Source organism: Ovis aries, chromosome 3 (assembly GCF_016772045.2).
Source record: "Ovis aries strain OAR_USU_Benz2616 breed Rambouillet chromosome 3, ARS-UI_Ramb_v3.0, whole genome shotgun sequence".
Classification (NCBI taxonomy): Eukaryota; Metazoa; Chordata; class Mammalia; order Artiodactyla; family Bovidae; genus Ovis; species Ovis aries.
Window position 1 is genome coordinate 217901152 of NC_056056.1, and position 107594 is coordinate 218008745.

The window sequence follows — 107594 nt, forward strand, 5'->3', positions numbered from 1 at the left end:
TACCAAGGGAACATTTCATGCAAAGATGGGCACAATAAAGGACAGAAATGGTATGGACCTAACAGAAGCAGAAGATATTAAGAAGTGGCAAGAATACATGGAACTATACAAAAAAGATCTTCATGACCCAGATAACCATGATGGTGTGATCACTCACCTAGAGGCAAACATCCTGGAATGCAAAGTCAAGTGGGCCTTAGGAAGCATCACTACGAACAAAGCCAGTGGAGGTGATGGAATTCCAATTGAGCTATTTCAAATCCTGAAAGATGATGCTGTGAAAGTGCTGCACTCAGCAAATTTGGAAAACTCAGCAGTGGCCACAGGACTGGAAAAGGTCAGTTTTCATTCCAATCCCAAAGAAAGGCAATGCCAAAGAATGTTCAAACTACCACACAACTGCACTCATCTCATACACTAGCAAAGTAATGCTCAAAATTCTCCAAGCCAGGCTTCAACATTACATGAACCGTGAGCTTACAGATGTTCAAGCTGAATTTAGAAAAGGCAGAGGAACCAGAGACCAAATTGCCAACATCTGCTGGATCATTGAAAAACCAAGAGTTCCAGAAAAATATCTACTTCTGCTTTATTGACTATGCCAAAGCCTTTGACTATGTGGATCACAGCAAACTGTGGAAAATCCTTAAACAGATGGAAATAGCAGACAACCTTTTCTGCCTCCTGAGAAATCTGTATGCAGGTCAAGAAGCAACAGTTAGAACTGGACATGAACAACAGACTGGTTCCAAATTGGGAAAGGAGTATGTCCAGGCTATACATTGTCACCCTGCTTATTTAACTTATATGCAGAGTACATCATGAGAAACACTGGACTGGATGAAGCACAGGCTGGAATCAAGATTGCTGGGAGAAATATCAATAACCTCAAATATGCAGATGACACCACCCTTATGGCAGAAAGTGAAGAACTAAAGAGCCTCTTGATGAAAGTGAAAGATGAGAGTGAAAAAGTTGGCTTAAAGCTCAACATTCAGAAAATGAAGATCATGCCATCCAGTCCCATCACTTCATGGCAAGTAGATGGGAAAACAATGGAAACAGAGATTTTGTTTGGGCTCCAAAATCACTCGAGATGGTGGTGACTGCAGCCATGAAATTAAAAGATGCTAGCTCCTTGGAAGAAAAGCTAAAACCAACCTAGACAGCATACTAAAAAGCAGAGATATTACTTTACCAACAAAGGTCTGTGTAGTCAAAGCTATGTATGGTTTTTCCAGTAGTCATGTATGGATGTGAGTTGGACTATAAAAAAAGCTGAGTGCCTTAGAATTGGTGCTTTTGAACTGTGGTGTTGAAGAAGACTCTTGAGTCCCTAGGACTGCAAGGAGACCCAACCAGTCAATCCTAAAGGAAATCAACCCTGAATATTCATTGCATGGACTGATGTTGAAGCTGAAACTCCAATACTTCGGCCACCTCATGCGCAGAACAGACTCATTGCAAAAGACCCTGATGCTGGGAAAGATTGAAGGCGGGAGAAGGGGACAGCAGAGGATGAGATGGTTGGATGGCATCACCGACACGATGGACATGAGTTTGAGTGAGCTCTGGGAGCTGGTGATGGACAGAGAAGCCTGGCATGCTGCAGTCCATGGGGTCGCAGAGAGACACACAGAGTGACTGAACTGAACTGACTGCTTATTACAGCCAGAGGCCAAATGTTTTATGCCTTTTATCACATTTACTCCCAGGAGAGGGCGCTAACAGTGTTTACCTGGTCCTGTTTTCACAAAATTTGAAAATATTTCAATTGCGACTGGTTAAGATCCGTTTATAACTCTGGGGCTTCACTGGTGGTGCAGACGGTAAAGAATCTTTCTGCAATGCGAGACGTGGGTTCCATCCCTGGGTTGGAAAGATACCCTGGAGAAGGGCATGGCAACCCATTCCTGTTCTCTTGCCTGGAGAATACCCACGGACAGAGACAGGCAGGCTACAGTCCACAGGGTTGCAGAGTCGGACATGACTGAGCGACTAAGCACATACATTTAGTGTTGCTACAGTGACCACAGGTAAGTTACAAAGCAAGTTGGGGAGATAGTTGGACTTAGGGATACCTATTCATATGTATTAACATGTTACTACTAGACCTTCTGTTTTAGGAATCTCTCCCAGGAATACTCCCACCACTCCCTAGTCATGACATGAAAGTGCAGGTCCAAGTTAAATGAAGGCAGGATTCGGCACTGGAATACAGAACCCTGTCTGCTGGTAATCTTAATCGGAGGACTCAGCCCTTGTGGACTCCTACTTAATTTGGACACTCTCAAGAAAACACTGCGTTATGTAGCATACAGACTTATAAACACACTTTATGAATCCTTTTACAGTGGTAATTGAACACAATTTTTCTTATTTCCCGTTTGTACGGTATGATATGCAGACAGCATGTCCATCTCTGAAATCTTCTGCATACCAGCTATCAAAAAATAATTTCACATCTCAGTATTCCGAATTATGTACTACTTTTCTTAAAAGAGAGCTCCCTGAACTATACAAGCATTAAGTCCCACACTATAGAAACAGTATATTAAATCTTTAGCCTCCTTCTGTTCACACCTGTATTATCAGTACAAAATAAAAAAGGAACTTAGAATTGGTCACCTTCCTGTTCATTTCTGCACTTGCATATGTCAGGTTACACCACCTGAAAACGTCCCAGTGATATGTACTAAAGAACATCCTTATTATATAACAGGATACCTAGATTTTCATAGTATTTACACACATTTATGCTAGGCGTCTAGGCCCTCCTGTGCCTGTGCAGCCTCGGGTTGGTCCTCCCGGCCACGGGCCCTGGCCTCGGGCGTGGGTGGCTCCTCAGGGTCACCGCCCCTAGTCTTGGGCGTGAGGTGGCTTCTCCCGGCCGCCCCTGACCTCAGAGGTGGGGTGTCTCCTCCCGGCCGCCCCTGACCTCGGATGCGGGGTAGCAGGCACAGGAGGGCCTAGAGGAGCTATCCCACGTTGAAGGTCAGGAAAGGTGGCAGTAAGGAGATACCCCTCGTCCAAGGTAAGGAGCAGCGGCTGTGCTTTGCTGGAGCAACCGTGAAGAGATACCCCACGGCCAAGGTAAGAGAAACCCAAGTAAGATGGTACGTGTTGCAAGAGGGCATCAGAGGGCAGACACACTGAAACCATACTCACAGAAAACTAGTCAATCTAATCACACTAGGACCACAGCCTTGTCTAACTCAATGAAACCAAGCCATGCCTGCGGGGCAACCCAAGACGGGCGGGTCATGGTGGAGAGGTCTGACAGAATGTGGTCCACTGGAGAAGGGAATGGCAAGCCACTTCAGTATTCTTGCCTTGAGAACCCCATGAACAGTATGAAAAGGTAAAATGATAGAATACCAAAAGAGGAACTCCCCAGGTCATTAGGTGCCCAATATGCTACTGGAGATCAGTGGAGAAATAACTCCAGAAAAAATGAAGGGATGGAGCCAAAGCAAAAACAATACCCAGCTGTGGATGTGGCTAGTGATAGAAGCAAGATCTGATGCTGTAAAGAGCAATATTGCATAGGAACCTGGAATGTCAGGTCCATGAATCAAGGCAAATTGGAAGTGGTCAAACAAGAGATGGCAAGGGTGAACATTGACATTCTAGGAATCAGCGAACTAAAATGGACTGGAATGGGTGAATTTAACTCAGATGAACATTATATCTACTACTGCGGGCAGGAATCCCTCAGAAGAAATGGAGTAGCCATCATGGTCAACAAGAGAGTCCGAAATGCAGTACTTGGATGCAATCTCAAAACGACAGAATGATCTCTGTTCGTCTCCAAGGCAAACCATTCAATATCAGTTGTCCAAGTCTATGCCCCAACCAGTAATGCTGAAGAAGCTGAAGTTGAACGGTTTTATGAAGACCTACAAGACCTTTTAGAACTAACAGCCAAAAAAGATGTCCTTTTCATTATAGGGGACTGGAATGCAAAAGTAGGAAATCAAGAAACACCTGGAGTAACAGGCAAATTTGGCCTTGGAATGCGGAATGAAGCAGGGCAAAGACTAGTAGAGTTTTGCCAAGAAAATGCACTGGTCATAGCAAACACCCTCTTCCAACAACACAAGAGAAGATTCTACACATGGACATCACCAGATGGTCAACACCGAAATCAGATTGATTATATACTTTGCAGCCAAAGATGGAGAATCTCTATACAGTCAACAAAAACAAGACCAGGAGCTGACTGTGGCTCAGATCATGAACTCCTTATTACCAAACTCAGATTCAAATTGAAGACAGTAGGGAAAACCGCTAGACCATTCAGGTATGACCTGAATCAAATCCCTTATGATTATACAGTGGAAGTGAGAAATAGATTTAAGGGCCTAGATCTGATAGAGTGCCTGATGAACTATGGAATGAGGTTTGTGACATTGTACAGGAGACAGGGATCAAGACCATCCCCATGGAAAAGAAATGCAAAAAAGCAAACTGGCTGTCTGGGGAGGCCTTACAAATAGCTGTGAAGAGAGAAGCGAAAAGCCAAGGAGAAAAGGAGATATAAGCATCTGAATGCAGAGTTCCAGAGAATAGCAAGAAGAGATAAGAAAGCCTTCTTCAGAGATCAATGCAAAGAAATACAGGAAAACAACAGAATGGGAAAGACTAGAGAACCAAGGGAACATTTCATGCAAAGATGGGCTCGATAAAGCACGGAAATGGTATGGACCTAACAGAAGCAGAAGATATTAAGAGGTGGCAAGAATACACAGAACTGTACAAAGATCTTCACGACCTGGATAATCACGATGGTGTGATCACTCATCTAGAGCCAGATATCTTGGAATGTGAAGTCAAGTGGGCCTTAGAAAGCATCAGTATGAACAAAGCTAGTGGAGGTGATGGAATTCCAGTGGAGCTGTTTCAAATCCTGAAAGATGATGCTGTGAAAGTGCTGCACTCAATATGCCAGCAAATTTGGAAAACTCAGCAGTGGCCACACGACTGGAAAAGGTCAGTTTTCATTCCAATCCCAAAGAAAGGCAATGCCAAAGAATGCTCAAACTATCGCACAATTGCACTCATCTCACATGCTAGTAAAGTAATGCTCAAAATTCTCCAAGCCAGGCTTCAGCAATACATGAACCGTGAACTCCGATATTCAAGCTGGTTTTAGAAAAGGCCAAGGAACCAGAGATCAAATTGCCAACATCAGCTGGATCATGGAAAAAGCAAGAGAGTTCCAGAAAAACATCTGTTTCTGCTTTTTATTGACTATGCCAAAGGCTTTGACTGTGTGGATCACAAGAAACTGTGGAAAATTCTGAGAGATGGGAATACCAGTCAGAACTGGACATGGAACAACAGACTGGTTCCAAATAGGAAAAGGAGTGTGTCAAGGCTGTATATTGTCACCCTGCTTATTTAACTTATATGCAGAGTACATCATGAGAAATGCTGGGCTGGGAGAAACACAAGCTGGAATCAAGACTGCTGGGAGAAATATGAATAACCTCAGATATGCAGATGACACCACCCTTATGGCAGAAAGTGAAGAGGAGCTAAAAAGCCTCTTGATGAAAGAGAGTGAAAAAGTTGACTTAAAGCTCAACATTCAGAAAACGAAGATCATGGCATCTGGTCCCATCACTTCACGGGAAATAGATGGGGAAACAGTAGAAACAGTCAGACTCTTTTTGTGCTCCAAAATCACTGCAGATGGTGACTGCAGCCATGAAATTAACAGACGCTTACTCCTTGGAAAAAAAGTTATGACCAACCTAGATAGTATATTCAAAAGCAGAGACATTACTTTGCCGACTAAGGTCCGTTTGGTCAAAGCTATGGTTTTCCCTGTGGTCATGTATGGATGTGAGCTGGACCGTGAAGGGTGAGTGCCGAAGAATTGATGCTTTTGAACTGTGGTGTTGGAGAAGACTCTTGAGAGTCCCTTGGACTGCAAGGAGATCCAACCAGTCCATTTTGAAGGAGATCAACCCTGGGATTTCTTTGGAAGGAATGATGCTAAAGCTGAAACTCCAGTACTTTGGCCACCTCATGCAGAGTTGACTCACTGGAAAAGACTCTGATGCTGGGAAGGATTGCGGGCAGAAGGGGATGACCGAGATGGTTGGATGGCATCACGGACTCGATGGATGTCTGCGTGAACTCCGGGAGATGGTGATGGACAGGGAGGCCTGGCATGCTGCGATTCATGGGGTCGCAAAGTCGGACACGACTGAGCAACTGAACTGAACTGATGCTATTTACCTCTTTGCTACTCTGGTTCCACCTATTTACTTACAAGCCATAGTTTTAAAGTTTTTGCCAAATCAACACGGCTTCTTCAGTTTTGATTTAACTTTTAGAAGTTTATCAGCTATCATTAACTATGTTTGCCTACTTAACACATGCACTTCTTTTAAAGTGTGCTTTATTGGTTATAAATATTGCTACATATTTAATTTTAAAATCACTGCACCAGTTTTTAATAAAAACTAATTTTTTTAGTCCCTTATTGGTTGGATGGCATCGTTGACTTGATGGACACGAGTTTGAGCAAGCTCCAGGAGTTAGTGATGGACAGGGAAGCCTGGCGTGCTGCAGTCCATGGGGTCACAGAGTCAGATACGACTGAGCAACTAAACTATTGGGCCCATTACAAGAGGACTAACAAGCACTTCATCACAACCAGTGATGTGACATTCCTTACTTAACCAATGCCCTTCAAATGAACGTTTCCCATTTTTTAAAGTATCTCAGTATAGGCTTCCTTGATGCCCTCTCCTGTTTCTGAATATGGCAGAATTGCTTACCTCTGAACTGCTACCTGAGGATATGTAAAGCTCCGTTTTACTTAACAGAATATATTTTTAGGGGTCCTTCTTAACAACACTGTAGAATCTAAAGTATACTGTGCATGAGTGATAGACATAGAAAATATAGGACGTGCTGGAAAAAAAGGGGAGTGACGGTGGTGGGAACAGTCAATATTCAGTTTGAAGCCATACTTTATTTTTAATGTAGCTAGAAATATCCAGTAACTATGTATTTTTAAGCAGAAAAAAATTCCTTTACTCTTCCTTTTTATATAGCATCATTGGCACAAGAAAAGGACATTTCTGGTTTAGAAATGATGATGTTGAGTTCCTACTGAAACAAAGCACGTGCTTTATATTAACGTAGAAATCTAAAAGCACAGGATTACATTTTCAGAAAAACAATTTTACTTTTACGCACTTATGTTAGAACACACTTAGGTAATGTATAAATCAAATAAAAAATCCAGCAGTAGCTGGTCCTGAGGTACTCACAGCACACACTGGAAATTTTGAGAATGGAGAACACACATTAACAAAAGGAGCATCAGCAAGCTCAAATTCAGGTTTATATGCTGAGTATTTCTAAAGGGTTTAAAATGCATGCTCAATCAGCATAGTTTTTTCTCACTTCACTGATGCATTTCTATTTGCTTGTATACAGCAAAGGGTGAGAACCTGAATTATCTTATGATTTCAGAAATGTGTTCCATGGAATTTACATCACTGCTCCTACCACTGATTCCTCAAAGAAGCAAAGTATAGGGGGTCTCATCCCTTGAAATTTCTGTTCAACACTGGCACTTTAAATTGAAAGATAGCTAAGTAGAAACCTAGCAATTCTTGTTAACAGTGCTTGGACTTAAGTTTCATGTAATGTAAGAATTGGATGTACAACAGAAAATCATTTTCTTTATCCTTGGAAGAGAGGAAAGGGGAGTAAAGAGAGTTGCAGTATTTAAGAACTGAATAGAACAATGAATCTTTCACAATGCTGACAACTCCACAATGAAGAATCATCGTGAATCTCAATAGTGATTAGGAAGTCAAGTTTCCCTTTCTGCGTATCAATTAATTCAAAACTCTCCAAAGATTAATACTACAGGATAAACTCAAACTGCAATAGGTATTTCCTAAGTAGGAGACCAAACATCAAAGGGAATCCCTTCTTCCAAGGTCCTTTGATATGTTACGATTTCACCAAAGAGAAAATCTAACACTTAAATATGAAATCTCTTCGCCAAGTAAGAAACTGAAGCTATTATCGGTATTACCCTACATAGTCACTGTTTGTATTAAACATTAAACCCAGCATTAAATATGCCTGCACAATTATGCTATGAATAATGATAGCAATGATGTTAGTCAAAGAGGACCATCTTTAGCCCAAGAAGAGTAGGAAGAAAAAACTGAAAACGAGCAGAAAAAGCAGACAAATTGGGCATTTTCTGATGTGTAAAGGACATTTTTAAACACAGAAATACAGAAAGGAAAACATTCCCCTATTTCCCCTATGTGGAAATACGAAACATTTATTTCAGGTATCAGACAAGAACAGAGCTAAGTAATGCAATTTTACTGCAGCATTATAAAAACCATCCCTCCACCACAGCGTAAGATTTAACTGCATGTGCGCAAGGGGACATGTGATATAAAATGTAGTACGATGACTGCTGCCCTGCCAAGTACTTCCAGTCCCTCCCCAGGCCCTACTGCAATACTGGTGGTCCCAAGAGTTCCAGAAGCAAATCATTTAAGATAGTAACAACAAAGCAATTAAAAAGACAAATCAAAATGCCTCAGTAACCATATGTCCAATTCAAACTTTATCTATTTAAATGTTGTATTTGTCTCCCACTAACAAATCTTTATTTCACTCAAACTTGGAACAATAAATCTTCCACACTGATGTATCTTACTTGCCTAATTAATTCAAAGGAAAAAATCAAAATCATTAGTAAAGAAAAATGTAGGGGTTAATACACCTTTTTAAATATTTTTAAGGTTTAAAAATTGCTTAAAGTTTTAAATTTCTAGTAAGAAAACATTATCTGAATGAATACCCTAATGGCAAACCGCTGTAAAATGTTTTCAGCTGCATCTGGGGCAAAGGGGTAGGGATTATCTTCAAAGCACCCCAGCTTTCTTCATGAGAAGGTCAGAGGTACACTGGTTTGTATTATTGCAACATCCATTAGGTGATCTAAGTTGCTTTTCCTCCAGCAGGGCTTTATGTCAGAAGAGCATTATGCTTGACCTCCAAATTTGGCTGACAATTTACTGATGAGATTCATAACCTTTGGGTTGCTCTGATATTTTGACATATTTGCCGGGTTCTGGGCCACATCCTGGAAGGCCACCATAACTTCTGGATCCTGCAAAGAAAGGTATATGTATATATATTTTTAGTATTAAAAAAATATTCTATGGGTCATCAATTTTATTATCCTAAACCCTATCTCTTAGACCTATAGTTCTGATATACGGCAGAAACTGACACAACACTGACAGCAATCATCCTCCAACCTTCCTCATGGCTAAATCAACTCAGATTTGGACAAACCCCTGAAGCATAAATATCATTAATGCGCACTTCAAAGTCAAACTCGACTATGTCACCCAAGACAATTGAAAAAAGAGGTATACAATTTTGATATAAAGATAAGGACAACTGGATATAATTACCAACTATTGCAGAGTATTCCCTATAGACTGCTTTTTAAAAACTTGAACTACTCATTCTGAAAAACAGAAAATGAACGTCACGACTACATAATAAGCTACTGGGTAAATTCAGCTCAGTAAAATATGGCTATCAGAGTAACCTTAGTATGTTCCCACATGGAATTATGAAAAAAAGATGTTTAATGATATAAAGTTCAACTTTGTTCTTCCAAGTCTTACCTGCATGGCTGCAAGGACCTCGGGATCACTAAGAATTTCATTGAGGCCAGGCATTCCCGGCATTCCCCCTCCCATTCCAGGCATTCCTCCAGGAAAATTACCAGGCATTCCCCCAGGAAAGCCGCCTGCAAGAATAAATGAGAGATCTGTATAGACACCAACCATATTCCCAAGTAGTCTGGGAGCGTATTATTTCCTCTGATAAAAACATGTGCATGCACAAAGAACAAGGCTGCTGCTGAACACTAAACAGTCTGAACATTCAAACTGGAGGCTACAAGATGTAATTTTTATCATCAAATTTTCTTTTTAAAAATAAGGCTGTAAATACTTATTCCCTAGTAACAAAACTAGAGAGAAAGCTAATAGTCCTTTGGAATTATAAAATTGAAAAGTCTAATGTTGATATTGGAGAAGGAAATGGCAACCCACTCCAGTATTCGCACGGGAAATCTGATGGACAGAGGAGCCTGGTGGGCTATAGCCCATGAAGTCGCAAAGAGTCAGACACGACTGAGCGGCAGAATACACACCAATGTTGATATATGGCAGAAACTGATACAATATTGTAAAGCAATCATCCTCCAATTAAAAATAAATATTTTTTTAAAAAGAAGAAATACAATTAAAAAGTATAATAAGTCATCTTGTATCTTCTCAGTCTTTAATATTATTCATCTGTTTCAATTTAAAGTCGTGTTTTTCTTCTTAAAAACAATATTCTTCTAAGCAGTTATTCCTTCAAGAACTACCCTAAATACATGTTATAAAAAGTTGTGGATTTTTGGAAGTTCCCTGGTGATCTAGTGGTTAGGATTTGATGTTTTCATTGCCGTGGCCTGGGTTCAATCCCTGGTCAGGGAACTGAGATCCTTTAAGCCACACAATGTGGCCAAAATTAAAGAGGGAAAAAGAAAAAGCTTATGGATTTTTTAATCTTCACCCAAATTACATCAAAATTTCTGAAAGTGAAAAAAAAAGCTGTAACAAAAAACAATCTAATTCTAGTATATTTTTAGATTATAAACTCAAATTTTTCTACTCAATTTTTCATTACCATTAATCTTTACATTCACTGGAGATATTCTAAAGTCACAATTAACACACTATAATAATATAAAGACATCCTAAAGAGAAATACAGGTAACATTAACATATTCCATGGATCAAGTCATTACAAGTAAAGCTACTCTAAAGAAGAAATATACACAACAAAGTGATTTCCATCTGTCTCAACAATTCAAACATGCCCATAAATAACTAACAATCACAGATAAGACCTAATCAGATAAGGAGACCTGAAAACAACTTCTAGTTTCTTACGCTGCTGTGACTTTTTAAAACTAGTCTCCACAAAAATTACTGACCCAAAGCAACAACAGTGAGACAGCCTGCTTGTCAAATCTATGTCATAAAGCCCATCATACAAAAAATTATCTCAAGTGCTAGCCCACAGTAGTGGTCATTTTCTAAAACAAGCAACCTGATATGAGGTATTAACTTATAAACAAAAAGTAAGCCATGAGCTAAAATCTATTTTCTTGCTTTTGCTCCAAGTCATCCCCACCCACTTTTTTAGTTGCCGGCACATGACCTTTCACAACAGCAGCTACCTTTTCTAGCCTCTGATCACGTAAATTCTAAGTAGAGAGGTGGTGTGTACCTGCCTCTATAACTCTTCACAAGAAAGCTAGTTACTTTGAAGCTGCTGATTCCCCATTACAATGACAAACTCAAAAAAAAAAAAAACAAAAAAAAACCTCTTCATCTTTACATAAATGTCACACTGCCTCAATTCAGAAAGTATCCAAAAATATACTGAGTACCTTTTTAACAGCTCTTCTACCTATACTGCAGAGGCCTCTGCCGGTGGCTCAGACAGTAAAGAAGGTAAAGAACCTGCCTGCAATGCAGGAGAACCAGGTTTAATCCCTGGGTGGGGAAGATCCCCTTGAGAAGGAAATGGCTACCCACTCCAGTACTCTAGCCTGGAAAATTCTATGAACAGAAGGAGCCTGGCGGGCTTTAGTCCATGGAATCGCAAGGAGTTGGACACCACTGAGTGACTAACACTTTCACTGCCAGTATTCAATGCTTATAGGAAAATAATATACTGTATTTCCAATAACAAAATTTTACCAAGAATGAAACTTTCCCAGGGACTAATGGTACTAAATACAATATACACACCTGAGCCCGAAAATGAGAATAATCCCCAATTATCTACAATATTAGGAATTTTAATTTTTCTTTCAAAATACCTGGAAAAGAGCCATACTGAGATCCTGATTGTCTTCTGGCTTCTTCCTCCTTTAATACAAAAAGGAAATAAATTACATAGTAAGAAGTCTGCTGTTCATGCCTACCTTATCCATACAAACCATGAAAAAACCGTAAAATAAACTAGCTAGAGGAGGTACAAGAATGACAAGTTTCAAAAGGCAATACTGGGCTAAAGACAACATCCCATCCCTCAAAAAACCAACTTTCAATTGGATTCTCAATGAGGAAGTATTACTTTTGGTGGGCTTCCCAGGTGGAAGCTAGTGGTAAAGAACCCGCCTGCCAATGCAGTAGACATAAGAGCAGGTTCAAACTCTGAGTCGGGAAGATGCCCTGGAGGAGGGCATGGCAACCCACTCCAGTATTCTTGCCTGGAGAATCCCATGGACAGAGGAGCCTGGCAGGCTACAGTAGTCCACAGCGTCTCAGAGAGTTGGACATAACTGAAGCAACTCAGCATAACTTTTGCTAATGATTTTAAGTAGTATTTTGGACTTGGAACTAAAACTAAAAAATAACGAGTCAATTTTAAATAGCTATGAATTCACTACTAAAACAGAAGGAATCATAAAACTTAAAATCAGGGCATGCATTCTAAACAAAGCAAATAATACTGGCAAGTTTTAAATTAATTACCTGGCCAGGAAGAAGTCTTGATTTTAGGAGAACACAAGCAAGGATAAATTGGTGCTATAAAAACTCACTTAAGAACTTGAAGACTAAGCAATGAAGGGAAGGAAAACCTCCTTTTAAGTAGTATCACTATCCCATAGAACTGCAGCCAGCTCTTTTTATTTTAAAAAAGCCAAGAATTAGAATGATATCCAAAAAAGTCTAATCTACTATATTTCTCTTTAATGGTTTAGGTACAGAAATCTTACCCTCTGGGCTCTCTCATGTTCTTCCCGAGCCTTCTTAACCCTTTCTAGTCTTTCTTTGATCTCACGCTCTTCACGTTTTCGCTCATACTTTCTCCGATGTTCAGCAATTTTCTGGGCCTAGGAAAGAAACAGTCACAGAAAAATGTCTTCTCTGAAAATGGAATAAGGTCAACACAAATCAATAGTTTTGTTAAAGAATTATTTTTCTTTGGGGAAAGATTAAACTTAACACAGTTCTGAAAAATTAATTAAGTTTATCTTACAGAAAAAGACCTAACTCAGCCACAAGCGGATGGTGGATAAATTCTGGGTTAATGAGGCCATCATTAAAGGATGTGAAGAGGGAACCATGTCTGGGCAGCTACAGTTCACGTGCCGGCAGCAGATCTTAGAGCTACCACGGCCAAGCAGTGAGACTCAGAACCTTAATGACAATGTGAGTGGGCTTCCCTGGCAGCTCAGCTGGTAAAGAATCTGCCTGCAACGTAGGAGACTCCAGCTCGATTCCTGGATCGGGAAGATCCCCTGGAGAAGGGACAGGCTACCAACTCCAGTATTCTTGGGCTTCTCTGGTGGCTCAGACGGTAAAGAATCCGTCTGCAATGCGGGAGACCTGGGTTCGAATCCTGGGCTGGAAAGATTCCCTGGAGGAGGACATGGCATCCCACAGCATTCCTGCCTGGAGAATTCCCATGGAGGGAGGAGCCTGGCGGGCTACAGTCCACAGGGTCTTAAAATTTTGAGTCAGACACGACTGAGTGACTAAGCACAGCAGAGGCTTATCAATTGTGACACAGAGACAAGAGGCTGGGATTTGAAGTTAGAGGAGTGTTAAAAATTTCAAACAATTAACTAGTGCAAAGATGATAAACAGATGTCAAATTGCATGGCAATTCTTGCCCAATACCTGCCATGGGAAGGCAGAGACTGGGAACACATATAGCAGTTATTTCCCACAGTTTAATTATACTTAAGTTTTCCTCATCAGTCAAATGAGGGGGCAAAGAAGAGAAGTATGTTAGTTTTAACTATAAGAATCAACCAGGCACTAGTACAGAGTAGATGTCAAATACTTGGAATCTAGCATTTATTCATAGAATAGAAATCTAAGATTCATATTCGACTGTTACTTTAGCTTCTTCATGATTATTTAAGAATTTGCGTTCTAGAATATTTCACTCAATAACCTTGTTGATTTAGCCGTTATAAAAGAAAGAAAATCAAATCATCTGACAGATTAAATTTAATAAAACTTCCACTATCTTAAAGTCTTTGAGAGTAAATTCTTCAGAGTGGAATTTCACACAAAAGGAACGATTTGCCATATAGATGCACTAAGTTATTTTAACTAACAATTTTAGACAGAAATACAGACAAGCCAGACTCAATCTTGTGTCACATTTTCTAGATTTTCTGTTTTCTCCTCTGTAAAAAGTTGATGTCCCCTTTACCATTCCTAATTTTCTGGTTATAACTTTGCAGGCCTGCAAACAGAGCCTGCTGTAAATAACTGAATGAGAAATTAAAGCATGAAAATTCAATGAGGATCCTGAATTCAACACAAATTTAAGTGATTACAGACTGTAACTTCTAATGGTTGTTTCTTTGCATCTGCAGTAAATTTACTGCCAAGGGTTAAGTAACAGAGCCAAGGAGTATCACCGTAATGACTTTCCCTTCCTTTACTTTAACATACCCTTGGTTGAACTTCCTTCAGCATTGCACTAGCATCTTCATCATAATCCAGCTTACAGGCAAGGGCAAGATCATGGGCAGCTTCTTCCCAATGGCCCAGAAGTCTGAAACAGATTTAAAGTAATTTTCAGAGGCCTTTATCCATATTCATTTATGTAGCACAGTGTCTTTCTTATAAAAAAGGACTGTAACAGAACAGGTTTAAGTTAGATAAGGAACTACAAATTTTCATGAACTAATTATTACATTTCTACTCTATAAAAATTTAGTATGAGTTTATTTCCTCTATGGTAACTGGGAAGCTGTTTTACTAAAAAACATTTAATAACTTTAAAAAATTCTTTTTAATTCAGAATATATTTTTTAAAATTATGTAGAGCCACAATTTCCAACTCATCAAAAACAGAGTTAAGGGGTGTGGGGTGGCTCTGGGGCTAGGGATGGTGGCGGTCGCTGTTGCGGCGGCTTCAGAACCAGCAGGAGGAGCCCAGGGAGCGCCGTAAGATGGGCCGGCTCCCAAGACAGTGGAGAGGACACTGCTTCTTATTACAGCTGCTCAGAAGCCCTGGAAGCTCAGATATGGGCGCTCCAGCCAAAAGCACAGAAGGGTGCAGGGCAGTCACAAAGAAGCCCCTTCTGACGCCCCAAGGAGTAAACCGACCCTTTCCAGGATCCAGACCACCACAAAGCAGTATGAAATCTGTTCATGAGAGGAGTCAGGAATGCCTTCCGCCAAAAAGAGACGTCCCCATGACCAACGAGGATATGGGGAGAACCACCAGCTGCTCAACTAACCACACACCCTCCAGTGATGCCTCTGAATGGTCCCCAGGGGTTGTGGTGGCCGGGCAGAGCCAGAGTCAGCCTGGGGGGCAATGGAGCTGAGGCCACCACTGGTTTGACCGTGGACCAGCATGGCATGCTGTATAAGGTGGCTGTGCCACCTGCCACCTTCTCCCCAGCTGGCCTCCCATCTATGGTGAACATGAGCCCTTGCCCCTCAAAAACAAACAAAAAACAGTTAACATGATGTGTATTTAACATCTAACTTCTATATGAGATAGGGAACAATACATGTGTACACATTTTATTTAAAATAGAAGATGAATAAGAAACTAAAGTTTGGTGAGTGAGTGAGTGAAGTCGCTCAGTCGTGTCCGATTCTTTGCGACCCCGTGGACTGTAGCCCACCAGGCTCCTCCGTCCATGGGATTCTCCAAATGGAGTAGAGGATAGCAATGGAAATGAGACTTCTCCGGGTATACCTATTAACTCAGTTTTGAGTCTTTAAACATGCAAATGTTTCACATACTCAAATAAGAACAGACAGAAATAAAACAAGCCCTAACCCTGAACACAAGCAGAAATAAAAAGAGGCTACTTGTTTATCACATTGACAACATTAACCATGCAGGAAAAATTTATGCAAGTAATTTTTAAAATAGCATTTTGACTATATCATAAGTGAGATGTATCCTAAGGATAAGAAAAAACTACCAAAAAAAACCAAAAAACCCACTTAGAGCATGTATCACTTCTTAAGGCATGATTCTAGAATACTGTCAAAAAATACAAAAGGCAAAACACTTAATGCTGAATTTTAATTGAAAATGTCAGTATAAACTCAAAATTTTAAAACTTTTTACCCCAAGAACATTATATTTTTAAGTTAACTGAAATGACAGTGGTGATATCCTGGAAACAATAAACATACCTAAGTGGCCAAACTTCAGTTTTCCACAAAATAGTCCCATTAAGACAAACCATGATTTCTTGGAGAAATGGTCTGTTCCAAGTCAAAGTACAGAATGACTTCTTGTACCAGTAGACAAAAGAAATGCTCAAAGACAAATGGGGTCTTTAAGACAATCCACAGCAATGCATGATCTTTCGTATACCCAGAGAGCATTAATAACAATTTTCCAATCTTTTACCTGTATCTTTAACATTGTCTTCATAATCATTAGAGCTACTTTACTGAGTCACCTAATACAACTGCCAACATCCGCTGGATCATCTAAAAAGCAAGAGAGTTCCAGAAAAACATCTATTTCTGCTTTATTGACTATGCCAAAGCCTTTGACTGTATGGATCACAATAAACTGTAGAAAATTCTGAAAGAGATGGGAATACAGACCATCTGACCTGCCTCTTGAGAAATCTGTATGCAGGTCAGGAAGCAACAGTTAGAACTGGACATGGAACAACAGACTGGTTCCAAATAGGAAAAGGAGTACATCAAGGCTGTATATATGCAGAGTACATCATGAGAAACGCTGGGCTGGACGAAGCACAAGCTGGAATCAAGATTGCCGAGAGAATTATCAATAACCTCAGATATGCAGATGATACCACCTTTATGGCAGAAAGTGAAGAGGAACTAAAAAGCCTCTTGATGAAAGTGAAAGTGGAGAGGGAAAAGTTGGCTTAAAGCTCAACTCAGAAAATGAAGATCATCATTTCCCATCACTTCATGGGAAATAGAAGGGGAAACAGTGGAAACAGTGTCAGACTTTATTTTTCTGGGCTCCAAAATGACTGCAGATGGTGACTGCAGCCATGAAATTAAAAGACACTTACTCCTTGGAAGAAAAGTTATGACCAACCTAGATAGCATATTGAAAAGCAGAGACATTACTTTGCCAACAAAGGTCCGTCTAGTCAAGGCTATGGTTTTTCCAGTGGTCATGTATGGATGTGAGAGTTGGACTGTGAAGAAAGCTGAGCACCGAAGAATTGATGCTTTTGAACTGTGGTATTGGAGAAGATTTTTGAGAGTCCCTTGGACTGCAAGGAGATCCAACCAGTCCATTCTAAAGGAGATCAGCCCTGGGATTTCTTTGGAGGGAATGATGCTGAAGCTGAAACTCCAGTACTTTGGCCACCTCATGCGAAGAGTTGACTTATTGGAAAAGACTCTGATGCTGGGAGGGATTGAGGGCAGGAGGAGAAGGGGACGACCGAAGATGAGATGGTTGGATGGCATCACTGACTCGATGGATGTTGAGTCTGAGTGAACTCCGGGAGTTGGTGATGGATGCGTGCTGCTATTCATGGCGTCGCAAAGAGTCGGACACGACAGTAACTGAACTGAACTGAACACAATAGGTCCCAAGCATGTTCACCTCCATCTGCACCCGCCCTTGAAGCACAGAACTTTTCCAATCCAGTAAGACGTAAACAGCACAGGACACTTCACCCCAAACCACAAAGACTTATCCATATATTAAACTTTGCTTTCAGATCTGATTACTAATCTGGGTGAAATTCATTTATTTCCCCCTTATCTGATAGTTCATATTACCAAGCAGTGATTGAAGTAGTTTCAAGTTATCGTATTCCTTCTTCCATAATATACTGGTTGTTTAATGTTAAGTTACAATGACAAAGTCTTAAAATAAGAGAAAGTTTGTAAGACACTGATATAAAGTTACTCTCTTTTCTTAGAGACAACTTTGAGAAAAATCCTTGGCTACATGTGGCTGAAGATGTTAACACTGATATTCATTGAATGGAGGAAGTAAAAAGAATTCTTATTTTCTTACTTGTTCCATATGACATAGAGTCTCTCAGTTTTACATATTGAGCATATACCATATCAGGTTTCTTTTTCCTTTTTTTTAATAAAAAGAAGGTATACTAAAATACCAGATTTAAATTTAAAGAGCTCTGAAAATAACTAGGTTCCGTTATTTACCTGTGCGCTTTCCCTCGCCACTTGTATGGCTGAGCTGAATCAGGATTTATTTCAATAGCTCTGTCACAGTCTCGGATGGCAGCATTTGGCTTCTGTAATTTGATGAAGACACTAAAAAATAAGTTTGGTGTTAAAAAAATATTCATTTCAAACAACAACATCTTTAGGATTGCCACAGAAGCAATTCTATCTAAACAAATAAGCGGAAATTAGCTCCTTTATTTAGATTTCTCACCTGGCTCTCTTGGCATACAGAATAGCCAAACGAGGATTTAGCTTGATGGCATCTGTGAACAAGTCAATGGCTTTCTGTAGTTCACCTAAAGTGAAACAAGTTTATTGAGAAATAGTGGATAAAAAATATTAACTGTTTATCTCTTTTATTAGCCTTTCACATTCCCCTTTTAGTCCAGTAGAAGACTAGTTTCTAAATTAATACACAAAAGTAGCTCTTCAAAGCAAATCTTTACCTATACTGTAAGTCACCCAAGACAAAGAGAATTTTGGGGAACACAACTCCCCTTAAAAATATCAGAATACCACACTCTTGGTAGGACTTATTGACTTTTTAAATTAAGATAAAATCAAAGGCTAAGACAATTTTATTCCATTAATTTTCTTTTATCCATTAAAAGGATAAAATTAAACTTATAAAGGAAAAAGTACCCATACTACGTTCATGAGGCTGATATAGAAATTCAAAAAAAAACTAAACATATCAGAGACCAATAAATTATACATATCAGAGACGGTTCAAAAGCCAAAAAAAAGGGGGGTGGTGGTGGACTAGAACTGATGAAAGACCATACCCGTATTTTAAATTCATTTTCAGTATCCTCGTAGTTGGCTTTTGTTTATTAGTACCTTCAGTAAAGTCAGTTAATAAATAAACATAATACACAGGAAACTAGTGAGACAAAACAAAGAGGTTTAAAGTAAAGGCCACAATTCACTATGAAAAATATTTACCCAGTTAACTAAAGTGTTAAGGACCTTAACAGAACTCACGAAACAATGCAGAAAAATGTTCTGTCTTATCAGTTACTCCTACAGATGCCTATTAGAAGTTAGATTTGGATGTCTAACAAGCAATTCACATCTACCACGTTCAAAATGAAACTCTTAATTCCTACCCCATCTCCAAATTTATTCCCCTACCCTACATTCTCAACTAAACACTTTTTATGTATATAATAGGATAACACAAGTAAATATATTAGAGACAAAGATTTTGACTTTACAAACTAAATGGCTCCTTCGTTCAGTCTAGTTTAGAGGTCAGCAACATTTTCTAGAAAGGGCAATTTAATAATTATTTCAGGCTTTGCAGACTAACAATAGTAACTATTCAGCTCTGCAGTTTTAGTGGGAAAGCAGCCTCCAACAAAACGTAAATGGGTGTGGCCCATGTTCCACCAACTCTATAAAAACATGAGGCTGCAGTTTGGAAACTCCTGATCTACCCTCAAGCCCCAAATCTTGCAGTTATTCTCGACTGCACAATCTGAAACCAAAACCCCTGTCTCTACTTTTAAAATATATCTAGAATCTAACCACTCCTCATTCTGTTAGGTAAACAGAAATCCTAGGGGGTGGGGCTTTTAAGAAAAGATTAGTGTGGAAAAGGAACGGTCAGGAAGAGAAGTGGCTGGGATGAACTGCTGGGTACAAATTGAAAGTTGAAACAGGTGAAGACGACCTTTATACAGAAGCAGTAAAGCATAAGTAAAGGAACACTGAAGGAAAGTGAGAATGGAAGATTAATATTCAAAAAGAGAACAAGGCTGGGACGGCAAATATGGGATCTGACTCTAGCAGGTCTTATGCTATAATTATCTTCAAAACGTATGCAAAAGTTAATTGCAGGTTACAAGCAAAGAAGTGTGTAACAATAAAAACAAGTTCTAAGTAAGAATAACCTAGGAACAGTGATCAGAAAGCAAGAGAGACATTTCAGGTAGACAACCGATTAAGGTACGGCAATCATATATAGGAACCTGAGTACCAGTCAACACTGAACTCATTCTAGGGCCTTCCCTGATGGTGTGGAAACCATTGTAAAATAAAACTTTAGTCATCTTCTAAGTCGATGGATGAAGTCCAAATGCACAACAGCATCTATTCAACAATGGCATTGTGACACTAAGCCACAGGTATGAAGAGGTCTGCTTAGTACCCAGTTACTAAATAATTTGTTGTTATACATTTTAAGTAATTAAACAATATACTTATACTATCAGCACTCTCCCATTCTGATAGGATTTTCTGAAGAGGTTCTAACATGCAGAGACTAGAACAAGACTGTTATGTCAATGGACAGTATTTGTCAAGGGTTTTACTATGTAAAAAGTTGAGGATCACTGATCTAATACCCTTTGGGGTGAAGTCGTCCACCTTTTAAAAGCCTCTTGTCAGGTGAAAAACACTATAGTTAAGAAAGCACAGTCTTGGAGTGACAATCAGGATCTGTCCACACTCTGAGGCAAGATAATGATACTTGAGTGCTCATTCCAGCCTCTCTATCAATGGGCAAGAGCTGAGTGGAGAACAGGACACTTTCTTCTCCAGCACAAAATACCCAAAAAATTTAAATTCCCTTTCACTTGCCCATTATTAACAGTTACTGTAGCAGAAAACTAGAGAAGAGAATATTCAGACTACTACAGAAATACAGCAAAGAGAAAAAAAAAAGAACACTCACCATCATTTAGGGCATCAATGGCAGCCACTTTTTTATCATTTGCCTGATCCATCATCTCCTCAGTTATCTAGGGGGAAATTGAAGATCAACTCAGAATTAGTAGAAAAGCAAAGAGAAAGAGGAAACAATTTGGATTTTCTTAGGGGTGTAGTAATCACAACTCCCATTTTCATTCATTCGTCTCTGGTCTTCAGGGAATAAAGAGGATAATTAGTAAGAAATCGTACAGGATACATTTTAATCTTTCATACTAAACAATAAATTTCACTCCCTGTATACTCTGCCCTAGACATGATTTTTGCTCCCCTCCATCCTGATCAGAGCAGGTTTTTGCCAACCTAGTTTTTTCAAATCTTTTCTAGTTATTCACAAGTATAGGCATAGCTTTTTAAAAATTGTACTTTGCAAAGAAACACTGCACCTTTTACAAACTGAGGGGTTTTGGCAACCCCAGGAGTCTACAGGAGGTATTTTTCCAACAGCACTTGCTCACTTTGTGTTGTATTTGCTATGGTGATCTGTGATGTTACTACTATGACTTGCTGAAGCCTCAGATGGCCAATTTTTTTTAGCAGTAAAGTACTTTTAAATTAAGATATGCACATTTTTAAAGATATAATGTTATGGCACACTTAACAGACTACAGTATAGTATCAAGATAGCTTCTTATATGCACAAAAAAATTTGTGACTCACTTTATCCTAAAGGTCTGAAACCTAACTCACAATATCTTGGAGGCATGCCTGTACTATAAAACCCGGTCTCCTCACAAGTGAAAAAGTTAGTTCCTAAGAGGCTTGAATCTACACAAGAAAAGTGTCCCATTCTTTTGGTCCGATAACCATCCATGAGCACCTATACTAGACAGAACAAGACACTGTACAAGATGTTGACACTACAAAGATTATTAATGACAAAAACATAGCAAATGTCCTACAAGAAGCAATTTAACAAAAAAAAATCCACTCTATCACCATCACTATAAAATATGCTGGCTAATTCATTAAGAAAATGATTTGTCCCGGCAAGAAAATGATTTGACAGATTTAAAAACTGGAAGGAAAATACCAAGCTGTCTTTGTACCTAGAAAACCCAATAGAACTGACAAGTTATTAGATTTGCTATGACAATTGAATGAAGTTCTCAGATACAAAAGCTACATAAAAAATAAACCCAGAGTTCTTCCACATCTGTAGAAGTCAATTCTAAAATACAATAGAAGAGGATCCCATTCTAAGAGCACACAAGACTTTCAAGGGAGGGGAAAGGGCAAGAGATAAAATTCTGTTAAAGGACACAGATAAACACTATGCTCATGAAAAATCTACTGACTACATCAATCTTTCCAGTGGTCATGTATGGATGTGAGAGTTGGACTGTGAAGAAAGCTGAGCACCGAAGAATTGATGCTTTTGAACTGTAGTGTTGGAGAAGACTCTTGAGAGTCCCTTGGACTGCAAGGAGATCCAACCAGTCCATTCTAAAGGAGATCAGTCCTGGGATTTCTTTGGAGGGAATGATGCTGAAGCTGAAACTCCAGTACTTTGGCCACCTCATGAGAAGAGTTGACTCGTTGGAAAAGACTCTGATGATGGGAGGGATTGGGGGCAGGAAGAAAAGGGGACGACCGAGGATGAGATGGCTGGATGGCATCACCAACTCGATGGACATGAGTTTGAGTGAACTCCGGGAGTTGGTGATGGACAGGGAGGCTTGGCGTGCTGCGATTCACGGCGTCGCAAAGAGTTGGACACGACTGAGTGACTGAACTGAACCTTAAGTTACTCAGTAAATTCAAAGCAATTCCAACAAAAATTCATACACATTTTGGACAAACTAAAAAACCCTTCTAAAAAGAACAAAGGAAAACACACTTGTCAGATAGTAAGACATCCTGCAGGGCCAGGATAATTTGTAAAAAGACGACTTCAGTTTATGGCAATACGGTACACATGATACTCTGAACAAGTCTAAAACACACCTTTCAAAAGCCATCTATGACCTAAGAATGTAGAAATCCTCAAAGAACAAGATTAAATGAAGACATGAAATTCAGCCAGGTGCCAGGCACTCCATCTGCTTTTAACATTGTGGAAGGTATCAAACCTGGTGACCTTGCAATTCTGTTTTTGAACATAGTGCAGGACACATGAAACAAAGTCTAGATTCAGGTGACACAAACGTATGCTGCCTACTCAGACAGCCTCCAAAACCAGTCGGGAACCCCAAATGCCTATTCCAAAAATAAACCTGTGCAAAGAGGGAGGGCTGTGTAGTGAGAAGAAAAAGAAATCTCCACTGAAAATTCATAACCACAGTCACATTACTTGTGTAGTTAAACATTCAAGGAAAAAACCATGAAAATTTAAAGTGGCCCTTGAGTCAGTAGCACCAAATCAGAGTGTTGATGGAAGCAAACATCTCTCTCTCTCCGGAGAAACACCTATTTAGGCCTCAAAAACTTTCCATAAAACATCCACACACACACAGTCTCTCTCTCGCGTGCGAACTACAATAAACAAAGTACCTCAATGAGCAAGAGTCAGAAAATATAACACGAGAATAAGACCAGCAAAACAATCTGATAAAAGAATTTAATGTTTTAAGACTATTAAGATAGATCTGAAAATGAGTAAGGAGCAAGACACTTATAAATAACCAAGTCATCTTTAAAATAAAAATCAAAGTGAAAATATCAAAATGAAAAACAAGCATTCAAATTCCAACTTTGATAGAACAGCTGATTAGACAAAGAAAGCATATGTAATTCATCAGTGTTAAAGAGATGGAACTTAATGATGAAAAGGTCTAATGTGTATCTAACTACGGCTCCTGAATGATAGTAGAGAGAATGGGAAAGAAGCCGTTTTTGAAAGAGATACTAGCTGTAAATACTCCAGAGCTTAAAAAAAAAGTTAATCACCCTAGGATTTAAGATGCCTAGTAAATCCCAAGTAGGATAAATACAAAGTATTATAAACCTAGACACACTGAGATGAACACCACCATTTTACGCAGTATGGCAATGATGAAATAGGACAATATTAAGTAGTGATAAGGGCCTGGACCAATCTTTTAAGCTATGATTAATACATTATACTGTTTCTCAAGCTCCATTTCATTATCAATCCCCAAAAAAGCTTACTAGGCATTTTGCCCTTACTTCTCACCTCCTCCATTTTAATTGTGCAGATATACTCCATACATGTTAATGTGTTATGATCTCTGGAATACCAATAACCACAGTAACACCTAAAGGTTTTTGTCAAGACCTGCCTCCCAAGAATCAATTTTCACCACCTTGAGATTAATATAGTGTGTTGTGACAAAATCATTTTAGAAAACAACTGGTACTAGATATCCCATTAAGAGGCAATTCCACTTGTAGAAATAAATGTGAGGTGAACTCTATAGTTTTAAGAGCAGGTCAACCAGAGGCAAAACTGAAATAGATTAACAGAAAACCAGCATTTTTTTAGAGTATGATTAAAAATACAGGGAGTTTTCCCAAATATTTTAAGTAATAAATGCTTTCCTAGATGCCTTAAGTCAGAGTAAGATTTAACATGCCCTTTTCCTAGGAGAAACACGTCATAAGATAACTGCAACAGGTAAGCTTTCACAGTCCTGACAGCAAATAGAAAATAAGCCATTGACTTTACCTCTACATTTTCATCTCCCATTTCTTGAGGTGCATCAGTGTCTGGTTCAATCACACCTTCATTGTCAATTTCTGTCAAAGTTAAGAAAATGACAGTAAGATCTGTGCTATCCAACATAGTAGCCACTGGCCACAGGAAGCTATTAAAAACGAACTAACCTTGGCTTGTGTAACTGATGAACTGAACATTTCACTCCAGATTAACTTAAATATTTTACTTTGTTAGTTTTATTTAAACCGATATACTAAAATATTTCCTTGTAAAACACAATTCTATTGTTTTGGTGAGATTACATTTCATTTTAATAGGCACATAAAGTATGTTATCACACTATAGTAGGTACCCTGCCAAGAGCAGAGTCTACACACTATTCCTAGTACGTATTATACACAGACACACCACTGATTTAGTCAATGTCGACAAACCGATTCAATGCAAATACTCCGTTCTACATACCAATACACTATACTTTTTTTTTTTTTTAATTTTACGCAGATAGCACAAGTTACTGTGAAACTGTTGTAAATCGTGGTAAAATATTTAACTTAACCAATTTCTGTCTTTGTAAACAGCACGGATAAATTTTAAACTCAAGGTATACTACTGACAGGGCTTCCCAGGTGGCACTTGTGGTAAAGAGCCCACCTGCCAATGCAGGAGACAAGAGAGATTTGGGTTCAATCTCTGGGTCAGAAAGACCCCCTAGAGAAGGGCATGGCAGCCCACTCCAGTATTCTTGCCTGGAGAATCCCATGGACAGAGGAGCCTGGAGGGCTACAGTCGCAGAGTCAGATACAACTGAAGTGACTTAGCACAGCAAGTACTACTGATACAGTATTAGGAAACATATTTAGCAAAGTGAATTTGATAAAAGCAGCTTCCTCTAAACAGTCAAAAAAGAATGAAATCAGAATTAGCTACCTGAAATCAGAATTCACATCCAAAAAAGAAAATTTTAATTCATTTTTAACAGGAACTGAGCTTGTGTGTGCACTCAAGCTTGTGTGTGTCTGACTCTTTGCAACCCCATGGACTATAGCCCACCAGGCTCCTCTGTCCATGGAATTCTCTAGTCGAGAATACTGGAGTGGGTTGCCATTTCCTCCTCCAGGGAATCTTTCCGATCCAGGGCTGAACTCTCGTCTTCTTCACTGCAGGCAGATTCTTTACCTGCTGAGCCAACAGCTTAATTCAAGCACAAAATGCTTAATTTTTTAGAAATGATTATAGTCACGGTAATTTTCATAAAACTGTAAGACTAAAAACTATTTTACAGTAAGTAAAAGATCTGATTAAGCCCCCAAACAACAAGCCCTTTCCAACATACCAAAGATTAAGAACCAATTCAAAATTTTAAAAATTTTAACTATTTTTTGTTTAGCTTTTAGATAGGTTCTATGAATTAAGAGACTATCCAATTAATAACTAGGGTATATATTTATAGTCTCAAAGGACCTCCAAATTTATGAAGAAATTTATCAGTTTGTAGTCTGAAAAAACAAAACCAAATAAAACCCCAGGCCCATGACACATCAATTCTTCTAAACTGAAGCAATATTACTAACATAGATGCAGATACTAAAGGAAAACAATTTTTTGGTACTTGATTCAGTTATTTGTACATTTTTACACACATCTAGAAACAGCTGGGTATGTGACCCAAGTTTCTCTACAAATTTTTTTTTAAACAAAAAAAATTGTTTTGTTTTTTTTTAAACAAATTTCATGTCTGAATACTGATCAAGTATTTCCAACAAAATGTAACATCCGCATTGAGATATACTATAAATATTTAAATACTCTGAATTTGAAGACCTACTATGAAAAATGGAAAAACAGCTCATTAACAATTTTTCCATACTGATCACATGTTGAAATGCTAATAACATTTTACATATTAGTCTAAATCCATTATTTGAATTAATTTCAACTGATTTTAATTTTTAAAATGCGGCTACTAGAAAATTTCAAGTTTCATATGTAGTTCATGTTATACTACTATTAGCACTGATTAGTCAATCTAGTAAAAAAATCAACACAGGATCATATTATAGTGATCATATTATATTATCAAATACACACTAACTACCATCTCCTCACCTAGATCACTTTCCTCACTTGATGGTTCGTCTGTCTTTATGTTTTCCTCCGCCTTCTTACTATCTGTTTTTTCTTCCTAGCAAAGGGAAGGCAAACAACGCTATCAGCATTTAATAACACACCCAATATATATTCTATTAATTTATACAGATTTATATATATATACTATTCACATACACTATATTTCAGTTGTTAATGTTCTATCTTGTTGCGTTTTAGTAAACTACTTTAGTTTTCTATTTTTATTGCTCTTTTTAAGTATAGGTCCACTCCCTTATCCAAACCATTTAGACAATGAGTTTTAGAATTTTAAAAACGTTAAGATTTTAGGAAGCTAATAAAGTGGATATACCACATATTATGCCTTACCAGGCACTGTAGTCCACAACTCCCCATAATCAAACACATAACTACTTTTGCAAAACAAAAAGTTTTAGCAGAGATACACGTTAAACACAATTTCATCTTCATACGTATTTATCATATGGCAAAATAGTCTATCTAGGGCTCAGAATCTAGCAAACTGACAAATGACTCATCTAAAAAAAGAATTAACTATTCCTGGAGCTTTTACTTCTCTCATTTCACCCCTCAAAGATAATGTTAAATAATAAAACGGCAAATTTTCTCATCAATTTAAGACAGCTAAAGAGAAAATTCTGAGGAGGGGAAAACCTTCTAGACATAGAGGCACAAAATAACAGAAAAAAGAATCCTGAAGAGAGCACTCTTCCCCCACCCTCATTTCTAAACTTTAGCTACCAGTAACCTCCCCCACGACTGAGTGACTTCACTTTCACTTTTCACTTTCATGCATTGGAGAAGGAAATGGCAGCCCACTCCAGTGTTCTTGCCTGGAGAATCCCAGGGATGGGGAGCCTGGTAGGCTGCCGTCTATGGGGTTGCACAGAGTCAGACACAACTGAAGCGACAGCAGCAGCAGTAACCTCCCCCAGCAACCTCCCTACTGTACACACCTTTTTGGCAAATATGCTAAAGCAACACCCTGAATCACACTCAGAAATACCCCTCAGGGAGTAGGCAGAAAAAATAGAGCACAACAAATTTGGGCTGTTTTTTCATTTACTTTCCAAATATTAATAAAGTACCAACAAAAATACTATACTACATGGTAAAAAATGATGATAATTATGAATGGGAATTCCCCAGAGGCCCAAAGGTTAGGATTCACTGCAGTTCCAGGTTTGATCCTGATCCTCAGTGGGGAAGTAAGATCCAGCAAGACATGCGGCATTGCCCTCCCCCACCCCAAATGATGAAGACTACAAACGCACACAATGACAGAGCTTACCACTTACAGCTCATGCATATAACATGCATCCAGCGTTTAGTATCACTTATTTTACAACACAGTGAACATTCAACCCCACATTCTAAGTGTCAAATCAGATTACAGAGATTTGACAGCAAAATAGAAATCTTATCGAGATCTTATTTCCAAATGATTTCTTGGAGAAATCAGGGGTGGTAATTTGAGGGCAGCAGGTGAAAAACATTCCTAAGAAACCTTATAGTACTTTATCACTAAACACACAAATGAAATTCGTAACTTACCTTGGTATTTTCTTCCACTTTAGTTTTATGAGCAGCAGGTGGTATTTTACCCCCCATGCTTGAGGAAGATGAGAAAAAAATATATTTAGAAAACTAAAATTAAATGTGCACCTTTCCCATTCTATTTAATGTGATAGTTATCAAAAAGAATCTTCAACTACTCAGTATCTTTGATACTGATAATGAAAAATGGCTCCTGTGTACCAATCACTAAATCATTACATAATCCAAAACACCTAAGCATGCAATTCAGCAGAGTGAAGGGATTTAATGATAAGGAACAAGCATACAAACAGGACAAAATTCTTTAAAATTAACTTTTCAAAAGAACACAGTAATCAAATATGAGTTCTTTTCAGTTAAATTTTAATGAAGACACTAGAATTCTTAAACTAAGTAAGTTTCAAAATGCAGCATTCCAGAATGTATTTAGGGTGACATCCAAACACAGTCCTAACAGTTTAATTCATGTTAAAACCTTGGGAGAGTATGGCAAAAACCACTGCAATATTGTAAAGTAACCAGCCTCCAATTAAAATAATTAAAAACAAAAAGCAAAAAACCCTGGGAGGTAACAGTCCTGCCAAGTAATGTATTAAACAAAATCTAACCCTAAGGAAAGATCAGACAAACCCAAATTGAGCTAAGTTCTATAAAACAACTGGCTCGTAATATTAAAAATTGCCAAGGTCATGAAAATCAGTGAGACTGAAGTACTATTTCAGAACAGAGACATGACAACAAAGTGCAACATGTAATTCTGCAGACTAGATAATATTAATGCATCAGTTTCCTGAGCTGATGACTGCACTGCAAAGGACAGTCCTTGTTTGTAGAACACACACCTAAATGGCACTGGGGACACAGTGTTGAAAACAGTTCAGGAAAAAAGTTCTTCATACTACATTTGCATTGTTTGCAAGCTAGAAAACAGTTTCCAAAAAATTTAAAACTTGGGAGGAAAACCCAAGAGGGTTTTATTCATAAACTAGATTTAGAATTTCTCACACTCCAAATTCTAGTTAACTACTGGAAGGTAACACCAATTTATAGGTACAGAAGTTTTATTTTATGCATCCAAGATTGAAAACAAGCTAGTTCCCTGTCAAAATTTCGAACTGGACTTTGTCAATACAGGCGTTTACATAGGACTAGTGCAGAGACCTTCTCCTGTGGGATCACAGAAGACTTCAGTCCTAATTCTCTTACTTTGGCAACATTCAGTCTACTCTGGTATAGTTACTGACACACATGTACAAAAAACTGGGTGCTATATTCTAAATTCACTGACAGTGCAAATGCATTCGGTTCACTTCATTTAAAATATCTGCTGAAACAAAGCTTTACTATATAGCACAGAGAACTATTGAAAAAGGAAATGGCAACCCACTCCAGTATTCTTGCTTGGAGAATCTCATGGACAGAGGAGCCTGAAGGGCTACAGTCCATGAGGTCATGAAGAGTCAGACACAACTGAGCAACTAACACATAATGGAAAATAATTTTGAAATATACGTATAACTGAATCACCTTGCTCTTCACCTGCAACTGTATTTCAATAAAATAAATACATATATTTTTTTTAAAGACAAAAAAAGAGTATTTGCTGAAGTCCATGTACTATGCTGGAGACCAGAATACAAAGATACTCCCTTTTATCTTAAATTACCATAAAATGAAAGGATAAAAAGCACCTACAAGATAGAATGTAGACAGAGTTGTCAAATAGGAGAAAACAGCTTCAGAAAACACTTCTGCCTCTAGAAAAACAAAAATACTCCAAAACATATTTCTGGGAAAGATTGTAGCCTCCCCAATTCCCACTAGCTACAGAGCCAAAATTTTTTTCTTCATATTTCTCTTTGTCCAGTATATTAAACTTATAAATTCTTAACACTAAATGAAGTTTGAAGGTATACATAATGGTAGAAATTATGGCAAATAAGCAAACAGATTGTCTAAGCCGCAGTATCCATGACTAATTTAGTACCGGAGTGGAGGAAAACCTGAAATGGAAACTGAAGTAGCCTTTAGGAATATTCTTAGACCTTGCAAGTCTCCACATTCAGCCCAATCTACTATAACCTTAGACTGCTTTAAGAAGGGTGATATGAAGGCAGAAAAGAGAGGAACTGAAACACTTCAGAGACCGCAACCATTTAAGTTTTAATTTAGATGGCAACAAGTAACAAAAGCTTGTAGGTTAGTACCTCAGCTTAAACGTTCAGAATTAGGTGTGTACACATGCCAAGACCCCTCATTCCATACTTAAGCCAACCAAAAGAGAAATATAAAAAGAACCAGAAAGAAAAACTGGAATTACCTACTGGAAACATTAAAATAAGACACAAGGTTATCTTTTTTTTTTTTAACGACACCTCAGAGTATTTTTCAGACCTTAAATCAGAATTCTCTTACATAGCGACCAGCTCTCCGTGATAAGTTAACAACAATGTTCTCAGATATGTTTTAACTTTTCTTCAGAGTCCTCTCTACCCATCTAGGGGTGGAACAAACCATGTATCCACTGGGTATAACGTTCACTTTTGATGCCAGTTATTTCTTTCTGCAGTATAGGTCCCTTTTTCCTGCAATTTTAAGAACCTGAACTGACTGTAGGCTCTTTCCTCTAAAGAATGGATAATAAGAGGAAAGCACACAAATACCTTAAGTGACACTTTTGGATCAAGTTACGCAATTAACAACTAAAATCTAGATCTCAGTTTCTAGTCCTGAAAATCTAACTGCAGCTCTTACGGGCTTTTTTCTGTCAAAAAGGAGAATCTGCAGAACAGTATTCTTAACTGTTAACAACTGTTACTAAGCTACTACAGTAACTAACTGTAAGTGTGCTCAAATTTTTACATAAGTATCAGGAGCAGAAATCTTACAGTAGCGAGAAAACTGGTATGGGTAAACAAGGACTGAGAAACTTAGAAAAAAAAAGACTATCCCACCACAAATAATGTTGATGGATTTGAACTTAAATCTCTTCATTAGAACAAGCTCATTGGAAGAACTAGTCTTTCAAATGTTGGCTAATCGTTGGTGCAGCTTTCCCTATAAAAATATTACTGAAGTAAACACATCAATGTTTAGGGTAGTACCTTTTAAGGGCCTCGTTTCTTTGTACTGTCGCTACGCATCACCGTGAGATGCAATTTTGAATGTCATCTCTTTCAAATTCCTCACCAGAGGTATTGATTTAAAAAAAATCATCTCGGGGAAGGGTTCCCTTTAAGTTCCCCTCCAAAACGCACAATACTAACCTCTAAATATCAAAACGAGTTTCTGTGTTTATTCATTTGTATTACTCAACAGATTGTTCTCATACTGTTTCATAGCTAGCATCTGGCACAATGCCTGTTCAATTAATTTCACGCTCGTAGCGACGTACTCTGGAGTTACAGATAACAAGAACAGACGGTGTTAACAAGCGGGTTCTTAAAAAATCATTTTTCTTACAGTGTTTGAAGGGATGGAACTGCCACTACCAAAGGACAAGAAGTGATTCCCAAAATAATTCTACGCACTTAGAATCGTAATCACATACAGCTATCACTTGTACCGTAACTTATTAACCACACCAATTTTTAAGAGCATAGTGCGTGTAAGAGTTGCTTTGTGTTACTGCGACTTCAACAGGACACCAGAGACGGCAAGAAAAACAACTCCACGCTAAAGAGCAGTCTTGCCGCCCTCCCCCTTCCCGTCTACAGTGTCCAGGTCCCCGCAACACCCTGCATCTCCGTATTTCGACGAAGACACACCCCTGGGCCACCTCAGGGTGCAGGCAACCCAGCTCTGCCATTTCTTTCCGTGCCCCTGAACCATCTAAGCGTCCCGATCCTCCATTAGCCCCTCGAGGTGGCCTCCAGGGAGTGAGCCCCGCCGCCGAGCTCCCCGCTCCTCTGCCCCGCGCCAGCTCGGGGCCCAGCACCCGCTCCGGCCGTCCCTCTTCCCTCCCCCCAACGGTCCTCAGGCCCGGGTCTCACCTCTCCACCCACTCCCTCAGGAAGCGCATCTCCTCGGTGTGCAGAACGCTGGGGTCCTGCTTACACATTTTCACGAAGGCTCGAAGCTCGCTCACTTTGCGGGGGTCCATAGTCTAGCGGTGGCGGGAGGCGGCGGCGCGGCGAAGGCGGCGGCCCGATTCCAGGCCCGGGCGCTACTTCAGCGTGACCGCGTAAAGGGGGCGGCTGCCGCGAGGCAGAACAGACTAGAACCTCCCTGGCCGCTGGCTCCGCCCACCCAACGGTCTCGTGACCCCGGGTCCTTCGCCTGTTCATTCCTACTCCCTCTGCCACTGTCCTGCGCACTGCTCAGAACCTTCTAGAAGCGTGGCTGTTCGTGCTGTTGCCTGCCTCTCCATACACTCATTCTTATATTAACGCTAGAACTGGTGCTTTAGAGGGATCATCCTCCTATCCTGTGCTTTCAAGGAGGCGGAAGCTGTTAGACTCTGCAGGTAGTCATTTAGAACAGAATAGTCTCTTGAGTGTGACCATTAAATAGAACAGGATGCCATGACGCCACCAAGATGGCCCTCCGGCCGGAGCGTCCCTCACAGCTCTGGGCGTGACGTAAGCATACTGCGCCGCTGTGGGTGGAAAGCCCGGCGAGAGGCGCCGGCCGGAAGGGGAGGGGCGCCTGGCCAGGTTTCCTGGCGACGCAGCCCTGCTGGCGACCGCTACTCCGGCAGGTTTCCTCGTTTTCTTCCTGACGCCTGAGCGTGGCAGTTATGCCTTGGCTACTCTCTGCAACTAGGCTTGTTCCCGCGGTAGCAAGCTTCCGCAGCCTCTCAGGTTAGACTTAACCTCCCACAGTGTCCCCTCCGGAGCTTGCTCTACGAAGCCTGAGGCGCGCCAAGCGGGATCCAAGTTGGTCTCAGGCGACCCCTGCTTCGGCGGACCGTTCTGCCGGGACTTCCACGCCCAAACCCTCTGTGCACTCCTCGAATTTCTTCTCTTCCTCCTCCTGCCCCTGATAAAGGGTGGGCCCAGTGTTCTCTCTGCCGTTGAGGTATTCTGGGAGTTGAAATGACTGCAGAGAGAAAAGTGTGTGCTGTCTTCCCCGAGGGGCTAAGTCATGCGGACTCAAGAAAGTTGTGTCAGTTATCACACTTGTTCTGGTGACAAGGTGTCTCTCATCAGGTAGCTCTTGTTAGGATAACCTAATAAGTTTAGGATAACTTAAAATCGTATTTTCGTGTTTTCAAAGAGCTGACAGGAGAGCTGGCTCTCACGAAATGGAAGTGAAACGTTACATTTAATAATACAAATCCTTTGAGTAGTTCCTCTTGGAAGAGGTGATGTTTGGAAATACTCCTGAGGCTTTATATGTCTGAAAGTTTTGCTTGTAAAGGCAAGGTAGAGTATTCTGGGAATATGGGGGTGGGTATTTTTAGGGTATATTGTATCGTAAGGAATTAATGCAATGAATATGAAACTTGATCAGTGAAGGCTGAATTGTCTGCCTTTCAGGCAGGTCTGCCATTGGGTCATATTTTAGTTTTCTGGGGCGATAGATGAACAGTGTGTGCATCAGAGCATGTGGTCTGTGACACCAAAACTGTGTCTTGGCATTTATTTGTTGTGTTGCTATACTTGAATTTATTGACACTGGGATGGTAATTATATCAAGACTTACTCCTAACTCTAAAATATAAAAATAAAAAGTAATAATTGTCCAGTGCACAGAACTTGCTCTTTGCTTCTAATAGCTAGGCTGCAGAAATCTGTCCCTCTCCATGGAGAGTAGGTGGATAGATATGCTGTTAGTCTTGAACACAAAGGCCATAGCTTATGATTTAGAGCTGGAACCATTGATTTACTTGTGACTTTTCTTCTTTTTTTGTGTTTGTTGAGGCTTTGTGTGAAACCCGATTAATCAAGGTTTAGGACAAGGTACTGGATTACACCAGGGCTTCCATGGTGGCTCAGCTGATAAAGAACCCACCTGCAATGCAGGAGACCTGGGTTCGATCCCTAGGTTGGGAAGATACCCTGGAAAAGGGAACAGCTACCCACTCCAGTATTCTGGCCTGGAAAATCCGATGGCCAGAGGAGCCTGGCAGGCTGCAGTCCATGGGGTCTCAAGACCATGGGATCTCAGTTGACTTAGCAACTAAACCACCACCATACATATACAGGCTTTCTGAATGAATGATCTCATTGGATCTTCACAAGTCCAGTAAGTTAGAGCAAATAATTTTACTGATAGCGAACTGAAACTAACACAGTATCACAAGTAGCAAATCAGGAATGTTTTATGATTGCCATATAGTCCTTTTCCTGTTACACTTGTGCTAGGTCTTTCTCTAGCTTAGTAGAGTTCTTTTGGAACTTTTTATTGAGCCAGAATAACTTCAGTCAATAACTTTTGAGTTAGGGAGTCATCCTGGATGAATCTCCACTTGCCTAGAGTTACAGTCTAGTCAGATGATAGAGAAGCAGCAGACAAATGAGAATATAGCAAAGAATGGTGATTAGAGTCTTGACTCAAGTGACATGGGAGCTCAAGAAAGGCAGTATTGTCAAGTGGCCAAGTTGTATCTGACTCTTGGCAACCAGATCTTAGTTCCCCAACTGCTCCCTGCAGTGGAAGTGTGAAGTCTTAACCACTGGACCGCCAGGCAAGTCCTACTTACAGCTGCCATAGTAGGCCTATTTAAGTGTATCAGATTATGTCACTCTTCTGCTCAGAGCCTCCAGTGGCTTCCTGTCCCAAATGTTATACCATAGTTTATAGTGTGATCTGCAAGTCATTGCATACTGTGGACTTGTGTTACCGTTCATACTTCATCTACTTGCTCTCAGAAAGGGCCATGCAGATCTCCTCCATGTTCCTCACGCACCTGACACAACATGCTTTAGGGACATTGGACTTGCTAGTCCTGCTACCTGGAATCCTCTTTGATCAGATATCCACATGGCTGACTCCTTCATTTCATTGAGATCTTTTCTCACATGTAACCATCATTTCTCCCTGGCTACCTTGGCTGAAATGTCAACGCTCTTGCTCCAAAACTTGTATGTCCTTCCCCTGATTTTTTTACTTACACCTGTGACTAACATATTTTACTTCGTATTTGTTTATTGTCTCTCTCCAGTCTAAGCTCTGTGGCAGCTAAGAGTTTTTTGTTTGCTCATTATTGCATCCCAGGTACCTAGGACAGACCTAGGTAGACCTAGGACTACCTCACAAATAGTGGGTACTCAAAAAATACCATTGAATGAGTGAAAGAATAAATAGGATGAAAGCAGTGTATTTTGAAAATGAAATAATTACAGGAAGCTAAGAAGTAATTGTGTTGAAATTAAATTCATTTAAAGGAAGCAAATATATAAAAACATTGAGCTCAAACCAGTTGCTCAATATCTGATATATCTCTAACTCTGAAACTCATCTGTTTTTCTTCCATCATAAGCCTAGGTTGTGATGGCTAAAGGTGGTATTTTAAAGTAATGTATTTTTATATCCTGTGTACATACTCAAAAAATTAGAAAGTTTCCTATCTGGTAAACGTCACTGATGGCCACCCATGCATGATACAGTCATATTGCTCTGAAGAATCCAGGGTAAGTCTGGCTTTAAAAGGGAAAAAAAAAAATGTAAAATACGTGCATGCATGCTGTCACTTTAGTCGTGTCTGACTCTTTGCAACCCCACGGACTGTAGCCCACCAGGCCCCTCTGTCCATAGGATTCTCCAGGCAAGAATACCGGAGTGGGTTGCTGCTCCTGTTTCCAGGGGATCTTCCCCACCCGGGGATCAAACCTGCATCTCTTAGGTCTCCTGCGTTGGCAGCTGAGTTCTTTACCACTAGCACTACCGGGGAAGCCCGGTAGCCAGTTAAAAGTCTGTCTGCTGCTGCTGCTGCTAAGTCACTTCAGTTGTGTCCAACTCTTCATGACCCCATGGACAGCAGCCTACCAGGCTCCTCCGTCCATGGGTTTTTCCAGGCAGGAGTACTGGAGTGGGTTGCCATTGCCTTCTCCATGTAAAATACATGTAACATCAAATTTACCATGTTAATAATTTTAAACAGTTGTGAAAAGATCTCCAGAACTTTTTCATCTTGCAAATCTAAATCTGTGTCCACTAACAGTGCTTTCTCCTTCTCCCTGCAGCCCCTGGTAACCGTATTTCCACTTTCTATTGCTATGAATTTGACTTTAGATACCTCATATATGTAGAATCATAATGTCTCAAAGTTCATCCATGTTGTCACATGTGACAGGGTTTCCTTACTCTTTGAGGCTGAATTCAGAATCTGTGTATGCCTATATATATAAATATTTTACTTATCCATCCAACTGTCAATTAACATTTGGACTGGCTCCACCTCTTGGCTTTTGTGAATAAGTGTACTATGAACATAGACGTCCAGATATAAGTGTAGCTATTTTTAACTTAAAATGCTTTTTACTTTCATTTTTAATTTATAGTGTCTTAAGTTGTGTATGAAGTGCTCTGTGATCATTGAAAAAAGTCATCTCATTAATAACTATGTAGACTGAACCCATGTGTTTTAATACATTTTTAGCTGCTAATGCTTTATGTACGTCAGAAGTCTATAATGTAGCTTTAATTAGATCAAAGGAATGATTATAGATTATAGACTTGACTAAAGAAAAACTTCATAATATATAAGCATGTATATGATAAATATAATATATAAGCATTGCAGGCAGATTCTTTACCATGTGAGCCGTAAGGGAAACCCAAGAATACTGGAGTGGGTAGCCTATCCCTTGGGCTTCCCTGGTGGCTCAGAGGTTAAACGATCTGCCTGCAATGCGGGAGACCTGGGTTCAATCCCTGGGTTGGGAAGATCCCCTGGAGAAGGAAATGGCAGCCCACTCCAGTATTCTCGCCTGGAGAATCCCATGGACGAAGGAGCCTTGTGGGCTACAGTCCACGGGGTCATAAAGAGTTGGACACAACTGAGCGACTTCACTCACTCACTCATGCAGCCTGTCCCTTCTGCAGCATATCTTCCCGACTCAGGAATTGAACCAGGGTCTCCTGCATTGCAGGTGGATTCTTTACCAACTCAGCTATGAGGGAAGCCCATATAAGCATTTATCTCGAAAACAAAAAGTAAAATAATTGTTGCTGTTTTCTAAACTCTTAATATCACTGTTACCACAATTCATCTTTTTCTAACAAATCTAATCCAAACGACCACTCATCAGATGTCTACAATCCTGCTAAGCATGTTAAAAACATAATTTTAGTGTAGTATTAAACAAATATTATCTACAAAACTGATTAACAGAAATACACACGGAGTTGTGTTCAAATGTTATATGAACATAATGTTTCTGAAGAATCAATTTAACGATTCCTTTTAGTTGACTTCTTCTTCTGTACTTCTTTATGCTTCTTTTTTTTCCTCTTACCACCTTCTTTGAATCCTGCTGAGAAAACAGAGGGATTCCAGTTACTGGTGACCCAAGTGATAACCCTGCTCATCATTGTTTGCGTGTTTGGGGCTGCAAGATTTTGGTGAATAATTGTTAAATGACTGTCTTCTCCAACTGCATTCTTCAGCAAAGCCCTCTTCAACTGCCACACCATTTGAAAGAAAGAACTTCAACTCACCATCGTCTTCATCTCTTTCTAGGTCATCCTTGATAATTATTTTTGTATTGGTATTTCTGCCATTAACAATCTTACCTGAAGTTGTAACAGTAACGTAGTTATCCATCCCACTATCATCAAATGCCAGGGAAGAAAATAAATAAAGTCCCTCATGGCCCAGTGAACCAAATGGTGTATAGCTTGTATCATATGAAGAAAATCTCTCAAAAACTAGGTATTCACTGGATGTAGGGAAAAAGGATCTTGCACCTCTGTTTCTGCTTCCATCGGCGCGCCTTGAATTACTTAAAAGGTCTTCAAGTGAGTCTTCAAAGAAATGAAATGAAAATGGGTCCCTTTCACGAAAAATTTCTTTGAAGACATCATCTGGCTTACGGAATGTGAAGCCATATTCAGAAGAATCATCGAAATCACTTCCACCTCCACCATTTAATCCTTCTTTGCCATATTTATCGTAAATGTCCCGTTTTTCATCATGTGATAATACCTCATATGCCTCAGCTACTTCTTTGAATTTTCTCTCGGCTTCTTCTTTGTTTTCTGGATTTTTATCCGGGTGCCATTTAAGTGCCACTTTTCGATACGCCTTTTTGATATCCTCAGGTGAAGCATGTCTCTCCAATCCTAGAACTTGATAGTAATCCACCATGTTTTTAACAGATGGTTGGAAAGGGCTGCTCTAGGGGGTGAGAACTGTAGTTTCCTCTCAGCTCAGGCTCTGCTGGTGCTGGTGGTAGAGGCAGTGACTGTAAATAGGCATTTTTACATTGAGGACAATGTTATTACCTTGGACCACTGCTAGGAGACGTTAGGATACTGATTATGTGGCAAGCAAGCTTACAAGCTTATGTCAGAGGGCTGCATTGTGGTGTCACTCTGGGCTTGGTGTAGGGACCAGACCTTCTAAATGGAGCTAGTCCAGAGTCAAACCAGACCATCCTTAACCCTCTGGACTATTTCTCCCATGTTTTCCTAGAAGCCTCAAATAGTGCCCCATAAACCAGCGGAACCTGTTGTAGTATGGCCGCAGCTTGCCCCTTGCATAATATGACCTCTGGGGTACTGAGCTTTAATAACCTACTTCTCAGTTCTTACATGTTTTGTTTTGGAAAAATGAAGAATTTGTGAACTCTGAAAAAGTACTCAAGCAGTTGACATACTTATTTCAACCTTAGAAAGTCATCGTATTGGTTTCCTGAGACTACCATAACAAATTAACACGAACATGTCTGCTTAAAAGAGTAGAGGACTTCCCTGGTGGTCCAGTGGATAAGAATCCCCCTGCCAGTGCAGGGAACATAGGTTCGATCCCTGGTCCAGGAAGATTCCACGTGCAACGGAGCAGCTAAGCCCATGTGCCACAAATGCTGAAGCCTGTGCGCCTCGAGCCTGTGCTCCACAGCAAGAGAAGCCGCCCAGTGAGAAGCTCACGCACCACAGCAGAGTAGCCCCCGCTCTCCACAACTGGAGAAAACCCACACACAGCAACGAAGACCCAGCACAACCAAAATTTTTTAAAAATAAATACATTAAAAAAAAAACAACAACAACAAACGTCGAAATGCATTGTCTCCCAGTTCTGGAGACCAGAAGCTTGACATCGTGTGTCAGCAGGGCTCCATTCCTTCCAGAGGCTCTAGGAGGGACTCCATCCTTTGCGTCTCAGCTTCTGGTGGCTCTGGGTATTCCTTGCCTTGTGGCCACATCACTCCTATTTCTGCCTCCGTGGTTACATTGCTTCCTTCTCTTCTGTCTCTCTTCTCCTTCTGCATTTCTCTTGTAAAGAAGGACACAGGTCATTGGATTTAGGACTGACCCAGATAATGCCGGATGATCTTTTTATCTCAAGTTCCTTAATCTAGTTCTACATCTGCAGAAACATTTCTTCCAAATTAACAGTCACAGGGTCTGGGGATTACAGCATAGGCATATCTTTTGGGGGCTACCATGCAAAATATTGCAGTGATAAAACCATTTTAGTGCACTGAGACAAACTTTTTAATGGAGTAGGGACTAAAAACAACAATCATAGGAAGAATAGTGTTCAGTGAAATTTAAATACATACACCGTCATTCCTACTTTATAATCCCTACTAGAACCTTTAACTTGATGTAGACTTTGGCATTTTGCTGTTGAGTGATTGTATGTTCACAGGGAGAATGTATGGCACTAGTAGTGTCACTGGGAATTAGGCAGAGAGGACTTACCTGAGTGGCAGAGTGGAGGGGAAGGAGCAAAGATTTTGAAGTTAAAACTGAGTTTAAATTCTAGGTTTCTAAGTACTGCATGAGAAAGTGGAAGTGTTAGTTGCTCAGTCATGTCTGACTCTTTGTGACTCTATGGACGATAGCCTGCAAGGCCCCTCTGTCCATGGAATTCTCCAGGCAAGAATACTGGAATGGGTTCCCATTCCCTTCTCCAGGGGATCTTCCCAACCTGGGGATCGAACCCAGGTCTCCTGCATTGCAGGCAGACTATTTACCATATGAGCCAACATTGCACAGATTACTTCAGAATCTAATTCCTTATTTTTTTTTTTAAGCAATAACGCCAATCTTGTGACAGTTAAAAATCTAATTCCTTAGTTTGGTGTACAAAGCCTTTAGTTGTCTGATCCTTATCTTGCTGATATTTTACTTTCCCTCGAGCAGCAGCGCTGACCTGAAACTCTCCTTCCGTCCCTCTTCCCTTAGTAAGCACACACGCGCACATGTAAGCACAGTGTCTTCTCTGCCTTCCCTTTCGTGCCCCATTCATGATACCTTCCACTCCCCTTGTCGCTTTCACTTGACCAGTTCCTGCTCAGAGTAGGCGTCAGCTACTTCTGCCAGCCCCACAGGAGCCCGTTCGTGTGCTTCTCTGTTGCCCAGAGCTCTGTGCCTGTCTTTGTCACCGAGCCTTCCCACAGCATTGTTTTAGACTTTGTGCGCTCAGAAACCTTGTGTGTGAATCCACCACTGTGCTCACCATGTGGCATTGCTCTGTCTCACATCCACTAGACTCTATATTCTTATAAGACCAGGGCAGATGGTCTTGTTATTCTTGTGTTTTTTCCAGCGTGTGCCAGTCACACACTTAATAGATCTCACTGAGTACTCAAGTATTGAACTCTAGTATTCAGTACTAGTATTCAAGCTTACTAGCTTCCTGTGTACTAATGGTGATTAAGCATTTTTCATACATTATTTCATCTAGCTCTAACATTCCAAGATTAAATGAGATAGTATGTACATATTTTCCCAGACTTCACATATTCTCAGTAAAAACATTCACTTTTTTTGAATTTTAGGGCACAGCGTAACACTACTTCAATGAAATGCTTCCTACCCCTTCCCCTGCTTTTGTTTGTTTCCTTTCTTCTGTTCCCTTAGTTCCTTATTCATATGCTAATCATACTGTGTGTATATATGCCTCTATTATGTAATAGCAGACTAAAGTCACTCAAGGTAAAAATAATCTTATTTCTATATCCCTGAGGCCCAACACAGGCTCTGGCTGTCTCAGAGGAAGGGCCATGCAAATATTGAAGGAGATACTGACTTACAATTTTCTAAAGCAAGCCACCGCTGAAGACAGATAAATGTGGATATACTGTGAGGGCTAGCTAAATGCACTGTTCCATTTCATCGTCCTTATTTCTCCTTCAGGATGCTTGTCATGTTCACGGCGAAGATACTCCCTGCAGCCCATCCCAGAGAGGAGGATACCAAACCGATACTTAGGCCAGCCCAGCCCCTTTACACACCCACACCTCCTCAGACCAGGTAAGGCCTTTGAACTGTGATGACCATCTCTCTCTTCAGATGCTTTGTCTAGAACCATGCCATCCAGTAGAATTTTTTAATTAATGTAAATTTAAATAGCTGTAGGGCTAATAGTACTGTTTAGACAGCACCATCTAGGGGAGTAAATATGATTAGGCTAAAATTCAAAAGTATCAGTGAAAAAAATATGTATTTCAAGATGTTTTTAAAGAAACGTTTCCTAAAACATAATTTCTAGAACTGTGTTCTGACTATCGATTCATTGTGAACTGTGTTAAAGATACACTGCTGCTGCTGCTGCTAAAGTCGCTTCAGTCATGTCTGATTCTGTGTGGCCCCATCGACAGCAGCCCACTAGGCTTCCCTGTCCCTGGGATTCTCCATCAAAAACACTGGAGTGGGTTGCCATTTCCTTCTCCAGTGCATTAAAGTGTAAAGGGAAAGTGAAATCGCTCAGTCGTGTCCAACTCTTAGCGACCCCATGGACTGCAGCCTATCAGGCTCCTCTGTCCATGGATTTTCCAGGCAAGAGTACTGGAGTGGGGTGCCATTGCCTTCTCTGAAAGACATGTTAGGAAACATTTTTCTTGAAAACATGAAATGCTCATTTCAGTATTAACAAAAATATTTCTATAGAGATTACACAAGATCTCCAGATGTGATTGTCCCAGCTTTGAGAGGTGCTAACAATGATAAAGGTGATGCAAAAAGTTGATAAAAGTTTACTCCACTGATTCTTATAATAAATTGGTAAAGGTTTACTGCACTGATTGTTTTTCTACTTTATGATTCCAATATTGCTGCTAGAAGATATGTCATTTAGTTAAGTTCAGTCGCTCAGTCGTGTCCGACTCTTTGTGACCCCCATGAATCGCAGCACGCCAGGCCTCCCTGTCCATCACCAACTCCTGGAGTTCACTCAGACTCAGGTGCATTGAGTCAGTGATGCCATCCAGCCATCCCATCCTCTGTCGTCCCCTTCTCCTCCTGCCCCCAATCCCTCCCAGCATCAGGGTCTTTTCCAGTGAGTCAACTCTTCGCATGAAGATATGTCATTACTACCATTCAAATTCATACCTAAGGTTTCTTTGTTTTGTTTTTTCAAAGAGACAGTTAAGTGATGAGCTATGATGAATGAATATCATCCCAAAGAGGTAGATAGGATGAAACCAAATGCTTTATAGAAAATGCAGTCAGGTTTTCCCAGGCTTCCGCCATGGGAAGTTAAATCTGTATTTACTGTGTAAGCCTAGATTATTAATACAATCTGAATTGCCTTTGGAAATATGTTGCTCTTTCACTATCTCCACTCAGTGAATGATACCAGTGTGTCTCTCAGTGAGGGCTTCCTGTTGCTGATTCTTCATCAGACTAGAGTTCCTGCTGGGAAGTCGGCTGAGACTCAGGAAATGCAGCTCACCACTGAAACACACAAGAAATCAGAGTTTTTCAAAGCTGTAAGGTAAGCTTTGTAGCAGTACAGTTGGTGCTAATTTAACTATTTCTCTATCCAGTCAACCTGCCTGTAGCTTCAGTTTGATATTAAGTTTTACCAGCTTTGAAAATTACTGATTTCTCGTGGTGAGATGCTTTTACATGGTGAGCTGCATTTTCCAGGCCTTGAAACTAGTAATCATATCCTCAGGGTGATGGCCTCTGTGTCTAGACTTATTTCTGTCACGTACATGGTAACTATATAAAAAGTGAGTATGAATAAATATACACATACAAGTTCATGTGTTCATATAAACTATGGGGAGAAAGGAATACACATCGTGATCTTTATTCTCCTGGACAATAAGGATTGGTGTAAGTGAGAAGGGATAGAAGTAGATGCAATTTGAAAAAGAATTGTGAAAGAAGCCATCACATACAGTTTCCAAAGCATTAATCACTTATCTTCCATCATGTAGAGATGCAGAACTTACCAAAGTGTTAAAATAATTGTGGGGTGTAGGAAAAGTCAATTATTAAGAAAAATGAAAAGAAATGTAATCCTTTTTTTAAAATCTCTTTTATAGACCTAAAGTCAGTTTGTTTGAAATATAAAATTATGTTTCTGTGGTATGTTTTGCTCCCAAAGGTTTCGTGTTTGGCATGTTTTCCCAGTACTTGCCAGTACTTTAAACTTTTGGAAAACATCTCAAGTCATTTTCCTAATTATTATACAAGTTCTACATATATTATAGGCAAATTAAAGAATACAGATAAGCATAATTTTTTTAAAAAATTACTCATAATTCCACCATTTAGAGAAAGCAACTATTGAGATGTTAGTGCTTTATTTTTCTAGACTTATTTCTTGCATAGAATTGTGTGTGCATGTATACACACTCTATATACTGATCAATTATTTCCTTAAAATAAATTCTTGGTGGGACTTCCCAGGCAGTCCTGTGATTAGGACTCAATACTTTCACTGTGGTGGCCCAGGTTCAGTCCCTGGTCGGGGAATTAAGATCCCACAGGCCATGTGGCAAAAAAAAGAAAAACCCCAAATTCTTAGAAGTGAAATGACTGGATCAACCCCTGAATTTTGAATTTTCCTGGATTTCTTTTGGCCATACCTATGCGTTTCCTGAAGCAACAGTAACTTGGAAGATACTAGCAGAAAAACATGGGAGATAAAGGAGTTCTGTGTTGGCTGTGCTTACTACTTCTTCAGATGGAACTAAAGAGTCAGACTCACTCCCCCAAGTCCTCTCAGTGATTTTTAAAACTTGTGCTTTGCTTAAAGAAGTCTGAGCATTATAGGCTATTTCTTCTTTTTACGACATTGCCATCTCTGTGTTAAGAACCATGACAGAAATATCAGTTCATCTTCCTTGATCATTAACATGCCTTCTACTTATTATCTATCACCAGGAAGAAAAGGGATTCCATGAAGGAAGGCAAGTGGCATTCTGAGCTAAATACCATTACGAACCATGAGTCTGCTTTTACAGTATCTGTACAGGAAAGACACTTAGATAGTTCCTTGACATTGCAAGGTGTGCAGCTTCATCAACAGTTCCCTTCCAGAGGATAGGAAAAATTAGTGCCTAATTAAGTATTATTTACAAAAACCTATATTTCTAACATTTTTATGTTCCTAAGCAAAATTAATTTTGGAATATGTGATATAGTTTGGAGCTTAAAAGGGGGTTATTCAAAGAGTTGGGCTTATCAGAATGACTTGTCTGACCTATGCAGAACCTCTTCTTGGTTTTCTTTCAACTACAGCAATGACTAGATTCCCTGGGACATAATCAGAACACAACTGTGTGGCCCAGAATTTGAGGGAATGCCTTTACCATGAACTTTTTTGTCCGTTATCATCAAATAATGGCTAAGACTGTATGGTTATTGTTAAGTGTAATATTTAAAATGATGAAAAGAAAGGTTCTAGAGTGGATTATACATAATCATTCCCAAATCTTCTTCACTTAAAAGTTTCAAAACCAGTTAGTTATCATCTTTAGTTTAGTGATAGTTTAGTTATAGTTCTGCCTTAAGCAAGGGGTGTATTTTTTTTTTAAGTTTTGTTAAACATGGTTGACTTTAATAGTATCTAAAAGATCAAGATTTATTTCAGTTGGGTGAGATTTTTATACTATTATAGATACTACAGAAACACCTTTGTGCATATTTCTTGTCCATACCAAGAAATTCTCCTGAATCACTCGAAACTCATCATTGTGCAAGAAAGCCAGATAATTTGGTGCTTTCATGTAAAAACAGTTACTTTTATAAGGATAATGATTGTCCCTATACCTACATACAACAATATAACTCATACCTCATTCAAGATATAGAACATTGCCATCACCCTAGAAGGTCCTCGCATACCCTTCTAGTCAGTCCCACCTCCATCCTTAACCACTGGTCTCGTTTCTATCAGAGTGATTGTTTTGCCTGTTCTTGAGTTTTGTGTAAGTGAAATCATACAGTATGAACCCTTTTTCTCTGGCTTGTTTTGCTCAGTATATGCAAATAAAACCCATTTAGAGATTTTTTCAATTATTTGATCATTTCATTTTTCAGAGACATCTGTGTTTTACATTGTAAAGGAAATGTTTGTTAACTTTTTCTTTATCCCCATTTTCCAACTATATAGTAATAGATCATTTTATGCACTTCTTTTTTATTATACAATAAAAGCTACCTAATATTAAACAGAATTCAGGGACACGTCTTCAAATCAGACCATGTTAAAATCTTAACCTAGGGACTTCCCTGCAGTTCAGTGATTAAGACTCCTCTCTTCCACTGCAGGGGGCACAGGTAGAGAAACTAAAAACTCACATGCCACAAGGCACAGCCAGAAAAGAAAAAAATTCCTAACCTAGTTAGTTTCAGGAAGTAATTAAAATACATACCTAGACTGTAGCAAAGACTTGCATCTTTCCATCCATATTCAGTCTTAATAAAACTTACCTCTCTGGGTTTTCTGCCTGGCTGATAAAATATGAAGAACATTTTTCTTGTCTTCAGAGGCCCAGTTCTCAAAATCCTGGAAGAGCTTTTCTTCTTGGCAGCTGACTCTCAAGACTGATTATGAGACTTTGCTATTTAGAGTCCAGATTGTGACATCTAGGCATTTGATTGGCTAAATAAGCTTGTTTGATTAGTCCCTCTATCCTTAATTGACTTCACGTGATAAAATACTGACTGTGCCTTTTAATACTCTACAGTTTGATGACATTACCCGTAAAGTCTATTCAGATACAATTTTATCTGAAGAAATTCAGGCTACATTGACCATAATGGTTAGTTCTGAGATCAAAGGCCGTAATAACTGTCAGGTTTACCTCTAGAGGTAAAGTTCATTGCGTTATCACACTTTTACCCCCTCCTTCAATTGATAAGAAAAGGTATGTTTATCCTTGGATAATTTTTCTGTTGTGACCAAGAGTTCCTTGAAATTTCATAAGTTTAGAAGCATTTAGTTGATAGTCACTCTATAGTGTTTATAATTAGTAAGCTTGGGGAAATGTAGCCAGTGTTTTAAATATTTCTCATATAGTCATTTGTATGAAATTATGTTCAAATGATGAATGCCTGAAGGATGTGAAAGATGGTTTTGCAATCCTGCTTTGATTTTTAAATAATTTTTATCTTTTTTCAGAAGTTACTTTCTAATACACTATATGTATACTCTGTTATTGATGAAAATGAGATACGTTCATTAATTACTATTACTGTGAGTTTTCTTTAAAAAATTTTTTTAAAAACACAAAATGAATTGATTTTTTAAGTTTAGTTTTATTACATGGACTAAGGCTGTGAAATAACCAAAAGTGAAGCACAGTAAAGGGACAAAGGTAAAACAAAAAAAGGAAAAGTTGGATAATTCACTTGTTATAAGCAGCCTCTGCTTTTAGAAAAGAGTATGTGCTGTTTGTGGTAAACTGGGACATTTCCAATATTGAGTAACAGCAGCAGAATTAACATGAATAATTATCAGGGAGATAAATAGTTAAGCTATTCTTAGGCTCTAGTACAAAGTTCAGTATTCTGCAGTGGAGCCCTAGGGTACTCTTAGCCAACTTAATCCTGAGAGAGAGAAATGTGATATGTATGAGCTCTTCTAGGACCAGCTCTGTTACTTGGCCAATTCAGATTGTCACAAGACCCCTCATTTTATCTTTCTCGTTTCTCCCCAATTTCGTTAATAATAATGTCAATGTTTATTGTAGGTAAATAAAAGTTAAAAATTATTAATGGGATACAGCTACAGGTAAATCAACTAGACATTTCCCAAGTAATCGGAAACAACTGAGTTGCATGTACTGGGCATGAGTACCAGGAAAACTCGAAGAACGCTGATCCACCAGTTTCTCCCCTGGGACTATCCCACAGAAATAAAAGCACCAGTGTACATAGGGCAGGAAGGCACCCTGTGGATATAAGTATAAAGATATTTATCATGATAGCAAAGTTACATGAATGCCCACCAATAGGGAAATTAATCAGGAAATTATGATACAGTGCCCCAAGAAATAATACGGAGACATCAAGCAGATTGAGTTGAAGTTATGCCAGATGAGTTGGGGGGAGGGATTTCTATGAGGTATTGTTGTGTTAGAAAATCAATGTGAAGAAAAGACTGTGTGGTGTCCCATTTTTTGTAAAACACTAGGGACTCATAAAACCCTAAATGTAGGCAATATGTATGCGTTTATATGAATATTGAGAAAAACAGGATTGTTCAGTCCTTAAGTCCTGTGGTGGTTATTGTTACTAGGTCATGTCCAACTCTTTATGATCCCCTGGACTGTAGCAGGCCAGGCTCCTCTGTCCTCCACTATTTCCTGAAGTTTGCTCAGATTCATGTCTGTAATTGCCTCTGCTCTTTCTCCAGTAGCATCTTTGACACCTTCCAACCTGGGGGTCTCATCTTCCAGTGTCGTATCTTTTTAAAAAGCCTTTTCATACTGTTCATGGGGTTCTCACAGCAAGAATACTGGAGTGACTTGCCATTCCCTTCTCCAATAAACCACGTTTTGTCAGAGCTCTTCATTATGACCGTCTATCTTGGGTAGCCCTGCACAGCATGGCTCATAGCTTCATTGAGTTATGCAAACTCCTTCCCCCGTGACAATGCTATGATCCATCAAGGGGAAGTTTACTTGCTAGTATACAAACCATGGGGGTGGCTCTAATGTGGGTAGGAGGGAAGGGGAATGAGGGCTCAAATAATGAAGAAATGGTGGGAGAGGAGAATATGATGTGATTACATTTATACACAACTATAAGATGCATATATGGAAAAGAAATAGTTAATTTTAAAAAGTAGATCAAAGGAACAAATGAGCATGAACAGGGTTAATTAAGAAAGTGTTTTGAATGAGAAGGGTCTAAAAGCAAACATCTTGAGCTTCAAATCTTGGAGTGGAATTCCTTTGGAAGGAGAAGAAATTTTAGAAAAGGGGCACGTTGTAAGCAAGGTATTAGGGAAAGAACAAGTTGGACTTGAGACTTAGAAGTAATTAATTTCACAATAATTGGAGGAATACTAAGAAAAAAGTTTAAGTCTCCAAAGACCACATATTGTGTAATTTCATTTATATGAAATCTCTATAATAGACAAATCCATAGAGATGGAAAATAGCGGTTGTCAAAGGCTGGGGTAGATTCAGAGGAAACAGAATGACCTAGGCTAATTGGTGTGGGGCTTCTTTTTGGAGTGATGAAATTTTCTCAAATTGTTTTGGGTAATAGTTGCACAAATCTGTGAATATACCAAAAAGCACTGAATTCTGTACTTGTAAGTGGGTGAATTGTATGGTATGAAAATATCTCAGTAAAGCTGTTACCAAAAGTGTTGGCCAGATAAGTTGAAGTTACCTGGTAGAGAACATTGGTATGTTAATATTAAATGTAAGTGTCAAAATAGCTTAATTGTTTGAATTTGATCTAATGGACAGTAGAAAACCATTATAGGTTATGAGTATGGAGTGGACTGTCCATGGTTTCCCTTTTTTACCCTCTTTATCTCTTTATTTGAGATTTTAGTTGCAAGAGTATATACTCACTGAAACAAAATTCAAATAATATAAAAATCATGTTAGAGAATTTCAGTTTATCTCATTCGCCATAGGTTATCACTATAAAAATTGTGATTCTTTCCCAAATTTTTATAAATTCTTTTTTTCTCCTTTAAATTTTTTTTTTAAATAATGGGAACATATTGTCCATCTTGATATTTAACTTCTATACAGCAGTGTTTCATGGCCATTTTCTCATACTTGCATATGGAGACTGGCTACCACAGGGAATAATAGTTTCCCACATCGCAGAGTCATTGTGAAGATTAAATAGGTTGATTGTTGTTGTTCAGTTACTAAGTAGTGTCCAACTCTTTGTGACCCCATTGAACTGTAGCCCACCAGGTTCCTCTGTCCATGGGATTTTCCAGGCAAGAATACTGAAGTGGCTTGCCATTTCCTTTTCCAAGGGATCTTCCCACCCCAGGGATTGAAGCCGAATCTCCTGCATTATCAGACGGATTCTTTACCACTGAACCACGAGGGAAGCCCAAGTTGATACATGTAAATAATTAGAATAGTACAGACGCATAGTAAGCATTCGGTAAGCATTAGCTGTTGTTTTACTCTTAATATTGTTAAGTGTAGGCTTAGGAAACAACTGTTTTAGTAGCTCTTTTGTTTGAGAACCTGAAGTGAAAGCAGGCATAATTTCCACTCAGAAGGGAAACATTCACGCAGGCATCACTGGGCTAGCAGCCAGGCAGTCTTCTGTACTAGTATTAAGAACTAAGACATAACCCTTCAAAGGTTCTTAAAATGGCTTGTTTGGGTGAGCTTAAAGGAATCTGAGACTCTTGAAATTATATTTCAAAAGTTTGTATGTGCCTACATGGAGTTTAGTAAACAGAATAAATCCATAGCTTTCACTCTCTAGGGCATCTTCAAGTCTTTAAGAACCACTTACTTTATCAGATTTGATTCTCGTGACAGCCCCAAGAGGTAGATAATATTACTAGAGTTCAAAGGCCTGCTATATTCCAGTTGTTATTCTGGGCCCTGAGAATATAGCATTGGGCAAACAGACAAAATTAGATGTCTTCAAAGAACTTACATTCTTTTGGGGAAGTCTTACACAGAAAATGTGATCCTTCTCCTCACCTTGTATATTGAAACTTAAGGGCAGCTTGGATTGTGTCCCTGAGAGTGCCTTCTGCATAATAATGTTTAATAAATATTGGCGCGAATGAGTAAAAGAATGAACCAGAGAGCTGGAGAAGATCTTAAGGGGTCGTGATCCCAGTTTTAGGCAGGACCACATTTAACTATCATTTCTTCCAAATTTTTGCAGTGGAATAGAAATTTGAAACCTGGGTTATACTTAATTTTGCCATGTGCTGTGAGGAGATTGGGCATAAATTGAAGAAATGAACTTGAGTGTCTCCATGTAATATTAAACTATATTAAGTATCAATACTCTGCCACTATAGAAATGAGAAGCTTCACTGTTATCTGTTGTTTCTAGGGGAGGTGACACCAGGACTATCCCAGGTGGAATATGCCCTTCGCAGACACAAACTAATGTCTCTGATCCACAAGGAAGCACAAGAGCAGAGCGGCACAGACCACACAGTGGTAATGCTCTCCAACCCTACATACTACATGAGCAACGACATCCCCTATACTTTCCACCAAGACAACAATTTCCTGTACCTGTGTGGATTCCAAGAGCCTGATAGCATTCTGGTCCTTCAGAGCCTCCCTGGTGAACAGTTACCAGCGCACAAGGCCATGCTTTTTGTGCCTCGGAGAGACCCCAGTCGAGAACTTTGGGATGGCCCTCGATCTGGCACCGATGGAGCAGTAGCTCTAACTGGAGTGGATGAGGCCTATACACTGGAGGAATTTCAACATCTTGTACCCAAGCTGAAAGGTAACAGATGGGAGCAGAAGTCAGATCAGAGGCCAGGTTGGGACTGACACCTTCTTGCCCATTTGTTCTTCATTTGCTAAAACTATTAGCATGGCAGCATTTCCCTTGGCACTGTGAAAGAATATAAACCTTTTCCGTAAGACTTTAAGGATTTCATTTATTCATTTGCTAAATCTTCATAGATTATTCATTCAGAGACTGTCTGTTCTAGTGTGAAATCCCAGAAAGAGGATTTTAATGTGGAGGATGGCCATGGGCCACTCTTCAAGATTACTGACCAGTCTGTTGACCCTTGCCTACTACTTACCATACCACTTTTGCCAACTCTTCAGAAACGGGCAGTATCCTCAAAGAATGATTTACCGTTCACCAGCAGCAGAAACACCTGGTGCCGCATCATAGAATTACAAATGCAGAATAGGCACTGGAAGTGAGAAACCTGGCCCCCATCATGCCTTCTAGCAGAGTCTGCATTTTAACAAGAGTCTCCGGTGGTCCATGTACACAGTTGAGTCCATGCCCCTTGAAAAACCTCTCTATGTTTATTCTGGTAGAATTGTGATCACTCAATGTTTTGAGATTCCTTTTCTAGAACTTTTCAGAATGTATACTACATTATAAACTATCCTTAGTGATTCTTATACATCTACAGCTCCAGGAAGTATTCTATTTTTTAAAGTGTCCAAAAGTCACATAGAGCCAAATTTGGTAAATAAGATAGATGGTCAAGTTATAAACTATTGAATTTAGACAAAATAAGGTATTTGATTGTAAAATTTCAGCCCGATATTCTTGTAAGATTTATAAACATTTCTGAAGTCATTCTCTAATTAAAAGAGGATTTCAGAATTGCTTCCAACAATCCTGGATTGAAAGTTTAAAATCTAAAAAGGTTTTAAAAGCCTAAAAAGGTTGGCCTATGATTTTATAAAATGATGGCAAATAGTCATAGTTGTTTTACTTTTTAAAAATTACAACAACTAAATTTCTGTTGAAAGTAAGATTAAAGTTTTACATGTAGTCTATATTTAAAATCGTTTTTATTTTAAAAAGTGAAAATATTTTGGAAATTGTATCACTAATGCATACCCAATCAACATTTTTAGGGCTTTTCCCCCTCTTCTGTCCCAAGTCCATTGTATGAAACATAGAAATCTTCAGATTTAAATTGTTGGGAATACTACTCATAGGTTTCTGTCAGAAAATAAAAAGGGGGGAGAACAAATACAGACATGGTCTAAGCGGAAAAAATTTTCATGGTGTGCCTTATCTTATGTCTCGAGCAAAAGTCAACCATTTCCTTGGGTCTGCAAAGTGAAAAGGTGAACTGTGGTTATCTGTAGTGAGAACACATGGCAGATGAAGGAAGACAGGTATTCTGGATGAATGTGGATTATCGGCTGTGAGACCCCCTCTCACCACTACTGAGACTGTTTGAAACTAAGGGACAGAGCACTATTAACCATGAGGTTGTGAGCTGAGTACTTTTTCTGTCCTTCTGTGTTCAGTTATTTAACAGTACCTCTAGCTGACTTGTGGTGTGGAGAACAATTGTCAGAATTGTTCTTAAACAGTTAATAAATAATCAAAGCTTGAGTAAAGCTCTAGTTTCATCTTTTGTCTTTACAAAAAAACACTGAGGTTTGAGGGTGGAAAAAGTCGTATATCCAGTCTCAGAATATCTTGCCATTTTCAGGAAGGGCCTTCCCAATGACTTAGGTCCTGAGAGAGTGTGTTCAACCCTTTAGAGTTTATACTACACATTTTAAAATAGTTTTGACTCTTCGAGTCTATGACAGGTGGTATTTCTTGCTGCTGTCTTATTTTAAATCTGTTTTAAGCTGAGACCCATACACTGTGGTATGACTGGATGAGGCCTGCTCACAAACAACTCCACTGTGACTACATGCAGCAGCTGGCAGAGGTCAAAGCCAGGAGCAAGAACAAGGTTCGGGCTGTGCAGCAGCTGGTACAGCGCCTCAGGCTGATCAAATCTCCTGCAGAAATTGAACGGATGCAGGTTGCTGGGAAGCTGACATCACAGGTATGGCTTCCTACCAAAAAAGTTCTTCCCCAATTAAAAAAGTCCAGCTTTTAGGGTTCAGTGAGCACCCTGAGGTTGTGTACCCAGGGCAGTGGTCTCACGGCACATGGACATACAGCTTCTGCTTTGATGTTTACTGAGTGTGTCTAGAGACTTGTGCAGTACTTAGGAAGGCAAATTAGATATCCTTCTTGTGTCTTTTTATCCAGTGTCTTAGTTGTTTCTCTTTGGAACAACATAAGTTAATTCATTTTATTTCCTTTCCTTATCATAATTACAGTAATAGTGGCAGGGCTTATCAAAGTAGATTCATGGGACCTAAAATGACCATGCTTACAAATTAATCAGTTTATTACAGGAGAAGGGCACAGTTTACCAACAGCATTAACGTGAGAATAGCTATCACAGCCAATGTCTGTCTCACAGCCGTGTCCAGAGAAGCTGAGTGCAGGCTCCTGTTGTCCTTCCCCAGTAAAGACCGGGCAGGGTGCATTTTCTCTGGGGCTCAGGAACCACAAATGCATGCATAGAACACCTCGGAACCAGGAAGCCCCAAGAATCTCAGCTAGGGAGTTTTGGATTTTGGTCTCATTGGCATATTCCTGCTCTGTAACAGCTCTCACAGAGACCAAGTATAAACCTTTGATCTCATCAACACAGAGTAGATGACATTCTGCCATCATGTTGTGGTACCTCTTTTAAACCATCATCACAATTGATGACTACATAATGTTCATTTAGACTATTATTAATCAGTGTTTTTCAGGTTCAACCTGTTAAATATTCCCGCAGTTTGCTTCCCAACATAGCTCCTCTATAATAGATCCATCCTATGACGTGAGAATCAGAAACAAAAAAAACCCCAAAACTAGCTACATTTGTATTGTTTCATATAGTCAAACACAGAGCTCTCTCATCTCTTGTCCATTTTGAGAATGTATGTTCGCTCTGGGAATCTGGGAAGTGTGTTTGTTACGTTGGCTATTGTGTAGCTCTGTTTTAGGCTCTTCAAAAGAGAAAGAGATTTCATCAGAGCCCTCCACCCCAAGGCGCTTCCGAGTCAAGGCTAGGAGAAATAGTATTGTCTTGCTTTAAGCATCTCTTGAGGCACAAAATTACATTAAGTTTTCCCTTTTATGTCACCCGTTGATTGCTCCCTTGAAACTGTTTTCCATAGTGGCTTCACCATTTGACATTTCTGCTAGCAATATACAAGGGTTCCAATTTCTCTGCATCCTCACCAACACTTGTTTTTTGGTTTGGGGGTTTTGTTTGGTTCGTTTGCTTTGATGATAACCATCCTAATGGATGTGAAATGGTGTCTTGGGCTTCCTTGTTGGTCCAGTGGTTAAGAATCGTCCTTACGGAAAAAAAAGAATCTGCCTTGCAATGCAGGGGACATCGGTTCAATCAGTCCCTGGTCCAGGAAGATCCCACATGCCCCGGGGCAACTAAGCCAATGAACCATAACTACTGAGCCCACGCACCGCAACTGCAGAAACCTGGGCACCCTAGAGCCAGCGCTCTGCAACAAGAGAAGCCGCTGTGATGAGTAGCCCTCGCACCACAACTAGACAGCGGCCCCCACTCGCTGTAACTAGAGGAAGTCCACACGTGGCAAAGACTAGAGCAGCCAAAAATAAATAAATGATTTTCACACACACAAAAGAAATGGTATCTCATTTTGGTTTTGATTAGCATTTTCCTAGTCACTCATTGAGCATCTTTCTGTGTGCTTATTGGACCTTTATATATCATCTTTGGAGACATGTCCATTCAGCTCTTTTGCCTGTTTTCTAATAGAACTAGTTATCTTTTTGGTTTTTAGTTGCAGAGTTCTTTACATAGTATTCTGCATACTAAACCTTAAGAGATAAGGGTCTCTGATTTTTTTTTTGTCCTCCATCGGACAGTTTACCATACCTGAATTATCTTAGTTGTAGCGTGTCTCAGAAGCCTCACTGGTTCATTAACAAGTGGTGCAAGTTTCTTTGGTTAGAGCTCCACCTGCTGCCCAAAGTGAGTGAGACTCGTCTGAAGAAGAGTGAGCTTTGTCAGACCGAAGCCGTCCATACCTGCCCTCAATTTGCGATTCCTTTCCAATCCATTATGCTAGCTGCTAAGGTTCAGATTTATCTTTTTCAGATTCCACTGATTTAAAAGCCAGTACTACTTCAAACCAGCAGTGGTTTGGCAGTCACCCAAGCTCAAGAGTTTTATTTTCATCCCTCTTACCAGAATCATCCTTTTTCTTTCAAAATAATTCCTTAACCATGTATTTTAAGAATAATTCAAGTATGCTGGAACAATTGGGTGTCCACATGTGCAATAACGATGTTGGACCCATACCTCACACACATATACAAAGATTAACTCAAAATAGATCAAAGACCTAACCTTAAGAGCTACAAGTATATAAAGCTCCTAGAAGAAAATACAGGGCTGAATCTTTATGAATTTGAATTTATTAAATATGACACCAAAATAATCAACAAAAGAAAAATAAATAAATTGGATTTGATCAAAGTTAAAAATAGTTGTGTTTCAGAGGGCATTTTTCAGGAGCGTAAAAAGGCGACCTCCAGAATGGGAGAAAATGTTTGCTGATAAAGGTCAAGTATTCAGAATATGTAAAGAATTCTTGCAACTCAAAAAAGGAAAGCCCATGATAGTCCAGAGGTTAGGACTCCACACTGTCAATGCTGAGGGTGATGGTTCAATCCCTGATCAGGGAACTAAGATCCTGCAAGCCTCTTGGCACAGCCAACAGAAAAAAAAGGACAGCCCAATTATAAAGTGAGTGAAACTTGAATAGACATCTCTCCAAAGATAATACAAATGACCTAAGCACATGAAAAACTGTTTTAAATATCATTAGCCACTTGGGAAATGCAAATCAAAATCAGATACCACTTCATACCTAATAATACGCCTTATTAAAAAATAAATAACAAATGTTGAGCTTCCCTGGTGGCTCGGTGGTAAAGAATCTGCCAGCCAGTGCAGGGGACATGGATTCAGTCCCTGGTCAGGGAAGATCCTACGTTCCTCAGGGCACCTAAGCCTGAGCACCGCACTGCTGAGCCTGTGCTCTGGAGCTTGGGCATTAAGAGAAACCAGCCCCATGAGAAGCCCATGCACCGCGGCTAGAGAGTAGCCCCCACTGGCCGCAACCAGAGGAAGCCCGCGTGCATAATGAAGACCCAGCACAGCCATAACTAAATAAAAATCTTCCTTAAAAATTAACAAGTGTTGGCAAGGATGTGGAAAAATCGGGACCTTTGTACATTACCCTGGTGGCTCAGACAGTAAAGTGTCTGCCTACAGTGCGGGAGACCTGGGTTCAATCCATGGCTTGGGAAAATCTCCTGGAGAAGGAAATGGTACCCACTCCGGTATTCTCGCCTGGAAAATCCCATGGTCGGAGGAACCTGGTAGGCTACAGTCCATGGGGTCGCAAAGAGTTGGGCACGACTGAGTGACATTTACTTACTTACTTGTACATTACCAGTAGAAGTGTTCAGTCACTGTGGAAAATACTTGGGGGTTCCTAAAAAAAAAAAAGTAATCATTATATGACCTGACAGTTCTTCTCTTAGGTATATACCCAAAAGGATTAAAAGCCAGGTGCTCAAACAACGGTGGTGGTGGCTTAGTCACTAAGTAGTGTCCAATTCTTGCGACCCCATGGACTGTCGCCTGCCAGACTCCTCTGTCCGTGGGATTCTCCAGGCAAGAATACTGGAATGGGTTGTCATCTCCTTCTCCAGAGGGTCTTCCTGACCCAGGGATTGAACCCAGATCTCTTGCATTTCAGGCAGAATCTTTACCGACTGAGCTATGAACGAAGTTGAGTCACCATTGACAATAGCCAAAAGGTGCAAACAACTCTTATGACCATCCATTGATGAACGGATAAGCAAAATGTAGTGTCTATATCTGTACATACAGCGGAATGAATACTGGTCAGCCGTAGAAAGGAATGACATGCTGATACACTCCACAACATTGATGAACCCTGAAGCCATTATCCTAAGTGAAGCAGACCAGACACAAAAGGCGACACGTTACGTAGTTCCGTTTATGTGAAACAGCCAGAATATGTAAATCCATAGAAACCAAAAGCAGGCTGATGCTTGCCAGGGCCTGGGGTGACAGGGATATGGGGAAAGTAACTGCTTATTTGGGTAGGGCGTTTCTTTTGGGGTGGTGAAAATGTTTTTAAACTAGACAGAGGTGGAAGCTGCCTAGCATTGTCAGTAGACTAAATACCACTGAAGTGTTCACTTTTTTTTTTTTTTTTTTTTTTTGGCCACGAGGCACAGCATGTGGGCTATTAGTCCCCCAACCAGGAGCCAAACCTATGCCCCCTGTGGTGGAAGCACAGAGAATTCCCCAAATTGTTCACTGTTAAATTGGTTAATTTTATGTAATGTGGATTTCATGTCGGGTTTAAAAAAAAATGAATGAATGAATTTAGATGCCAGATGTACTAACAAATGGCAGTTAAACGGGTCAGTTGTTAAAGACAGTGGTGGTGCTCACCAGTCTTGAGTTACCAAAGGAGAAGGGTACAGTGGGTCGAGAAGCAACAGAACTAGACTTGCAGCAATGGACTGTTCAAAGTTGGGAAAGGAGCACGTCAGGGCTGCATATTGTCACCCGGCTTATTTAACTTATACGCAGGGTACATCATGCAAAATACTGGACTGGAAGAAGCTCGAGCTAAAATCACGATTGCGAGGGGAAATAACCTCAGATATGCAAATGATACCGCTCTAATGGCAAAAAGTGAAGAGGAACTAAAGAGCCTCTTGATGAAGGTGAAAGACGAGTGAAAAGGCTGGCTTGAAACCCAACATTCAAAAACTAAGACCATAGTATCCGGTCCCACTACTTCATAGCAAAAGGAGGGAAAGTGGAAGCAGTGACAGATTTTATTTTCCTGGGCTCCAAAATCACTGCAGATGGTGACTGCAGCCATGAAATATAAAAGACGTTTGCTCCTTGGAAGGAAAGTTATGACAAACCTAGACAGAGTATTAAAAAGCAGAGACGTTACTTTGCCGACACATACGGATATGAGACAAGGCTGAGCACCAATGAACTGATGCTCTCGGATAGTGCTGAGAAGACTCTTTTGAGTCCCTTAGACTGCAAGGAGATCAAACCAGTTAAAATTTTCAATTGATTCAGAAAATCAACCCTGACTGTTCATTGGAAGGATTGATGCTGAAGCTGAAGTTCCAGTACTTTGGCAACCTGATGTGAAGAGCCAATTCATTGGAAAAGACTCTGATGCTGGGAAAGATTGAAGACAGAAGAAGGGGGCAGCAGAGGATGAGATGGTTAGATAGCATCACCAACTCAACAGACATGAATTTGAGCAGACTCAGGGAGATTAGTGAAGGACAAATTAGTGAAATGTGCCTGGCACACTGCAGTCCATGGGGTCACAAAGAGTCAGATACAACTTAACCACTGAACAACAATAACCCATCAGCCAGGTCTAGAGTACAGGCTCCTGTTGTCCTCCTCAGTCAGGACTGGGGAAGATGAACTTTCTCGGAGGCTCTGGAACCACAGATACACACACAGAACACCTCGGAACCAGGCAGCCCCAGGAATCTCAGCTAGGGATCCTAGGGTTTTGATTGTGTTGGTATATTCCTACTATGAAGCAGCAAAGCCCTTCAGAGGTCCCAGAGAATCCAAGAGCAAACCAGTAATTTCACTGTTATCAATACTGATAAGCTGGTAACAGACTGCTTGGAAACTCCTCTCAGCACTATTAACCAACATGGTTCAGACCTTGACTAGGGTCAGTGCTAGGCAGTGTTGTCCTAAAATTTAGAAGGAAGAAAGTGGAAGTGTCAGTCACTCAGTTATGTCCAGCTCTGCGACCCCATAGACTGTAGCCCGTCAAGCTCCTCCACCCATGGGATTCTCCAGGCAAGAATACTGGCGTAGGTTGCCATTCCCTTCTCCAGGGGATCTTCCCAACCCAGGGATCGAACCTGGGTCTCCCACATTGCAGGTGGGTTTTTACCATCTAAGCCACAGGGAAGCCATCTTAGAAGTATTAAGTCTGGTAATTCCTTTATAATCTACTAATTTAGCAATGACAACAGAGAATTTGCCCTTATTTTTCTTAATAAACAACTTCTAGCTATCAGTGATTATATTCCTTCAGAGTTCCCAACATTCTAATCTAGAATGTTTCTATAAGACTTTTGATATTTGGGCAAAATAGTTTCCTTAAGAATAGTTACACTAGGGCTGGAAGGTGGGGGAGAGGGGTTCAGGATTGGGAACTCATGTACACCCGTGGCTGATTGATGTCAATGTATGGCAAAACCAATACAGTATTGTAAAGCAAAATAAAGTAAAAATAAAAAATTTTTTAAATGAATGATAAAAAAGAAAAAAGAATAGTTACACTAACAAAAGGGTTAAAAAAAAAAAAGAAAGAATCTTACAGAAAAACCTGGACAAACTGTTTGGCCGACCCAAGAATCCCCTGTGATAGCCGCGCTGCATGTGTGCCGTGTTTCCTATCTTTGTCAACATCCAGGTCTGCAATTCCTCACTGGACCTCGTTTCAAAAAGGATTTTGATTAACTTACATGGATACATAAAATACAAGAGAGCATAGATTCATGGTAGAGTTGAAGAAAAGCAAGATTTGAGGGGAATGGAGCTAAAACAAAATAAAAACCAAAGGCACATTGTGTAAGGTGTTACAGAAAAACCCGAATGAACTTATTAGCCAATCCAATAATTAAATTACTGATATTGTAGGCCGGTGGTTCTCAACCGGGGGCAGTTTTGTGTTCCCTAGGGGACATTTGGCACCATCTAATTATCACAGTTAGGGAACGCTACTGTCATCCTGCATTGAACAGGATAGCCCCCAAAGAATAACCTGGCCCAAAATGTTGATAGTGCCAAGGCTGGGGAACCCTGCTATAGCCTCTACCAGTGAATCCATAATTGCATATATTCTAAGGCTGTAGAAGCATTTTGAAAGATAAATGACAAATGTGTTTCCCTGCTGCTTATTCTAGCATACAGTGTATATTCTAAGTGGGAAGGTTGAATGCCCTTCCACTAAGTCTGTCATCAGCCAACTATTCCGGAAAGCAATATTTTCCCCTTTGGAAAGCTGTATTATTGCGCCCACAAAGCCATAACTTCAGGTCAACAAAGTTGGGGAGAACCGTGTTTTTCGAGCTCCAGTATTTTGAATGTTAGGATAAGCAACGTAGTTAAAATGGGACTATGTTCTTTTCTTCCTTCCTTCTCTTTGCAGGCCTTTATAGAGACCATGTTTGCCAGTAAAGCCCCTGTGGAAGAAGGCTTTCTTTATGCTAAGGTGAGCTTTAAATGCCTGGCGAAGTTTTGTCGGAGGCAAATGTACTTTCTTGATTTGCATATGGCATCCAGTTGGCTTTCATGGACATGACTAGGGTATCCAGGAAGAGGATTTGGTTCTTAAATGTCACTGGTAATTTATTAGATGAGTCTAAAATATGTAGAGCTACCCTGGTAGCTCAGATGGTAAAGAATCCGCCTGCAGTGCTGGAGACCCAGGTTCAATTCCTGGGTCAGGAAGATCTGCTGGAGAAGGGATAGACTACCCACTCCAGTATTCTTGGGCTTCCCTGGTGGCTCAGCTGGTAGAGTCTGCCTGCAATGCGGGAGACCTGGGTTTGAGCCCTGGGTTGGGAAGATCCCCTGGAGAAGGGAACAGCTATCCACTCCAGTATTCTGGCCTGGAGAATTCCATGAACTATTCCATGGGGTCACAAAGAGTCGAACACAACTGAGCTACTTTTACTTTCTTTCACAATTAAATGGAGAAAATTGAAAAGATAAAGAAGGAAGGACTTTCACAAGTGGGAGTTAAGAAGAATCATAGCATTTAGGTAAATGTAAAGGCAGAGAATCCGAGGCGGTTCTGTGGATAGTAGCAGATACGAAACAGCCTCCAGCTTCGTCCTAGGACATAACGAAATTAGAATTTACCATTTGCCTAGCATCCTTTTTCAAATTTCCAGAGCATGTAAGTTGGTAGCTATTTGGAAGGTTGAAATTGGAAATTTAGAGCTCTTGTTAAAAATGCAAGTTGTATTCCAATGTTTACCTAAATAAGAAAAAAGTAACATGTAAAGTGTCTAGACTATATCTGTGTACTCAGCCTGATCATAAGTTTTCTGTTCTGTCTTCAGGACTTAACTGTTTGAAAATCATAGAAAAGTTAGAGCACTTGGAAGAAAAGAACAGATTCAGTAATAGCGTTGAATAACAGTATTGGGGTGAGAATAAAAGAAATGGACTGAAATTATAGCATAAAACTTTGGTTAAAAAGATGTGATGGATCGTTTTCCGGTATTGACTTAAGTACTTGACTGGAGGTATTGGCTGTTGAAGAGAGACTAGGCTAGGGCAGCCTTAAGGAAATCCTTTCTTCAGTCCTGTATTGTCAGACTTTGCTGCTGTTTTTCAGTTTGAGTTTGAATGCCGGGCCCGTGGTGCAGACATCTTAGCTTACCCACCTGTGGTTGCTGGAGGTAACCGGTCAAACACTTTGCACTATGTGAAGAACAATCAGCTCATCAAGGTGCGTAGATCCCCTTCAGTGCTACTACCTCTGGGTTCAGATGCCTTAGTAGGAAACAGCTGTAGCCTCACAGCCCCTTAACCTTCAGCTTTCACAAGCTAACTGCCGTTTATAAAACCCTTTGTTTATAAAATGCTTTTATAGACATGCTCTCCTTTGATCCTCACATTAGCACTGTGAGATAAGAGCAGTTATTAGCATGCCTGTTTAACAGAAAAGAAGCTTTAGGTAACTCATTAATGCAGAGCCAACTATTCCAGTCTAAATCCTCTGCTCATTTCATGTGGTAAAACTCCTTTCACTGAGGTCTTGTGCCAACAACAGGCCAAGCTTATTTTGGGAGCAGGCAGATTTTACCAATAGCTTATTAGCTGTGAGGGAACTTACATTTTATGGTTTTCTTCCCAAGTGATTTATAAGTAAAGAATCTTGTATTCCTTTATTGAGTCTACTTTTAATTATCTACTTAAATTTCCAAAAAATGAATATAGCAAACATGTAAATTACACATTTTTTTTTCTAATGAATGAATACCCGTGAACCAAAGACTCAACTCAAGAACACTGCCAGTATGTTCAATCTTCTTACAGACCCTGATGCTCTGCCCTCCCACAGCCTCCCTCCCAGAGGTCACTAAGCAGTATCCTAAATGTTTGATTGTCATTCTCTTGGGTTTTTTAAAAAAATAGTTTTATCATATAGACATGATTCCCCAAACAGTATTAATTAGTTTTGCCTCTTTATGAACTATTTAAAAATTACGTACTGTTATATGTAGTTTTGGGAGCTTAGCTTTTCTTTTTACTCAAGCAGGATAAAATAATTTTTTTCCCCATGTATTTGTATCTGTTTACATTCCTGCCAGCATATATGTATAGTTAATTCTGTTGACCATATTCTCTCTATCCCTCGCTACTATCAAACTTCTTAATTTCTGTCATTTTAGTTGGAATAAGACATTGTGGCCTTAAATTCCGTTGCCTCTATTCCCAATGAAGTTAAGCATCTTATCTTGTGGCACAACTGGTTCCAACTTGCTCATGTGTTGTTTAGTATATTCTGATTTGTGTACATGAGTGAGATTGTCTTATAATTTTTCTCTTGCTGTCTTTCTGGTTTTCACATCAAGGTGTCAAACAGTTTGTTTTTTAATATTATAAAATGATTTGAATTAACATTCCTTGAAAATTGGTTAGAACGTCCTGTGGAATTATTTGAGCCTGATATTATCTCTTATGGGCCTTTTAACTGTGGTTCAATTTCTTTAATATACTGAGACTTTCTATTTATTTTTACATATCTTAATTGTAAAATGCAACTACTGGGAAAGTACTTAAACCATAAAGGAAGAGTTTAATGGGTAATTTTAAAGACTCGTGTAACCATTACCCAGATCAAGAAATAAAACATACCAGCAAGCTGTAGCTTGCTGGCCCTCTGGGCCAAATCCAGCCTTCCACTTTGTTTTTTAAATAAAGTTTCATTGGAACACAGTGATTTCTGCTCCCCTACCCCCACCCCATGGGCAGAGTTGAGTAGTTGCATCAGAGACAGTATGGTCCACAAAGTAAATATCCCTAGCCCTTTACAGAAAAAACTTGTCAGCCCCTGAAATAGGGCCTTACTGTGCCCCCCCCCACCCCCAAACGGCTTTTCCTCCATGCGGTCTTTGCCCTGCCTGTGATAGCTCCTCCTCTCCCTGATCAGGTAACCACTCTGCTAGTGTTGATAGTGATCGTGTCTTTGCTTTTCTTTTTATTTTACAATTAGTAAATAATGTAGTTTCACATTATTTGCTTTGGTTTCAGTTATGTTTGAACTTAATGTATTTGAAATACTATGTGTGTCTTCTTTCATACAACAGTATGTTATTGCATGCCACTAGTTTGTTCATTGTAATAGCTAAAGTGTGGAATAGCAGGTGAAGTGTGGTTTATGAAGTTAAATCTATTTTCATAAGAATGCTAAGATGTTACATGCTCTTTTTCACTCTTACTGTCTCTCAACTGTACAGTTAAGTATCCCAGAGGTTTCATGACATGAAACATCACTCCAAATTGAATGCAGAAGCAAATATGAAGAGACTCTAGCTGTCTTCTATTTTTCTATGCTAAATAGAGATTTGCAAAAATGTAAAGCAGTGCCACTTTTCTAACAATTGTTAGAAAAAGTTATTTTCATTAAAAATGTTATTTTAGCATGTAATGAGTGGGTTTATTATTATTTTTAAATGAATAAATATATAAACTTTTCTGTTTTAATTTCTTTCTGTGATAAATATCCATAGATGGATATTTATATATTTTCTGGGTTTTTACCATTATGAAGAATATTCTATGAACGGTATATGTTATCAAGATTGCCTAAGGAACACCTAATAGTGGAGTTGCTGAGTCATAGGGTATGCATATTCGCAACTTTGGTAGAAAATGCCTAGGACATCCCTGGTGGTCCAGTGGTTTAAACTCTGCGCTTCCATTGCAAGGGGCTCAGGTTTGATCCCTGATTGAGAAAGTTCTGCATGCCACGCAGTGAGGCCAAAAAAAAAAGAAACTGCCAGACGTTCCCAAAGTGACTTTATCAATTTATATTTCCATTCTTCCTGAAACAGTTTTGTAGATTATATTTTTCTAGTATTTCGTTTTTTAAAATTATTCATAGAATTATCTTACGTTTTAATCTTTTGTGTTTGGAATTAATTACACTTTTACATTCTTTTCTTTTGTTTTTTGTTTTCCTTTATGTACCTTTTTACAGTCTTGAACTATTTTTGCCTTCTCTTTTTTTCTAATAAAACTTAATAGACAGTTTCTTTGAAAGTAAATATACATATCCCCATGAACCAGCAATTTCTTTTGTAGGTACTTTTCCAAGAAAAATTAAAACATATATCCCCAAAATGCCTTGTACAAGAATGTTGATAGCCAGTTTGTAACTAGGATATTAGATGAAGACGTTGCCATGTGGTATATATCCTTACGAGAAAGGAGCAAACCACAGCACTACCAAGAGCACAAATGACCTCAAAAGAAAAAAATTGCAAGCTATATGATTCTACTCCTGTGTTCATATGGAGTTCTGGAATCAGCAAAACTCATCTATGGTGATAGAAGTCAGATCAGTGGTTGCTTCTGATGGAGCGTTGACTGGGTAAAAGCGTGAACATACGGTTACCTGGGTATATACATTTGACAAAACTTAGTTCTGTACACTTTAGATCTGTGCAAAGAAATCTCAGCAGAGGTTTGCGGGTTTTTATTCATCTGTGAAAGTCACATACCATTAATGCTATTTTGTCTTTGCTTATTATCTTACCACACTGTGTCCTAGCCTTTGTTAATTTACTCTTCTCTCTTTATGTTCATTCTCTTCTTCTTTTTCTAGCTTCTTAAATTAGGTGCTAAACTCTTTTTTTTTTTTTTACTGTGACATGTGACTTATAGGATCTTAGTCCCCTGGCCAGGAATCGAACCTGGGCATTGAAAGCACCTGGTCCTAACCACGGGACCACCAGGGAATTCCCTAAATTCATTAATTTTCATCCTTTTTTCCTTTCTAAGCATGATTATTTAAGAATTAATATTTCACTTTCACTATATTCCATGTATTTTCTTAAAGTTGTCATATTTATCAAATGTTATAAACAATAAATATATTGTACTGTTTAAAATAATAATAAAATGAACAACCATGTATCCACCATCAAGGATAGAAAGAACACTGCTTGAACCTTAGAAGCTTCTAGGCAATCACATGCACATCTCCCTTTCTATCTCCTATCATCCTAACAATTATTTTAACCATTTTTTGGTTTTTCTTCATAGTTTTACCACCAGGGTACCTGTTCCTAAACAATATAGTATTCATTCTTGGAAAACTAGAGAATAAGCACAAATCTAGCTTTATAAGGCAAGAAGGCATATTGCTGTTATTAGAGCAAGTAAGAAATAAGGGAAAATGGTCGAAAACCTATAGGTCATAGTCTAGCTTTGGTTATCTAAAAGTTTTCAATTCAAGTTACCGGGCAAGGTTATCAACAAGCCACGAGAAACGCAGGGTATTGGAAGGGCTCTGCTCTTGACTGGCTAGTAGGAGCCTGGCACAGTTGTGGTCAGAAAGACCGCAGGCTGCCCATGGTTCTGCCTCAGGGCTTACCACAGCGACGTGCAGCTGTCAGGAAGAGGTCACAGCAGAGGCTTTAAACAAACTTACCTGCATGTTCATCTTCCCTTCTTAGCTCTTAGACGGCCTTTCTGGGATCACCTTCCTTCCACCTCAGCTTCCTTTAGATGAAGGTATATAGCTGATAAACTTGTTCCACCTCCGTTTAGCCAAAGCAGCTTTATTTCATTCTCATTCTTGAGAAATGGCTATGCTGAGAAGACCATCCTAGATTGACAGTTATTATTAGTCATCAGTTTTAATATATTTTTACTCTCTTCTGACTTTTTGCTGATCTTAGAAAAGAAAATAATTATTATTTTACTTTGGGAAATTTCGTTTTGCTACATTAAGATTTCTTTTTCTTTGGTATTTCTCAGTTTTATTGTATTTCTAAGTACAAATTTATTTTTACGTGTCTCATTATGATACCTTCTGGTTCCTGAATCTGTAGATTTGTGTCTTTATCAGTTCTAGGAAATGCTCAGACATTTCTTTAGATATCACCTCTTCCATGTCTCTGTTCACTCCTGCAAGGACTTCAGTTAGATGTGTTGATAGGTTAAACCTCTGTTCTGTTTCCGGTAAGCTGACTTTTCTTTCATGTTTACATTGGTTTTGTCTGTCTCTGTCATATTCTAGGGGATTTTGGTAGGTCTGTCTTCTAGGAAACTAAACTTTTTCATTTGTCTAACCTACTCCTTCAGCCGTCCACCTAGTGTTTTATTTCAGCAGTAATTTTTATCTCCATTCCCTTCAAATCCACATGGTTATTTTTTAGTTGTCACTTGTTGCTTGTTAACCTTATCTCTTTAAACATTTCATGACAGCAGTTATGTCATGAATTCCAGATCATTCCATCACCTGGAATTCTGGAAGACCTGAATTTGGTATGTGTTGTTCCTGCTCAGTCTCGCTGACGGGGGCCTGCTGTCTCATGTGCTCGACAGTGACAGCCTCTGGTTGTGAGCTCATGTTTGCTTGTTGTTATTTTGGGGAAATTGTGAAGTCCCAAATTTGGGAGCCATTTCCTCTCAATATTATTCGCATATGCTTTTGTCAGAAGTGAAGTGGGTCCTGAAACCCAGGGCCCTGTTATCCCCTGTGAATGTCCTGGGTTACTGAAGGAATCTCCTGCTCATCTTCCCCACTCTGCAGACACTTACCTTCCTATGTACTGTAATACTTACTTATCACTCCCAGCCCTAGTTTCAGTTCTGGGCTGTCTTTATTCAAGGAAAAATAGTCTTTAAGACATCTCTTACATGATGTAATGTCAACATTTCATAGAATCTATTTTTATCCAGAACTGAGTTGTTTTCTAAAATTTAGTCTATATTTTGCCAGAAATAAAAACCACATTCATTCTTCTTATCATTATTATATATGTATTTATCTGACCATTCTAGTGTGTGCCAAGTTCTGTGCTTATTTAGATATGAATGAGATATGGCCTGTCTTCAAAGACAGAAACGGAAAATTTCAGTATAACGTGACAAGTGGTAAAACAGAGATTTACGCAAAGTGGTTTTTTTTTTCTTTTTTTGCTCCCACCAAATGTTTTGATGGAGAGCAGAAGAGGGAGTGATATTCTAAAGTTAAATGGGTAAGTTATATGTGAATAAAGGCCTTGGATACTGACTTACATAGGTTGTTTTTTTTTTTAATTAATAGTGACAGAAGTAACATTTATGATGTGCTGATGTTCACATCTAGTAATTCAAACCCAAGCACTATGGTTCCAGAGCCAACACACTTAACCACTCAACAGTGCTGTCTTTCTTGACCCAACATGAATTCATATGAAACACTTAGATGCTGTTTCTTGTGAGCAGGAACCAGAGATTAGTCTCCTTTAAACTGGAACTTTTTTTTTCTTAATGAAAGGCATAAAGAGTTTAAGTTAGAAGATACAACTGACAGTCATAAAGTCACCTTTGTTTACCTGTCTTATTCTTGTTCCAGGATGGGGAGATGGTGCTGCTGGATGGAGGCTGTGAGTCTTCCTGCTACGTGAGTGACATCACTCGTACCTGGCCTGTCAATGGCAGGTAGGGCTGCTACAGATCCCACTGCTTCTTAGGAATATGAGTTAGAAAATGGATATGTTCGGAATAAAGGACTAAAATATACAGGGTCCCTCCAGCTCAGGTTAACTGCCTTTACAAAGCTCCTGATTCTTTTCTGAGACTGCTTTATTCATCATATCATAGGATGAGGCATGTAAAGATACCTAGTTAACATGTGCACACACTTTTTTAAAAAATAAATTTAAAGTTTTTACTTTTCTGATTGCAAAAATAATATTTAGGTTTTGGTAGAATAGTTTGCCAGGTTAACCCTCCACAGATAATAATTATAGAATCTGGACAAAATATTAAAAACTGCATTTAGAACTTCTCTGGTGGTACAGGGGGTAAGAATCCGCCTGCCAGTGCAGGGCACACAGGTTTGAGCTCTGGTCCGGGAAGATTCCACATGCTATGGAGCAACTGAACCCGTGCACCACAACTAGTGGGCCTGCATGCTGCAATTACTGAAGCCCATGCGCCTGACGCCTGCACTCCACAAGAAGAGAAGCCGCCGCAGTGAGAAGCCTGCACACTGCAACAAAGTAGCCGCCACTCTACAACTAGAGAAAGCCAGCCTGCAGCAACAAAGACCCAGTGCCACCAAAAATAAAAAAATAAAATAAAAACAAGTGTCTGAAGACACCAGAGAGCTTTCTAAAAGCTGGCAGCAACTGCAGCTGTAAGTCTGTCCTTGAAAGAAAAGCTGTAATGGGTAAGATGTAAGTGGTTAGAGTTTTCCTCCATTAAAGGAATGATTATTCTAAGGACATGCAGAAACTAGTAAGTTACTAGTAGCCCAAGTATCGACTAGTTTATCCCATGACATCTGCTTTGCCTGTAAGAAGTAGATCTTTAGACTGTTTTTTCCTTTGGTTGGTTGGTTGGCTGACTGGTTGGTTTTGTTTGTGTTTGTGTTTTTTTAATGGTTAAAAAAAAATGGGAAGGATCAGGGTTCGGCCTGATCTGGCCCTCTAACTGCATTCATGGCTGGGTGCATCTTCTCACTTCACCATGTCTATCTGCTGACCGTTGAGTTTTTCTAATCAAACTTAGAAGAAAACTCCCTGCAATATCAGGCCGTTCCAAATTCTCGTTCTTGGATTTCCCTGTCACCAGGTTCACGGCACCTCAAGCAGAGCTCTATGAAGCTGTTCTCGAAGTCCAGAGAGATTGTCTGACCCTCTGTTGCCCTGGAACCAGCTTGGAGACTGTCTACAGCATGATGCTGACATTGATAAGCCGGAAGCTAAAGGAGTTGGGGATCACGAAGAACATTAAGGAGAAGAATCCCTTCAAGGTATTTCACGTCCTTTGATCCCAGTTCTTCAGAACACCTGACATGCTGCTTGGGCTTTATCCTATGAAAAGCTAATTCGATTTAGAAACAGGAGTTTGTGATTCTTCTGTAAGAGGGACTTCTTTGAACATAGAGGAAGACAAAAGGCGCAGTACTTCTTTCTCCCAGAAGATGGCGGCACATGCAGTTCATTGCATACTGTGTGACTAGCTCAATCTTCAGAAAACGTAAAATGAAGTCTGGTATAGACAAGGTGGAAAAGGACAGAAAAGGGAGGAGAGGTTAACTCTTTAATTCTTTTTTAATGATTTTGAAAAACTAGGGGTCGAAGGGTGAAGGTGTGTGTGGCTTCAGTAACATTGTTGAGACTTTTAACAGTATCCTCACTTGCCATGTCTTTAGGGAATTTCATCTGCATCCACAGTGTGATGGTGTTGAAGAAAACTTTAAAGACTCAGTTTTAAATTAAGATGCCAGGTGGTCAAGCCAGACAGACCAGTAAGGTATCTCTTATCTCCAAGTTAGACTGCCAGGGCTTCTTATATCAGTAGGGAAGAAGCTGTAATTCCTCCTGTTCATGCCAACAAATCTTTAATTAACAGACAGAAGTACTCAGGTTGGTAAATGCCTCATAATTACTGTGTTATATGACATTTCCTACCTACCCCACAAGCTGCTGTGAGATAGTTAGGGTCTCCAGAGAAGGCTCCCTGAGAGGGATGTGGGCATGTTGGAAAAAGAACTGTTCTAACATAATTATCTCCCCTCCCCGCCAGAAAAGACATTTTCACTTGCCATTGTCATTGCTGGGGCGACCCCAGTTAGCATGTGTGTAGTGTGAAGTGGTAGGAACAGAAATGTGGATTCGTTATTAACAGAATGCCATTGGCAGAATTACACACAAGAAGTAGCAGTTTCAGTCTCTTAAGCATTAGCCCAGGGATAGATGACACAGGCGGCAGAGCTCAGGGCAGGGGCAGTACTGACCCATATCTCGTGGATTTACACAGGCCCAACCTTTCCCCTGAGGGTCGTTGCTCTGATAACATTGTGGTCATATCATTTCCAGGCTGCTCGAAAATACTGCCCCCATCATGTTGGCCATTACCTGGGGATGGATGTCCATGACACTCCAGACATGCCCCGGTCCCTCCCTCTCCAGCCCGGTATGGTAATCACCGTGGAGCCAGGTAAGGGGAGGTGCCAACAGCCTCCCATCCGCTGGGACGCATAATCCTAGTGTTAGAAGGGCAAACACTTTCTTCTTATGTGAACCAGTGTAATTAACTTAGAAGAAACAGAAATATGAATCTCTCCAGTGTAGAAGGGAACTTTATTTTATATCCTCCTTGAGCTTTTTAACATCACACAGTTTGTTTAATTTGATTTCTCCAATAAACAACAGATGGGGAATACTTCCTATCAGTAGATATTAAGAAATAAATATTTATTTTAACCCTGCCTTTGCCAGGACCAGTGTGTACTAGTCTTCCTTTTGTGGTGGGCTGCTGACGCTTGTGAACCCCTGGCACTTTCCTTCAGAGCGTCTCAGGTTCCCCACATTCACAGTCACAGCTCCTCTGCAAACTGCATGGAACTGCCTGCATTATTCCACTCTTCGTATCCAGACCCTTTCTCCTGGGCTCCAGAGAGAGCGGGCAGTCTGATGGTTCCCCAGCCTGAATGATGGTAGGCGTGGGGCAGGAGAGAAGTAGAGGCCGTGCTGGAGTGTGAAGATGGAGACTACAAGTTAGTTTTAAACACAGATGCTGTTTCTCTCATGAAAGCAGATCTCAGTCTTAAATTTCAAGTGTTTTCACATCTAAATTATATAAGTTATAGCTGGGACACGCCTTTTAAGCTCCCCTTTGAGCCCAGGCGTATGTTGCTATCTGTGGCCTTATTTACCATTTAATCCAATCAAGTTGCCACTTCCTTAGACTTTGACTACACTTTCCTTTGCTGATCCTTTTCTTATCACAGAACAGCATCTGTGAGTATAGAACAGGAAATTTACAGTTTCTTAAAATGAAAAGACCTGGTATCTGTCTGATTTTATGATTAGAAAGGGAAGCTAGGCCTTTTAGAATTTTTCAGATGTTCATTAAACTCTTCCTTTTTCCCTCTTTATATCATGTGCATCAGTTACACTTATGACTTATTTAAGTATTTCTGCAGCTTCTCGTTGCTGAGACTAATATAAGTGTTTTTTAAATACATGATAAAATTTTATATGTCCTTATTTTTGTAAAATGCCCTTCTTCCAAGGGACTCTCTGCTTCTGTTAGGCAAAGAAAGAATGCATTTATGTAATCTATTAGTTCCCAGCATATATTGACATACTCATAAAGTAACCTTAGTGGTCTGTTTGAGCCATTAGCACGTGACAGAATCATGATCAACATTATTGTAGTTGAAGAGATCTTGAAGACTAATAACATAAAATAACTACAATAATAGTTCTAGTAATGTTCAGTTCAGTTCAGTTCAGTCGCTCAGTCATGTCCGACTCTTTGCGACCCCATGAATTGCAGCACGCCAGGCCTCCCTGTCCATCACCAACTCCCGGAGTTCACTCAGACTCACGTCCATCGAGTCCGTGATGCCATCCAGCCATCTCATCCTCTGTCATCCCCTTCTCCTCCTGCCCCCAATCCCTCCCAGCATCAGAGTCTTTTCCAGTGAGTCAACTCTTCGCATGAGGTGGCCAAAGTACTGGAGTTTCAGCTTTAGCATCATTCCTTCCAAAGAAATCCCAGGGTTGATCTCCTTTAGGATGGACTGGCTGGATCTCCTTGCAGTACAAGGGACTCTCAAGAGTTTTCTCCAACACCGCAGTTCAAAAGCATCAATTCTTCGGCGCTCAGCCTTCTTCACAGTCCAACTCTCACATCCATACCTGACCACAGGAAAAACCATAGCTTTGACTAGACGGACCTTAGTCGGCAAAGTAATGTCTCTGCTTTTGAATATGCTATCTAGGTTGGTCATAACTTTTCTTCCAAGGAGTAAGTGTCTTTTAATTTCATGGCTGCAGTCACCATCTGCAGTGATTTTGGAGCCCAAAAACTAAAGTTTGACACTGTTTCCACTGTTTCCCCATCTATTTCCCATGAAGTGATGGGACCAAATGCCAGGATCTTTGTTGTCTGAATGTTGAGCTTTAAGCCAACTTTTTCACTCTCCTCTTTCACTTTCATCAAGAGGCTTTTTAGTTCCTCTTCACTTTCTGCCATAAGGGTGGTGTCATCTGCATATCTGAGATTATTGATATTTCTCCCGGCAGTCTTGATTCCAGCTTGTGTTTCCTCCAGTCCAGCATTTCTCATGATGTACTCTGCATATAAGTTAAATAAGCAGGGTGACAGTATACAGCCTTGATGTACTCCTTTTCCTATTTGGAACCAGTCTGTTGTTCCATGTCCAGTTCTAACTGTTGCTTCCTGACCTGCATACAGATTTCTCAAGAGGCAGGTCAGATGGTCTGGTATGCCCATCTCTCTCAGAATTTTCCACAGTTTATTGTGATCCACACAGTCAAAGGCTTTGGCATAGTCAATAAAGCAGAAGTAGATGTTTTTCTGGGACTCTTGCTTTTTCAATGATCCAGCGGATGTTGGCAATTTGATCTCTGGTTCCTCTGTCTTTTCTAAAACCAGCTTGAACATCAGGAAGTTCATGGTTCACATATTGTTGAAGCCTGGCTTGGAGAATTTTGAGCATTACTTTACTAGCGTATGAGATGAGTGCAATTGTACGGTAGTTTGAGCATTCTTTGGCATTTCCTTTCTTTGGGATTGGAATGAAAACTGACCTTTTCCAGTCCTGTGGCCACTGCTGAATTTTCCAAATTTGCTGGCATATTGAGTGCAACACTTTCACAGCATCATCTTTCAGGATTTGAAATAGCTCCACTGGAATTCTATCACCTCTACTAGCTTTGTTCATAGTGATGCTTTCTGAGGCGCACTTGACTTCACATTCCAGGATGTCTGGCTCTAAATGAGTGATCACACCATCGTGATTATCCAGGTCATGAAGATCTTTTTTGTACAGTTGTTGTGTGTATTCTTGCCACCTCTTCTTAATATCTTCTGCTTCTGTTAGGTCCAGACCATTTCTATCCTTTATCAAGCCCATCTTTGCATGAAATGTTCCCTTGGTATCTCTAATTTTCTTGAAGAGATCTCTAGTCTTTCCCATTCTGTTGTTTTCCTCTATTTCTTTGCATTGATTGCTAAAGAAGGCTTTCTTATCTCTTCTTGCTATTCTCTGGAACTCTGCATTCAGATGCTTATATCTTTCCTTTTCTCCTTTGCCTTTCACCTCTCTTCTTTTCACAGCTATTTGTAAGGCCTCCCCAGACAGCCATTTTGCTTTTTTGCATTTCTTTTCCATGGGGATGGTCTTGATCCCTGTCTCCTATACAATGTCACGAACCTCATTCCATAGTTCATCAGGCACTCTATCTATCAGATCTAGGCCCTTAAATCTATTTCTCACTTCCACTGTATAATCATAAGGGATTTGATTTAGGCCATACCTGAATGGTCTAGCGGTTTTCCCTACTTTCTTCAATTTGGGTCTGAATTTGGTAATAAGGAGTTCATGATCTGAGCCACAGTCAGCTCCCGGTCTTGTTTTTGTTGACTGTATAGAGCTTCTCCATCTTTGGCTGCAAAAAATATAATCAATCTGATTTCGGTGTTTACCATCTGGTGATGTCCATGTGTAGAATCTTCTCTTGTGTTGTTGGAAGAGGGTGTTTGCTATGACCAGTGCATTTTCTTGGCAAAACTCTGTTAGTCTTTGCCCTGCTTCATTCCGCATTCCAAGGCCAAATTTGCCTGTTACTCCAGGTGTTTCTTGACTTCCTACTTTTGCATTCCAGTCCCCTATAATGAAAAGGACATCTTTTTTGGCTGTTAGTTCTACAAGGTCTTGTAGGTCTTCATAAAACCGTTCAACTTCAGCTTCTTCAGCATTACTGGTTGGGGTATAGACTTGGATTATTTTTTATATCTATTATCTCACTTTCACTCCACATTTTTATTGGTAGGTACTGTTAGGATCCTGGCTTTACAGATGAATTGTAACACAAAGTGGTTAACTTAGTTGCCCCAAATCATCCAGTCACTGCCATTTCTGAACCAAACATTCTACTTCTTTTTTCTATTTCTCAGGAATTTATATTCCGGAGGACGACCAAGATGCCCCCGAGAGGTTCCGTGGTCTCGGTGTACGAATTGAGGATGATGTGGTGGTGACTGAGGCATCCCCGCTCATCCTTTCTGCAGATTGTCCCAAAGAGATGAAGGACATCGAACAGATATGCAGTAGGGCCTCTTGACCCTCACGGCAGCCCGCGTGGGTCTCAGGTGCAGGAGGGGTAGACGCAGGCATCTGTGCGTGTGTGCTTTCCAGGGGTCTCTGTGTGGACACTTGTTCATGTGTTCCATTGGGGAGTGCTGCAGCTGTGTGAGTCTGTGTGATTGTGTGTGTTGTCTTTTGTTTTCTGTGGCTAGAAATTTGGAATAATTGCATTTTTGGACTGTATGTTACTGCAACTTTATTAACATTAATTCTGTAGAAATAATGACTGAGACAAGGTTAGTGTTAAGATATAAGGAAAGATGTTGGTTACATATGTTCATGCATTCCAGTTGGCACTTGTGGAAAATTCTCTCCTCTCCAGGTCCTTCCCCTTCTGCACTTTTCCTGAGATCTACCTAATATAAAAGTTTTGTGTAATGCTTGTACTTCGAGCTAATCACCAGAGTCTGCCTACATTGAAAGCCACCTGTCAGTGATTGTGGGTGGCCAGGATGTACCTTCCATATTACCTGCCTTACCTGTTCAGGAGCCCACGTGAGCCCTCGGGGCACTGGTGTTCTCCAGCCCCATCACTGAGCCACAGTCCAGATTCTAGCAACACTAGCTATCGAACAGAACATTTTTGAGCTTTTCTTACTATTTGGTTGCCTGGGACCTGGAAGGTGTTCAGAGTCTTGATAAGGAGATGGAAGAGAAAGAAAAGTATGTATGTGTCTGCTGTAGATCCAGACCGCCATCTGTCTATTTTCAATCTAAAGAGCACTCCTTTCCCAGATCCCCTTGCTGTCTTTATAGACTCTTACCACACCTTTATAGACTCTTACCACAGCCTTGAAGCTGCTTCTCTGGCCAAGGGCAGATCCTCTGCTCACCCTGTTAAAAGTCAGGGGAACAGCACCCGGTTATCATTCTGTGATTTCCTCTAGCGCTGATAAAAGCAAACCATGGAACCCAGCCAGTAGCTGTAAACACCCTCTGATCCTTTCCTTCCTTGGACGTTAGCACTGGACAGGCAATGGGAAAGGCTAGCATTTCCCTCCATACAGCATTGAATGCAGTTATGTTAAACTCAGTTTGCAGAGTGAATGGGGCTAGACCCTTGCAGATGGTTTATTTGGGAGCTTCAGTCATAGGGGGCTGCTTTAGGAAATAGTGTATTCACCTCCTTTAAACCTGAATATGAACCCAAGATGTATAAAACATGCTGTTAGAACATAAATTTAAGAAAATAATTGCTTTAGGGAAGAACAGGCTAGGAGAGGAGCATTGTTGCCTCTGCCACATACTTTTATGGCTGTGAAAGTATTCGGGAGTCGCCATTTTTCCCTGTGATAAAGAAACTGTGACTATGTTTCTTTAATTTGAAACCCAGCAGTTAAGAAGTAGAATAATAACTCTCCTCTTCGCATAGTTGTACCCAAGTTAGGAAGGTACCTCTCATGGTGACTTAAAACTGTCTTTGTGTGTCTTCTTTCAAAATATTGTTATCTTTTCATTAACTTTCTTACGGTCAGAAAAGGAAAACTCCTGCTATAGACATTATATATTAACTGGGTTTCAAAGCCATAAAGTAAGTTAAATCTCCAGATGAAGACACTGTATCTCATTAAAATTTTAAAAATGGGCTTTGTTACATATTTTAAGACATACATAACCAACATCCTCCTTAACTTTCTTAATAATAGAAAGACTGCAGACATGATGCGTGCGTGCTGCCTTTCCTGTCCTGTGTCCATGTCAGATCACAGACACAGCACAGTGGCTTTTTACCAGCCCAGCTGTGACTTCAGAGTCCTTCCAGTAACTGCTGTCAATAAAACGAGTTGGGCTTTGAGTTAGCCTCTGTTTACCATCCCTCAGCTGGCATATGATCAGCGATCATGTAACTTATTTTTGTATGTATGTTAGAAAGTACATGAGGGCCGGGGTGGCAGCATAAGGACCTCGCTTGGAAGAGGTTTTTATGGTGTGGTTCTTTTTTTTTTTTTTTTTTTTTTAGTTTCCTGAAGTGGGATCCGTATCCCAGAATGAAAGCTGATAAGGGTGTGTTTTAAGCCTGAACAAATATACTTCAAGCTGAAGTGCTTAATAATTCTAACATGAGAACGTGACTGTATCATTAAGCCCTCGTGGTAGAGCAGAATTCCACTATCACAAAGCAGATGGGTCTTCCTGGCTGCTCTCACCTCTGCCTGTGTGTCCTTGAGAACTCGGGGTGAGTATCAGTATTATTCAGGTCAGGGGTCTCCACTGAAACCCAAGCCTTTGGGGGTTCGCTTTATGAGGAGCTGAGGGAACTGCAGTCTTTGCGAGCATTTCTTAATGCTTTGTTTGACTTTTGTGCAATTATATAAGTTCAATTTGGACAAAATGCTGTTACTTTTTAAGGCGCTATTGACTGAAAATAAATACATTATTCCCCAACAAGGGAAGAGCATTTGTTACTGTCATTTTAAAAATAAACTATAAAACAATATAAGAATGTATGGTTGGTGTTTGTGTGTTATTTTCAAATCTAAAGTTCACAGCTTTAAATGCAACTTTTGTTTTACAAAGTATTTTGTTTTACAAAGCATTCATTGACGACTGTCACAAAATCATGTTGGCAAACTTAGAATAATCTTATCAGTCATAGAAGGGGAGAACCAATGGATTAGATTTACTCAAGGATGTAACATATAACATGGTGACTATACTTGATAACATTGTATTGTAAAATTGAAATCTGCTGAGAAAGTAAAACCTAAATGTTCTCACACACCAAAAAAAGAAATTTGTGAGGTGATGGATGTGTTAATTAACTCGATGGGAGACATCTTTTCACAGTATATATGTGTATCAAATCATTAGGATGTAGACTTTAAACATCTTACAGTATTGTCAATTACAGCTTAAGCAAACTGGGTAGGCGGGGGGTGGGCGGGGTGGGGGCGGCCTTCTCAGGTGGCTCAGTGGTTAAGAATCTGCCTTCCAATCAGGAGACACTCAGTCCCCAATCCAGGAAGACCTCACATGCCTCAGGAGACACTCAATCCCCAATCCAGGAAGACCTCACATGCCTTGGAGACACTCAGTCCCCAATCCAGGAAGACCTCACATGCCTCGGAGAAACAAAGCCCCTGCACCACAACTGTTGAACCTGTGCTGAGTCACTTCAGGCGTGTCCGACTCTTTGTGACCCTATGGACACAGGAGTCTCCAGACAAGAATACTGGAGTGGGTTGCCGTGCCATCCTCTAGGGGATCTTCCTGAACCAGGGATCGAACCTGCATCCCATATCTCCTGCGTTAGCAGCTGGGTTCTTTACTACTGGTGCCACCTGGGAAGCCCCATCTGACCATGTGACTGGTTAAAATCCTTTGGTGGTTGCTCATCACTGCAGATAAAGACCAAGACTCTTCGCATGGCTCTACCAAACATCACATGCCCTGGTTCATACCAGTGATAAATGTTGATCAATTGATTCTAGGAGGATAAGGGAATCCCCAGTTGTAGCATTTGCCAATTTCCATGGCATAAATAGGACAATTATGGCCAATTTCAAGATACCAACTTACGGATCTGGGAAGAGGCTAACGATTGTTGCACATCTTTGCAGACTCGTATCCCACTGGTTCTCTTCATGTTTGAGCCATTCCAGGCTTCTTTACGAGTGTGCTATGCGTTCTATGCTTGCAGCCCCTCTGTATGCTGTTGGCTCTACCTGGAATGGCACCTTCTTCCACATCCCTCAGTGTGTGTGAGTGCTGGAGCCAAACTGCCTCAGTTTGCAGGAGCAATTGTTAACCTTTTGAGAATTTTGCAGTCTGACTGCTAAAGCTACAAATCAGAACTTTATTTCTTTTTTAAGAACTGGTTTTGTTTGTTTGTTTTTAGTATTTATCCATTTGGCTGTGCCAGGGCTCAGTTGTACCCAGGATCTTTAGTTGCAGCATGCAAACTGTTAGTTGTGGCACATGGGATCCAATTCCCTGACCAGCGATTGAACCTGGGCCCCCAGCATTGGATGCTTACAGTCTTAGTCACTGGACCACCAAGGAAATCCCAAGAGCTGTTTCATTTTATTTACCAGCATACCACTGCATCCAGTCTTCTTTGTCTGGCTCTCCTTCAATCTCAAACCATTTCTTCTAAGAGGACTTCCTCTACCTTCCAGGCAGTCTTTCTGCTTCAAGGCACCCTTTACTTCTTTGCTAAAATTCACTGGAATTACCGTTAACTGACTATTGCCTCTCTTCTACATATGGTAAATTCAATGAGGAAAAGGGACTTTTTTTCCAAGCTCTTAGAATATCAGATACCTTTTAATCTAAAGCAATATGGTATAGTTGACACACAGCAGGTTCTGTGAATATTTTAGGAATATTTGTTGAATTAATGAATGGGTGGATCAACTGAACAGAGCTAAACTGAACAGCCCATTGCACTGTAAACTAAAATTATGAAAGGTAAGAATCTATATGGGGTCTACAAAAAGTTAATGCAGCAGGAGCTAGTATACAGAAAGTCATGGCCAATCATCACAGCCAGGAAAATATCCAAAGGAGAGATCAGTACATGAGGCTTTCATAGCTTAATGGAACAGCCCCACCATAGCTCTTCAGGGAGCAAACAACTTGCAAACTGTTGCTGCTTCCTCTCCTGTATCTCTACAATACCTGCTTCCAACAAAGTTTAAAATTTTTCAAAATTCAAATAAGATTAAATCACTTTTGGGCTTCCCAGGTGGCGCAGTGGTAAAGAATTCATCTGTCAGTGCAGGAGACACAAGAGACTCATATTAAATCCCTAGGTCGGGAGGATCCCCTGAAAATGGCAACCTATTCCAGTATCTTGCCTAGAAAATCCCATGGACAGAGGAGCCTGGTGGGCTACAGTCCAGGGGGTTGCAAAGACTCAGACACGACTGAGTACATGTGTGCACGCACACATGTCACTGTGAGTCCCCTCCCTTACACTGTTCCCCTCCAATGCCTTCCAATAACATCTACAATAATATCCCACCTGATCTGACCCCTACCTGCCCGTCTCACATCTCTTAACCACCCTTGCTCCATAAGCTTCAAATTTATTCAGTCAACACTTAGTGGGCACATACAACGGACCAAGCCCTGTTCTAGGAGTATTTGTTATCAATAAAGAAAACAGTAGGGAATTCCCAGGCTAGGATACCAAGCTTTCACTGCTGAGGGCCCAGGGTCAAACCCTGGTCGGGAAACAAAGATCCCACAACCTGCACAGGGCAGTCAAAAATAAAGAGAATAATAAAATATTCCTTCTCCTGGCCAGACACACAGAAGCAATAAATCTAATAAATGAGTAAACAAACAAAAAGTGAGAAGGTACATGTACCATTAAAGGGAAAAGTTCAGTAAAATGAACCGGAAGCATATCATACAGGGTCTTTTAGGCCCTTGCAAGGAATTCAGCTGAAATGTTACTCCTCATAGGGGCCTTATCTAATCGCCTGTTTTAATATTGCCTCCATCTCCCCTCAGTCTCATGACTTTTTTTGACTTATTGATACCTGCGATTTTCTGATATGTTTGTTGACTTGTATATTATTTCCCTATGAGGTGTTTGACTCTGCATCACTGTATCTCTCCCATTTACAACAAGACTCAGTACACATTCAATGAGTTTGTTGAATGAAGATACTGCTAACTCACTTCAGTCGTGTCTGACTCTGTGACCCCATAGACGGCAGCCCACCAGGCTCCCCTATCCCTGGGATTCTCCAGGCAAGAACACTGAAGTGGGTTGCCATTTCCTTCTCCAATGCATGAAAGTGAAAAGTGAAAGTGAAGTCGCTCAGTAGTGTCGGACCCTCAGCGACCCCATGGACTGCAGACTTCTAGGCTCCTCCATCCATAGGGTTTTCCTGGCAAGAGTCCTGGAGTGGGGTGCCATTGCCTTCATATGCCCTCAGTATTTTAATTTACTCTGGTTTTCCAATACTCCGGCAAGAAAACAAATAACTGAATTCCTAAAATGGAATCATTAATTTAAAAAAACTTGCTTTGTAAGGTTTCCTCTCACACAAATTTTCTATATTCTAGTCTGGTTAAAGCTGTGGTGGTGTTTCCACAGATTTGTTGTTCTTTACGATTGAGACAAGGAAACAAATCCTATTTCTTCTGGTTTAACAGTGGAGTCAACACAATCCATCACTCTTCAATTTTCTTTTAAGAGAAAACATGAGATTTCAAAAAAGTCTACACAAGATTTAAGAGTGATCGAGCAGAGTCATACCTCTGCAGGATTAGAGATGAAAAAGTGGAGCCTCGTCTAGAGATGGGAAGGTGACAGAAAGTACAGGTGCTTTTGCGGTTAAGGAATGATCAGTAAGAATAAGTGGCAAATACCTCACACAAATACTTCAAAAAGCGCAGCGACTTCAAATGCGAGGATAGCGCAACTAGAGGAAAGAGGGCCGAAATTAAGGAGAAAGATGAGCACTCGTTGAGGAATGGGAAGAGTGTGCTCAAGCGAGAGAAGATGAAATCGTGCACTTGAACCACAGACCCTTCCAGGGCGGACTGGTATATTTGGGGTAGGCTGGGGCCGGCACTTCCCAGGCTCCTAAGCCTCCTCCGTCCCCCTCTTTCAGGTGGGCAGGTGAAGGCAGGGCTGGAGAATGCCTGTTCAGTTCAGTCCTGGGGAGGACACTGGGCAGGAGGGGGAGACCATCTTCCCGCTGAATCCTGAGGATTTCCCGAATTGGAATCAGGAACTCGAACGGCCTTTCAGGGAGGGTAAGCACCTCCGCCGGGTTCAGAGCCGATCTGTATCTGGAAAGCCCAGTGTGAGGTTTCAGGTTTGGCGGCAGCAGGAGGCGGGACGCCCACCCTAGCTCCTTCCCCGGAAGAACGCGACGAGGACCGGCGGGCAGCGGGGGTTGCGCGGCGCCGGGGAACGAGAGGCGGAGCCGGTGCTGCAGGTCGCGGTGCAGGCGAAGGAAGCAGCCGCCGCCCCAGCTGAGAGTGTGGCTGGGGGCTTCCAGGGGGAAGGGCAACAAGAGCGGGTCCTTTCGAACGTCTCCACCCGGCTCGCTCGCGTCGGCCGGCCCCGCCCCGCCCCGCCCCGCCAGAGCCACTCCGGCCTCCGCCTCCTCCCGGGCAACGCGGGGTAGGTGTGTGAGGAGGGGTAGAGTGGGGGGAAAACTAGCGCCAGCGCCTTTAAGGGGCGTGGCTACACGCTCCGCCCCTACCTGCCCCTAGCGCGCCAGTAAGGGGTGGGGTGAGGGAGGAGGTGCCAGGGTGGGAGGGGAAGCGAGGCGTGCGCTGGCGCGCAGGCGCAGTAGCCGGCCGACAGACTGTGTATTTCCAAAATGGCGGCAGCGATGGATGTGGATACCCCGAGCGGCACCAACAGCGGCGCGGGCAAGAAGCGCTTTGAAGTGAAAAAGGTTGGGTCTCGCCAGCGCCTTCCTCGGGGAAGCTAGAGAGACGCGGATCTGGCTGGCAGGCCCGAGGATGACCGAAGCGCGGAGGAAAGAGCTTCATTTCAGGGCGTTCCTGGGACAGGGTACCAGGAAAGGAAGCCGGGGGGCGGGCCTTAGGATTGATCGGCGTGGCTGCGGCCCACTGTCCGGGGCGGTGTTGGTTTCGTTCAGAGGCTGAGGGGCCAATCACGGAAGTGCTTATTGAGATAGTGCGGTTACGACTTGACTGCAGGAGCCAAGCGCCTGAGCTGTCACTGGAGTGGCGGAGGGGTGGGGAAAGAGCGGGTGGGGTGGGTGGAAGCGGGGAGTCGGAGCCTTACGGCGGGTGGAGGATGGGGGCAGTGCGGCGAAAGCCGGGAACCTGAGGTCCTACCGCATTGGAGGCCTCTGAGGACCCGGGCTGGACATCTCCGTGTCTTGCCCCTGTCTGAAACTGGGAGTCTCTCTGACGGACCACGACCTGGTTTTCGCCTAACCGAGGCCTCCATTAGCCCTCTCCGGTCCTCGCCCCTGCCAAGTTAAAAGTGTCTCGAGTGTAACTCTTGGCTCTTCTGAGAGGTCTGTAGGTTTGTCACAAAGCTGCCCCGAGTCCTGCGGTCATATCCAGAAACCCCCTGTCCAAAAAAACAAAGCATGGTGGAATTTGTTAAAATGTGAGGTCAAACCTTGTGTCATTTAGCGAGAGTTGAGTACTAGTTGCGAACGACCTGGTAGAAATGGAAAAGCAGAAATGTGTGGAACGTGTCTATTTGCATGAAATGCCTTAACGGTTGTTTGCAACTATACAGTTTGGGAGAAAAGTGCCGATTCCCAACTAAGGTAAAACAAATGTACAAAATGAAGACTCTGAAATAGAGAAGATGTTCTAGACCCTGGCAGTATTCCCCCTCCTGGTGCTTTTTGTCGTTTCATTGTGGGCACTGCATGCTCAGGTACGGCCAGCAGCCATATTGAAGAATAGAAGTAGGGTTTTTTTTTTTTCCTCCAAGTTGAAGCTGTCGTGTGAAAAGTACTGAAGAAGTTACCAGACACTGAGAACTAGGCTAGAAAGAGATGAAAGTTTAGGAAGTGGCACCAGATTCGTGGATGAAAAGGAGTTTCAAAATATTTATAATTGCAGAAGTCAGAAGGTTGAGTTACTTAAATGCTACTTTTAGATAAACTCTTGCGGAAATTAAATATAACAGTCTAAGCAGATAGGAAACAAAATTCTAAAGTTTATTATGCAATTATCTTGTAAGATTTAAGAGATGACCTTGGTGTGTACTGACACTGGGTGATTGGTTATCCGCTTATCCCATGATTACCCGTTTTATGATCCAATCATCATCTTAGTTCATTCTGTTCCTTGCTTTCCCTATTCCTGCTTCCAGAGTTGCCTTTGAAGAGCAGATACTCATTTATGCAGAAATTGAGCTCTCTTGCAACTGGCAGTTTGCAGGAGAGCCTGTGCAGTAATTCACGTTTGTGATTATTAGACCTAAACCAGACACTTATACCTTATTCCTGATTTGTTTGCATTGACATGGCCACCTAAACTGTAGGTAAAAATTAAAAGATGACCTTCATTTCTGTGTTCATTTACTCGACTGTTGGGAGAATGGGTGTGCATAGTGTAGCTCTTGCTCTCTGAAATAATAAATGAGAGTAATGTACTATCCAGCAGCTCTTTTGTTTAGTGGTCCTTGTAGCCAAAAGGATGATAAGTGCAGCATGAAATCCTAGAGTGTGTCTGTGGTTTATGTGTTGTGTGTCCTTGTTACGAGGAGTGGAGTGCATTGTTCCCTGTTTTCTCTTTGCAGTGGAATGCAGTAGCCCTCTGGGCCTGGGATATTGTGGTTGATAACTGTGCCATCTGCAGGAACCACATTATGGATCTTTGTAAGTAATTGAAGGAGGATGGGGGAAGGTTGAGAAGGTTACAGAGATTGGGGCTATCCTGATGTGACCAGTTTTCTTCTTCACAAAGAATTATAGTCAGAGCATTTGGGGCCTTCTACATCTCATTTCAAATAAAGTAGCTTTTTATGATATCCTGCAGGCATACCCATCTCTCAGAATAAATCTGCTCAACCTAAAGATGGCAGGGCCGCATTTAGAATGAATTGTGGACACGCAGGTCCTGTTGACTATATCCTATTTCCCATCACGTAACCACACTCAAAGACAGAAGCAATGAAAGAAAATTAACTTTGAGCTAAAACATTCTGTCCAGCACTAGTTTTTGCTGGGGAAAATTTATGAAGAAAAGAGGCCCAAGAGTGGATTTTCAGTGTTAGCCCCAAATGTAGTTAGAGGGCATCACTGCTGACACCTCGGTAGTCAGTTCATTGCTCTAAAGAAATTTCATTTCAATTTCCACATATTTCATTACACATAGTAGGCAACACATAGTAGGTTTGGTTCTAGTTGTTGATGGAAGTTAGTATCCTTATAGTAATAGGGGCCAGAATGTTGATCACACCAGGAACAGTCATTTTTTCATCCAGATACTAAAATGGTTTGATTGAAATCAGAAATAGCACAAAGAATGTGCAGCTTTCTAGAACTGAAGTTATAACTTAGTTTTCAATGACTTACCCATCTCTCTGGGTTTCTCTTGAGCCGCTGTCCTGCTTTACTCTGGTAGTTCCTCTGATTTTCTCTGCATTCTTGAGGTGCCTGTGCTCTTGTTTAGAACCTTTATATATCCTGTTTGAATCTTCTCCATCTCTTCTCTACCACTCTCCCCCTATCTTTATCTGACTCAGCACTAAGTGTGAGTCAAAAATGCAGGCACATACATAATTTAACCTTTTCTGATACTCAATAAAGTTAAACAGATGATTTTTATTTTATCCTATATCCAGGATATTTTAAATTTCAACATGTAATCAGTATTTTAAAGCAAAATATCTTCCTTTTTTTTTGTACTAAGTTTTCAAAGTGCATTGTACACTTCCAGTGCATCTCATTTCAGACTAGCCACATTTCAGGTGCTCAATAGCCATACGTGGCCAGGGCTACTTATTAGGGCATGCAGAACTAACCCCTAGTTGGTCTTCAGATCTCACCTTAAACTTGCTCAAAGATGTTTTCCCTGACCATACTTACATACACAGAAACACAAGCTAGAACAGTTCTGTTCAGTATTTCCGAGATGTCCTATAGTTTCCTTTGAGATTCTGTGGCAGTCATTTAACTTAGTTGGCTCTTCATAATTCCATGTTATTTACAGCTGTGTTCTAGCATCTGGCATAGTGTTCTAGTGCATAATAGTTTCTCCGTAGGTGCTTGCTCTGTGAAGAACAGAAACAAAATAGGGGGCCAGTCTGTGATCACTGCAACTTGGAAAGCACAAATCAAATATTTTGTGTTGGAAAGTAGTCTTGGTCTGTGTTGGTCGTTTACTGCCCTTGGTTTCTTTGAGTTTGACCCTGTTTTAACACTTTTTCACACAACAGTCAAAGCAGATCAGCAGCTACCATGATGTTTAATGGAGATAGAAAAGACCCATCACAGAAAAACACATGCACGGTTTTCCATGTGCTTGGGTGGGGTTTTTGATTACATGCTTGCCCTTTTTTTTTTTTTTGGCTGTGCATTTTTACAAGGAGTTGTACCCAGAGAAAATTTTACTTTCTTGAGGCTCTCTTCTATAAATACTTAATAATTTTATATAATCCTGACTTTTTTTTTTTTAACTTCTTGTGTTTAAGTCATTGTGTGTCTCTCTGGTTGCAAGAGAATGTTCTTCTTGAGAAGACAGTGACAGACAAAGTCCATTGATACTGTCTTCTCTTAGTGTTGAACGCTTGAGGGGTTGATGTGGGCTTTTAGATAGACACCTGAAAGTGAAGTCGCTCAGTCGTGTCCGACTCTTTGTGACCCCATGGACTGTAGCCCACCAGGCTCCTCCATCCATGGGATTCTCCAGGCAAGAATACTGGAGTGAGTTGCCATTTCCTTCTCCAAGATAGACGCCTGCTTTATCATATATTTTAAATGTCAGATGCAGAAGGAGAGCACTGAACTCCTATAACAAAGTAATTTCACGTCATGTGTTTTATTCATTTGATGAATATTTACACCCTGGGTGTTTTGCAAGGCTCCAGGATAAAACAGTGACTGGGCTCAGGTCTTTACCGTTATGAAACATACCCTTCTGCCTATTACAGACACTAAAGAGAAATCTGGTCACTGCAGCTGGACTTGTCTTCCTTTCAAAAATGAATTATGGTTCTTGTAAAAAGACTTTTCATTAAAGATGAAAATAAGAATCATGATTTAACAGTGGCCATTTTATAACAAATTCTGGCCTGGTGTTAAATGAATAATTATATACATAGTTATAAATAAGTGAGTAATTATGGCTGAGCTCCAGTTGAACCCACCTACAAAGCATTCTTGGTCTGAAGACTTCCCTTTTGGCATCCAAATTGATACTATATGTCCTACTTACAGCCTCAGACTTCACTTTGCATTATCCTGCTTCTTGGTTCTTTTAAAGAGTTGCTGAAAAATACAGTCTGCTAGGTGTCATTTTCTCCATTACCTCTGGTAATCTTGTCCCAGATGAAGGGTTGTCCAGAAGTGCTTAGACCCAGCCTTTGCCCATAAGTTAGTCTTTTCCTAAAACCACAAAAAAGATCCATCCGTGTTTTCAAAGGGTGAAATCTCTTCACTTCTGGGAAGAAGCTATTGCTTCTTTAGCAGTCCTCTGGTGGTGACGGCCCTTGTGTTAAAGTCCTCAAGCTTTGTAAGAACACTTGTGCCTTTGCAGGGGTCTGATAAGAACCTGTTGCGTGCTGCCTTTTTGTCTGCTTTAGGCTGACAGCAATTTCTTCCCCTGTTTAAGCAAACGACTAAACCCCTGTGCTCATTCTCTGAACCAAAAGCTTGAAAACATTTCATCTTTGAGAACACTTAGAGTAATTTTTCATGCCTTATCCCCTTTTATCTGGCGTTCTAGATTGCAGTCCTATTTCTGATTTTTAAAATCATTGTGAAAGTGTAGCTGACCTACGATATTTTATTAGTTTCAGGTGTACAACATAGCGATTGAAAGTATAGCGTATACTCCCTTTGAAGTTATTATAAAATGTTTGCTATATTCCTTGTGCTGTGCAGTTTATTTTTGTTCTTTCTTAAGAATTTTCTGATAAAGAATAGATACATATTTGGCGCCCATTCTCTATTTATAGAAGCCATTTTTGTTTCCTTATTCAAGTACTGAGAGCCTACTTTGCAGTTGGCATAGAAAGACAGCCCCCTAAAAATATGTAGACCTAGAAAAATTTAAACACGGTAATATCCCTTGAAACAGTTTCATTATTAAGTAATAATAATTGTGCCTCTTACTTAGCTGATTTCTTAATACATAGTCCGCATCTAAGTGAGAGGATTCCAGTTGAAGAACATCAGGTTTTCTTTTCTCTGCCATCTCTTTGGAACAGGGTGCATTCACAGCCCCCATACATTCTTTTTTTTTTTTTAATATTTTAAAATCTTTATTTATTTATTGGGCTATGCCAGGTCTTAGTTGCAACATGTGGGATCTAGTCCCCTGACTAGGAATCAAACCAGGCCCCCTGCATTGGGAACAAAGTCTTAGCCACTGGACCACCAGGGAAGTTCCCCCTATGTATTTTTTAATTTATGACATAGACCCTAGCTAGGTTCTCTACTCTTTCAGAAGGAAAACCAGTTACTCTCTTTAAACTGTGAATCTGGGTAGCAAAGAAGTTCTGTGATTTCAGATCCTTTGCCATTCATTTTTTTTGAAGGATGGGGAAAAGCATTATTATGTTATATATCACTTCCCAAGACCAAGTTAACATCTCAGCATTATTTTCTTACAGTTTTACTATCTTCCACCTATTAAAGTATAAAATAATTGCCTCCTATTAAATAGACTTTCCCGAAGCTTTTTGTTCATCAGAAAGAAGACTCCATTTAGTTACCACCTTCAGAGAAAGCAAATTACACACTAGTAATTCTTGTTCTTGGAATATTTATCCCCAATTGAGTTTTACTCATCCTTTCTTGATCTCAGTCAAATTTTCATTCCATTTAAGCTCCCTCCCTTCCCCCTCTGAAATGGATATTAGGGTAGTTTGCGGTAATTTGTTCCACTCACTGGTCAGAAACGTCTCGGGGCAGTAAGCATCACAGCTGGTGACCCCCAGTTCTCCAGGCTGTCGGCCTCACAAACTTGCTGTGTTGTCGGTGCTTTGAGGACCTGAGTTTTGATGTCCTCGCGCAGAGCATCCACAGCCCTCTACACCCCCTTTAATTTGCTCTGTACCAGCTCCATGTGTCTGCCTGACTCCTTCAGGGACTGGAGCTTGCCAATGAGGCTTTCATTTGGCAAACCTGGGTGGTGTAAGGGCCCAAGAGCAAACATTCACCCCGCACAGAGAAGACGCCAGTTCTCAGAACACCAAGAGTTAGGAGGTGGCTTTAAGAATTTACTAAATTTACCACATTAGGAGGAATCACTGTCAATTGGACAAGTCAGGTCACATTCAGAATTAGAAAGCACCCTTTGCTGCGTTGCTCTGTTTTTGCATCGGGAGGAATTCTTTGCAAAGCATGCTGTTAAGTCATAGCTCTGCCTTCTCTGTTCATCACCCCTTTCCACATTCATTAAAAAAGAATTATAACTAATTAACCACTTGAAATTCTGTTCCAGTTGAGGCCATCACCACCACCCCCTCCCCTGTCGTGTCTTCGGGCGTGGGTAGAGCCACTGGAGGTCAAAGGTGGTTGCTCGTGGGGGCCAGTGATCATGTCGCTCTTGTTCCCGCAGGCATAGAATGTCAAGCCAACCAAGCGTCCGCTACTTCTGAAGAGTGCACCGTGGCATGGGGCGTCTGTAACGTAAGGCAATATCTTTTCCTGCCAGCGTGGCTTGTAAACATAGTACTGCTTCTCCTTCTTTGCCCATCTTGTAACTAACTAGGGAAAAAAAGACTAGCCCACCTTTCTCCCCAAAGGTACACAGATAGCAAAAAAAAAAAAAAGGCATTTAAAACCACTGTACTATTCACCTGTAAAAATTATTAGTTATAGAGGCAGTAGTTTGTCTCAAGTATGAAGTATACCAGCATCGGCAGCAACATTGTTGGGCTTCGTCTTTGAGAATTGCCTTCAAAGCCTACGGCACAATCATTGGAACATTCTGTTAGTGGAAATCTTTACTTGCTTATCAGATTTTCTTAAAGGCTGAGTGTCTTGTGGAACTAAGTTAGGTGAATAAATTGAGCATTCCTGTGTGTGTTGCTGGGGGGCGGGGTGGGGGGGGCAGATGTACCAAGTTAACATTTGGGTTTTTTTTAAAATGTGCTTCGTGACAGAAATGTTTTGTGCAGCATCGTTGGACTGAATGTACAGCCTTCCAGGGAGTGACAGCTGTGAAGGATAACAGACATCAAATATGTTATTTCCAGCACGTTAAAAATTCATCCTTCTAGCCATGTAGTCCCAGTCATATGAGCTAAAAATGTCCTGTCCGGGTGTCCTGTGCCCAGGGGACAGAGAGCTCCCAGCATGACAAGAAGCCACACTCGAGTCAGACCACCACTCCCTGTCTCTGTGACTGACTTGCTAGGCAGCTGCGGGCAAGGTATTGGCCCCTCTAAGCCTCATATGAAATGGAGCTGTTAGTAGACTGCTTAGCATCATAATCAGGATGAAATGATTTTATGTTTAAAAAGAAATGCTTAGAGGAGTTCAGGGTTTGGGTGGGGCATGAGCCACCCATCTCCTTGCATGACCCTGCAATAAACCTTTTTCTCTGCTCAAATAAAAAAATGCTCAGAATACCTCCTGCAAGTCCCTTTGGCAGTCTCACAGTAGCCCCACAGTCAAGGGACTGTGCCATCTTCGAGGATAAAGAATAAAGCATATTGGGCTCTTGGCTCTCCGTGGCATCCAGGTGTAGAGTGAGAACCATGTCACTTTGTGGTGGAAGGAAAAGGAGTGCGCTGCTCCTTAAATTTGACTCAGGAGAGTCACACTCGAGAGACCTGCCACCAGGAAGAGCAGCAGGTGTGCCTGAAGCCTTTGGACTAGTCCTGGGCTCCCGTATTGGGGACTGGCTCTGTGAATTAGGCACGTCACTTAACTCATCTGGGCTTCAGTTTCCCGTCTGTAAAATGAAGATGATAATACCCGTCATGCTTGGCGGGGTTGCTGCAGGCTCCAGTGAGGTAATAGGTGTTTATAGCCCTCCTGTCAAGTGTTAAAGCACTAGGCAGTGCGTTTTGAGACTGCTGGGTATGTCCATTGATAGGTCTTAGATTGTTCGCAGGAGGAAAGCTGGGATCGAGGATGTTCAGGGATGCTGTCCCGGCCCAGCAGCCTCATTTGCAGCCCCTCTTTCCCTCCGTCTTCAGGGTGGGGCGCAAGTACAAGGACCCTGAACTGCGGCAAAGAGCCTAGTGGGGCAGCTGGGAGGGAGAAGGGGCTCCTGAATGCCCTTAGGTGAGCCTGTCCCCGCTGCCTGGGGATTGAAAAAAATGCCTCCACTTTCTGCCCTTTGGAAATTTTGTTTTTCCTCTTTTTCACCGTAAGTTGGGTGAGCATCAGGACTAAAAGGATCTTGCAGAGGGCCGTCGCCCTGGGAGTCTTTGTCCCTCCGAGTAGCCCCAGTGCACTGGTGTGGACTCTAGACTTCATCACCGCATTCTGTGTCTGTCTGTGGAAAGTCGGTTTCACAGATGATAATCCACATTATGATTCTCTAAGTTCCATGCATGTTTGGGTAGACACACTGACCAGGTCTCGGGGCTGTAAGCCAGGCCTGCCCAAACTTTCATTGTGTATTGGGGTGTCAGCACTTCTCCCTAGGCCTCACCTCAGCCGACCCGTCGTGGCTCAGATGCGGGGACCCTTGCTGCTCCATCCTGATGCTGCTCACACGAGCAGGGCTGAAGGATAAGCATCATTGCAGAACTGCATCTGCACGTCACTAACACACACAGACTGCTTTTCCCCAAATGCGAAGGCCAGCTCCTCATTCCCTGTTAGCACCAGTGTTCTTGGTACTTTTGCCCTTTTACTTCCCATCTTGATCATGGAACTAGCCCTTTGATGTTCTTCCAGCTGCTTGCATGCAGCGTGCCCATCACATTGCTTCCTCTTACCCTGATTTTTTTTATCTGATTCCTTTTTTAAGACCCTGGAGAAGGAAATGGCAACCCACTCCAGTGTTCTTGCCTGGAGAGTCCCATGGACAGAGGAGCCTAGTGGGCTACAGTCCACAGGGTCGCAAAGAGTTGGACACGACTGAGTGACTTTGTTTCACTTCACTTTTTTAAGACAAAATCTCTCACCGACTACTAGAGGCTTGTTGAGTACCAAGCTTTCATACTAGCAATGCCTCTATGAGCAAATCTGCAAATACAGTCCTTTGGGCAGTGTTGAGCTGGGTGTGGAAGGTTGGGGACGTGCCTGTCGCAGTTCTGGGTGGTTGGTGGGAGTGATGCACCGCCACGTGCTAAGGAAAACCCTCTCCTCCTGGGGTTGCCTTCTCCAAGACGGGGAGGGATCTGGAGACCAAGAGTGGGGAATTTGAAATGTGTGGATGATTGAGGGCCTCCTTTTGCCTGTGTGTGAGGAAAGCAAGCCTCCCTTCCAGGCCGACTAGACCCAGGAAGCCCCACTGCATCTTACCTTAGGCAAAGGGGAAGAGACCTCATTGCGTGAACACCCGCCATGCTTCCTAAACATGTTCTTCATTTGGTAGGAACAAAGCCTCTCACAAATGTTTCATGGGCCGCGGCCTGGCACCTAGCCGGGTGTGACCCCTTGTAGACCTTTTGTCTCCCATTGTGTGCTGCCTTCCATGGTTCTTCTCCAGCCGCTGTGTATCACCACCCTGCTCCCCTTGAGATATATTGTCCGTAGACGGCTGAGCCTGCACAGAATTATTTTTAATAAAATGTATCTTTTCTTCCAGCATGCTTTCCACTTCCACTGCATCTCTCGCTGGCTCAAAACACGGCAGGTGTGTCCGTTGGACAACAGAGAGTGGGAATTCCAAAAGTAGGTGTCCCCGGCTGTTTCGACATCGTATGTAAGGTTGGGCTTTGTGGTCAGTACTGTTCTTGGACCCACGTCAAGCTGGAGGGTGCACAGTTTTAGAAGATGAAGACATAGAACATGGCTGGTTCATAAAGTAGCTTTCGGTTAGTTAGATGAGGACGCGTCTCTGTGGAAAGTGTATAAGGTGAACCAGCATTAGAAACTTGCAGCCTGGAGTTTCCCAGCCATCTAGGTAGGGTCTTTGGAAGTAGTAGTAGAAGCTTGCAAATTCTCATTTTGCAAGCTATTAAATATTTCCACAATCACATCAAGAATAAGGCTCCAGGGGCTAACTAATGTCATCTGTCTTTGCTTTGGGCTAGAATTATATCATGTTTCATTGGTTTATCTCACAGGGATTAATTCTGATACAGCATCTGTGGCTATCTCAACTAAATCATTATTGTTGCTGCTGTTAATTGTAGTAGCGTGTAAGTAATACACGGCGTGCAAATTTTCAAAACTTCAAATGATCAGTCTGTACTAGTAATTCCTAAAAGAGGAATTTCTGGTTTAAGAGTATGTATGTTTTTATTTTTGATAGTGTCAGATTTTTTTCCTTTCCCAAGAGTATGTACTAATTCACAGCCCCTACCAACAGTGAAGCAGAAGACTTCCTCCTCCATTTCTTGCCAGTGCTTTGTTATCAGACGTTTTCATCTTAGCTACTGACAGGTGAAAATTAGTTTTCAATTGTATTTTTTAAAACTTTGAGTAAAGTTGGGCTGCTTTTCATATGTTTTTATGCCTGTTGTATTTGTCTGTGAAATGCTTTTTTATCTGTTGAATTTTCAGTTAATTTATCAAATTTTTAATGGAAAGGGGGATTTTCGAAGTTCTCAAGAGACCTTTGTAATTGACTGTGCCGTGGAGCAGGCTCAGGGTGCCATCTTGGATCAAAACTGTCTCACGTAGCCCATACACGTGCCCAGGGCTGAGCCTAAGAAGTGGGGGGGTGACGAATCCTCCTGCTAGGCTTTGACACTGTCGCTTTATCCAGCTGGTGACTTTGCCTGGCTGTGGTTATGAGCGCCCTGGGAAAACAAATTCATAAGAAGCAAATTTCATTTCAGCATGCTTTAAACTGATGGATAACTTCTAGGTTATTCTCACTAACAAGCTGGAGCTCTACCCTGTGAGGACTTTTTTAGGGAATTTTTAAGCGAATTTCTTATAAGGAGTACTTAAAGAATCTAGCAGCCCTTCAGGATGATGGCAACAGTGATGCAGAATTCTGGTGCCCTGGTCTCCATCTGTGTAGCAAAGTATTTTCATTAGAGGCGAACTACCCACTAAGAACCATGGCCAAAGATTAAGATAATAATGGATTCTGTGTTCAAGAAATCTTACATGTGGAAAAAATGTCCTACCATTGGTTATAATCTTTCTGGAGCCAAGTTTTGGCCTCTGAGGAAATCAGAAAGGACCTGAGATCCATAGCTAGTTTCTCGACAGTTCTTTCGGTGGTGCTCAGCAGACTCAGGGCTGTAATTGGAACTGGTGATAGATTTTGACACTGAAGGCTGTTCGGTTACTATCCTCTGTAGGGGTCTTACCCTAAACTAGCCCAAGTATGGGAGTTGAGGGGAAGAGGCGGCCCACAGGGAAGAGGGCGGAGGATTCAAGCTGTCTTAGCTGCATACTGGCCATCAAGTGCAGCTCCCTTTCACAGCCATTAGCCGTGACTCCTCCCTGTCACTGCCCAGTATCTGCCTGGCACCAGGAAAGAGTCAGGTGGGTGCAGTTGAGTGGGGGACCATCACTATGAAGAGGGTGGTAGGGACAATGTTACAGGAGGCCGGTAGGCTGAAAGGGGCAGAGACAAGGGTTGAAACCCAATCTTCAAAGTTTTAACCAGATTGGTGGATATATTTTTAGCAGGTGTTACAGTCTCAAACAGGGAATCACGATAAGGAATGAATTAATAATTTACTTTGTCTTCCAGGTATGGGCACTAGAAAAAGAATTCTTCCATCAAGCTCAACTGTTTTTGTTATCCACTGAATGACTTGCCCTCCTGTTACTTATTATAAATTAGATAGAACTGTGTCTCTTCTGCTTTGTCTTTTCAGTTTGCTATTCTGGCAGCCATACTGTATTCTGTGTCAAATAAAATCCAGTTGGATTCTAGAACAGACGCTGTCTTTTGTGTATGTGCAAAAAGTGAACACAAGTAAAGGGCCTCCCGCCCCTTTCTAGGGTGGAAGGCTAGGTTTTGAAAGTGAGGTGTTTGTTCATCAGAGCCAAAGCAGGATCGTCCTGTGAGCACGTCGCTTGGTCTCAAGGAAGCCTGGTCCACAGCCTGGCTGCTGCTGATGATCTTGGGCGAGTGGTCTGTCTGCTCCGAGCTCTTCCTCCTCCGTGAAGTGGCTGCTAAGGACTAAACAGGATCATGTGGGCACAGAAAGAGGCCTTATAAACTGTGAGAACGCTGTACAGGTGTTAACTTTGTGTATGACATGTTGCTTTCTCATTTTAGTTTAGAAAAGTTAACTTGAAAAAAAATTAATATGTCATCTTGGCTGGCGATGGAGTAATCTGTGAACTCAAATTGGAAAACAGTGTCATTTAGAGTTAACGGGAGAATTCAGGTTTCCCTTCCTCACCACCACCCTTTGTAATTTGTTTAAGATGCCTTGGCTGTGGACAGAACTGCCAGTTCTAACACTACTTCAGTCTCTTAGTCTTTAACTGAGAGGCGGGTTAATTTACTGCAGTGATTCTCAAAGTGTGTGCTGAGGACTTGCGGGAGTAATGGAAACACTTTCAGGAGGTTCACGAAGTTCCTTTTCCGGCTGCGTGTCTGTACAAGGCCAATTTTTCTTTTTTTCCTTCAGACAAAGCAACGTATTGAATGAAAAAAGAGAGCAGCAAATCCAGCTGTCTTCTGCTAAGTCAGATATAAAAGAGATTTGCAAAAATGTAAAACAGTGCCACTCTTCTAACTTTTGTTTTGAAAACTAGTTACTTTGAATAAAAATATTTATGTTAACGTGATGGGTTTTTGTTCTTTTAAAATCTTTTAAATTTCTCAGTTTGATTTCCATTGTGGTAAATATCTGTGGATGCAACCCCCATAAAAACTCTTTGGTTTCTTCAGTGTGTAAGATCATAAGGGGATCCTGAGACTCAAAAGTTTGAGAACCTCTAGCTTAGTAATAAGAACTTTGAGGTCCAACCTGGGTGGAACCCAGCTTCCCCACTTGGCCGCCAGCAGTGCAGTCGCTCAGGGCCAGGTGGCTGCTGCCGTCGATGTTCCTTCCACCCTCGGCAGAAATCACCTCCTTTAAACCCCTTTCAGGTGGTCATTCACACTGCAGGAACACTTAAGCGATGCAGAAGAATGGTTTTCACACAGCTGGCGTCACATATTTGCAGAGTTCTGCCTGGGTGTTCATAAAGACCCTTGGTTGCAGAGCAGCCGACTCCAGCTTCTGCTTAGGTCATGGAACGTTTGTGAGGGCTAGGGGGCTGTGTCCTCTGAAAGGAGTAAGGGACACAGAAGGGGCTGGACCTAAGAATGAATGACTAGAACCAGGGCATCCCTGCTGGGATTCTGTCGCTCTTTCACAAAGACTAGCTTCTCTTTTGCTGGCTACGCTTATGGCTTGTGGGATCTGGAGTCCCTAACCAGGGATCAGACCTTCACCTGATGAATGGCGGTGCAACTCCCAATTCCTGAAGCCGCAGGCATTCAGAGGCATCTGAATCTAAGTAGTCATTAAGCTCCATTCACCCGCTGCCCTCTCACTGCAACCTGTGCCCTCTTCTCCGTTCCCGTCGCCACTGACAGAGCACAGGCTGTCTTCAGTTTCCTCTAAAACAATTGCAGTTCTCCAACTGTTAACATTAGTCTCCTTGCTACAACCTGAAACAAATCTTTAATTTGACTGATGCCCCTTCCACTAGCTGGGAAATCTCTACGTTGATGGACAGAGCTCACTTCCCATCATAGACGAGCGTGCCTCATCCTGGCTCCTCCGGCTTCCAAGCAGCTGGAGAGGCAGGGTACCCCCACCTCCATCAGAGACACTCGGCCTGCCATCCTCTGTGGCTATGGGCAGCAGCACTGACCCAAGGCCCAGTGCAGACAGCCGAATGGGTTGTGGCAGCCGGTGTTTAATAGCCTAAATAGCCAGCACCTTCCGAGACCAGTTCTGTGGCATCATTTTGGCCGTGGTCCCAGTGGCTGCCCATTTTCTGAGCCTGATTCTCCAACATGGCCTATGCTGCGGTGAGCTCTCCAACATCATTTCTTACGTATCCAGTCTGCTGCAACGATAGCCCAGGCCTTTGGTTCTCAGCTGTCATCATTAATCCCCTCCTGCCCCTGCCAGGTACGTCTACACTGTTTTCTTATTCATTCTCAGAACATTTCCTAAAAAGCCCATCATTTTATGAAAATGTCATCTGACATTTTTTATTCACCTCTTCAGCCAACAGAACATTCTTCTAAAAGAGTCCTTTGCCTGTGTTTTCTCTCCTCGGTTTTTGTCCCCTATTTGATCAGTTTCTTTTTTCGGGGCACTGCTTGGCATGTGGGATCTTAGTTCCCTGACCAGGAATCGAACGCCTTTCCCTGAAGCAAGGAGTCATTAACCATTAGACCACCAGGGAAGTCCCTCTAGTGATATTTTTTCCTTCAATGCCTTTTATTTTCTTCCTGCTTGGACCAATTTTTCAGCCCACTGTTGAAACACCTTTTGAGGGCCTCTTGTCCCCACTGAGCCCACTGCCCTGCCCTCTTACTTGGGCCTTCACCCCTTGACATACAGAGCCTCACATGACCTGTAACCTCAAAGCACATCCCCATCTCTGTTCCTCTCTTTCCAGCCTGGCATGAGCTCCTCTGACCTCATCCCAGTGCCATGCGGAAGCTTCAGCTGGATTTGCTTGAACCCCCTGTCCTTCCAGGAATATCTCCTGCCCAATCCAGTCCACCTCCCTCCTCCCTTGTCTCGGTGCTGAGTTACCTGAAAGGCTAACCCTCCCCAAAACTCCTCTAAACAGGGTCAGGACCCCTGCCTCCCTTTAGGGCCTCCAGCATCGTGGTGTTTTTCCTCCGAACTTTTTGAAATCTCCCGCAAAGTGAGGCCATATTTCTAGCTAAACCCAGGCTATGATGAGGTCTGAAACAGCGTGGTGTCTTTCACCAAAGTGTCCCCTTTCTTCTACTTTCTTCAGAGCAACCTCAGAGTAGCAATTTTTCAAACTAATTGTTTCTACATTTTGCGTTCTGAGACATGAAACTAACCATTACACAAAAGTAGAGCCTATCATCCTATACTTAGCAGAGAATGGAACTATTTTCAGATGCCTTGATAATTATTCTATGTTCTGCCAAACAAACTCCTCCTGGAAGTAACAGCCTCTATCTTGCTCAGAGACACTGATATCCAGACAAACAGTCTAGAAACATTAAACTCATCTTTAATGCCACCTCAACCCTCATCCCAAATATCCATGTGGATACTGTGTCCTATTATACTTCAGTTTTGCATCTCTCAAATCCACTTTTGTCCACTCTGTCTCCACTATTCGGGCCTTGATCATCATCTGGATTGTTGAAATGTTTTCATTATTCCCTTCACCTACAAGATTTAGGAGCCCTTATAATAGAAAGTGGCTTCCCAGGTGATGTTAGAGATAAATAACCCTCCTGTCAATGCAGGAGCCTTAAGAGATGCAGGTTCGGTCCCTGGGTTAGGAAGACCCCCTGCAGAAGGAAATAGCAACCCATTCTAGTAGTCTTGCCTGGAGAATCCTGTGGACAGAGGAGCCTGGCAGGCTTACAGTTCATGGGGTCACAAAGAGTCAGACACGACTGAAGCAACTTAACAGGAATTCATGGGGCTTCCCTCATAGCGCAGTTGGTAAAGAATCCACCCATGATACAGGAGACCCCAGTTCAATTCCTGGGTCGGGAAGATCCACTGGAGAAGGGCTAGGCTACCCACTCCAGTATTCTTTGGTTTCCCTTGTGGCTCAGCTGGTAAAGAATCTGCCTGCAATGCAGGAGACCTGGGTTCGATCCCTGGGTTGGGAAGATCCCCTGGAAAAGGGAAAGGCTACCCACTCCAGTATTCTGGCCTGGAGAATTCCATTGACTATGCAGTCCATAGGGTCGCAAAGAGTCGGACACAACTGAGCGACTTCCAAATCACTTCACTTCACTTCATGCACATAATAGAAAGTATCATGAGAGACTAGTCCAAGGACTTCCCTTGGTTTATTAGTCCAGTGGCTAAGTCTTCACCTTCCAGTGTGGGAGGTACCGGCTCAACCCCTCGAGGCCAAAAAATCAAAACATAAAACAAAAAGAGTAATGTAACAAGTCCAATAAGACTTTTTTAAAAACCCACATTAAAAAAAAAAAGAATAATCCAAAAGGTCCAGTTTTATGTTGTCTAAAGATTCTGCCCCTTCAACAAACTCATGTTCTCTGACTCTTCTGAGCTGTATTCTCAAGAGTCTGCATCTTCATTCATTCAAAACTGTTAGGGAACAAGGGAAAGATGAAGGAGCATACATTTGCCAACAATTTCTTTGTTTACACCGCTAATGTTTAAATCTCACCGAATTTTAAAACTTCACAAAAATACAACTGCCTAGAAATAAACATGTAGACATGCTCTAGCACTAATCAAATGGAATAATTGTATGATGGGACTTTAATAGGGTAGAATATTTTCTTTAATTGTGAAAACTGATAAATACATAAAAGCATTTACTATGTGATGCCAAAAGGATTATTATGGGCATCGTGATTGCCCATGTAGTATATTCGACAATATACTCCAGTAAAAAATATAGACAATATGCAAAATGAGATTGCAGTTAGGCATATTAAATTGTGGATCATTTATCACCATGTTTCGTTTATTTTTGCTATGTTTCCTCTTGCATTTGAACAGCAAATAATAAGGAAAAGGGGGGCTTCCCTTGTGGCTCAGTGCTAAAAAAAAAAATCAGCCTGACAATTCAAGAGACTCAGGTTTGATCCCCAGTCCAGGAAGATCCCACTTGCCGCAGAGCAACTAAGTCCGAGAGCCACAGCTGTGCTCTAGCATCTGGGAGCTACAACTGCTGAAGCCCACGTGCCTAGAGCTCTGAAACAAGAGAAGCCACGCAATGAGAAGCCCGAGCTCCACAACCGGAGAGTAGCCCCCGCTCACAAGCAGAGAGAAAACCTGAGCAGCAACAAAGACCCAGCACAGCCAAAAGTGAAACAAACTTAAAATATTTAAAAAATAAAATAGAATAAGAAAAAGAAGAATTCCCACTCCCCCTCCCCCCCCCAAGATGCTAAGGTGTCTTCAGACTCCGGAAGGCTCCACTTACCAAGATCAGTGGCTCAGACTACTGAAGCATGATCCTCAAAATTCACGACTTCCACCATGTTCTCATATATACAACCTCATCTGATCTTCCTAACCGCTGCCTCTCTCAGATCTTTGCTTCTGAACAAAGTCAGTGGCTGGGTTCCTTGTCTGCACTCCCATCCCAGGGCAGCTTGGAGACACCCGAGACTGTGTTCAGCTCCCTTGTGTCACACTGACAACCCCATTCTTCATTGCTTTCCTGCTGGGTGCTCCTATAAAAATGGCAGATGCTGTAAAGCTCAGGAGCCTGTCTCTCTCCTTGCTTTATCTGAGTTGCCAAGCTCCTCTCTGCTGCCATTATATCTTCCTTTGTTATATCCCATCCTCTTGAGTATACAGCATTATCTGTATTTTCACACTCCTACTCAAATTTCTCCCTAAGGCCTTCTTGATCTCCACTGCCTTCCCATAGTGAGGGGTCAAATGAGTTTAAGCTAAAAGCCTGGCTCTGCTACCAACACGAGGTGACTCTGAACAAGGTTCTGAGCTTAGGAGCCTTATCTTTAAAAATAGGTATAAGGGATACCATGAAAAGTGAGAAATAAAGAAAATTAGATCACCTACTGAGATTAACATCGAAGAGAGCCGAGCTGGGATTACAGATGGGCAGACAGAGGAAAAGTGGATCCCAGGCAAGCAAGAAAGGACCGCGAAGGGATTGATGGCATTAATACATCCAAATAAATAATATGTTGACTTCTAAAGGGGCTTAATCTCAGCAACCTAAAACCTGAGCCTCACTGAGTCAAAAGTAAGCAGGGCCCATCCCTACTCCCTGCAGAAGAAGCAGCCTTGGCTACTAGACTTTGACTAGTAACAGCCATTGACAAAGCCAGCCTCCCTTTGGAAATCCGTGTCTGCTTGACATGTTTGTTTCATTGGATTTTTCATTTATTTACGTGTTTGTGGCATGCTTTCTCTAGCTGCGGCGAGCGAGGCTCACTCTCTCGTTGCAGAGCTCAGGCTTCTCATTTCAGAATCAGGCCCTAGAGTTAAGATTCCAGAAGACAAGCTCTAGCTGTGGTACACCACCAGCTCAGTTGCCCTGCGGCATGTGACGTCCTCCCAGACCAGGGATCAAACCCATGTCCCTCACGTTGTCAGGCAGACTCTCCACCACTGGACCACCAGGAAAGTCCTGCTTTAAATATCTGCATCATCTAATTAACTTTAAAAGCTCTTCCTTGGCTTTCCCATTGAACTTAAATTGAAACTTCTCACCCACAGCAGCTCCTTCTCAGGTGAGCTGACCCCTGCCTGCCTTACCACATCTAAGAATGTCATTCCCTCTGGTATTCACAGAACTCCAACCACCTACCTGACCCCCACCTCTCTGCCTCAAGGGAGCCAGGACCTTGGCCTGGGGCTCCCCCACTTCTCAGCACAACTGGCTTTAAGCCTCAGAGCTCCCCTTAATTGCCCTGCCCCAGCAGGACTTCCCTGCCACCCATTCATTCTATCACATCAACCCATTTTATTGTCTACACAGTATTTGGTGCTATTAAAATCCTCTTGGTCCCTTACGTGATCACTTGTTTTACCTGGTTCTGAAATTTCAGGAGAACAAAAACCTCACCTGTCTCATTCACCCCTGACTCTCCAGCACCTACCAAGGTGCCTTTGCTGATTGAAAAAATAAACAGAGGAATGAGAGATCAATTGACTCTTTCATTTATTTAACTTCAGCTGACCAAATCAACTGTGATCCGGGTTTGGTGGTCTATTGGGAAAGAGCATTAAACTGACGGTGGACATGTAGTTTTCTGATTCTTGTAATAGCTATGGTTCACTTTGAAATTAATGTTATCTTTTTAAAGTCTAAGGGTTTGGTAATTATTGTTGATGTCTATATTTACCATTATTATTATTCATTACTGTTAATGACGTGACAGCCATCAATGAGAACTTTATCATCCACTGAGTCTTCATGAAAGTAGAATCTATAAGATTAGTGCTGTTACTGGTCCATGTTGCAGATTAAGAAACTGAGGCTCAGGGAGTTTAAGTGACTGTATAAATTCTCACTGTAGCGAATGGCAGAGGCAGATTTTAAATTGAGGTTGAAAGTGAAAGTATTGATCACTTAGTTGTGTTCAACTCTTTGTGACCCCATGGACTGTAAGTAAGTAAGTAAAGTCACTCAGTCGTGTCCGATTCTTTGTGACCCCGTGGACTGCAGCCCACCAGGCCCTCAGTCCATGGGATTCTCCAGGCAAGAATACTGGAGTGGGTTGCCATTTCCTTCTCCAGGGGATCTTCCCGACCCAGGGATCGAACCTGGGTCTCCCACATTGGAGGCAGATGCTTTAACCTCTGAGCCACCAGCTCTTCAGAATCCTTTTCCATGGGATTCTTTGGGCAAGAATACTGGAGTGAGTGGCCACTGCCATCACTGCCCAAGGATTGAACCCAGGTCTCCAGCATTGCAGGTTGGTCTGATGCAAAAGCTGGTGTGCTCATCCCAAGGCCCACAGTTGGTGCTGAGCTCTACCTGCCCTGCCTCACCCAGGGGATTCGACTCACCCTCTCTCTTGGTCTTTGGTGATGGTGACTCCCCCTCACCCTACACCTTCCAGAAGCCTGGCCCCTCAGTGTGCAGCCACCCATACCCAGAGTTGTCAGTCTTTTTCTTTTAAATTGTGGCCAGATACAACCTTTAGGGAAGGAGTGAAGATGAGACCTGTTAGTTTGTTTGTTCACATTGTTTTTTAATTTATCTTTTAAAGTCTTTATTGAACTTGTTACTATATTGTTTCTGTTTTACGGTTTGTTTGTTTGTTTGTTTGTTTTTTGGGTGAAATGTGGAATCTTACCTCCCCAACCAGGCATTCAGTTCACATCCCTTGCATTAAAGGAAGGCAAAGACTTTTTTTTTTTTTTTTGGAAGGCAAAGTCTTAACCACTGAACCACCAGGGAAGTCCCTGCTTTTTTTAGAAGCTCAGTTCTTAATATATTGAAGGTCAGAGTGGAATGTACAAATCAGTAATAATAATAATGCTGTTCATTAGGTTGGTGCTTGGGAAAACAGCCATATTCTCTGATTTTTTTTTAAAGAAGTAATTTCTTTTTCTCTTTTAGTATTTTATTCATCCATTATTTATTTATTTATTTGGCTCCTCCAGGACTTAGTTGCCAGCCTGTGGTATCTCGTTCCCTGACCAAAGAGTTCCCCATGTTCCCTGATTGATAAGAAGGCCTGACGTTTGTGCAGTCCTTAAGCATTTACACAGGGCTTTCACTCCGTTATCTCATGTTTCCCTTACACTAGCCTTTCCCAGAAGAGGCTACGTGGGCCAGTAGAGAGGAGGAGATCTTAGAAAGAGATAAACCTGGGTCCCCTCCTGGCCCACCACCAATGAGCCATGAGACCATGGGCAGGTCACTTGATTTGAGTCCCTTTTTGAAAAAAAAAAAAATTACATATACAATATCTCATTGTAGTTTTGATTTCATTTCAGTTCAGTTCAGTTCAGTTCAGTGGCTCAGTTATGTCCGACTCTCTGCGACCCCATGGACTGCAGCACATCAGGCCTCCTTGTCCATCACCAACACCCAGAGCTTGCTCAAACCCATGTCCATCAAGTCGGTGATGTCATCCAGCCATCTCATCCTCTGTTGTCCCCTTCTCCTTCCGCCTTCAATCTTTCCTAGCATCAGGGTCTTTTCCAATGAGTCAGCTCTTCGCATCAGGTGGCCAAAGTACTGGAGTTTTGATTTACATTTCCCTAATGACTGATGACTCTTGCCTGGAAAATCCTATGGACAGAGGAGCCTGGTAGGCTGCAGTCCATGGGGTCGCTAAGAGTCAGACACGACTGAGCGACTTCCCTTTCACTTTTCACTTTTCACTTTCATGCATTGGAGAAGGAAATGGCAACCCACTCCAGTGTTCTTGCCTGGAGAATCCCAGGGACGGGGGAGCCTGGTGGGCTTCGGTCTATGGGGTCACACAGAGTCGGACACGACTGAGGTGACTTAGCAGCAGCAGCGGCAGCAATGACTGATGATGTTTAGCACATTTTCATGTACTTATTGGCTATGTGTATGCCTTCTTTGGCGAAATGCCTATTCAAATCCTTTACCCATTTAAAAGATGTATTTCTTCATTTTTGGCTGTGCTGCGTCTTCCTTGCTGTTCAGGTTTTTCTCCAGTCACTGCGGTGGTCAGAGGGTGGGGAACTGCTATCCAGGTGCAGCGCGCGGGCTTCTCTTGTTACAGACCGCAGGCTCTAGGGCACGTGGGGTTCAGAAGTCGTGGTGCACTGGGCTTAGTTGCTCCACGGGGATCCAGGGATCGAAACTGTGTCGCCTGCATTGGCAGGCAGATTCTTTACCACCGAGCCACCTACTGTCTGAATTCACATCCCCCAAAGAAGACCCCGAGACAAGAACTCCAGAGCTTATTTCGGAGGAGACTCCCGGAAGCGCAGCAAGGGAAAAGGAAAGTGAAACGGAAAGTGAAAGGAGAAGAAAACGAGGACGCGCCTGTGGGCAGCGGGGCTCCGCCTCACTGGGAGGAGCCTCGCGGAGCTCTCAGAGCTGTGCTCGCGGGGGTGTGTCCGCCCACTCCCACCGCCCTAGACTTTTCACATCTCCGGCCCTTCAGGGCTACCCGGAACAAAGGGCTGAGCACTGAGAGCTGGAGGTAAAGACTGCATGCAGGGACATCCCCGGCCGTCCAGCGGTTAGGACTGCGCTTTCACTGCAGGGGGTATGGGTTTGATCCCTGTTCAGGGAACGACGATCCCACATGTCACACAGCATGGCCAAATAAATAAATAAAACAAAACAAAACTGCACGCAGAGAAGCATCTCCCGTACCTGCAGGTAAACTAAAAAGGACCAAGGAGTGATGGGGCAGGGTACCAACAGCCTCTTCAACCACCATCGTCAGCTCGCTGCCTCTCAGCCCTTACTGCTTCATCAGTCTTGCCTGCTCAGAGCTTCCTCTGGATCAGACTTCTACTCTTGCCTTTAATCTCCGTGCATCTCCAGGTTTCTGTGTCACTCTGCTGCCCAAGTCTCTGTGGAAGCCTCACACTTAACCAGTCCTCCAGAGAAGCTTGGATAGCCCCTGGGGTCACCGACCTGACTGGGCGGGGCTCTCCACACCCGCCCGGCTCATCAGACCCGGGCCTCCAAAGCTGGCTGCCCTGACCACAGGCCCTGACCTTCTCCCAGCCCCTATTTCTGAAGTCCAAAGAATAAAACATAACAACTCGTTCACAAGAAGCATTTCTGACTCCTTTTCCAGTCCCAGGTCTCCCAGATTGTTCATCTGTATCCCCCTCTGATGCCAAGAGATCATGATTGTTCATCAGGATCCCCCTTTGCAAATGAGGATATTGGGGCTCAGAGTGTTTAGCTAAGGGCACACAGTTAGTCAAAGGCAGGCATGCACTTGCACGAAGTCTCAGTCATTTTATCTCTTTTTAAAAACCTCATTTGCTTACAGCTGCGTCAGGTCTTAGTTGCAGCAAGAGGGACCTTTCTTTGGGGCACATGGGCTTCAATAGTTACAACATGTGAACTTAGTTGCTCCCCAGCATGTGGGATCTCAGTTCCTCGACCAGGGAACCTGAGTTCCCTGCATTGCAAGGCAGATTCTTAACCACTGGACCACCAGGGAAGTCCCAGTTGCCTGGTTTTCTATTGAGTTGTTGATCATTCCTGTTTCTTTCAATATCTTCTATATTTTCAATGATGAATATATATGTATGGGAAAGTTTGCTCTCAGCCCATCACACACACTGTAACTTCTGTTTTGGTACCTGCATTGATTCCTGTAATGCCAAACTCCCCAGACTGCCCTCCTGCTCTCTGGTTCAGCGTCTGTCCTTCTCCCTCTGCCTCTTCCTGTGAAGTCTTCTTCATCACATAAATGGCACCATGACCATCTAGGCTCCGGTAACAAAGAGAGGGTTTCCCTGTTGGATCAGTTGGTCAAGAATCCGCCTGCCAGTGCAGGAGATGCAGCAGACGTGGGTTCCATCCCTGGGTTGGGAAGACCCCTGGAGAAGGAAATGGCACTTCTCCAGGGGAGAAGTGAAGGAGCAAGGAAGCAATACTGGAGCAATATTCTTCAATATTCTTGCCTGGAGAAGTTCACGGACAGAGAAGCCTGATGGGCTACAGTCCACGGGGTTGCAAAAAGAGTCGGATACAACTTAAACCGCCACCAAGAAATATGTATGTCTCTCTCTAATTTTTTTTTTTTTTTCCAGCTTGGCTTGCAGGATCTCAGTTCCCTGAACAGAGACTGAACTTGGGTCACGGCAGTGAAAGTCTGGAATCCTAAGGACTAGACCACAAGGGAACTCCCTGTGGGCATCTCCTTCCATCTTCCTTCTCCCTCATCTATATTTGACTTATCACCAAGCTCCATCAGCTTAACCTCTTAGTTCAGTTCAGTTCAGTCGCTCAGTCGTGTCCAACTCTTTGCAACCCCATGGACTGCAGCACGCCAGGCCTCCCTGTCCGTCACCAACTCCCAGAGTTTACTCAAATTCATGTCCATTGAGTCGGTGGTGCCATCCAACCATCTGATCCTCTGTCATCCCCTTCTCCTCCTGCCCTCAATCTTTCCCAGCATCAGGGTCTTTTCCAATGAGTCAGTTCTTCACATCACATGGCCAAAGTATTGGAGTTTCAGCTTCAACATCAGTCCTTCCAATGAATATTCAGGACTGATTTCCTTTAGGATGGACTGGTTGGCTCTCCTTGCAGTCCTGTCAAATCCATGCATCTCTCTCTCCATCTCCCCCACCCGGTCTAAGGCACCATCACCTCTTACTTAGACACTCGCCAACAGCTTCTCTGGTTTCTCTACATCTGCTCTGCCTACTCCAATCCATTCTCTCAGGATCTTTTTTGACCCAGACTGATCTTATCACTGGCTGGAGCCACTTTCTCCCTCGAGAGACTCTCCCCAGCTCCCCAGTGACATCAACCTTCAGAGCAAGTCTTCCTTGCTCCTTATTTCCTGGAGACCTTTTCACATTCACATTCTTTCCCTCTTGAAAGCTACCATCCCCACTTAATTTTCTCAAACAGGAATGACCTTTCTTCCTCCCTCAAGTTCAAGTAGAGTCTCCCTCATCCTCACCAGGGTTCAGCCAGCTGAACGCTGATGTGCAGCCCCCCTGGACTCTGAAATGCAATCCACCAGCACGAGTGGAGGTTGGCATCTTCTTTTCAGAGACAAAGGAGGCTAACACCATGGAAGGCAGAGCATCAGTCAGTTCAGTTCAGTCCAGTCGACTAGGAGAAGGTATCCCTGGAGCAGAGCCCTGAAGGTGAGGACAAGTCTTCCAGGCAAAGGCCCAGGCTGGGGACAGACACAGTGTCTGAGTGAAACATGGAGGCTGGCACAGCTAGGGTGACACCAGCAAGGGTAACACAAGCCAGGGTGGGGTGTGGGAGTTGAGGGGGTGTGAGGGATGGGGGAGTGGAGTGAAGGCGGACAGCAGCCAGATTCCGAAGTCATGGATTTGGAATTCTATCCCAGGGCCTTAGGAAGCCAAAGGAGGGGAGTCACTTGCTCTGATATATGTTTTAGAACATTCGCTCTCAGTGCTGCATGAGAATAGACCATAGTGGGGCAGATGTGGTGATGGGGGCGCTGTGTGGGACCGGGAGGGAGTAACCATCACGGGACCAGGACTGAGCGTGAAGGCCACGAGCGATGCTGGGTACAAGGTGGATTTAGAAGCAGGTGCTTTTAGCACTTGGTGATGCGTTGGACAGAGCTGCTGCTGCTGCTAAGTCACTTCAGTTCAGTTCAGTTGCTCAGTCGTGTCCGACTCTTTGCGACCCCATGAATCGCAGCACACCAGGCCTCCCTGTCCATCACCAACTCCCAGAGTTCACTCAGACTCACGTCCATCGAGTCGATGATGCCATCCAGCCATCTCATCCTCTGTCGTCACCTTCTCCTCCTGCCCCCAATCCCTCCCAACATCAGAGTCTTTTCCAATGAGTCAACTCTTCGCATCAGGTGGCCAAAGTACTGGAGTTTCAGCTTTAGCATCATTCCCTCCAAAGAACACCCAGGGCTGATCTTCAGAATGGACTGGTTGAATCTCCTTGCAGTCCA

The 107594-nt window shown here is 41.5% G+C and overlaps 4 protein-coding genes and 1 long non-coding RNA gene across 11 annotated transcripts; 2 read left to right on the forward strand and 3 right to left on the reverse strand.

Moving 5' to 3' along the window:
- Positions 1-6971: 6971 nt before the first annotated feature.
- On the reverse strand, positions 6972-32490 carry ST13 (ST13 Hsp70 interacting protein). Its single transcript, XM_027968140.3, has 12 exons — positions 32292-32490; positions 28297-28354; positions 26722-26797; positions 24622-24692; positions 20959-21025; positions 18493-18577; positions 18258-18368; positions 14562-14664; positions 12866-12982; positions 11963-12011; positions 9702-9826; positions 6972-9172 (listed from the first exon to the last, which is right to left on the reverse strand). Exons 1-12 carry the CDS (start codon positions 32399-32401, stop codon positions 9044-9046), a joined length of 1101 nt encoding a protein of 366 aa, XP_027823941.1. The 5' UTR covers positions 32402-32490; the 3' UTR covers positions 6972-9043.
- A 462-nt stretch (positions 32491-32952) lies between these two features.
- On the forward strand, positions 32953-77089 carry XPNPEP3 (X-prolyl aminopeptidase 3). Of its 4 annotated transcripts, XM_004007008.5 has the most exons (11): positions 32953-33101; positions 41554-41670; positions 50665-51072; positions 52914-53116; positions 60429-60491; positions 61626-61739; positions 67866-67951; positions 69089-69269; positions 70339-70459; positions 74453-74647; positions 76603-77089. In XM_004007008.5, the coding sequence occupies exons 1-10, from the start codon at positions 33038-33040 to the stop codon at positions 74617-74619; spliced, it is 1524 nt and encodes a 507-aa protein (XP_004007057.1). In that variant the 5' UTR covers positions 32953-33037; the 3' UTR covers positions 74620-74647; positions 76603-77089. The 4 variants fall into 4 exon arrangements, with proteins under 4 accessions (XP_004007057.1, XP_060269561.1, XP_042103717.1 ...); XM_060413578.1 differs by having other exon boundaries at positions 74453-77089; XM_042247783.1 differs by lacking the exons at positions 32953-33101; positions 41554-41670 and adding an exon at positions 43020-43132.
- Positions 35604-46196, reverse strand: DNAJB7 (DnaJ heat shock protein family (Hsp40) member B7). Its single transcript, XM_004023545.6, is given in 3 exon segments — positions 35604-37764; positions 37766-39681; positions 46087-46196. Coding segments are annotated over 2 exon segments (915 nt in total). The 5' UTR covers positions 38555-39681; positions 46087-46196; the 3' UTR covers positions 35604-37638.
- Positions 70584-84707, reverse strand: LOC132659503 (uncharacterized). 2 transcript variants are annotated; one of them, XR_009600038.1, is made up of 3 exons: positions 84629-84707; positions 77654-82662; positions 77090-77610 (listed from the first exon to the last, which is right to left on the reverse strand). It is a non-coding gene; the product is annotated as an uncharacterized LOC132659503 (long non-coding RNA). The 2 variants fall into 2 exon arrangements; XR_009600037.1 differs by having other exon boundaries at positions 70584-82662.
- RBX1 (ring-box 1) lies at positions 81922-95113 on the forward strand. 3 transcript variants are annotated; one of them, XM_042247784.1, is made up of 6 exons: positions 81922-82012; positions 83851-83929; positions 88839-88909; positions 91992-92077; positions 92718-92791; positions 94062-95113. In XM_042247784.1, exons 1-5 carry the CDS (start codon positions 81935-81937, stop codon positions 92779-92781), a joined length of 378 nt encoding a protein of 125 aa, XP_042103718.1. In that variant the 5' UTR covers positions 81922-81934; the 3' UTR covers positions 92782-92791; positions 94062-95113. The 3 variants fall into 3 exon arrangements, with proteins under 3 accessions (XP_042103718.1, XP_004007058.1, XP_060269563.1); XM_004007009.4 differs by lacking the exon at positions 92718-92791; XM_060413580.1 differs by lacking the exons at positions 88839-88909; positions 92718-92791.
- The last annotated feature ends 12481 nt before the right edge of the window (positions 95114-107594 follow it).

Bases quoted from the DNA above. Each gene is read 5' to 3' on its own strand.
- ST13 (XM_027968140.3), bottom strand. From the start codon at position 32,401: ATGGACCCCCGCAAAGTGAGCGAGCTTCGAGCCTTCGTGAAAATGTGT. The intron at 24,693-26,721 runs GTGAGGAGATGG...TAACTTTGACAG, and splicing joins AAGTGAGGAAAGTGATCTAG to AAATTGACAATGAAGGTGTG. The intron at 14,665-18,257 runs GTAAATAACGGA...AATCTGTTTCAG, and splicing joins TGGCGAGGGAAAGCGCACAG to ACTTCTGGGCCATTGGGAAG.
- XPNPEP3 (XM_060413578.1), top strand. From the start codon at position 33,038: ATGCCTTGGCTACTCTCTGCAACTAGGCTTGTTCCCGCGGTAGCAAGC. The intron at 41,671-50,664 runs GTAAGGCCTTTG...TGTTGTTTCTAG, and splicing joins CCCACACCTCCTCAGACCAG to GGGAGGTGACACCAGGACTA. The intron at 61,740-67,865 runs GTGCGTAGATCC...TTCTTGTTCCAG, and splicing joins AGAACAATCAGCTCATCAAG to GATGGGGAGATGGTGCTGCT.
- RBX1 (XM_042247784.1), top strand. From the start codon at position 81,935: ATGGCGGCAGCGATGGATGTGGATACCCCGAGCGGCACCAACAGCGGC. The intron at 82,013-83,850 runs GTTGGGTCTCGC...TTCTCTTTGCAG, and splicing joins AGCGCTTTGAAGTGAAAAAG to TGGAATGCAGTAGCCCTCTG. The intron at 88,910-91,991 runs GTAAGGCAATAT...CTTTTCTTCCAG, and splicing joins TGGCATGGGGCGTCTGTAAC to CATGCTTTCCACTTCCACTG.